The sequence below is a fragment of the Dermacentor andersoni genome, chromosome 2 (assembly GCF_023375885.2).
Source record: "Dermacentor andersoni chromosome 2, qqDerAnde1_hic_scaffold, whole genome shotgun sequence".
In the NCBI taxonomy this organism is placed as follows: Eukaryota; Metazoa; Arthropoda; class Arachnida; order Ixodida; family Ixodidae; genus Dermacentor; species Dermacentor andersoni.
In genome coordinates, this window is record NC_092815.1 from 207,491,348 (window position 1) to 207,609,379 (window position 118,032).

The window sequence follows — 118,032 nt, forward strand, 5'->3', positions numbered from 1 at the left end:
CTGATAGCGTTCTCATTTGCATCATCCTGTGCAAACTGCGTGTCTGTGCAATGCAGATTTGTAGTTTACATGTGATAATGATATAACACATGACAATAACCATGAGTTAGGGACTAGCTGTTGTTTTCTAGGGGCACAAGTAACCAATAATGAAAACACAGTGTGGTATTCCTAGATCAATGTGACAGGACAGGCAGCTAGGACTTGTCTTTTGGTATACTAAATGCATTGCCGCTTAAGTTTAGTTAGTGCCTTCCTAAGGAGCTGTGCTATGCAAATGGTGCAGTTCTTTAAAGATAATCTGATGCAGATGTACTCTTTCTTAAGCAAATAAGAAAGATGTAGTATTCACAGGCTGCATGGTTGATTGTCATGTCTGACTACAAAAAAAAATGCACTTTTTGACAGTAGGCCAGGAGAAGCGCAAGCAGAAAGAAACATTCAGCTAAGTGGGCAACCAGAAGGCGCAATGCATTTTCCTAGACCTAACATTTCGACTTTTTATTGAGGTGTGAAATTTTTAGAAGGAACATTATATGTAGTCATTGTCATGCCTTCTATTTGAGAAATCGGGGTGCATTTCCTTTTGTCATTCCCAATAAATGCGTACAATAAAATGTTTACATTTTAACCTGTTGGTCATCTGTGCTGTTAATAAATGCTGAGATCTCTTTATTTATTGACCGGAACAAAAAAGAACGACAGCAAGGTAGTTTATGGTGATAAAATATTATTTCCAAACTCTATTTGTCACTTATTTGGCAGAAGTATGACAGCCCGCATACATGTATGGTATTCTGGGTGACCATCCCAAAATTTTTTGTTCCTTTAGCGGCCTGTCTTCTGGCCAGCCTAGGATGGCTTGAAGAGAACCTGTCTCTACTCATCGTGAAGAGAACAGTGATAAAAATTATACTGTAGTTCCACCGTAACTGCTAGTGTGATAGTGTTGTACATGACATATTCAGCTATTTTAATAAGAAATAAATGAGCATAGGTGAAAAGTACTAACATACCTGCAAGAACCTGCATCATACACTTGCATTACACTAGAAAGTCCAGTTGGCTGTTGTAAAGAAGTGCCAAGTGGTTGCAAGGAAGATTAGGTGAAATCCAATGAACACTGCTGTCATTGCCTCATGTGGCAGCCTTCAGGAATGCTGGATAGAAATTTTCCATTTTGGCAGTAATTTTCAACCAAATTGGAAGCAGAAAGGCTTCACATGGTTCAAGGGAATTCTAAGGATTGTGGAGGGAATGACTGGGAACCACTGAAGTAGGCATCAGAACATCAGACACAGCTTTGAATGAGGGAGGAAACATTTAAAGGCAGAAGTGGAAATGAAATCAACAGTTGAACAAGTGATATTTGGCCTCTTGGGGGCTTTGATGAAAAATCACCCTTGTTGGAACATTGGCTCCACAGACTTGCCTTTTTCGAACATTCTGGAACCCTACATGTCACTGCCAACTATTTTATGGTTAGGCATTATCTGTCTGGAATGCTGATGCCTGCACGCAAGTTTGATAGCCTTAGTTTCAGTTTATTATTCTTTAAATACAATGAGTGGGTAAGAGAGAACATACAGAGAAGGGCCCCAAGGTCAGACTGCAACAGGACCCTCGGTTAATAATAACAATGGAGAGACGTATGAACAGCCACAAAAGCAAAGAGAGCCATTCCTGGCATTAAGTTGTCAAGACTTCATAGCGAGTCAAGATTGCCTTGCTTCTACATCTTTCTTTGCTAAGGTTACCAGTGTGAAGTATGCAGTGTTTATAGAAAAAGAAGTGTGCATACTTACGACTAGTTTAATTTTGCCTTCAAGGCTCGAAGCAGGTATTGCAGAGCATAATCGTTCAAACATAATCACAAGTATCAAATCGACGCCTGAACAACAGGTTATCATTCTATGAATATCTCAATTTTTTTAGGAGACTGAAAAAGAAGAGAAACAAGACAAACATTCACAGCATGAAAGCACAGCATTAAAGGGCCCCTCACCAGGCCTCATAGCAAATTTTGGTTACACGCTGGAAGTTGTTACTTGTCCTCTAGGGAGTGTTCTGCCAGAAAAAATTTTCACATCAGCTCATTAATAGCCAAGATAGAAATATTTCACTGCCGCGGACCCGGGATTTCAGCAGGCGAGCTCCACTGCCAAGCGAGACACTCTCCGCATGCGAAATTCCTCCCCTGTGTTCTCCCATACTGGACCTTGAGGATCGTGTGACACATATGTGCAGACAGACATTCGGTTTGTGTGTTTTATTATTTATCTAAGCTTTAATTCGTTTATCAAGCAACATAGTACACAAATAACAGATGTCGCCTAGAATAATTCCCGAAGTCAGATGTCGCCATGAACGACGTCACAGCACACGTGTACGTAGGCGCATTCGCACGTGTGCGTCATCCTCCGTCTTGGAGCGCGGCGACTGCGAGGAGAAGGGAAAACAGCGTTCGGTTTGAAATTTAAGATCTTTCCGCGGTGCGTAGCGATGTAGCACTTTGCAGACACGATCGTTGTCGCTCAATGTATGATCTGCGCTTGTCGACTCAAAATGGTTAGACCTGGTGAGGGGCCCTTTAAGGCATAGTTATCTTATGCTGCTAAAATAAAAGCTGTTAAGCTAGATATAATCAGGTTGTCATGAGGAATGGTAACCAGCGACTCAAGAAGGCAGTGGCACACACTTTTCGTGGCAAAAATAGCGCGAAAGAATTCCCACAGTTCGTGGGATGTGCATATTTTAAATGTACTGACAACTTATTGTCTAAGGACCTAATTTTTCGTGGCGCAACGCAAAGCTCACCCTCGGTATAGTGTTTACATCTGCAGCAGTTACTTCCAAAAGCGCGTGGATATTTAATAAGCAGAATTTTTAGACCTGCCTCTAGAATGTAACAGTCCCTCCTCCAGCAGCGCTGTGAAGTGAGAGCGCTGTCGATGGTCACCCCACAAATTGTGAAAGTCGCCTATCGTTGTGCTTTCACAGGATTTAGTGTAACTGTGGTTAATCGCCTACATTTGGACCTTTTCAACCACTTTGGAAATAAAAAGCTGGCGCAGTAAGTTCGCGTTGTTGTACAGACATTTCTTATATTTCTACCGCATTTTTTCTCAAGTACACGCCTGCGCCATGGCTGGCTGGCCCCCATCGTCGTTCTGTCCATAGACAAGCCAAGCCAACTTATTAGGCAGCGTCACTTTTCTGCTCGCTACAAATGAAGGCTTATCTAGCACATTGCAAGTAAGGAAAAACTTATAATAAAAAGTATACTGCATTTCAACACTGAAACATGACGTGATATTACAGTTGGTCCCGGGAACTAGCGGACACATTGGCAAAATCGGCCCATAGAGATGCAGAAATTCAACTCGTCCCTTTATCACCAATGGACACAGAACGGATACTGAGAGTACTAAAGAAAGACGTGTATGTCAACGTGGTTTAATAAAAACACTAAGGAATCGATCCTTTACGAAGTAGACCCTCAACTCAAATACCAGCTGGATGTACAACTTTCTAAAAGTACCAAGACACTGATTCATCGACTGCGCCTTGGGACAGCATACACCAAACATTTCCTAAATCGCATCAAACGGGCTCCTTCCCCGGCTTGCTCCTGCGGCCACGATGAGGATGTTCGCCATCTACTCCTCGAATGCCCCATATACGAGGTGCAAAGACTGCAGCTACAACAAGAGCTACACTCCATTGATCCTCACCGGCCTTTCTCACTCGCAAAATTGCTGGGCTGGCTCATGGCCATTGAAAATAGCACTGCGAGAAGCATTGTACGCATTTGAACATTTTTATGAAGACACAGGCATCCTTAACAAATACTATAATAGGTATTGCACTGAATAATCACACGATGTCACTATAACGTTATTCTATTATTCCTAATTATTAGTGCTTTTATATTATTAGTGCTTTTATATCTACATCACGGCCGTTTGTGTGTGTTTGTGACTTTATTTACAAGCTCATTGAGGTACAACTTGCATTTGACTTTTACTGTTATGTTCATGGGCGTATAGGACTGTGCTGTGGATTTTTGACCGTATGGAGTGATTTCTTTTCATTTTCCTACATATATTGTTATATTGCTGTTTCCGCTATGAGAAAAGGAGTAGCCATCACCATTATAAGGTGACTGCGTCTCTTTCTTTTATTTTCATTTCAATAAAGAAAGAAAGACCAGCAACTGCGTATACTAGTAGAAGGTCACGTGGTGAACCTCTCATGCAGCTTCGTGTTTTTGCCACGTGGGGCGCCAGAGGACACTTTTCGTGACTTTCAGTGATGAATTGAAAATATAAATCCACGTTTAATGGGAAAAACATGGCTCGGTTTAGCCACTACAACAGGGAATCATTCCATCAGCGGGGTTATCTGGGTTCATGTTCCGAGCGGTTGTCTGTCCCTTTAAGGAACTTTTGACTCCACTGAAGTGACGAAATGGACTGTTTAACTGTACCGAATTCCTTGCGGTAAGTGAGCGAATCTACAACCACGTGAATATGTCGCAATCTGAACTTATTTGATCTAAACAGCAAAATGGCATGCAATTCTCGATCAAATAATTTGCAAAAATCCAGGAATGCATTCACGGATGCCATAGACTCACATTCAACCATCCTGCGTAAACGTTGCAAAGTATTTATGCACACACGATCAGAGAAATGAGCTTACTAGAGACAGGCTGGTAGCCCATAAATTGCATACGCGTGTATTCAGACAGCTCGCACAATGGAGCCATTTTTAAAGAGAACGTGACAAAGTGAGCAAAAAGGAAGGAATAGACAGCTGATGTGTTTGATCATCCAAACTGACACAGGCAAGCTTAAATGGTATGAAAATAAACGCGCGCAGCTGCTACTGCAGATGAAACCAATCTCATTTTACAAGCAGCCGTGCACACAAGCCACTATAGTATGTCTTTTTCTGCGTTTGTCTGCTGCCTGACTTTCCAGACAACGCGCAGCATCCCGCGTACGTCCGAAAGGATTCTGACATACTACGTCCTATGAAAGACGTAACGCGGACACGCATGGCACGTAGGGTAGTCAGCGAAGTCCGAACAATGAACCACTGCGGACGTTATCGGGATGTGTTGGAATAGTTGGCCGGCAGCACGTTCGAAACACGCACAAAACGGTCCACTACGCTATGCATTTCGTTGTTCCATGCGGCCGCTTCTGCGGCGAGCGTCGGCGTCCTACCTGCGAGTGAGCACAGCGAACGATGAGAGCGAACGCGGAGCGCAGCGGGCGATGAGGAAAAAAAAAAAAAAAAAAAAACAGTGAGAGCGAAGAGAGTGCGAGACGGCAAGCGGAACATGGACAAGAACGGCACCGAGAGCGGCGCAGCTGCGCCGGCGTTGAGAGCGCCGCATGCGAAGCAAAATTCTATTAGCGGGTGGTACCCCTCTCCCACTTGTCGTTCGCACCGCCTTGATTGCCTCCTGCACTGCGCGTGTTTGAGCACGTTTCGTGCCGCGTGCGGTGTGTGCCTACGTGTTTGCGCGTGGACATTTCATTCGAAGGGCGATTCACAGACTGTTTCACATTTAGGGGGAAACTCGGAGCGCATTACATCGCGATGCGGCGAGCGCTTGAGTCAGTCGGCGGCCGCAGCTCGCGCAGGTGCTCGAGGGGCGGGATCTTGAATGGCGTCGTCTGCTACGGCGGCGCGCGCTTCCCGCATTGTCGGGAAACGTTGTACTGTCAGTTGCAAGGCGCCGATCTTATCGTTATTGCGTGAAATGAGCCGGTATTCTTTACTAAGCGTTGTGCGACGCCCACTGACTGATACGCCTCGATGGTAAGTTCATCGCTGCAGGGCAGTCATACACGATGTACTGATTCCATACATTCTTGACGGCCCGTTTCTCGAAGGCGACTACATACGCGATAGGTCGCCGATACACACTGCTCGTGTTGTGCAAGAATTGCTGGAAGAGCGCGCAATCACTCTCTTGGAGTGGCCGCCTCAATCCCCGGGCGCCAACATCATTTAAAATGTCTGGCGTTCGTTGAAAGTATCGCTGCCGCACCATCCCCTCTATCAGTCGCCCGAGAATAGGCTTCGATCCATCATCGTCAGCGACTGAGACGTGCTGCGAATTTATTATTATTATTTGTTTTGAACACATATACACAGTTAACAGGAAAGGGAAAGCGAGGAGCAGGCTGGCAACTGCCACCGGAAGGGGCACAACGCCTGCCTACTCTTGTGAAGGGAGGTGCCAGCAACACAGAAATGGAAGCTTGATAGGAAGGAGGGGAGGAAAGAGGAAAGGAAGAGCAACAGGACAAATCTAAAGACTAAAGTAGAACACAGTACACTACGCACGTTGTTCTGCCGAGTTTCGCTCTGCAGCTGCGAATGAACACATCCCTGATCAAGTCATTCTACACTTCACTGCCTTCCAGGATGAGCGCTGTCATCGCTGCCGCTGGGAACATGACGAGATACTAACTGAAGTTCCGATCGTGACGTGTCCGATTCCTCGCTGGCGGGCAGGGTCTGTCTGGTGTAGTGAATGATTGTCGAGAAAAATCACTTCCAGCTCATTGTCTTAACCTAAAACATTCCTTTAATCGTATCCATTTGTTTCATCGTGTTCGACCCCTATAGTTATCATTGTTGTGTGCTTTGTTTTCCTTTCGAGTCAAACAAAGACTGAGCACGTTGCGCGCACATCTTGGTGCGTTTTGTCGCTGCTCATCACGGTAGCACACACAGTGAAGAAATATACGTGCACGCGCTCAGTACCCCGGCCTTTCAAACCAAGCATGCTGTCAAAAGAAGTTTGTGGAACTCCGTTATCGCCAATGAAGGCTCAGAGTTTGGCGACGCACAACGTTTAGTAAAGAATATCAGCTCAGCTCCCGCAGTACCGATGAAATCGGTGCACTGCCCCTGACCAGTAGCACGCTTCCCGACAATGCGGCCCGCGCGCGCCGCTGTAGCAGACGACGCATATCACGACTCCGCCCCTCGAGCGTCTGCGCCTGCTCGAGCTGCTGCCGCCGCACGACTCCATTGCTTGCCACATCGCGATGCAATACGTTCCGAGTTTTCCCCTAAGTGTGAAACAGACTGTACACGCTTCTATTTGCCTTTAAGAAGATCGGTACGCTTGACGATTATTTTTATGGCTGCAATGCGGCGAAAGGGCAACGTCTCTTGTTTGCTTAACCATGTAAGTGACGCTGAGCAGGTCATTGGAAAAGACATCGTATGTGCCGCCGGAAAAATCGTCAGCATATACGATGCGGCACATACGAGCTAAAGTCATTTTTGCAGTTTCTCACAATATGTTTGTTACAAATCCTTGTTGTCTATGATGGCGACAACGGATTTCCATCGACACTGTGTGGAAATAAACAAAATATGTCGCTGCATAGCACAAGTAGGTACGACATGTGCACACAACTTTAACTAGTACGTCCCCTACAATATGGAATAGAGGCAGCAATGTAGACAGCTTGGCCATTTTTTAACAGTGCTCAAGAGACAGAAGTTGAAAGTATTAGTAATCATTCCTGCTTCAGCAATGCCGGCGCGACCAAGACGCGGGCGTGTATCGTCCAGTACCTCGATCGATCGGTGCAGTGGTGAAGCGAGAATGAACTCCGGTCATGTTCAATGCATCGTGCACATATTCAATTTCTCGGCACGCGTGAACTTCGGCCACTGCTAGCGCATAAAACAGACGTGGTTTTCATTGTTGGGCAGCGCACACACAAACGAAACACGAGAAAGAAGACAGGACAAGCGCTCGTTGAACAACTTAAAGTTTTTATATGAATAAAAGGATTATGTACCAAGTAATTATTAAATTCATGTGGGTTACATATAAAAACCGGCGTACACTCAGGAGTGATCAATGAACGAGCTCGCTTCGTTTGTCAGTTGTTTACTTCGCTCGGCGCACCGCAGTAATCCATGTCTGTCGTCTCCTTTTTTCGTGCCATTTTCTTGTGAATCGGCAGAATTTCACTGGCGGCATCAACCCTTTGGTGTTTACATTGCTGTCGTGACAGTTAACAACACAATAATAATTTCCGGTCACCCGAAGAGGCGCCGTCGCAAACAAGAGACGTTTCGCGCGCAGCGCGAATCGAACGCGGGCGCGACTGCTCTGCTACGGTGGCTACGAGATGGCGCCAGAGTAGCGCGTGTCGTCTGTACGGAAACAAATCGCTGCTCCAAGAACGGAGGTGGTCTGCGGCGGCTGCTGTGAATCGCACCTACGTGTCACCCACGCGCTTCCTCTCGCGATCTCCCGATTAGACAGACAGTCGCGCCACGCACCCCTCCGTTCTCAACATGCCGCACGAGGCACGTAGTCCGCGCCAGCCATCGCCAAATGAAAACACGTATACAGCTGCGCTGACATTTCGCGTTAGGGACTATCGTGGTCGTCGGTGATTTATTTACTTGCAGCCACGCTCACAGACCGGCAGGTGTTGCCTCAAGCAACCGCAACTAGTTTCAAAGAAATAGAAAAATGTGCATTCTCGGAGTTTCGTCATGCATCAGAGCGAGCAGCTGCATTCGAAAAGAAATTTCTTCTCGAATGCAGCTGCTGTTCAAGCAGCGGCTGCCGTTTCCTATAGTAGGTGGTTTCTTACAGTCTTGGTTACTTCCTGCTTTAGACGTAACTGAAGGTATTGCGTGTTTGGCGGAGGTCTACCTTAGCTTTGAGCTCTTATTTACTCCCGTTCATTCAATTTCTGTTGCCTCCCCAAGGCCTCTCTTTATTTTTAAAATTTTTTTTCTAGGGGGGGGGGGGGTCTTAATGTGCTATTCTCTTCGTTACTGCATTGCTGATGGCGATTGAAAATCAGTAAGCAGCCTAAACCTTATGAATTTGCACTGTGTGGGTCATATGTAATTTACAGCTTTATCTAACATGGTCAAATAGAGGCTCAATTTTTTTTTAATTGCTGGATTGCAAGATGTTTGAAATCGACTCACCAGAGCACTTTCGTGAAAAACTGGTAGTGCATATCAATCACAGATTTCTTTATTCTCTCCTTAAGTATCTTGCTTCTAATGAATAACTACACAGGGTGCAGGCACGTAGCCAGGATTTCTTCTCGGGGGGGGGGGGGGGGGGGGCAATCTGAGGCAACTTTTCTGTGCAACAGAGGGGGGGGGGGGTACCTTTACTGGCGTAAATGTGAATAATGTCCACCGTTCACTATAAAACGCGTAAACTCGCACAAGAGAAATGAAATAAGGTGTATCTCACAGGTGTACGCCTGTGAGGTAGACCATCTCCTTTGCTTGACAAACAAGGAACTGCATCAAATGGACTCGCGCAGAAGAGAAGCGCAGGAAGAACACTGCCCAAAGCAAGTTAACAAGCGAAAGTGTAAGATGAAGATTTCTAGTAGCGTTTCTTTAATTAGCTCTGGAGAAATATAGAGAAATATATATTTGCGTAACAATCACTCTTATTTTGGATCTCTAGTTTATTGCTCTGCCAAGTTAAGTGCCGAAACCGACTTGTTATTTGGGAAGTCTTGTTATTGTTATTTGGGAAGTAATTTCGGGGGGCGGGGGCGGGGGCCTTGGTACGTGCCTGACAGGGTGTGTGTATTTTTGGTCCAGAACAAATTTGTAAACATTGCCCGTACATGATAGTCTAAGTTTAGCGCTTGATCTGGGTTGCTCAAAGCGGGGGCATTACTTCTTTAGAGTGCGAAAGAAGCTCGCGAATACGCGTAAAGTGGCTCGAGCGGCCGGTCGGGCGGCCATATCGCGTGTATTTGCGGGCGTCTTTCATGCTCGGAAAAACACTTTTATATAGCACGTATTGAGCAACAGAAACTTGTATCGGGAGTTTTTATTGTTGCTCTACAATATTCTCATTGACACTTTCCATCTAAGTGCGATATTTCAGAAGTTAATTAATTATGTATTTAGACGGAATGGAAAAAAATAATTTCAGTATCTCCAACGACGGCAAACAACATTACCTTGGTTCTGTCCAGCTACGTGGCATTTGCATACATTTATATATTGGTGCATGATAGTTGGGACGCCCTCTATACTTCACTATTCATAGCTTTATCTTGTATTCGGATCAAAATAAAGCAAGATGCCTTTGCACACAACAGGTAATGGATGACAGCAGATAATCCCGAAGAAATTTGGTGGAAATAGGACATTTTTAATTACCGCGCGATAACTAAAATTTTAGACCTCTGGCGATTTTTCGAATTTTGCAGCAAAAATCAGAATAACGGTACAGAAGAGAGATTAAATTCACTTTGCTGTGCCTCTGGCATGTAGCAGAGTGTGCACTAAAAAACTCCAGAACGAAACTTGCCGTAAAAGGATGCATTAAAAGAATGCCAGAAAAATGTCGAATATTCTAGCCTGTTCAAAGGCCCAAGTTTGCCATTTTTGTTTGTGTTGTGAGCAAGGGCGCACAACTGGTTGTATTCTATTTTCATTAACAAAGTTGTGCAAATAAAGTATAAAAATATGAAAATGCAAAAGAAACATTCAATCGTTTTAGACTCTCCCAAATTCGGAACAACACACAAATGCGTAAACCACATTTTCCACCTTATGTCAATCAATTTTTCTTCATGCTGGAGCAAAGGTATGTACTGAAAAAGTAAGCTCTGTTCGATGTATAAAATAATTTTGCTGTGATATAAATATTTTGTTGAAATAAAGAAATAGTTGATCCGCACTGTGTATCTGAAATCACCAAAAACATCAGTAAATATATATATATATATATATATATATATATATATATATATATATATATATATATATATATATATATATATATATATATATATATATATATATATATATATATATATTTATATATATAATGAGACGTGCCACTCTGCGGAGGTGGGTGACCAGCGGAGCTGTGTAGCACACGACAAAGAGATGACACAGAATTTTGAACAAAGGTACGAACACATTAATTGTTTTGATCGGTGGTCATCGCGATGAAAGGTGCGCGCACACATTTATTTTTTTTAGATCCGCGTCCATTCGTGTTATACATTCATTATACACATTCGTGTTTTCATTTCGCGATATATTGAGGCAAAGTACTTGAGACCGAAATCACTGCACCGACTGGCAGTGGGCCAGTGCGGTCAGCGCTTTCGCAGAGGGAGAGGAGTCAGGGGACAGTATGGGAACGCTGGCATGACGAGCAGCGTCGGAGCCAGCTATGGAAGACGACGACGAACAGGCGAGCAGGGCCATGAAATAGTTATCGAGATAGTTAACATGATAGTTATCGCTCACACAGATTTGTTGACGGACACGAAGAAATGCACGGAACCCTAGCCACAAACAGCTTCTCTGCAGTAAAGTGAAGTGTTCTACGCGGTAGTCTACTTGAGGGCCTCTCAGCAATATTGCTCTCGTACGTGTCTTGAATTGCACCGCGGACACACGGGTTGCACGAGTATACGACCGCCAGCGTTTATCATAGAGCGCCCGCTTTCGCCTCGCTGTGGCAATCGACTGCGTACCACACATCTCGCGATATCGCTTAGAAGTGTTCGAAAGACACGCGGTGAGGAACCGCGGGGCTTGCTTTGCGCCTGTCGCTTAAGAGACGACGGCAATCGCCATCACCAATAAGGTAGTGGCCACTTTTAAGAAAGGAGACAAAAAAAAAAAAAAAGCTCGGTGATGCGTGAAAGCCGGAGTCCGCATGGTGCGGCGTGCAAGGGAACCTGGAAATGAGGAAGTACAGGCGCATGAATAAAGGTTCTCACGTCCCGAAACTGGCACAGTGGGTGACGAGGAACCCCGTAGCGAAGCGCTCCGGGTTACAATCAGTGAGTAGCTGGAGTTAATGCACCCGAAACACGCTACACACGTGCGTTTCTACGTTCCGTCTCCATCGTATAATGCGGCCGCCGTGGCCGGGAATCGAACCCGGCGACCTAGGTCACGGAGGAGGAGGAGGAGGAGGTGGAAAGACATTTATTGAAAAAAGAAACAGTAAACAAGCATTTGTCTTCCTGGTTTTGCATCACAGTCACTCCTGCGGCTCTTGCTGTCACCCCGGGCCCGCCGCACCAGCTGTTGCTGGTCACGAGTTCATAGAAGTTCGTACAAGTTCTTGGAAGTGAGCAGGTAAATTACTTTAATGTGACTCTATGTAAATTTAAGTTTACAGGTAAATAAGGGCTCAATAAAGACCCCTACACACTAACACGTTTTCTGCCAGGTTAGAGGCGTTATTGTGAAACGCCTATAGAAGTTATGCCTGTCTTGGGAGAACTAAATGTGGCAGCCACTTTACATTTAGAAAGGATATGATGGAGGGATTGGCATGGGCATATTATGGGTGATGTGAGCCCAAAGTTAAAGATGTGTGGGTTAATTATGGGCTTTTAAAACAATAATTAAAAGTCAATTTTCTTTTCCCTCTAGATAAGAAGTGCGTATGCCTTTCCTGCCTGGTGTCCTGGGAGAACTAAACGTTGCATGGAGAAAGGGGGGGGGGGGGGGGCATGCTATATGGCTGGTGTACTAACTTAATTGCTTAAACTGAGGAAGTTAATTACAGGCGTTGCACACGACTACTCGTACATGCAGGTGTTTGAGAGCGTTCGACGCGTGTTTAACGCTTCTACAAAGTTTGACGGTTCTAGCGATCCGAAGTTTAACGAACCGCGTATATAGAAAGTTTGCCCCTGAAAGAACTGAATGTGGCACCAAGCTTAGCTACCACGCTATGGGTTATGTGCGGCAAAAATTAATTACACGCTTTTTTTTTTAAAAGAAAAAAGGTTGCCTTTTCAAGAGGTAGAAGCTAGTGTGTAGCCATTATACTCAATAGAGAGCTTTAGGTGAGCGTTTGCGCTCTGCTCCGCTCAGACCGGCGGTCGCTGGCGTTTTGCAGACAACAAAGCCAGAACGCCAGTATGCGAGCCCACAACACCCATGGCGGCAGCGGAACGAAGAACCAGGATCCTTCAACACGTTTCTCTAGTCTAGTTGGTTATGATAGTGATTAATGAGTTTAGCTAATGAGCTTTTAGCTACAGAATTAGTTTAGCTAATTTGTAAATTAAGGTAATTTGTTAGTAAGTTAGGTTACTCATTAGTATTGATAATTGGTTGGTGAATCAGTAATGGTTAGCTATATATAAGGACTTTCATCATCATCATCATCATCATCAGCCTGGTTACGCCCACTGCAGGGCAAAGGCCTCTCCCATACTTCTCCAACAACCCCGGTCATGTACTAATTGCGGCCATGCCGTCCCTGCAAACTTCTTAATCTCATCCGCCCACCTAACTTTTTGTCGCCCCCTGCTACGCTTCCCTTCCCTTGGGATCCAGTCCGTAACCCTTAATGACCATCGGTTATCTTCCCTCCTCATTACATGTCCTGCCCATGCCCATTTCTTTTTCTTGATTTCAATTAAGATGTCCTTAACTCGCGTTTGTTCCCTCACCCAATCTGCTCTTTTCTTATCCCTTAACGTTACACCTGTCATTCTTCTTTCCATAGCTCGTTGCGTCGTCCTCAATAAGGACTTTACCAGAACGCTTCTCTCGATTCGCTTTAAAGGCAGATCGAGCAGAGCGTGATCGAAGTTGTGTCCAGTTGGCTTCTTGGTCGCTCTGCAGTCAATCTGGGAGCGCATCGCTCTGGTCTCGGCAAGGCGCGCTTATACAAAAATGCGAAATCCACATAGTTTCCTGCAGTGAGACTCCGCGCGTGAAATCTGAGCGGAAGCGCGAACGCCACTCTGCTGAATACACATAACATTTCTTAGCGTTCTGGCAGAAATGACCGCGACAGCGACCTCGTATTTGGTGAAAATGCAAGCACACGTTGTGGCTGATGTGCGCGCAAAATTTAAAGTATGTACGTGAACTACTGCCTGAGTAGTAAATGACTTACTGCACCGTTGGAACGGTGCAAGTCTTACATACGAATATGTTTTCCCGGTGTCCTGGGAGAACAAAACGCGACAGCGAACTTAAATTTATGTGAAATGGGGGAGCATGTCATGACCCATGCAAAGGTCAAAGGTCAAAGTGCGTGTTTTGTTTGCGGGTATCAAAAATTGATAATGCACCCTTTGAAGAAAAAAAGAGCAGCTTCGCTGGAAATTTACCCGCCCTGGTTGCTTATAGTGGCTGTGGTGTTGGGCTGCTAAGCACGAGATCGCGGGATCGAATCCCGGCCATGGCGGCCGCATTTCGATGGGGGGCGAAATGCGAGAACGCCCGCGTACTTAAATTTAGGTACACCTCAAAAAACCCCAGGTGGTTCAAACTTCCGGAGTCCGACACTACTATATACGGTGTGCCTTATAATAGATCGTGGTTTTGGCACGCAAAGCCCCAAAATGTTTCGGTGGAAATTTGTAATTCTGCAAAGTCGCACAAGTCAGGAACATTTTCGACGGCAAGTTGGTCAGTGCCATGCATGACAAATTGCGCGGCTACGTGTTTGAGTTCACGCTCGAGTGCGCAAACTACACAGCACACTGAAAGTGTCTTCCGCGAGGCCAATACACAAGGCGGACTCAGCATGGCCCCTTCTGCGCCGTGCTATCATTTCCTCCCTTTCCCAAACGCGGACAAGTGATGGTGTACAGAGTGCAAGTATACTGTGTGCACTCCCGAATGTCGCCTGAATTTGATTCTCTCTCTGTTACGCGTGTCTTGGAACGTCACAACCGCAGTTGTGTCGGTCTCGAGCGCATATGGAAAGATTTGCTGGCGCGTTTCTTGCGGGCCACCTCGCCTTCCAACCCTGTTGCAACCGTTATGAACAAATGTGCACTTCCGGTGCTTCAAAACATCCGGTCGTCTGATTTGCGCCTAGGGGATGTTGAGGCTCAACCATGTAGGATGGGCGATACAGACCAAGCTGAATGCTTGCAAACACACACACACACACACACACATATATATATATATATGTGTGTGTGTGTGTGTGTGTGTGTGTGTGTGTGTGTGTGTGTGTGTGTGTGTGTGTGTGTGTGTGTGTGTGTGTGTGTGTGTGTGTTGTCTGCGTATGTGTGTGTTGACAACTTGGCCACGTGCATTTCTCAAGTAAGTGTCTCCTATCAACACATTCAATTCTGTACTGTGTACCGAATGCTATTACCTCTTGTTTACCGGTTCAAATTGTCCTTTAGTAATTTTACAAGACTAACAAAGTTACTGATTGATTTATTGAGTACGTTCAGATTAGACTGACGCCATTAGTGAATGTATTTTTTTACTGCTGTGGATGAGACGGCAGCACCGCGGATTCCCCGTGGCGTCGTGGTGTTTTCAGTTTGTCTATCAATTAGCTGAACCTGAACGTGCGGCCAAATTATGAAGTTTATTTATTTCATACTGCGAACCCTGTCATCATGGTAATTGCAGGGACGGCAATGCTTCGAAAACATCGACACCCAGTACACTGCGATATACACAATTTCTCTAATACGCTATGGTCATTCAACAAAGCAAAATACTGTCACGTTGTATAGTGACAGTTTAGAAAACAGTTTCGCCATTCACAGTGTTACTGCTAACTCTTTATTGGGTGAACTCGTGCCCCTAAAAGCAAGTGACACTAAAAAAAAAAGTAACGGTAGTGGCGAACACAGTCGGCGATCGTCGAAAATCTGATCTGCGGGTCAAGCCCGCTGGCTTTTATACGTGATTCATCGAAGGTTTCAGTGTAATTGCTGGTGCCCGCGAGTCTTCGAGAAAGTACCACGCAATTCGCGTCGAGCATACAATCAGATTCACAAAGTTCGGTGACAACAGACAACGGATAGAACCATCGATAGCGTTCGAGCAACTTTCGCTACATGCAGGTGCATCCTGCGCTGAGCGATAACGTTTAACATTTTTTAGCCGGTGAAAAGCGCTCATCCGAGAAAGATAAACGAGTACACGTGTCGATGCCTCCTTCTTAAAAAGTGTCGTTCTGATGCTACAAACATAAAAGGAGAGCTGAAAGCAAAAGCACACTTCATGAAGACAAATTAACAAAGAAACAAAGTCCCAAACTTCGCTAGCGCTGGTAAAACGGCTTGTGGCGCCCAGCATGGATTGTTTCAGGTTGTGAGTGGCGCCGCTGTCATTGCGAAATGCCGTTTGGCGCGACCTCATATTCCAGTGCGTCAGTACGTGGGGTGATGTCGTATGGTCTGAAATAGCAGCGTAAAGGCTTCCAAGTCCTCGATCGTCGGCGTATCCGGGTTCAAACCCAAACACGGTCGACAGGCTGGTATTCCACGTGGCGTCGTCAAGGATTGTAGAGCTGGCTGTCGGTCCTCTGCTGGTTCTTGATGCGCGGGAGGGCGAGCTGTCGCGCTTCTTCGGCACGCTGGAGATAGGCCGCAGCAACGAGGTCTTCTTCCTCGGTTACATGAGGTTGCATGACGCCGAGAGTCGTCATCGGGTTATTTCCGTAAACCAGCTTGAACGGCGGGGCCTGCGTTGTTTCTTTCACTGCCGCGTTGTATGCCAAGGTGACGTACGGAAGGACGGCATCCTACGAATTGTGCTCGACATCGGCGTATACATTGCTAGCATGTCGGCGAGGATCTTGTTCAGCTGCTCCGTAAGACCATTCGTCTGCGGGTGACAGGCAGTTGTCCTTCTGTGATTTCTCTTGCTGTATTGCAGAATGGTTTGGGTGAGCTCTCCTGTAAACGCTGTTCCTCTGTCGGTGTTGAGCACCTCTGGGGCACCATGTCCCAGCAGGATGTTCTCGAAGAATTTCGCCACTTTGGCTGCACTACCTTTCGCAGGACTTCAGTTTCAGAGAAGCGGGTGAGGTAGTCCGTCGCCACGACGATCCACTTATTTCCTGATGTTGACGTCGGAGAGGGTTCCAACAAATCCATTCTTATTTGCTAAAACGGTCGGCAAGGAGTCTCGATCGGCTGTAGTAATCCCACTGGCCTTGTCGGTGGTGTCTTGCGTCGCTGGCAGTCACTGCATGTATTTACGTAACGGGCAACGTCGGCGGTACGGGAAAACCCGAGGTGCCTGGCTCTCTGATCACGCAGAGCGTGCAGGACTTGTAGCCAGAGTGCTGCGAGCACAGCGAGAATGTAGTTTGCGCGGACTGGGGAGAAGTTCTTTACGAGGACGTGGTTCTGTAGCGAAAATGTAGACAACCGACGCCTTAATACCCTCGGGCGAAAGTCGGTCTTGCCTTCCAACTATTCAGCGAGGCTTCTTAGTTCCGGTCTGCTCGCTGCTGTTCGGCGAAGTCGTCGACGTTTATTGCTTCAGAAAGGTGTCCTCGTTTTGGTCGTCTTGCGGTGGCGGGTAGAATGGGGCGCGAGACAGGCACTCGGCATCACAGTGTTTTCGTCCGGATTTATAGGCCCCGGTGGCATTGAATTCTTGCTGTCTAAGGCTGCACCCTGCTAGACGCCCTGAAGGGTACTTTAAATTTGCCAGCTATAGAACAATGCGTGATGGTTGCTCACGACTCTGAAAGGTCTGCCATATAGATAAGAACAAACTTTTGCGGTAGTCCAAATGATGCCCTGACTACACCGGGCAGGCAAATGACGAATTAGACGACGAAATCGGCGAGGCAGAGGTCAGGGCAGCCCTATAGAAGCTAAATACCAAGTCGGCGCCCGGACTAGACGGTATAACAAACAAAACACTAAGGAACTTGGACGACGAGTCTATAACTAAGTTAACAGAATACATTAACGAATACTAGGAGGCAGGGCAGATTCAGCATCAATGGAAGACGGCACAAATCGTGTTAATACCCAAACCGGGCAAGCGACTGCAGATTGAGAACTTGAGACCCGTATCTCTCACTTCTTGCTTGGGGAAACTCATGGAGCACGTGGTCCAGCAAGGATAACCACTTACCTCGAGGACTGGGATGCGCTCCCACCTACGGTGATTGGATTCAGGAGAAACCTCTCAGCGCAGGACGCTATGTTGCAACTAAAACATCAGATCATAGAAGATCCGAGCAGATCGACAAAGGCAATTCTCGGTTTGGACCTAAAAAATGCCTTCGATAACGTAACACATGCAACGACACAAGATTGAGTAGGAGAAGTAGGACTGGGAAAACGGACGTACGATTACGTACGCAATTTCCTAACGGGCAGAAAGGCAAAGATCACGATAGCAGACCTAGTTTTGTAGGAGATCGAGGTAGGCAGCGCAGGTATATACCACAGGGCTCGGTATTGTCACCGATATGCTATTCAATCTGGCGCTAATCGGGCTGCCGGCTAGGCTACAAGAAATCGAGGGACTCAACTCACCTTATACTCAGATGACATCACCCTATGGTTGATAAACCGAAGTGACGGGCAAAACAAACGCTTCAAACAGCGGTCTAAACAGTCGAATGATATCTAGAGGGGACAGGGCTCACCTGCTCGGCAGAGAAATCGGAGCTGTTGCTGTACAGACCGACTCGCAGAGATCGCAAACCAGGCAACTACAGAGAAGATCTCACTTATAGAGAGGAGATACAGGTAAAGACGGCCGATGCGAAACCCATACCCAAGGTCGACAGGATCAGGGTATTGGGGCTCCTCATCGAAGCCAAGGGCAACAACGGAGAAATCCTCAGAAGACTGGAGGGAACTGTAGCGCAAATCATGAGGTTAATCTAAAGGATAGTTAACAAACGCAGCGGGATGAGAGAGGAAAACGTGATGAGGTTAATACAGGCCTTCGTCATAAGCAGAATAGTATGCGCAGTGCCGTACTTGAAATGGCAGGTCGCGGTAAAGATCAAACTAGCATGCCTCATTCGAAAAATATGCAAACTAGCCATAGGGCTATCGATCAGCACCAGCACTGACAAGATGCTACAATTAGGCCGGCACAACACGATAGAGGAGCTCATTGAAGCGAAATGTACAGCACAATACGACCGCCGCTCTAAGATTAGAGCAGGCACACACATCGTAGAGAGACTAGGCATAGGTTATCACACACAGCACGGTGTCAAGGTGGACATCCCAAGAGAGACGAGGGAGGCAATGGTAATACCGCCATACCAAAGAGCGTGCACCCAGAACACAATAAGGACATACGACAGAACAGAGCGAAGGAGATACACAAGAAATTCGGCGGTGACAAGGACGCAGTCTTCGTAGACGCGGCTCGATACATTAGCAGACGGGGGTTTACGGCTGCCGTAATCGATAGCGAGAAACACTGTATAAGACGTGCGGTGACGATACACACCACAAATAACGAGACAGCGGAAGAAGTAGCCATAGCGCTCGCGGTACCTCAGCTAGACTAGCGCAACCATGATAGTCAGCGGCTTTCAGACGGCAGTAAGAAACTTTGGAAACGGCCGAGTCTCCCCAGAGGCACTACGCATTCTCCTTGCAGGAGGTCAAGAGTGTAAAAATGAGGTGGTACACGACGTGGCTCGAGGGCTTACGGACCGAGCCGCGGTCGCAAGTGACGCCCCGGCAGCCTCCGGACGTGAGGGCGAGGTATAGATGAGCGGGAGGGGGAGTACAGAATGACCAGATATAAAGACATCATAAAACACTAGGTTACACAGGGGCATATTCCCGCGACGTCACCCAAAATTGACAAAGGAGCAGTATGTCGCATGGCGGAAGTTACAAACTAGGACGTATCCGAATCCTGCGCTCTCGCACATCCTATATCCGGATATATATCAAACGGACAAATGCAACACATGCGAATCCAGAGCCACTCTGGAGCGTACACTATGGGAATGCCGAGGGTTGTGTAACAATAACGAGAACGCGGCCTGTAGCAACAGCCTTCGCACGCGCTGGGAGGCCGCGATGCTCAGCCCCGTCCTCGAGGATTAACTGTGGGCCGTCCAGCGGGCCGAGGATGCCGCCAGGACCCGCGAGCTCCAGGCGAGGCCTTTGGCCCTCCCACCAACTCGCAGGACACACAGTCATGTTGTTTCCTCCTCCTCCTCCCAAATGATGGCAAGACATTATCTTTCTTTCTTTCTTTTCTTTGGCCTATCATGGCACCGAGCCCTACGCTGCTTGCGTCTGTATTGACTTCTGTATCGTCGTTTTCGTCGAAGTGGGCGAGTACCTATGGTAACTGCAGGCTTCGTTTAGGCTCTTGGAATGGTTCGCCTTGCGACGCTTGTCACTTGAACTCGACGTCTGATTTTGTGAGATGGGTCAATGGCTCGGCGATGCGAGAGAAGTCCCTAAATAAGCGTCTATAGTATAAGCACAGAGGCCAAGGAATCTGCGCACTGCTTTCTTGTCGACGGGCAAGTGGGAATTTCGCCATCGCAGATGTTTTCTGTGGGTCAGGACGGACTCCAAATTTGCTAATGACGTGGCCCAGGGACACGAGTTCTTCGTAAGCGAAGCGGCAAACTTGGGTTGGCGTCAAAGACGTTCATTGAAAAGCGGCACACACCTACTGGCACATACCCAAGTTGGCATCAACGAGATTCTGTGAAGACCAGCAGAGACCCAGTGCTTCAAGTCAGAGTCAGAGAATTTCTTCGAACAGTGGCACATGTCCGTTCTGCATCTACAGTGACCCATGTCGGCGTTCAAGAGGTTCAAGAGCGGAACGTATGTGCTCATTGGCACATACTCAGTGACCCAAGTTCGTCCGATGGTTTGTTTCGAAACCAGTTACCTCAGCAGAGCAGCCCGATGTGCTAACCATTCTACCACGGACTACCCGGTGACCCGGGTAGGCAGGAAAACGGTTAGATGCAAGCAGACATACGTATAAAGACGCCTGAAAATGTGTGAAGTACCCAAAGAATGGTAACGCATTAAAATAGTTTTGGTTCGTGATAACAGGATACCGTGCAGTGCGAATCACATATTAGTCGAGTGGTCGAGCGGCCGGATGCGGACTGCCCGGGCGTCAGAAGCAGTGGTAGCTGCTGGGTTATATTATCTGCCGAGCATGGGGCATGGCTAGGCGTAGTCTTACTGCGGCGACAGCCTGCGTCTTTTGTTTTTTGTTTTTTTGCGAGAGATGGTGACCATATCGGCCTATTCACCCCCGTCGACAAGCATGACCCCACAAGCTGCAAGGGTATGAAAACCTATTTGTTTCCTCGGTCTTGTTCTGCTTGTTACGGAAACAATGTCCTTACTATAATATCCGTCGCATTCTATTGATGGGATCAAATCCCGGCCGCGACGGCCGCATTACGATGCGGGCTAAATGCAAAAACGCCCGTGTCCGGTGCATACAGAAGGAGATTACCAGGGCACGTTAATGGTCCCCTGGTTATCAAAATGAATCCGGAGTCCCCCACTGCGGCGTGCCTCATAATCAAATCGTGGTTTTGCCACATAAAACTCCAGAATTCAATTCGTTCTATTCATGCGGCCCCTTGTGGGTGTTACTGCATGCGTTACAGTGCAAAGAGGCAATGCCGAAGCGCAAAGCCTATCATGCATCAAGCTGGTTCACCAACCGCAGTGATCGCTGTGTTGAGCCACGCTACCGGCTTCATACAGAAGGCTCAAGTAGACATACCATATAGTAGACTTGAAATGCTTGAGATACCGGTGGCTGATGCAAATATTCTATATAAACAACGATTGACGCTTACACATTTCGGAGTTGCATTGGGTTGGCCGTACACGAACACTAGCTCTCATGTTTCGATTCCTACGTCAAGCAATCAGATTGTGGGAAGATTTTTCCAATTTACGCTGGCGATACACAGACGCCGCTGCTCTTCGTCTTGCGGAAACCGATTCAACCAAAATAGTTCACAACGTATACTCACAAACCCGCCGCGGTTGCTCAGTGGCGGCTATGGTGTTAGGCTTCTGAGCACGAGGTCGCGGGATCGAATCCCGACCACGGCGGCCGCATTTCGATGGGGGCGAAATGCGAAAACACCCGTGTACTTAGATTTAGGTGCACGTTAAAGAACCCCAGGTGGTTGAAATTTCCGGAGTCCTCCACTACGGCGTGCCTCATAATCAGAAAGTGGTTTTGGCACGTAAAATCCCATAATTTACGTATATACACACAACGTGCGCGTCGCATGTTTTCTTTGCAATAAAATTTCCGCATATTGTACTTACTGCGGCCCCTTAGGACTGCACATTGTTCCCCTGACGACCCTATATGAACTGACAATCACGCGAATTTCTCGGAGAGCGAGCTGCGCAAATCGTTCGACAAAGCGTGACGGCCACACGTTCATGCACTCGCTGTAGCCGTAGAGGAGGAAAGACCCGCCGCGCGCCCTTTTCGCCCGATGAAAAGGTCTATATATTCTGATTGCGAATCTATGCGTTTCGATAGGTAGTCCTATCAGCTCGCAAGCAGTTTCGGAATAATACCTTTTTTTGGTGATTGTTTCGCGCTCTGGAAGAGAGCGATGCGTTTACATCTATATCTCACCGCTGCGGCCTTATCGCGTAGGATGTGTTGCAGTTGATAGCAGATTTGCCGGACGTTACCGACAGTTCTCTGTGTCCTTCGGCTAGAATTCGCACTAGAAACATCCGTCACGCTGCCTGGAAGGTGACCCTGTTTGCTCGCAAAGATTCCTCGCTTCAAGCACGTGACAACGACAGGAAAATGGTAAGTCCGCGCATTCGAATCAAGGGCCTTTTTTTAAAGGTAAATGAACACTACAGGAAAAAAAAATAATTCGAGCCTCTTCAGTAATTTAGCTTCTGCAATACCAGCAAAGCCACCTTTTGTTTTACTGGTGCAGTAGGCTTGGTAAGCCAGAAAGGACGTAGGAACGAAGGAATTCGGTCATGGACGCTGTGACGTCATGGCCTCTCCTCAGGCCTAGTTAACTTTTTATAAGTAAAGACGAACTACGTTCTATTCTGAAGGAGCCAAAGCTTGAACGTAACTATTTTCAACAATTTTACCGGGCCACGAGGGGCTCAAATATACGAGAAATACTTCAGAATCTGCGACGTCACACTGTCGTACTGGCGCTAGGTTTCAGGGGAGAAATTCCAAGAAATGTCACTTTGACCTTATAGGGGTGTAGAATAATTAAAGGCTACGACCAACGCTCTGTGGAGGTCACTTCGCGAGTGCGACTACAAAACTGCTGCGTGAGACTCTCTCGGGCGGCGGCGTATAGCGGCCGCGCACGCAGGAGCCCCGAAGGAACGATTCTCACTCGTCGGGGTTCGCTTCAAGACTGAACGTTTATTTTACAAAAGACATCGCAGTGACTAGAAAACGAAGAGAAAAGAAAATACAAAATACGAGTTGTCCGTTGGCCGCACCGACGCCTTCGTCCTTCTCGGAAGCGCCGGCCATTCGCGCCCAGCAGGCGGTCCGCCGAAAACACGGGGCACGGATCTGGTTGCGGGTCGAGGCGCCGGTCGGGACACAAGCCCAGCGGGGCGCCCCTTCGTCCGTTCGCCGGCTCCCTCTTGGTGCGTCGCCGGGCCCCCAACCACGGTTGCAGGAAACGCGCGACGGTCGCTACCAATTCTCAACAAGGGGTATTACTCAAGTTCGCGCGTGCGCACCTGACCCTTCTCTGGATCGCACAGCGCCGGCGGAGCGGCAGTCGCTCGCTAGCACTTTCGCAGCAGCCCTAACAGTCAGAGGTGTGACCCCTAACCTGCGGTTCGCAGTGAGTTGCGACCACGGCGGGTTCAGGCCAGGGGGGACAGGGTGAGTCTCAACCTAAGGTGTTTATTCACCTTAGAGTACAAGTATACCAACTGACAGCAACAGCAAACACACATACAAATACAACACAAAACAAAACCACAGCGGCGGAGCGTTCCGCACGTCTGGGGCGAAATACCGCACAATGTGGGAACCACAAAAGAGGCTGATAAGAGTTCAGCTCACCCAGAGTGGATCCGCGCTCGGGCCCTGGGGCGGTCAGTCGCTCACAAAGGCCGAACGCAACAGGGGGACGGCGTGCGGCGGTCTCAGCGGCTGAATTAATTGAGATGCGGCCAGTCGCAAGCTCCTCAGCCGAAAAGACAACGGTGCATCGGAGGAATAGCGCTTCTCCCCGAGCGGCGGAGAGGGAGAGGGTACGGGGTGCCTTGGGCTGCGGCGTCGCGGCCAGGCGCGAAGAGCAGCGCGAGCGGCGAAGGTGCCCTCTCCCCGCTACCCTCCGCGAGCGAGCACGTGATTATCGCGTGATAACCGCGTGGCCGCTACGGAGATATCGGGATGCGCGTGCGATCCCCACATCCCCCCCTCCTTAAAATAACCCTTTAGCCGCTAAGAGGCCGCCGTCACCTGAGGCTTTTCTACGAGGGACATGCTACTCCGACAGCAACACGGTTTGAGTCCCTGTTGGTGAGGGAGCAGCTCTAGCTGTAGACCACCGTTGTCGCCGTGTAGGTAGTCGCGAGCCAGGCCGGAACGTTGAAGGATGTCACGGAGCAGCTTGACAGTAACGGGATGTAGTAAGTAGGAGGCAAGAAGGCCGCTGGGTTCGGGTCACCTTGCGTCTCGGCGGCGTCACCTGCCTAGTCGGACGTGCCGGGTCCGTGGTGGCGAAAGGGTCCCTAGATTTCTTTTGGCTGCCTCGACCAGGCTGACGCGATCCCCGAACCAGCTTCGATATGGTGCAGGACAGCTGTCTTTTGGTGTTCCCGGGGTTCGTTGTCCTCTGGTACTGGCGAACGCGTTTCTTTCTGTTCGTTCCGACACAGCTCTCTCTGTCGTTGCGCACCCTCGCGGGTGTCGGCAAGCAAGATCGGCAAAGGCGTGCCGACCCACCTCTGACGATGGCTTGCACCTCGCTGCGCAGCAGGGGTCCACTCTGTCCTTGCGGGCGAAGTCTTTCGCTCGGCCTTGAAGCTGGATGCTTGGTTGCGGGGCTCGCAACTCGGTCGCGGAGCTGTGCGGTGCGGTTCGGCGAATTCTGCGCCGCTGCGACCATTTCGGACCGGAAGTCGCTCGCTGCGCTTCTCGCCTCGTTGTTGGCCGCCGGAGGATCCTCTTTTCTCGCCGCCTGCTGCATGAACTGCATGCGTTGCTGACTGCTTACGGCCTGCTCGTTCGTACCCACAGCGGAGATGGTCTTTTCTTCTTGCGTGAATGTTGTTGCACGGCTCCCGACGGGCGGTCTGCTGCTGCGACAATTTGGTCAGCCCCTCTCGCTTCTTCCAAAGAGAAAGTGCGTGCTCGCTTGGAAGCCTGCATGCTAGACATCGGAGGAGCGTTCCGTCCGATATCGCGCACAATAAAATAGCTTCAGCGAGCCGGACAGAGTTAGTTCTGCCGAGATCGCAAATTATAACGCCGCACTGGGCTCGAACTTCGAGCTGTGCCACCCGATGCCGCTGCCTGCGGGCGCGGGAGAGCGTTCTCCTCGGGCCACTCGTTCCCTCTGTCGTAGTAGGGCTTGAGATCACAGACATGCACCGGTCGGCTGATCGGTCTTAACTTCAAGTCCGCCAGCCTGTACACGAGCGAAGAGACAGTCTCTCGCACCCGGTACGGTCCTGTCCATTTCGGCGCCAGAGAAGCTGAGAATTTCTTACTGGCGTCGCTCAGGACGTGATTCCGTCTCAACACCAGGTCGCCCACTTTGTAGTGAACTTCCCGACGACAGCGGTCGTACTGCGCTTTCTGCTCGGCACGTGCAGTGCTCAGGTTCCGTCGCGCTTTTCTTAAAGCCTCCGTTACCTTCGCGCGCAGCCCAGTCGCATAATCGGCGCGTGCCGACGAAACAACCAGTTCCGTGCTGCTTCGTTCCTGTAGAGTAAGTTCTACCGGATTCAACAGCTCCCTCCCAAGGTTGAGGGTGGCGGGTGTATACCCAGTCAATCGATTCACTGTCGACCTGATAGCAAATCCAATTTCAGGAAGACAAGCGTCCCACTCATTGTGCGTCCCCGCAAATGCAATTAGCATGTGCTTGATGTTGCGGTTCACACGCTCAGTGGGATTCGCCTGGGCATGGTACGTGGTTGTTCTCCTGTGCTTAATGCCGAGAGCTGCACAAGAGTCCACGAAGAGTTTGGCAGTGAAGTAGGACGTATTGTCCGTTATCAACTGCTCAGGATAGCCGAATCGTGTAAACACCTCGATCAGCTTTCCCATGATTACGCGTGCCGTCAGCTTCCGTAGGGGGAACAGTTCCACCCACTTGCTGAAATGGTCTGTGACTACGAGAAGGAATCGGTTCCCGCTCAGTGTCCTGGGGTAAGGTCCCATGACGTCACATGCCGCAATTTGCCACGGTGTTCGGCTATTGATCGGCTGCATGAGCCTGGGTGGTCGTCCACCACGCGGCTTCACGCGTTGGCACACGTTGCAAGAGCGGGCGTAGCGCATCACATCCCGCTTCATTCCTGGCCAGGTAGCAAAGCGGCACAACTTCAGATAAGTCTTAGGGCCACTTGCATGCCCAGCCAGGCACGTATCGTGAAAGTAGCGTAAAAGTGCTCCTCTCAGCGTGCGTGGAATCACCGCTTTGAAGGACTCATGTGTATCCTTCTCCGCGGGAATGTATCTCAGCAGGACGCCGTCAGAGTCTAGCAGGTAGGAATCCAACGCGATCACAGCAATACCAGCTGTTTCAGAGCGCCGCGCACCCACAGCAATACCAGCTGCGTCCATGTGCGCCGCGGCCGCGCCGCCGGGCTCCCGGAGCCCCTCAAACACTGTCTTACAAAACGGATCCTCCCGCTGTGCCTCTAACAGCTCCTTTCTGCCGAACACGCTCCCCACTGAACTGACGCAGTCCAAGTGGTTAACGCTTTCGTCCTGAGAAGGGGGTTCGTCCGCCCTCCCTTCGGGACCAGCGCCGTCGAGCATTGTAACAGTTACTCTGCTGTTAGGCTGAGTCACTGAGGAGTCACGATGGGTATTAATGTTACCCCTCCTGACACCCTCAATCGTCGCAGCGGTTAGTCCGCTCTCCAGCTCACTTTCGGGCGGGGTGAGTTGAGTAGTAATGTTACTCTTCTCACAGTCAACGGGCGCGCGCGAAAGTGCGTCCACCACAACGTTGTTCTTTCCTCTCCTGTAGCGAACGGTAAAGTCGTATCGCTGCAGGAGAAGTGCCCATCGCGCGAGCCGGCCGCTCGGCTCTCCTAAGCGCCTAAGCCAAGTTAGTGCCATATGATCGGTCTCAATTATGAATGGGACTCCGTCAATATAGTAGTCGAACTTTTTGAGAGCGAAAATGATCGCCAGACATTCCTTTTCTGTCATGGAGTAATTTTTCTCTGCGGGAGTCAAAGAGCGGCTGGCAAAAGCTACCGGGTGCAAGCTACCTTCGTGCTGTTGGAGCAAAACCGCTCCTAGGCCAAGGTCGCTGGCGTCCGTATGTATGACAAATTCTTTGTTCAAGTCTGGTAGCCTTAACTCGGTGGTTTCCACGAGCGCGTTTACGAGGTTGCGCAGTGCCTCCTCTTGCTCGGGACCCCACCTCCACTGCTCACCTTTCCTCAACAGCATAGTCAAGGGGGCTTGCAGTGCAGCGCAGTTTGGGATCAACTGTCGATAGAAGTTCGCCAGCCCCAAAAAGCGTCTCAGTCCGCCTATGTCTGCCGGTAACGGGTAGTTCAATAATGCCTGAACCTTGTCATCACACGGCAGAAGGCGTCCGTTATCAAGTTTAAACCCCAGTAGCGTTACTCGGGTTGCTGCGATCTGGGTCTTGGTCGGGTTTAGCGTTATCCCCGCAGACCTCAGACGCACCAACACGTCCCTGAGATGGCGTAAGTGCCCATCAAAGGTACGCGAGTATACCACAACATCGTCCAGGTAAGCAAGAGCATGGTGCCACCTTGCGTCACCCAAGACACGGTCCATCAGGCGCTGGTAAGTCGCAGGCGCACCGACAAGTCCGAATGGCATACGGGTAAACTGGAAAAGTCCCCTGTGACAAGTGAAGGCAGTCTTCTCTCGGTCACAAGGATCTACCTCCACCTGAAAGTATCCTCTGCTTGCATCGAGCGTAGTGAAGTACTTCGCTCCGCCAACGTTGAATACGATCGAGGGAATGCTAGGAAGCAGATATGCGTCCTTGCGTGTCACCTCGTTCAGGCGGGGATAGTCAACACAAAGGCGGGGCGTCCCATCCTTTTTAGGAACCAACACCACAGGAAAACCCCATGGGCTGTCCGACCTTTCAACAACGCCTGTATCGAGCAGTTCGTCCAGAGCGCTGTCTAGTGCTTTCCTCTTAGCCAAACTTACCGGCCGAGGATTACACTTCCACGGAGAGGCGTCGTCAGTCTCAATTTTGTGCTGTATAGCGTAGTGCAACCAGGCCGCTCTGTGAATACGGCGTCATATTCAGTCAGAAGCGATGAGAGGCGGGCCTTTTCTTCCCCCGACAAACTGCTTGAGTCGTTCAGCAGCGGGTGGTATCGTTCGGCCCTCACTGCGGTACACTGTGCCACCGCAGCGGGGGTTATGGGCTGTGCGGGAGGGGAGCAGTTCCCCTCCGCGCCTCTTTTCTCAGCGCGGTTGCGCGGGCGGGCGGTATGTTGACCCGGCCGCGTATTTAGAATTGCTCGTAGGTACAACGGGGCGTGCCACGTTTGACGGAGCTCGACGTTTCTGCGCAGGCGCGAGTAAGAGCGGGCGCGAGAGAGAAAATCTGGGGGCTTTTGCTCCTTAAATATATGACTCAGCCTAGGCACTACGGAGGAGGTTTCTTAGATTGCGTTGTATTCGTTTGTCCCCTGACATGCCGGCATTGCGGAGTTCGGTCGAGTTGGTTTATACGCTCCGCCGCTGGCTGCCCGCGCGGTGAGGCAGTGGGCGCGGACGCCGCTTGGTGATCGCTGTGTCTGAAGGGACAATGTTCTGACTGGTGTTTTATAAGTCGCGGGTCGAATTTTTCGTCGCGACGATAGATGGGATTTTTTACAAGCACTGCTCCAGGAGGGCACATGTAACCGGCAAACGGAGGCCTCAGGAGAGCACCTGAGGTTATATTAAAGCAGGCGGCGCAGGATCTCCGGGGCACCCAAGCGGTAGCGGGGGGATCAAAGCTGGAAGCCGGGCGGCCCGTGGGTTGGGGCCGCAGAGGCCGAAGCGTGCCTGGGGGTGTTCGCATAAAACATAAAACATATAAGATCGGCTGTCCGCTATCGCGGACAGCCGATCTTATACTCCCTTGGCACGCGCAGGCCTCTGCGAGCCCCAACCCACGGACCAGTCCGGCTTCTAGCTTTGATATCCCCGTTGCCGCTTTGGTGTCCTGGAGGCGCCGCCAATAATGCGAAATAATGACACGTTGTTTTCATTAGTAAAAACATGATCGATTAAATATGATTGCGTCGAGCCGCCAACTTGCGATGCTAAGTTCAGCACAACCGCGCCCCGCGACTTCTGCCGGCACGGCGCGCCTAGGGACAAGCGCATACACCGCGCCCCAAGGGACTCCGCCGTAGTACCTAGGCAGAGTCGTATTTTCAAGAATCAAAACTCCCCACATTTCCTCTCTCGCACCCGCTCTCACTCGCGCATGCGCGCAAACGTCCGTCGTCTCCGCAAGTTCCACGCCCCGTTGTACCTACGAGCAGTTGGAAATACGCGGCCGGGTCCCGGGTCGCGTATTTCCAACTGCTCGTAGGTACAACGGGGCGTGGAACTTGCGGAGACGACGGACGTTTGCGCGCATGCGCGAGTGAGAGCGGGTGCGAGAGAGGAAATGTGGGGAGTTTTGATTCTTGAAAATACGACTCTGCCTAGGTACTACGGCGGAGTCCCTTGGGGCGCGGTGTATGCGCTTGTCCCTAGGCGCGCCGTGCCGGCAGAAGTCGCGGGGCGCGGTTGTGCTGAACTTAGCATCGCAAGTTGGCGGCTCGACGCAATCATATTTAATCGATCATGTTTTTACTAATGCAAACAACGTGTCATTATTTCGCATTATTGGCGGCGCCTCCAGGACACCAAAGCGGCAACGGGGATATCAAAGCTAGAAGCCGGACTGGTCCGTGGGTTGGGGCTCGCAGAGGCCTGCGCGTGCCAGGGGAGTATAAGATCGGCTGTCCGCTATCGCGGACAGCCAATGTTTTATGCGAACACCCCCAGGCACGCTTCGGCCTCTGCGGCCCCAACCCACGGGCCGCCCGGCTTCCAGCTTTGATCCCCCCGCTACCGCTTGGGTGCCCCGGAGATCCTGCGCCGCCTGCTTTAATATAACCTCAGGTGCTCTCCTGAGGCCTCCGTTTGCCGGTTACATGTGCCCTCCTGGAGCAGTGCTTGTAAAAAATCCCATCTATCGTCGCGACGAAAAATTCGACCCGCGACTTATAAAACACCAGTCAGAACATTGTCCCTTCAGACACAGCGATCACCAAGCGGCGTCCGCGCCCACTGCCTCACCGCGCGGGCAGCCAGCGGCGGAGCGTATAAACCAACTCGACCGAACTCCGCAATGCCGGCATGTCAGGGGACAAACGAATACAACGCAATCTAAGAAACCTCCTCCGTAGTGCCTAGGCTGAGTCATATATTCAAGGAGCAAAAGCCCCCAGATTTTCTCTCTCGCGCCCGCTCTTACTCGCGCCTGCGCAGAAACGTCGAGCTCCGTCAAAAGTGGCACGCCCCGTTGTACCTACGAGCAATTCTAAATACGCGACCCGGCCGCAACCGTTCTGAGGGACCTTTTCGGGCAATCATTGGGTCGGTCTGCGCGCGAAGCATCATCGAACGGCGTTGTCTCTGACGCTTTTTGAAATGGCACGAAAGGTTTCAGGGTGCCACATGCTCACTCCCTATATCCTCCGTTGCAGACGTCAATAACAATGCCCGTCTTGGCGAGGAAGTCTCTACCAGGAATTATAGGAACCGACAGGCCGGGAAGGTGAGCGAGGTGTTGTCGCCCCACCCGTTTCTCCCACCGCACCACAAGCCTAGCAGTACAGCTCACGTGCGCCGTACGTTGGCCGCACCGACGCCTTCGTCCTCTCGGGGCGCCCCCTCGTCTGTTCGCCGGCTCCCTCTTGGTGCGTCGCCGGGCCCCCAACCACGGTTGCAGGAAACGCGCGACGGTCGCTACCAATTCTCAACAAGGGGTATTACTCAAGTTCGTGCGTGCGCACCTGACCCTTCTCTGGATCGCACAGCGCCGGTGGAGCGGCAGTCGCTCGCTAGCACTTTCGCAGCAGCCCTAACAGTCAGAGCTGTGACCCCTAACCCGCGGTTCGCAGTGAGCTGCGACCACGGCGGGCTCAGGCCTGGGGGGACAGGGTGAGTCTCGACCTAAGGTGTTTATTCACCTTAGAGTACAAGTATATCACATCACATCACTTTATTACCTTAAAGACCCCGGTTAGGGGGTATTACATAAGGGGTGGGTTTACAAATCAAGGTTACAGAGAGTGATCTTCATGAGGAACAAATGTAGTTAAGTTGTCCGCAAAAGTTGATGAACACGTGATGGCTGCAATGTTCCGGGGAAGGCCATTCCAATCCACTGCTGTGCGAAGAAAAAATGAGGCTGCAAAAGTAGTGGTGCGAGCACGTGCGCGTGCGATTGAGTAAGGATGGGACGTACGGGGGGATATGCGCGCCGGTGGGATGATATACGGTGCTTGATTGAGCGGACTGTGAAATAATTTGTGGAACAAACAAAGACTGGCGATGCGGCGACGCACAGAAAGATTAGCAAGATCAGTATTACGTTTTAGGGATGATATGCTTATGTCGTATGAATATGAAGAATGGATGAACCTAGTGGCACGATTTTGTACAGATTCTAGTTCGTTTCTTAAGTATGCTTGATGCGGGCTCCAGATGGGTGCTGCATATTCTAGTTTCGATCTGATGAGTGATTTGTACGCGAGAAGTTTTATGTCTGATGGTGCGTGACGCAAATGACGCTTTAAAAAACCGAGGGATCTGTTCGCGGATGATATGATATTGCTGATGTGTGCGTTCCATGAAAGGTCAGAGGATAAGGTGACGCCTAGATATTTGTATGTTTGAACTTGTTCGACAGTGGAGTGGGAGATTAGGTATGAGAATGATAGGGGATTAAGTTTGCGATGAAAGGAAACGAGCTTGCATTTAGTAGGATTAAGCTTCATTAACCAAAGATCACACCACTGTTGTACAAGGTTAAGGTCATGTTGGAGTGTAGTTTGATCAGAAATCTTTGTAATTGTGCGATAGATGACACAGTCGTCGGCAAATAAACGGATATGGGAGGATATATGTACAGGCAGGTCGTTAATATATATGAGGAATAGGAGGGATGCGAGTACAGATCCTTGGGGGACGCCGGATGTTACAGGGACGGAGCTGGAGCGGCTACTTTTAATTGAAACAAACTGGGAGCGTTTGTTGAGAAATGCTACGATCCATGCGAAAACGTTAGGGTGCAAATTCAGCTTGAAGAGTTTTAGTATAAGGCGTTTGTGTGATACTGTATCGAATGCTTTAGCGAAGTCGAGAAAGATTGCATCGGTATGAAGGTTGAGGTCGAGATTAGAGTGTAGATCATGAAGAAATATGGCAAGTTGGGTTTCACAAGATAAAGATTTACGGAATCCGTGCTGGGAAGGATGAAAAAAATTGTTAGTGTCAAGGAAGTGCATAATGTGAGAGTATATGACGTGTTCCATAATTTTGCATCGGACGCTTGTTAGAGAAATGGGGCGGTAATTTAGCGGGGATTGTTTGTTACCTGATTTGTTGACTGGAATGACCTTGCCCTCTTTCCAGTCATCTGGTAAGATTCCTGTTTCAAGTGAAAGTGAAAAGAGCATCGAAAAATACACTGCAATGATTTCTTTAGTATTTTTAACAGTTTTGAGTTAATGTCGTCGACACCAGCCGATGATGAAAGTTTTAATTTGTCAATGAGTGATGAAATGCCAGCGACAAAAATTTCAACAGGGGCCATCATTGGCAGTGTCGCAGTAGGTGGCGTAGGAAGAGGCAAGTCGGCTTCTTCAACTGACACCAACTGATACCAACTGACAGCAACAGCAAACACGCATACAAATACAACACAAAGCAAAACCACAGCGGCGGAGCGTTCCGCACGTCTGGGGCGAAATACCGCACAATGTGGGAACCACAAAAGAGGCTGATAAGACCACCACCAGTCGTTGTGGTGTGAACTTCTCATCTTGTCCTTTGTGTTTTTGACTGGTTTTCTCGTTCAAGTATGTACCAACTGGCCCAGATTTCAACCCTTCAGGCTGATAAGAGTTCAGCTCACCCAGAGTGGGTCCGCGCTCGGGCCCTGGGGCGGTCAGTCGCTCACAAAGGCCGAACGCAACAGGGGGACGGCGTGCGGCGGTCTCAGCGGCTGAATTGAGATGCGGCCAGTCGCAAGCTCCTCAGCCGAAAAGACAACGGTGCATCGGGGGAATAGCGCTTCTCCCCGAGCGGCGGAGAGGGAGTCTCCCCGGTTCCAAGAAAGGGAAAGGAGGGAACGGGGTGCCTTGGGCTGCGGCGTCGCGGCCAGGCGCGAAGAGCAGCGGGAGCGGCGAAGGTGCCCTCTCCCCGCTACCCTCCGCGAGCGAGCACGTGATTATCGCGTGATAACCGCGTGGCCGCTACGGAGATATCGGGATGCCCGTGCGATCCCCACAACCTTCACTTTCTCTACTAACCTAGAACCTATTATCGCAAAGTTAGCGAAAATAGGGTTTAGAAACAATACTTCGTCAGTTATACTGATTTATTGTTTCCTCCAAGTGTAGCCTTAAGGACCGGTCAATCTAGATAAATTATGGAGCAAATTCACAAATGTTTTTGTTCGTATGTGTTCGTAAGTGAACCATTGACCGAACATCTTCGCTAATGATATGTCCATCATCGTAATCGGTTGGAATCTGTACTTACAATCAATCTTTGCGCAAGATCTTCTCGTGAATGTGGGCCCAGATCGTCGTTTCGGCAGGTCTTGTTCACCCCAACAAAGCGGGTTGCTTCGAGGCACCCGGCGACGAATACAGCGGGAAGGCTCTCGAACAGATTTAAGTATTCCTCTTCACATCTTATACGCAGGTATTGTGGTATACCCCAATTTGCTGTTTGTTTATTACGCTACTTGACATTATAGATCCAAGCTTGACCTTTGGTAGAACAAGCAGTGTTGCCCTAATTTTTGAGCATGTCGCAAACGTTTGACAAAAAAGTCGCTAAATTTCTGAAAAAGTTTGATGCAGTGTAGCTAAAATTGTCGCTAAAGCTTTTGAGCAAAATTTAGGTAACGTAAGCATTTTGGAGCACTATAATATAAGCTAACGTTGCGTAAATAATTTACCGAAACGTCTCACGTTTCTCCAAGGTCCATGTGGGTGAGTAATAAACAAGTAATTTAGCAGCAGTGTGAAGCGTGATTTTACCTTATTATTATACTTGCGCAACAACGCACAATGACAGCTGAGATTCGGAGTTTACCTTCATATTCAGAAGTTACAAATGTAGGACGATTCAAAAGAGCAATTGTACTCTGGTTTTGCTAGCACCGTAACGACACTTGGTTCCCCAGATTATCTTTCCAAATTTTCTAGTTCTCCGTGCTCAGGAAAGAAAAGCTGCATACTGTGACACGCACTTCGTCGGATGATAACACGGTGACGACAATTACGTGACCTTTTTTGCAAATGAAATGTTACGCTTGCGACCCTTAATCAACGAAAGCTAATCGCAACACCTATTTGTGCAAAAGCCATAAGAGAAGGAAGCAGTGTCTTGAGACTCGCGTGAAAGAGCCCAGCCGCTACAATATATATACGCCTCTGGACTGTCGATCTGTCTTATTATTACTTGTTGCGTTATAAACCTCACCTTAGCTTTGACGGCAATAGATTTTGGTAAATTTATTTACTGCTACTCTCGCAAATGCCCACCTATCGAACGTGGAACTGCAAAACGCGGAGCTTTAAGACCCATTCAAATTGGTTTCCTAAAGAATTAAAGAAAAGAAAGTTAACATACATTTTGTGACCGCATTGTAAGTTCCGCGAAGGCAACCATGCGGTGAAGCACAGTGTGAAGGCAACCGTTGCTTCTTCATGGTCACAGAGTCCACGCGTCGTACAAACAATCCCGGCCGCTAACATGTAGCGCTTCAACAAGAAAGTGCGCTTTAGAAGATCATTTTCGAAGCAACTTTACTAACTTTGAAGTCGCTAGAACGTCAGCAATTGCTCTGTCACGTCGCTAAAAGTCACCAGTCACTAAAGAGAAAAATTTGTCACTAAACAATAAAATCGCTAAATCTAGAAACGAAATTGCTAAAAAGGCAACACTGAGCACCAGGCCGGTCCACTTAGATCCATGACACCATGCTACCGCGCCCGACTGCCATAGAATATAACGGGCATGCTCCCGAGTAAGCCACGCCGGGCTTAGCTACGAAAATTTTGGTCATGACGTCATAAAGCAGAGCGCACATGTATGCCATCTAGGAGGCGTTGATACATCGCACAGACAGAAACGAACTGTTGCGCTCTTAAGACCTTCACAGAGCCGATACACACTGAAGGGGGCGGGTGGCTAAGCTCTGCGTGAGGCTAGGGCTCACGCAGAGCCCTAGCTGAGCTCCGGATCTAGCCACACACAGTCGTTCCGTGGTACTCCCCAACCCGTAGCGCGCGTAAACGCAGCTACGTTGGGTTCGGGCGAATAAGGCAACCAGCGCTGTCAACTCGAAGAACGTTTATTGCTACAAGCAATAACTAACACTTGCAGAGCAAAGTCTTCTCTGTGATAACTAATAGATAGACTTGCCTCGTAGCGTGGGATAGTCAAACAAACCAGGTCACTCACGGGTTGTAGCATCCGGCAGGTTCGAGGTTTGGGCGCCAGAGGGAGGTAGTCTCCCCGCTGACGCTGTTTTATACCTTTTTACCTTTGCAAGTGGAAAGGTACAAACAATCCACTCGCGCGTCGGATACCTTTCCCGCGAAGGGGGAGGTTGCGCGCGTCGCGAGAGCGAGGGAGCACTGGGAGAGGGCTCAATGCTCCTCTCTCGTGTCTACGCCCGCTGTCGTCGTGTCCGCAACGTGCGAACGCGGGAGGGAATGGACGCGTGTGCTCCCCATAATACACAAAAAAGAAAACCTGCAGATAGGTGCAAGGAGTGACTTGGACAGAAAACGACTTTCGTCGTCGTCGTCGACGTCGTCATCACCGTCATCATCATTCCTTTGCTCTTAAAGGCCCCTTGCTGGATACAACATAAGGGGGGGGGGGGGGGACAATTTTCGTACATGTTGACATTTATTAGTCATGTGAGTTGTTGCACAAAATGATACACGAATAAGGAAATTCTGATACATTAGAGAGAGCTAGAAAGGGAGAGGAAATGATAAATGAAAGGCAGGGAGGTTAACCAGGACTGAGCCCGGCTGGCTACCCTACATTAGGGGAAGAAAAAAGGGGAGGGAAGTGTTCAGAGGACAAGAGAAAGTCCACTGTGGATATCGCCGACGTGGTAAAGTTATATCCACTGACGGCCACTCAGTACGGATCACAGACAGTCGCTCAGTCCGGTAGCTTTCAAATATCGCGGCAGCGCTTTTGTGGCCTTTTGCAGCTCCCATATGCGGGGCCACGGTCCCAAGATCTTGTTCAAGGTGAACGGTTTTCTAACTGATTTAGAGCTGCGCAGCGGTCATGTCTTTCATTCTCAAAAGATGGGCAGAAGCACAATAGGTGTTCTATAGTCTCCTCGACACCGCAGACATTGCACTCGGCGCTATCAGCCGTTCCAATCAAACGCGTATATGTATTGGTGAACACGACGCCCAAGCGTAAGCGGCACAGCATTGTCTCCTCATTTCGTCGAAACCCAGGTAACAGCCTCAGTTGCATAGATGGCTCGAGGAAATGCAATCGGTGCTCGGTGAACTCAGGTGTGTGCCACTTCTCTAATGTCATACCGTGCGCTAGCTTGCATAAGTTTGGACTGCGTCACTCCTCGATAACGGTACTGAAATAAGGTTTGATCCTTCGTGTGATTTCCGAACAGCGTCATCGGTGAGGTCGTTGCCAGAGATACCGCATTGACCTGGCAGCCACTGAAACGTGATGTCGTGTACTGTCGCAATCATATGATGGTGAGTTTCTCGTATCTGCGACACGAGCTGTTTACAAGACCCGCGATGAAGAGCTGACAAAAGACATTGTAGGGAGGCATTCGAGTCGCTGAATATCGCACACCGATTAGCCGGGTGGTTAATATTGTCACGTGGTAGTGACGGTGAAGAAAGCAGTAAAACTGTGAATGGCGAAACTAGTGTTTTATTGGGCGGAAAAACAGGCTACACTCAAAGGTCAACGATAGCAGCGAACACAGTCGGCAATCGTCGAAAATCTCATCTGCCGGTCGAGCGCGTCGGCTTTGATACACGAGTCATCGAAGCTCCCAGAGTAATCGGTGCCCGTGTGTCTTCCAGAAAGTGCTACACAATTTGCGTCACACATGCAATCAGATTACACCAGCTTCGGTGACACTATAACCCTCGATAACATTCGAGAAACTTCCGATACATGCGGGCGCGCCCCGTACTGAGCGATAACATTTCTTAGACGGTGAAAAGCGCTCACCCGTAACAGATAAACAAGTACACGTGCCAATCCCTTCCTCTCAAAGAACATTGTCCCGATGCTACGAATATAACAGGAGAGCGAAACACGGGACACTTATTAAACAAAAGTAACAAAGCAACAAAAAAACGAAATCCAAAATAACACAGTCCAAATAAAAGGGAGTTTAAAGTTCATCTATACAAAGTCCCAAAGTTAGTTAGCGCTAGTAGAACGGCTTCAGTCGCGCAACATGGGCTATTTCAGGTCGTGAGCGGCGCCGCTGTGATTGCGAAATGCCGTCTGGCACGACCGCATAGTCGAGTGCGCCAATGCATCGGATGATCTTGTAGGGTCCGAAATAGCGGCGTAAAGAACTTCTCGTTGAGTCGTCGTCGGCGTATCGGAGTCCAAACCCAAACACGGTCGCCGGGCTGGTACTCGACGTAGCGTCGCCGAAGGTTGTAGTGTCGGCTGTCGGTGCTCTGCTGGTTCTTGATCCGCAGGCGGGCGAGCTGTCGAGCTTCTGCGGTGCGCTGGAGATAGGTGGCGACGTCAAGGTTTTCTTCGTTAGTGACGTGCGGCAACATGGCGTCGAGGGTCGTAGTAGGGTTTCTGCCGTAAACCAGGTTGAACGGCGTGATCTTTGTTGTTTCTTGCACCGCCGTGTTGTAAGCGAAGGTTGCATACGGCAGGACCGCATCCAACGCCTTGTGCTCGACGTCGACGTATGTACATTGCTCGGCGAGGGTCTTGTTCAGGCGCTCCGTGAGACTATTCCTGCGGGTGGTAGGCAGTTGTCCTCCTGTGGTTTGTCTGGCTATATTGCAGAATGGCTTAGGTGAGCTCTGCTGTAAAGGCTCTTTCTCTGTCGGTGATGAGGACTTCAGGGGCGTCATGTCGCAGGAGGATGTTCTCGATGAAAAATTCTGCCACTTCGGCTGCGCTACCTTTCGACAGAGCTTTAGTTTCAGCGAAGCGGGCGAGGTAGTCCGTCGCTACGACGATCCACTTATTTCAGGATGTTGATGTCGGACACGTTCCCAACAAATCCATCCCGATCTGCTGGAAAGGTCGACATGGAGGCTCGATCGGCTGTAGTAATCCCGCTAGCCTTGTCGGTGGTCTCTTGCGTCGCTGACAGTCTCGGCATGTCCTGACGTAACGGGCGACGTCGGCGGTCAGGCGCGGCCAGTAATATTTTCCCTGTATCCTTGATAGCGTCCGGGAGAATCCGAGTTGGCCAGCGGTCGGATCGTCATGTAGGACGTGGAGTACTTCTGGACGCAGCGCTGACGGTAACAACAAGAAGGTAGTTGGCGTGGACTGGTGAGAAGTTCTTCTTCACGAGTAGGTTGTTTTGAAGCGTGAACGAAGACAGTCCGCGCTTAATGGGACCCTGAAATGATTTTGACGATTTTGTACAAACGTACTGAATCGTTAGAGTAGGTCCTTCTGATGATTAATTGGCGCATCGAAGTGCTCCGCGTAAAGCGTGTAATTTATTATAAGGTTCTAAAATTGTACATCGCTGCCGATCGCAGAACACTGCTCGGCGGAATTTTCAGCCGCCCCTACCCACATGACGTAAATCACCCAATTAACATCAGTAGGGCGAGTTATCCGATTGGCTACCCAGGGCGCGTCATCGATAATTTTTCTAACTTTATGGTGAACAAGTTATGTTCGTAATAATTGGAAGGTTAGTTAATTTGTTTCTATAAAAAGAACATAACAGAAAGAGAATGCACAAGAACAATTTTTCACTGCACTTAAGCACTTCCGGCACACAGCAAGCATCGTCTCCTTGTGTTACAACGTGCTCCATTTTGACGAGAGTTCCGTGGTCAGAGTCGGTATCAGTCTTTCCGCGAGCACTATGATTCGACTTTGTTGCGTTGTGGGCTGCGAGCGTAGCGACTGGCAATATGTCAAGCTGCGACATCGTGCCCGTCTGCAAGGCAGCAGACGAGCGGACGGACTGCAGCACATCGGACTGCCGCTATCCGATCGGCGCCAGGATTTGTGCGTTTGCGGCCGTCACTTTACACCGGAGGATCACTAACGCAATAGCGTTTCGCGAGTCCGGTATTAGGGCAAACACAAGCGCAAGGGGACAGGGCCTCGCCACTAGACTGTGCCGTTTAGCAGAAGCGCAAATGTGTTCTGCACGGTGCAGCCACCTGGTGGCACAGAGCTCAACCATACACAGTAGCAGTAACGAAATGTATTCTTCTTTGCTGCTGGTATAAATTTTTCGCAGGAGTGTTATCGTTAACACGTTGTTTTTGTAAATGTTTAAAATGTTTTACACTTGGTTAGAGCAATGTTAGCTCTTTGTTTGGCTGGTTAAGTTCTGCGCCAACGGATGGCTGGACCGTGGAGACCGATCAGGCAGCTCACGTACGTCTACGCTAAAGTTCCTTTATCAGCTTGAGTTTATACCTCCACCGTTCCGTCGAAACGCCCAGCTTACCTGTGGTTACCGGAATATCAGACACGTTCGACGCTGCGACAGAATGCTCGCAACGCACGCTGCTTCGATAGCTCTCGCTTGGGTCGACTGCCAAGCAGCTGGCGGAGAGTTTGCAGAGGCTTCGCGCGCTCACTCCTAGAGAACCGGAAGGCGACGACACGACGGGGCATCATGACGCAGAGCCACTGAAGGCGGAGCTTAGCCAACTCCCTGTAGAGAACTTAAGGCCTACTGGCTGTATCCTCTGCCCGTGAGCTACGTCACGCAAAAGAGGCCCACATAGAAGTTCCCTGCAGCGTGCTACGAAGCTACGAGCAGCGCACCTGTGTTGAAAATGAGACGTGGAAGACCGAGTGGGCGACGACGGCGATAACAATTGGATTAGTCCGGGAACCCTGCCGCTCCTTGGATAGCCTCGGGGTTACAAAAGTCCTGGCATGCTGCGATATGCTTCCGAGCAGACTTTTTTCTCGACGTGAACCGTGCATGCAGTCTCTGCGCTTGTGCTGCGATTGCGGTTGTGTGTCCGGCAAGCCTTGATTGCAGTAGAATGTGGAATACGTTCATGCCAGGATATGCCTAATAAGTGCTGCGTGCCCAATTGCTGGAGCAATTACAAATCGTGCCCGGAAAATCATGCGTTCATGTTTCCGCAAGATTAATTACAGAATATTGGGTGCCAATGCTAAGGCAAAGACGAGAAAAGCTGGAATTGTGCCGAATAAAGCAGCTGCTTCTTTGTAAATAGTTGCACGAATGTTTTGTATCTCCACTGCTAAACTCATTTGAGGTGTTGTAGATATGTGGGCTGCGGTACTGTATGTAATGATGCTTCGAAAGCGAAATTATTTTTTTAGAGCCTAATCTAGACTGAAATAAATACATGTGTACCGAATGTGAAGAAGGGCACACCAGTGAAGTTCATGAGGTATGCGTTATGGTCCAGTGCTAACATTTTGTTGAAGAACATTTGTGGTCGCATGAAGGGCAAACTCTTTGACGCCGACGATAAATTAAGGCAACGAAGCTACTCTGAAGAAGAGGCCAGCACTGTGACTTTTCAATATAAGCCTTGCTCCCTGTCATCATTTAACCGAAATTCGTTCTCAATCCTAAGGTTGAACCATCTCATTTTTTATGGACGTGCTTCTTAATAATGCAGTGCGTTAATAGTTTTGCATAAATAAAATAATCTTGGAACACCCTCTGTTCTCTGCGGGCCATCTGCTCAACTATGCATAAAAAAGAATATAACTGCGCTCTGGTTAACGTTGCCCATAAGGTCACGATCTCTTCATCAACCCGTATCCCCGAGCACGCCACCGGCCTCTTCTCCGTGACGTCACTCGCCGAGCGCTCAGGCCTTCTCTTGTTTAGGTGGTGTTGGCTTAGCCCCGATCACTCGGCGAATTAGTTGAGGAGAACATGCATGACTATGGAGGAGGGTAACTTGTAATCGTCCGTAGCTCTCTTAATATGAGACGTTTCACACCAATTGTGGCGCGAATGATTAACTTTAGCTGTACCCTACGCATCTACAAAATTTGTCCGAACTGTTTCAGGGGCCCTTTAAATGACTGAGGGACAACGTCTGTATTCCCTTCTAAATACTCGACGAGGCCTTTAGCTGCGGGTCTGCTCGTTGCTGTTCAACGAAGTCATCCAAGGAAGGCGACATCATCCTCGTCGTCTTGCCGCGGCGGGTCAGTGGGGGGCGCGTGATAGGTAATCGGCATCAGTGTTTTCGTCCGGACTTGTACATTACAGTGATGTCATATATTCTTGCAGCCTGAGGCTTAACCGCGCCAGCCGTCCTGAAGGGTCCTTTAAGTTAGCCAGCCAACATAATGCGGGATGGTCTCTGGCGACTTTGAATGGCCTGCATATAGGTAAGGGCGGAATTTTGCTGTAGCCCAGATGATTCAATTCAATTCAGTGTTTATTTTTATCTTGGAAGAGAAGGAGACAGGACTAAAAGCTCGTAAGCTTGACAGAGGTCCTGCCCCCTTTACCAACTTGGCAGTATAGTACACAGGCAGAGATTTTCAATTTTCCAAATAAACACTGAAACAATATAACAAAACACTTTGTAAAAAGCAGCGCTATGCATTGCAGCACAAACATAGGTATTAGAAAAACAAGTAACAGGTCATGGGGAAACGAAAATAAAATAACAGGTATACCTTTTAACTGAGTGCAATATTACGTAATCTTGCTAAGAAAAGATCGCTTAAACATCACTTGAATGCTGAAAGGGGTCAAACAATTCTTTGTTTAATTTATTTAATAATATTGGAAGAGTATAAGAAAGAGACTGCCCGGTATAATATGCCCTAGGCGTCTGCACTAACCAAATTTCTTTATGTCTAGTCTGCAGGATATGCGTGTTTTTCTCAAGTTTTGCCAGATGAGAAATATAATGTTCATCACTTTGTGAAGAGCGTTTATAGATCATTAAAGGTCTATAATTGTATAAACTATATATTGGCAGGATTTCATATTTTAAAAACAAGTCATGTGTGGGGGAACGATAAGGAAGACCAGCAATGCATCTTACAGCTCTTTTTTGCAGAAGGTGAAGCTTGGATAAATTTGTGACACCCGTAGTGCCCCAAACGGTACAACAATATTGCAAAAGAGAGATAACTAATGAGCTGTGCAGCAATAGCCTAACTTTGACAGGAAGAATACCGCAGGTGCAACATGACACCGACAGCTCAAGACACTTTTGATCTGATATAGTCAACATGATCATTCCAAGTCAAATGCTTTGAAAATATAACGCCAAGGGTTTTAACAGAATCTACAATTTCAACAGTATCAGAGCTTAAGAACACGTTCAACGGCCTCGAAATCGTCTTTCCTTTTGGAAAGCACAATATTATTTTTGTCTTTTTAGAATCAATCTTCAAACAATTTGATTTTGCCCATGTATTTAATGCATTCAGTGTTTTGATTGCTTTCTCTTCAATGTCACTTTCTGATCTTCCGGATATGAACACCGAAGTGTCATCAGCGTAGGATACAATCTTTCCATCAGTTACACATTGCACAATATCATATATATAGATTAAATATAAGAGCGGTCCCAAAATGCTTCCTTGGGGGACTCCTGCACAGACATATTGTATTGGAGACAACGAATTTTTAAAGTCAACATATTGTATTCTGTTCGACAAATAAGATTTCATAAGATCGTGAGCTTTTCCTCGGACACCATAGTTTGCCAGTTTATGTAGTAAAATTCTGTGGTTTATCAAGTCAAAAGCCTTAGTAAAATATATATATATGCCTGCACCTATTTCCTTATTTTGAAACATATCTATTATGATTTCTTTTTGAGTCAGTAATGCTGTTTCAGTGGATCGATTGCGAGGCATTCCCTTTCAGTCGTAGAATAATTGCCTTCCGCTTTTTACAGCGACCGGCTAGCATAAGATATCACCCGTTCAAGTCCGTCTTTCCTGTGGACTAGGACGGCACCGAGGCCTAGGCTACTGGCGTCAGTGTGGATTTCGGTATCGGCGTTCTCGAAGTGCGCAAATACCGGCGGCGACTGCATGCGTCATTTGAGTTCTTGAAATGCCTTGGCCTGCGGCGTTTCCCACTTGAACTCGACATCACATTTGGTTAGATTTATCAGCGGCTCAGCGATGCGTGAAAACTTGACAAAGCGCCTATATTAGGCACACATGCCAAGGAATCTACACTGCCTTCTTGTCGATGGGCTGCGAGAACTTTGCGATGGCAGCGGCATGCCTTCTGCGGGTCAGGGTAGACTCCAGATTTGCTGATAACGTGGCCTAGGAACAGGAGCTCATCGTAAGCGAAGCGGCACTTTTCCGGCTTCAGAGTGAGCCCTGATGACTTGATGGCCTCTAATACTGTCGCAAGCCGCCTAAGGTGATCATCGAAATTTGCGGCGAAGCCAACGACGTCGTCCAAGTAAACAAGACACTTCTGCCGCTTCAATCCTGCTAACACCGTGTCCATGACGCGCTGAAACCTTGCAGGCGCCGAGCATAGTCCGAATGGCATGACCATGAACTCGTAGAGGCCGTCTGGCGTGATGAAGGCGGTCTTTTCGCGATCTCTCTCGTCGACTTCTATTTGCCAGTAGCCAGACTTGAGGTCCATCGACGAGCAGTATTTAGCGTTGCAGAGCCGATCCAATGCGTCGTCTATCCGTGGAAGGGGGTATACGTCCTTGTTCGTGATCTTGTTCAGTCGACGATAATCGACGCAGAAACGTAGGGATCCGTCCTTTTTTTTTCACCAGGACCACAGGAGATGCCCACGGACTTTTCGATGGCTGGATGATGTCGTCGCGCAGTATTTCGTCGACTTGATGCCTAATAGCTTCAAGTTCTCACATCGAAACTCGGCAAGGGCTCTGGAGGAGTGGTCGAGCGCACTCTTCGGTTATTATGCGATGCTTTGCAACTGGTGTCTGTCGAATCCTTGATGACGTCGAAAAGCAGTCTTTGTATCGTCGGAGAAGACTTCTGAGCTGTTGCTGCTTACTCATGGTGAGACCTAGTTTTACGTCGAAGTCTGGTTCGAGAACTATGGTCGTCGGGGTAGATGCGGCAGAATCCGAGGCGACAAACGCATTGCTGGTTTCCACAATTTCCTCGATGTATGCGATCGTCGTGCCTTGTTGATGGGCTTTAACTCCTGGCTGAAGTTTGTTAGCATCACTTTCGCTTGCCCTCCGTACAGTCGAGTGATCCCATCCCTCTTGCGACGCAAATTTCACGATCGAGCAGTAGACGTTGGTAACCCTCGATGACGCCGTCTACGTCTGCGGGTGTTTCGCTGCCGACGGAAATGACAATGCTGGAGCGAGGCGGAGTGTTGACTTGGTCCTCAAGTACACTCAAGGCACGCTGACTGGAAGGCCTATCCATCGCTATTGCTTGGTCTCTGGGCAGCGTTATCGACTTCGACCTCAAGTCGATGATGGCGCCGTGTTGGTTCAGGAAGTCCATGCCGAGAATTACGTCTCGCGAGCACTTGTATAACGAAAGTTGGAGGTATATAGGTCCGGTCATGAACTGTAATTCTTGCCGTGCAGATTCCCGTCGGCGTTATGAGGTGTCTTTCAGCTGTCCACATTTGAGGGCCGTCCCATACAGTCTTGACTTTTTCATCTTGGCGGCGAATAATCCACTAATGACGGAGTAGTCGGCTACTGTGTCTACTAAGGCGGTGACTACGTGGCCGTCGAGAAGCACGTCGAGGTCGGTTGTTCTTTGTCTTACGTTGCAGTTAGGTCTTGGCGTCGGATCACGGCTGCGTCGTGTTGACGTGTGGCTGGTACGTCGCGTCGTCAGGTCATTGGCCGGTGCAGTCTTTGCTTCCAGACTTCGTCGGGATGGCGGCGTAGCGTTGTTATGTCGTCGAGATAGTCTCTTCAGCGTCTTCGTCGGCGGTGGGCGATCTTCGTGAGTTCGACGAACAGCAACCGCACCTCCATCGGTTGCTGCTTTTAGTTTTCTGTATATGGGCTGACGCACCGGCCCCGGGCTGGGCCAGTGTACGGACGGCGCTACGGCAACTGGTAGCGGCCTGGTGACGGCGAACGGGGCGGTCGTCGAGAACTCCACTGAGTGGCGGCGAGGCTGACGGCGATGTCACGAGGGCGCTCTCCAAGCTGTGGACGCGGTGCGTTGATGGCGAACCCTCTCAGTCGCAAGTCGCGGTATGGGCGTAGGCGGTACACATGGCCGGCTTCTCCGCAGTGACAGCAGAACGGGTGGTGGTCGGGGGCTCGCCAAATGTCCGTCTTACACGCGTAGCTGCGCTGGGCGACGGGTGGGCGTGCTGGCGGCGGAGGTGGCGGACGACAGAATTGCGGTGTTACAAGGCTCTGGCGCGGGCGCAGACGGGGACCTTGACAGCGGGTGACGGCGACGTACGTCATCGCTTCTGGCACTAGAGGCGGCGATTCGGGATGCACTTCGGAAACGCCCAGTGACCGTTGAAGTTCGTCCTTGACCATGTCAGTGACCGAGGACATCTGAGGCTGTGATGAAGGTAACATTTTGCGCTTCGCGCACAATGGCCCTGATGGCCTCTTGGAGGTCGCCGGAGCCCAGTGTTTGGATGGCATATTGCGGCGTGCGCACTTGGTGGTTATATTGCCTAGTGCGCATTTCCAAAGTTTTCTCAATCGTCGTTGCCTCTGTCAGGAACTCAGCTACGGTCTTCGGTGGGTTGTGGATGAGTCCGGCGAAAAGTTCTTGCTTTACGTCTCGCATCAAGAAGCGGACTTCTTTTTCTTCGGACATTTCCGGGTCGGCGTGCCGGAAGAGACGGGTGATCTCTTCCCTAAAGATGGCGGTGGTCTCATTGGGTAGTTGTCCTCGGCTTTCCAGCAGAACGTCAGCCCTTTCTTTTCGGATGGCGCTGGTGAAGGTCCTCAGCAAGCTACTGCGGAACAGTTCCCACGTTGTAAGGGTGGAGTCCCGGTTCTCGAACCAAGTCCTCGCGGCATCTTCCAAGGAGAAGCACACGTGGCGTAGCTTATCCTCAGAAGTCCAGTTGTTGAAGGTCGAGATCCTTTCGAAGGTTTCGAGCCAGGTTTCCGGATCCTCCAACGTAGCTCCACGGAAGGTAGGAGACTAACTGGGTTGTTGAATCACGATGGGTGACGCTGGGGCTGCCATTGTGGTTGTTGAGTTGGCCACTGTCTTCCTGGTCGTATCTGGCAGAAGTCCGAGCTCTGGTGGCAGTCCTTGCAGTCTGCGGCTAGCTCGCTGGTCTTGGGCGACGTTGATGTCTTCGGGCTTGGATCGCGGCTTTGCGGGGGCGTTCGGTACATGAACGCACTAGCACCTCCACCAGATGTAACGTAGTAGTGACTGTGAAAAGCGCCCACCCGTAAAAGATAAACAAGTTCAGGTATGAATATGAACTAAAGTCAGGGACGGTCATCTTGAGTGGACGTCAGTTGAACGTGAGTGACTGTCGCCTAGTGTGAGTAAACGTTACTATACTGCAGGCACGTACCCAGGATTTTTTTTCGGGGGCGGGGGGGGGGGGGGGGCAGGGAGGGCCCAACCCAAGGTAACTTTTCTATGTAAATGGGGGGGGGGGGTACCTTTACTAGTACAAATGCTCATAATGCCCGCCAATTCGCCATAAAGACGCGTAAGCCCGCAAAAGGGAAATGAAATAAGGTGTATCTCACAGGTACGCCTGTGAGCTACACCTCTCATTTACTAGGCAAACAAGGAACCACATCAAATGGACTCGCGCAAGAAAGAAGCGCAGGAAGAACACCGCCAAGAACAATTAAAAAAGCGAAAGTGCAAAATAAATATTTCTATGGTAGCATAAAACTTAAAGAAACAGCTGTTGACGACCAAGACACACGGCCCACGCGGGGTTGTGTTACTCCGCCAGCCACTCACAGAAGCAAATAAAATCGTCGTCATGCGGTCTTTTCAAAATGGCGGCGTACTTTATACCTCCGGAGCGTCTGCTGTTATTGAAGAGTCTTTTCATTGACGGAAAGAATGAGGTGTGCAACAGACATGGACAAAGTGTATGGAGTCTGAGCATTTCACTCTTCAAAAGTCTACCTGCCATGGTTGCTTAGTGGCTATGATGTTGGGCTGTGAAGCACGAGGTCGGGGGATCGAATCCCGATCGCGGCCACGGCCGCCGCCTTTTCGATTGGGGCGAAATGCGAAAACACCCATGTACTTAGATTTAGGTGCACGTTAAAGGGACGCTAGAGTGAAAAATGTTTTCTTTTGCATCAGTAAATTACCGATCTACAACAGCAAAAACACCACTCTTACAACAATAAGACGTTTGGTAAGCCAGAAAAAGCGCAAGAACGAAATACGGGTGGCGACGACTACTTAAGTTCCCGCACCTGGGGCTGTGACGTCTTGGGTTTTGATGGCATTTTCTAGGGCCTGCAAATTACATATAGCGGTACAGATTGACTACATTGTCTTCTAAAGGAACCAAATATTAAACATGGCAAGTTTCGGGAACCTTTATTCAGCCAACGCGGCCCAAATGCGAAAACATACTTTGGGATCCCTGACGTCACGCTGACTTACCGGCGCTGGGGTTTCGGCGCGAAATTCAAATACTGATACTTGGGCCTTCATTTTCTCATCTAATAATCAAACTATTTTTTTTAATGACTGCCTGCAGGGTTCTCAAGCAACGCTTCATTAGTCTAAACTGATTTATTGTTTCGCTTTAGTGTCCCTTTATAGAACCCCAGGTGGTCCGAATTTCCGGAGTCCCCCACTACGGCATGCCTCATGGTTTCGGCACGTAAAACTCCATAATTAATTAATTAATTATTAAAAAGCCTGCGGTACAGTTAATTTCACTGCTGAGCCCGTCTTACTCATGAAACTTCATTGCCAACTGAAGTGCAACTTGACAATATACTGCATAGTTGAAGCGAAGCAAGCATATTATTTCGGTTCAATAAAGAATTAGGCATTGGCCATTCCACCATAATAGGCGAGAGAAAACGTATAAATTTAAGCGCTAATAATTTTATTTTTCTGGTTACCGCCTGATTTGGGTAACAGGAAAAGTTTGAAGTACGAATTAATTGCAGCCTCTTGGCGGAACAGTGGCTGGCGGTTATGAGGGCGTGTGCGGGGCTTCACTGTAGACTTGAGTTGTATCCGACTATAGCAGCGTTTTTTGAATTAGCTCTGGAAGAATTATAGAGAAATATACATTTGCGGAACAATCACAGTTCTTTTGGATCCCTCGTTTACTGCTCCACCAAGTTAAGTGCCACAACCGACTCGTATTGTTATTTGCGAAGTTGCGTAACGATGCGTGGCTGCCAGTCCCGTACAACCGCGTAGGGCGCAGGACGCTGCGATTCTAGACGTACTACGCCCACCGCGGAAGGTTAGAAAAACACCTACATAAACACAGCAGATAAGTGGCTACGTTAGGCGTCTCGAATGATAACTGTAGAAGCGTCACTCAGAATACACGGGACTGTTCTCCACTTCCTTTTTCCGTCTACTTCCTTTTTAAATAAAAAGATGTTGATCCATAAATATTTGCATAAACAACCGTTAAGGTTGTTTATGTGAATGTGATTGTTAGGTGAAGTTTATTGTTAGTTTTCGCTTTTTCTTCCTGTTTGGCTGTTGCATTGGCTCTCTCCCTTTACTGATCGCTTAATTTCTCAACTCCTTAGGACTCTTGTTCGCAGTTGCCAGTTTTGCACGAGAAGTGCTGTACAATTAGGGAAATACTAGACGATGTAATGGGTGACAGTCATATTGCTTATGGGTTTCAGAGGAACCTTTAGCTCGGATGCTCCTAGCTAAACACATGTAAAAGGAGAATTCGTTTTTCTCGGCAACCGCGGCACCAAATTTGACGGGGTTTGTTGCATTTAAAAGAGAAACTTAATATATAGTGACTGTTGGCTTCCAGCTTTTGATTTAGAATGTCAGTTTTTTATTAAAAAATTGGCAGAAAATCCAAAAATTTCAGAAAACGATACTATCAAGCTACAACGCTCTAACTCAGCAAGGAAAAATAATATCAGAATTCTGTGAATTTTATCTGGTGTTACATCTAAAGGGGACAACATTTACATGTTACAGATTAATCTAAAAAAATTCAGGAATGTGGAAATACGGCTTTTGCTGAACCCTTGTACACAACGCAACAAATTCACGTAAAACATAAATTGACTTATCGAATTTGTTCGCTTTGAATGATCTAATGGATGCCATTTACAGAACTGCGGTATATGTTTTTCATGCAGAGCTATTAATTTATAAACTTCGTGCGTCTATCTGTTTTGAACTTTTGTATTTTTGAAAATTTCTTTCACAAATTTCAGGCCATAAATCAAAATTCCGCTTCCGACAGTCACTATAATTTAACTTTCTCTCTCAAATGGAACAAATTTTATTAAAATCAGTCCAGGGGTTATCTCAAAAAAGCGTTTTTGCGCGGCATATTCAAATTAATATGCCGCGTCGGAGTTGGGCCCGAGCTAAATCTTCATCTTAAGAGTTATAGCAGGGTTTGATGATAGCCGCTGTTCCGCAATATTTTATTCTACGCCTTACCTAACCCATATCGAGGGTATAGCGTTCCGAGGATCTGCCACCGTCGCGGCTAGCCGTCACTCCAACATATAATGAAGCAAAAGGACAAGTTAAACGCAACTGGCGTTTTCTCCGGCCGCAACTCGTTTCTCGTGCATACAGACCAGCTGACTACGAACCGGATCCCTTTCCTTGTCCCTGGATCAGTCTAAACAAAGAAGGTTGAACTAACGAAGCAACAGCAATGGGCCTGACCGTTGAATAGGTGGCGACAACTGAACGCATCTCGAGTTAGTCGCGCGGGCACCGAATCTATGAGAGTGGGCGGAGAGGAGGGGGAGGGGGGGGAATTTATTAGACAATACAATTACAAAGAAAATGTAATACAGAAGGAGGTCCCAAAGTAAAAACTGTCAGGGGGACCTCCTGTTACAACATGTACAAAATATGTAATATAGGATTAGCAACGAGGGTAAGAACAGCGTGAAAATACAATCAACATATTAGAAGTAATTACTGAAACATTGGGTAGTTGAAGATTACACAAAAATTAGCAAAAATAATTCCATCTTGAAATACACATGAAGGTACTATCATTACAGTAATTGAATAGAAGTATAATGATTATGAACAAAAGTGCGCAATCCAACAGTGCAACAAAATTAATTTACAAACGGCTGATAATCCATCAACATAAATCGAGAAAAATAATGAAACGTGGCTACACAGTAATAAATGTATACACACACGCATACATAGATACATACCTATATATAGACACACATATAAACGTATGTGCACTTGTCGAATAATCAGGTAAGGTATGTTGTTAATAAGAACTGTTTTAGAAGCCGCCGGAAACAGTGTAATGAAGAGCATGATTTAATATTTGATGGCAGTGAATTCCAAAATGAAATTGCGGAAAAGAAGGCTGTCATTTTACCGTAGTTAGTGTTGACTTTAGGAAGCAAGAGATTATTATTTCCAGAAAACCGCGTGTTATTTGTATTGAAAAGTTGCGTTGAGGGAAGTAACTCAGTTGGAATGTCACTGTTTCTACTTCTATACAATATAAGACATAGTTTCAGTTGAAATGTGCAAGTTAAGGGTAGAATTTCAAGAGTGCGAAAAATGGGCGCTGCTGATGCGATGTATGAACTGTGGGTAATTATTCGGACCGCCCGGTTCTGAAGGTGAATGAGGGTTGTCAGATGTGCAGGATATGTGTTGCCCCATGATGAAACGCAGTAAGTAAGGTGACTGTTAATGAAAGCGTAGTAAAGTGATTTTAGTATGTATTGCTGAAAACAGTGTCTTGTTCGAATGAGCACGCGGATGCCGAAAGCAGTCTTCTTAGTGACAGAGTTTACGTGAATGTTATACTTAAGTTGGGGGTCTAATGTAACACCAAGGAAAGTAATAAAATTAGATGGGGTAATGACGTAGTTGTCAATGTATAGTTCAGGGGTTCTTGTAGGCGTTTTTTGGGACGAGTGAAATAACATAAACTTTGTTTTACCAGGGTTTACATTTAGCAAGTTATTTTTACACCAAGACACAAGATTCGTGACATCGGCGTTTAACTTTCTAAGTAGACTGTTGATGTCTTTATCACTAGTGAATATAGTTGTATCGTCAGCATAGAGGATGCACTCAGAACTGTTAAGCGATGATGGTAAGTCATTAATGTAAATGAGGAATAACAGAGGACCCAAAATTGATCCTTGTGGAACGCCCTGGTTTGTTGTTATTGGAGTGGATAAAACGCTTCCATATCTAACAACCTGGGTTCTATTAGTAAGGTAGCTTTGCAAAAGAGCTAAAGCAGGTCCACAAATTCCAAATGATTCAAGTTTAGCGTACAAAATGGAGTGGTTAATAGTGTCAAAAGCTTTAGTTAAATCAACAAATACCGCTCCCGCCCATAGCCCATTGTCGATAAACTTCTTTAGGCTGTCAGTTAGTTTTATCAGTGCTAATTCGGTTGATAAGTTAGCACGAAAACCAAACTGCTTAGAAGTCAAAAGGTTAAATTTTGTTAGGTAGTTCGTTAGGCGATTAACAAGGAGCTTCTCAATTACTTTACTAAAAAATGGCAGTATCGTTATAGGGCGATAATTAGAAAAGATATTTCGATCACCTTTTTTAAATACTGGAGTTACTTTTCCTTGTTTGAGACTCGTTGGAAAAACGCCGGTACGAAATGCAGTGTTAATAATATCAGAGAGGACAAAAGATAACTCACGAGCAACAAGTTTGACTTTTGATGGATGAATTGAATCTAGGCCACAGCCTGTGGTCTTGAGCCCTATTATAGTGCGATGAACTTCATTTGGCGATGTCGGTTTTAAGAAAAAGGAGTGAGGCACGCGGAGCAACTTGGGCAAGTTAGGGACACCGGCTGCAGAGCTCTTGAAAAATGATTCATTAAATGAATTTGCGACATCTATAGGATCAGTTAGAGTGCGGGTGCCGTCCGTAAACTCTGTCACAGGTGTGTTCTGTTGATTAAGATTTAAAAATTCTTTAATTACATTCCAATTCTTTCTCCAGTCATTCCCATTTTCCAGCACTTTATTTTCATAGTAGGTTCTTTTAGCCTGTTTAAGTAAGACGGTGAGAGTTTGTGAATATAATTTGAATCGAGCCTTAAGGGCGAGGTTAAATGGTTGGAGTTTTAATTTTTTGAAGAGGTTATCTTTTTTATTTATAGAGCGCAGTAGTCCTCTAGTGATCCACGGATGCCTGGGGGTGGAATACCACCGTGATATGGAGGATACAGACGTACAAGTATTTATAATATCTGTTAGTTTATCATTTAAAGTGCTGAATGCTTTGTTAACACAAGATTCCTCGGATAATAGGCCCCAGTCAGAGCCGGACACCAAATCCACAAATTTTCCTGAATCAAAAGAACTCTTAATAACCATTTTATTTTTATAAGTAGTTTGAGTATTTAGTAAGAGAAAAATTGGATAATGGTCTGCGAGATTAAAATTGACCACACCAGCTTTTTGATTAGTCATGATATTACTGAGTACATGGTCAATAAGCGTATTTTGACCGGAAGAAGCACATCGTGTTGGAGAATCTAGTAAAGATTCCAAACCATGTCCAATGAAGCACTTGGAGTACTGGACACAAGAACTATCGTTAATATTTGTAATGTTAATGTTGATGTCGCCGACAATGATTACATTATAATTTTTGGTAATGAACGAGTTTAATAAACTATCAAGTTCACTACAAAAATCATCGTAAGATGACGATGGGGAACGGTAAATTGAACCAATGATAGTTCTTTTGTTGGTTGGTAGAAAGTGATTGTCAAATTCAAGCCAAACTGATTCGCATTTGGCCATGGAAAATGAGATATCTGCACGCCGTTTATAAGATAATGTGTTGGAAATAAATATTCCCGATCCACCGTGGCGATCAGCCAGACGATGACAGTATTCAGAATGATAGCCCGGTATGGAAAATAAGGTATCGTCAGCTGCAGATAGCCACGTTTCCGATATACATATGAGCGAAAAGTGGTGATTGGTTAAAGTAAGAAAGTTAACCATATGATCAAAGTTTTTGGGTAAGCTTCGGACGTTAAAATGTATGATAGAAATCTGAGAAGGGCACGAAGAACTAAGTAGTTGCTTCAGCTCATGAACAGTGTGTGACGCCATGGTGATTCCCAGTCATTAAGGCACAGGAATAGTGCTTTTCAGGTAAAAATGGCTAGATCATGGACTCCAGAGATGCGGTACACCCTACTGTCTGTAGACTTTCTTGCTTTGATGCGGCAGTTGTCGACCCAAAGGAACTGCCACTGCTTTTCCCTTTTAAGAGCCAATGCTTGGGCAAACAGCCGCTTGTTCTCCGGAGTCAGGTGATCGTTGACGAATATGGGCTTATCCTGATTCGTTATGCCAATGGACCTGGTTGACAGACGCGCCTTCCTAGCCTTTGTAGCAAACTCGGTCTTCTTTTGACGAGAACAAAAACGCGCAATAATGTTTGGGCCACCTTTAGCAGGGACCCTGTGCACCACATCAATTTCTGCAGGACTCACAGGACAACCAATTTTTTCTGCGATATGTTGCAGAATTGCTTCACAGCTTTCGCCCTTTGTTTCTGGTACACCTTTGATTTCCACATTGTTCATGCGGGAGTATTGCTGCAACTCAGCAACCTGTTTTGTTAGCTGCTCGTTCGTTCGCGAGAGCTCCTTATTTTCTTTGACCAGGCCTTCCTGCTTTGTCTTCATCGTTTCAAACGCTTCATTAAATAGGGCGATGCTGTTACGCAATTCCTCAACTTCTTTTCGCAACGAATCCATCTCTCTAGATAACTCAGCACACGTTGGCATTATGATTTGGCAGCAGTGGGTACGGCAAAAAATGTGAAAACGAATTCCTATGCAGTGATGCAAATGCAACCAACCTGCGTAGGCGACAGAAAACGTTCAGCAGAATGCTCCGCTGCCGCGACCTCAGCTGCCAAGTGATGAATTCTGCGGTGATCCAACTTTATATGGTTTCCGGGTGCCGATGGTCCCTGGGGTGACGTACAGGGGGCGTTCGTCACGGGCCGCACGTGGCGCTTCGCTGACGCAGCCAGTCCTGTTAAATCTTCATGAGTTAGGGCACACGTGCGTTAAAAAGGATGGTCGAAGCACTGCTGACGCTGGTTCACGGTAGTACTGCGCCTGATCCTGTGGAAACCTGCGTAGGCGACAGAAAACGTTCAGCAGAATGCTCCGCTGCCGCGACCTCAGCTGCCAAGTGATGAATTCTGCGGTGATCCAACTTTATATGGTTTCCGGGTGCCGATGGTCCCTGGGGTGACGTACAGGGGGCGTTCGTCACGGGCCGCACGTGGCGCTTCGCTGACGCAGCCACCTAATTTTGAGAGGGGGGGGGCGGGCTGCACACGTATGCTGTGAAGCCTCAGAGCGCCCTAAATTATTTCCTATTACAGCGTTTTTTCTACGAACAAGCCTCTGTTTCGTATCGCAGAAGGTGTGTGAGCCGTGACGTCATGACACAGAAGGTGGTGACGTGAGAGCAGATAATTGTTGCGTTTTGGCACTCGCTCGGCTTGCTCGGTCGTCGGGTCGCTCGACGAGTAGCTGCACTGGAGGCGATTGAGTTATGAGGCATGGAACGATTACATTCATTTACGTAAGAAAACCAACGCGTGCGTCACACCGGGCGCGGCCCCATTAGCTGGACACCTACGTGCTTGCCCTCTACCTCCTCCTCCCCCATCGCAGGAATATCACTACATGCCAGTTAGTGGAAATTCGCAACAGCAGCTACGTCTGGCGTAAAACATTTTGCATGACTGGTGACGGCTTCGCATTGGTCAGGGCATGAGAGCGATATCACAACTGGCGCGCTCATCACCACAAATGAGGCGTACACAAGAGGCCAATTTAGTCAATGCCCCGTTTGTCTTTTTGTGTGTGTGCGTGAAGCTGATCTGAAGTAGACACGTCTGATTGGAGTTCGGAATAATGCCGAAATGTAATCCGCACCTGCCTGTGAAACTTTTCCTTTCACATTTCTTTCTACTGTTCCAGAAAAACACCGAGTACGCTGCCTGGTGGCTGTTTGTCACTTTTTCAAGCACCATAGTCATAAACGGTAAGCACTGAGCAATTCATCAAAAGCAAAAGTTCGTGCGCGACGCGTTACAGTCGCAGCAAGACATCGTTCTGGACAATAAGGTACTAAAAGTAAAGATTACACACACACACACACACACACACACATTAAACACGATATACATCAAGTCTAGCCCTGCACTTTTAACTTCGTACTATCTTTGCAGCACGCTCTATGTTCAACTCTAGAGCAAGGTCGAGGGGCGAAGCCAAGTTGTTCTTTACGACTGCATTAAACGTTCAGAACAGATTTTAGACAAAGTACTGCAACACTCCTTTGGATGGGTTTCAAGTACGCTGATCTCAAGTTGACAAGAAGCTTGACAGAGTTAAGCAAGTAAGCCTACGGACATAGTTCGTTGAAAAAGTGCAAGTTCCTTTTCAAGAACAGCAACACTGTTCTCACCCTTTAGCAACACGCATGTGACATTTAGACCTCATACCCCTTTGCGTCGAACCTTAACGAACCTGTCGACAGACGCAGTACATGAACGGAACACCGGAACACGGGAGATGTCTACTTTCTACGTCTAGCAGTGGCGGTGTAGCACCATCTCGTGACGCTTTATTCAACTACAGCAAGTTCGAAACAAAGGTGGAAGCTTGAGCGAGCGGGTAGTATATAGTTCATGGTGATGTTTTGGGGCAGAGCACGCGAATAAATGGGGGCATTAGAAACGTTGTTGTATTACGTGATCGTTTTCGCAGAAGGGAGAAAAAAAATTGATTACGTGTATGTTCATGATTGTTACTGCCAGTGCCTTTGTAACAGAAGATGTAACGTTTCTAGAACGTAATGATCTAGTTGACGTTGCGTCACAAGACGGCGACGTGCGCGGAACTGCGGGAGCAAGATATGTGTGTGTACACTGTTCTGGCATTCCGTTAACTGCAATACGTTTACGGACAGGTTAGTACCCTATATTTCGGGCTCACCGTTTGTGGCCATATGCTAACTGCGCACTTCCCTTCGCTCAGAAGCACTGCGCACTTCCCTTCGCTCAGAAACATAAGTAAAAAAAAAACTGAAGAAATGAGTTAGGGAGGGTAGGAACGTCCAGTTTCCTACCCTACTCACGGGGAAGAAAGCTAAGGAGACAAAACTATAGGTGCACCGTTTTACAATAGAGCTCCTGCTTTTGTGACTCGGCCTTCAACGCACAGGATAGTAGCCTACACTACACAGACTACACTACATAGAACTACACTACATAGAACTACACGGGCCCGCCGTATAAAGCCCGGGCCCATGCCTGCATGACCAGGCCCGGCCCGGGCTTGCCGGAGCAACTATAGAAGCCTTAAAATTGTCATTACTTAGGTTGTTTATTCTAAGATATTACAATAAAACTACATGCAGTGTACGAAGAAAGAAGTATTTATGCACTGGCAATAAAACATTGCCAAAACCTTTTCTTTTCAAGAGAGCACGTGTGCGGCTAACATGAAAACGCTAACAGAAGCAAAAGATAGGTTAAACATTTCTGGCAAGGAACTTCATTTAAAACTCTTGCGTACGCTGTATGTTGCGATCCGCGAGAATTATACACACTAATAAAACAAGTGGCAGTGCCAACTCTATGGTGAAGCACTGACATCGATAACGAGGTTCAGCGCTGTGCTCTAGCTCCTCGCACGGCGTTCTAACAGTACGAGGAAACGACATGGCGCAACGCACAATGCAGTACTATTGCTGCTGTGCGCCGCACGAATGCCACCCTGGTAGACACCTTCCGTGTAAGACTACGCTGTCGCTTGAGGAAAACCAGCAAAGGCGTTACGGTGTCGCGTACCTCGATAGCTCATGAGATGAAGACAGACGGGGAAAAAAACTGGGAAAAACGTGCTGTGTCGCAATACTATATTTAACCCGAGGTTTACTGTCCTTTCCACCCAGACCAGCGTGTGCACCCCGATGTGGTAATCATGCAGCTGCCCAGTAGGAAAGGTTAATAATGAGCGGGCACACAACGCTTGTGGCAGCAGTGGAAACCGGAACCTGGCTTCGGCAGAGCCGACTGAGCGGGGCAGCGCGAGCATGAATCGTCTTTCCACGCAGTGCGGATGAAGATGTGGAACACAAGATTGCCTGGTCTCGTGCCCTGCGTGAGGCTAACTTGGTCTGGACCCTTTTTGCAGCTAAACACACTCTGAGTGTCTACAGACGTGCACTCTTCTAACACTCCACGCGCAGGCCACGCATGCTCGTTGATACCGTGACAGCACGGCGGCGGCCTTAATTGTTATCGGAGCAAAATCAATGTTGTGAATAGTTCTTGCAGCAAGAAAGAGTTTTAATATTGGGCGCAAGAGCAGCTGAATGTTCGAACGGGAATATTCTAACTTGGGTACGAAAAAAAAAATTAAGGTGGGAAGTGAATTGCCTTACCAATCCTGCTCAGGCAACGACGAAGCAATTCTCGCGTATAAATTTCAGGCCCACGAAAAACACTCCGAATGCTGTTAAGGTGGAAGCAATCTATGTGCGCTTCAGTGACCGTAAATTTATCATCAATGTGAGGCAAGAAATAAATCGCAGATAAAATGACGCAGTTGCAATGAAATAATTGTATCGAAAGCGATAAAACAGTGGAATCGGAAAACGAAGTAAGGCAGACCGCATCAAGGATATTTTCTAGTGTAATTTATTATTACAAATATCATTATTATAATTCCAATAGTTTTTTCAACTTGTCATTTGAGCTTGGCAGGGAAAGCACAGTACACAGGTATTCCAATGTGCTACCTAAGCTGATTAGTAAACGGGCCCGGCATGGGCCCGCGGCTTCAAGCCCGAGTCCGGCTGATGCCCGTCAAAAATCGCTTTACCCGGTACGGTCCATGGGCCGTGCCGGGCCCGTGCAGTGCTCTAGCCTAGAATTCTCATTTCGTTTTCTTTTTTTGATCGTTTTATGATTGAAGTCCCTTCACAGACTCGTCGCTACCGCCATTCTGTCCTTATGCTCATACTTTGCACCATGCGTGGCAGCGTTCTCTATCACAGTTTTCTGCTGTTGTGAGATTTTACCACTGTGGAGCACACGTAACCTTTTCAGTCAGCGATGCCTCGTTAATTCAGCTCGAGGAAGTGCTTGCTAATCATCTTACACGATCACAAAATTTGTTTGCTCTTGCCCTGCTACTCTGTCTCTTGACACACAACGCGGCGCCTCGAAAGCAACACTGTAATAACACCTACTCGTGGAATTTTACGTTACTTTATATCTCTTCAGGTGCTGCCCACGAATCTGCTGTTCGCAAATGCCCCGACGGCCGCAACTGCGGCCCCGGGACCAGCTGCACACCCCTTTCTCCGGGTGGTGATAGCTACGGCTGCTGCCCATACGACAGAGGCATGCCGTGCATCTACAAAGGCGACGGAGCCGACGCCACTGAGAAACACGGCTGCTGTCCTCGTGGACACCGTTGTCTAGAAGGAACGTGCGTTCGTGACGAAGGCGATGTCTCCTTGTCGTACGCACCGGCCGCACTCTTGGCTCCTCTGCGGAAGAATCTACGCAGCACGACGTGCAGTCCAAGTGAGTGACGGTTGGCGCCACTGTGAGTGGTGGAAATTGGAGATAATTTTGACATTCAAGTTCATTCAACAGCCGAGTCACTTGAAAATAGAAGTGCATTCGTTATTGGTAATGCACAAGGAGCCCCAAGTTTGAGAACTGTCACTGGGACAGACGATGATGACAAATAAATGACAAAATGCAGTGGTTATGGCAATTTAGGGGACAATTTGAAAGCTAAAAGCAAGGGTCATAAGTGCATTTAACAACAAGATAAAGTTGTATTCAGTAAGGAATGGAAAACAAAACTTTCCTGCTTATTAAACGAATTATCGCCAGATTGCAACGCGAATAAAAGGAATGTCGCCACATTGTGACGGAATTGCACTTGTCTACTTCTGAACTCATCGATTCTTATATTTTAACGTCTGTTCTGCGCGGTCATCTGGATGCACGTTCTTATTACGTCTGCCATGTGGTTCGTCCATAGAGTTTCTTATTATAACACCTAGAGGGAAATCTGGCGCCACCTTCCATGGGAGTTTCTTAAGGGGCGCTGTGCCGTCATGGGAATGACGGTATATATGTGTCTGCGAGGCTTATGTTGGCTGTTGTTGTAAGAGGCTTCGTCGGATACGTGCATATGGCTACACAAATAACGCGTACTTAAGGTAAAATCTTCGCAAAAGGTTTTCCATCACCTATACACCTTCCAATCAAGTTTACTTACCTACAATGCAGAACCAAGCGAAGAAAAGCAAAAACAGACGACAAACTGCTCCAAAGCGAGTGCCAATCCTGTCGTCTTTCCTCCAGCTTTAGGAGCCCGCTGTAATTTTTACGTTTCATATAATTGTACACGCAATAGCAAGTTCTCGTAATTAAACAAAACATGTTTTCCTGTAATAGGATAAAGCTAAAAGAACTTTTTTACCGGCTATTTAGTAGAGAATCAATTATTGTGACAGACGGAACGGCGCTTGCCAGGCGCGTCTTCAAGGTGTCCTGCATGGGGGAACGAAGAAAGAGGAGGGAGCATACCGCAACGCGATTAAAGCCGAAATCTGATAGGCCAGTGGCGGTCCAACACGAGATCGCATGCCAAAGTGCGCGGTTGGTTTAATGCTTCCGCTCTACAGACAGAGCCACGGCAGGGCAGCTGAACAAGCATGCACCAAATAAAAACTACTGGGTACCAAACGTCTCAGCAAATCTCGATTCTTGCTCCGTGATCTGGACGGAAGAGGTCACGTGTTCGGCCACCACTGTTGCTCCACGGAGTGCTCGCTTGCCAAGGCTGGCTGCGTGATGCTCCATCCTATATTTTTCCTTCCATGCTGTCCTGGCTCTCCGAGAAGGCCAATCCGTAGTTACAACATGCCGGCATTCACATGCATATCACAGCGCAGCAGCGCCAGATTTCCCTCTAGGTAATAATAGTGAGGAACTCTATGGGTCCGTGGTGTGCACGCGTGTCTGCTGATGTTCCGCTTCCTCCGGCAATGCTGTGTTAGTGGTTAATTTTTTCCGTTACAGCCTAGCATGCCACAGTTTGATTCTGTTGCTCCGACTTTGGCAGTGCCCGCGGCTGCCAATAACATAAAAGAGAGTTTCAGAATAGGTGCCCCAAACGTTTGGTGCCTCAAAGAAATAGCGTCGAAGCCACTGCGCATGCGCGAGACCCGAGCTGCGTTTGGGTTTTGCGACGGTCACGCTATTTCACCGGTTTAGCGGGAGTCCCAAAAGCTGCCCCGAAAGCTTTGCGTCAATAAACATGGCGGCACCTCTCGAAGCGACGACTCTAACCTAGCTAGCACCAAACTGGGCTCGATTCGTAATACCGCGTGAAGTTCGCGAACTAGTAGAAGTAACTGCGGTTATCGCTTTCTCTCAACTAGCGTGTGTTATTGACTCATTAGACGCTGCTGATTCCGAATTCAATTGTCGACTTCATGGCTTGTAGGCCCAACACGGCTTAGCTTGAGCGGTGAAGGCACGAAAAGTTGGTTACTCAAAACTAAACGCAACTAATTGCTTGCTGCTAATAGAATAACCCCTAAATTGTAATTATATGCGGAAACACGAACGTCAAAATTGCTCTTGTCATAAAATGTTATATTTATTTAATTATTTATAATAGCTTTCTTTGACGCCGTAGTGGTGCCGCAAGCGCAAGACGTTATCCGCAAACGCAAGGCCCTTTTCTAAAGCTCTTCACTCCTGCGTGCCCCAACGTTAACACTCGCGAAGCTCTTTGGGTCCCCAAACTTTTGCGGCCCCTATTCTAAAACCAACTAATGGCAACGAGGATGGGATTGCGTCAGTTTACAGAGCACGGTAATCCAACGAGCGTCTCGGTGGCGTCTCGCAATGTCAGCACTTGAAAGGTTTTATTAGTTCGCTGAGGACGCCAGCGAGAATGTTGTATCCTATGTGGAAAGGCTCGAGTACTTCCTAAAGGCCTCCGAGGTGAGCGACAACCTGAAGGTTTCTATGTTTATCACGGCAACAGCGAAAGCGAAGAAGGCCTATCGGACATTGAAAACGCTGATGGAACCAGAAAAGTCTGAAGCACGACATATATGAGCAGCTGGTGGAAGTATGAGGGCGCATTAGGCCCCAAACTCATTCGTTATCGCAGAACTATCGAAGTTTAATTCCCGTTTCCAGCAAGAAGGGGAACCTATGAAAGTATTTGAGCTGAAGCGTTTAGCGGCGTCTTGCAGCTTTGGCAGTTTTCTTGACGACGCACTTCGGGACCGCTTCGTAGCCAGGCTGCGTGACAGAGCAACACAAGTGGAGCTGCTGAAGAAGGGGACCTTAACGTTCACAAGTGCATGCGATATTGCCAAAGGCACAGAGCTGGCACGCAAAGAGAACCAAGAGTTTCAGCCCAGCCGTGTTCAATGAGTCAACGCAGTTTGCCGTAAAACGAACGGTGGAAAACGCGAAGAACCCGACAGACAAGCTTGTTCGCCCCAGCGAGGAGTGACACACGCGCGACACTTGTCTGAATGCTTCCCGTGTCGATCTGCCCACGAGCCCTCAGTCTGCATGTTCCGCAAGTGCCGTTGCCGTCGTTGCAAGCGCTACAGACTATCAAGTGAAAATGTGCAAGGATAGGTCTAAGGGCACTGTACGAATATAGCGTATGAAAACCGTGACAATGAACTGGTGTTACACAATGTTTACTTGTGCTGTGAACGCGCAGGATGTTATGAAATATGTCCGACTGGCAGAGAAAGAGAGAGAGGGAGAGACAGAAAGTAAACGTTTATCGATGCAAGCAATCACAGGGGCGAACGCAGTCGCCCTGCGCCCATTGTAGTTGCAGCCAAGTCGAGCAACAAAGTGCGGCGACTTCAAAGTGATACTAAATGCGTGCCTGCGCACAGGTAGTTATCCTCTTCCCGTGGTCGATGATCTCTTTGCAACTTTGGCAGCATTGACATACTTTACAGTACTTGATCTGTTTATACTGCGTCTCAGCAGCTCGAACTGCATCCTGAGGCAGTAGTGGCAGTCGTGAACACACATCTTGGGTTCTTCAAGTACACGCAACTGCCATATTGTTTTTGGACTGCATAGCACAGACGGAGAGACCACAATAAAAAGACAAGATAATACAGAGCGCATTGCGTGAGTTCCTCGAAGTTGCAGTAGCTGTTTCCCAAGACCTTCTTCAACGATGTTTTCATGGACCGAACCATTCTTTCCCGGAACCCTCCCCACCAAGCAGCTTCTCAGCTATAAATTTCCAGCGGATCTGGTGGCTTGTGAAGAAGTTGTGAATTTCTTCTCATCTTAGTGTTGTCCATAGTCGCTTTAGATCCTTAGAAGCGCGCTGGAATGTCCTGGCGTTGTCAGAAAAGATCACTCGACAAACTCCTCTTCTCGAGATAAATCTTCGGAACGCCATCAGGACGTTTGAGGTGGACATGTCGGTCACCAATTCAAGGTGTATTGCCCTGGTCACTGCACACGTGAAAATAACGATGTAAGACTTCCGGTTATTTCCTTGACCCTTTGTGTTCAATGGGCCAGCAAAACCTACACCGTTAACATCAAAGGGTGAAGCTTGTGTCACCCTCTCACGAGGCAGAGGAGCGACTGGCCCAGTAGCAGCTCGGCTGTTGAAACGGTTGCAAGTCACACATTTCTTAAGCACCTTTTTCACCATTTGCCTTCCCCGCACGATCCAGTACATTTCCCTCAGTTCAGTAAGAGTCTCCAGTACGCCGGCATGCAGGAGACGGCGGTGGGCTGCGCTGATCGTTAGCTCTGTGAAGGGATGTCTTGACGGTAGGATAACAGGATGCTTCACGTTGTAGGACAACTCGGCTGCACTGAGCCTTCCTCCCCCTCTTAGCACTCCATCGTCGTCGTAGATGACGCTGAGATCACGTATCGGGGAATCACTTGGCATGCGTGTTGAGCGGCGAAGACACTGGAGTTCCTCTTAGAAGGCCTCGAATTGTTCTAGAAAAATCAAACAAGTATGCGCCTTTTGAACTTCCTCGGTCGTAATGGGTCCCTCGTATTTTTGGCCGGGGTGCTTGGCGTTGTGGAAAAATCGTAAAACCCAGGCTGTCACTCGAACCAGTCTAGAGAGGGAGCTATATTTCTGCAGAGGCAAGACAGATTCCTTTACAGTCACGTTGTGAACGCGAAGCGTTCTTCTTTCCTCCTCTGCGATGATCATGTCAGCGGTGCCTTCATGCCTTGGCCAGCAAGTAGATGGCTACGAAAGCCAAGCAGGTCCATTCCACCAAAGTGAGCTCAACTTGAGTGCCTGAGGTGTGACTCCCCTTGTCAAAAGGTTGGCGGGATTTTCGATCCCAGAAAAGTGATTCCAGATGTCTGGATCCGATCGCTGCTGAATTTCCAGCGCTCTGTTGGCGACAAAGGGTTTCCGTTGTTGTGCGGGACCTCGCACCCAATGCAGCGCATTAGATGAATCACACGACGACGAAGTGTCCTGTGTGGAACGCTGCCTTGTTGTCTCTGAGAATTTGAAGCTACTTTGTGGGAGACGCCACTCCCTTAACTACGGCGATGGACGTGGAGTCGCCTGGAGAGGTTCCTGGTCCTTGTACGTCAACAGCGACCGCACCGAGAAAGCGGTCTAGTCGCCCGAGTGACACCTACAGCGAGGACACTGTGATCTACTCAGGAACCAGTGATGAAACCTCGGATGACAGCGACTTCGTGCCCGTATCGAAGCACAAAGCAAAGAGAAGACTCGTCAGGACGTCTCCTTCCTCAAGTAAGGCAACTGTGATCCCGACGCGAAAGCCATCAGACCTCACCATTTTATATGTGCCTGCGGCTGCTAGCGACAATCTAAACCGGATCAACCGCCAAGCCACATCTGTATCGCTCGAGGCACTTGTTCCGGGTCAGATCAAAGATATAAGGATTAACGCCCGTAAGAACATCCTCGCTATAGATGTCACAAACCGCAGCGCGCTAGACATTCTGAGCAACGTTAAGGTGCTGGATAGCATCAACGTACGCTGCTATAAACAAGACCATCACGACTCTACGGCCGGCGTTGTGTATGACGTAGATAATTCCATAAGCGATGCTGACCTGCATATACTCATCAAGCCGGCGACAGAGGGAATTGCCATATTGCAAGCCCGTCGCCTGGGAAACTCGCAGTGTGTCAAGTTAACTTTCAAAGGAGACAGCCTACCGTCCCACGTCAAGGTCGGTCACTTCCGACACGTTGTACGGCCTTTTGTGCCAAAGCCGCTTCAGTGCAGGAAATGTCAAAGGATAGGGCACGTTAGTGCGGTTTGCACAAACGCTGCCGTGTGCTCACGGTGCTCTGGGTCGCACAGCTCCGACGCCTGTCGTGCAGAAAACCAAAAGTGCGCCAATTGTCAGGGCTCTCACGATGCAACTTCGAAGAATTGCCCACATGTGAAAAATGAGGCGAAAGTCTTGAGGCAAATGGTCAGGGATGGTTCGTCGCACAGGGAGGCTGCCGCTAAGGTGCGACGTCGACGCTCACGTCGTCAAAGATCTAGGAAACCCACTGGTATTGCTAAGGATGCACCGCGTCTACTGACAGTCCAGAAACTTACGCATACAACTAGCAATAGCAGCAATGAGATTCCTCAGCAGAAAGTCTCCAATATCATTGCCTCAAGCGAGGAGTGGCCGCCATTGCCACAGCTAGATCCACCAGCGGAGCGACAAGATGTAGCCCGCTCGCCGAATCACGCTTCACCTTCTGGCAGCAACCAAGACAACGACAAACAAGTTGTCACCATGATAAGGGCCCTTATGAACACGCTACGAGCACTACTGACCGCCATACACACTCCGGCGGCTCGAGGCGCACTTCAAATACTGGATGCCCTGTATCCGGTACTGTCCGGTCTTGAGAAGTACCATGGCTGCTCCTCTACATTCGTTCCTTAGAGAAGTCAAGGAAGCGTCTATCTTCCAATGGAATGTCAGAGGCATTAAATCGCGCATTTCGGACTTTCGTCCGTTTGTTTTTAAGAACAAATTTCCAATAATCGTCCTTTGTGAACCAAACGTTGAGAGCGCCATCCGCCTATCAGGATATGAAGCTTTGATGTCTGCCACCTGTACCGACCGCAGCAACGTCATCGTTTATATCAGATGCGATTTCACATATGTTTTACACCCAGTGGCACCTGATGACGACAATCAGTATGTGTGTTTGACTATAAAATGCAAGAACGTCGCACTCACGCTCATAGGTGCCTACATTTCACCTTCGAGTCGATTTGACAGCGCAAGGCTAAGTACAATTTTAACAGCGACACCTGGACCATGGGTTATTACCGGCGACTTCAATGCGCATCATCCGCTATGGGGAAGCTTAAAGATGGACTGTCGAGGAAGACGTGTACTATCCTTCGCGTCGGATCATGAGCTCTGCTGCCTAAATGATGGCAGTCCCACCTTTCTGCGGGGATTGACATACAGCAGCTGCCTGGACTTGACTTTTGTTTCAAGATGCCTCAGTGCCAGTGTGAAATGGTTCACGGACAACGAAACGCATGGTAGTGACCACGTTCCAACATATGTTAAAATCGACGGCATACGCAAGTCACACTCTACTACAGTTCTTCATCACATCGACTGGCCTAAATACACGTTGCTCATGGAGAAGAATAGCCAAGAGATCCAGGATTGTCTGCCTGGCAACATCGAGAAGCTAATTAACGCCGCTGCTCAAGAAGCCACAAGATCTTTTAGGCCTGTTCCTAAATTTTCTGAATTCGAAGCAGAATTGGAGCGGCTTCGAGCAATCCGCCGTCGCGCGGAAAGAAGGTACAGGCGCACCAAGTCCATCTACGACCTAAGGGAGGCGAGACGCATACAGAAGAAGATCCAGCGTCGGATCAACTCCCTGCAGTCTCTAAGATGGAAAACTTTCTGTGATACCCTTGATCCGCATAAACCCCTCTCACATATTTGGAGAACAGTGCGTGGTCTTCGAACATCACCGCAACAACGCCACCCCTTCAAATGCCTGGCTCTCTATCAAGGTCGCAGAGAGATCGACGTAGCGGAGGACTTCTGTTTCAAGGTTGCTGGTCTACCGCCATCGTTCGCTACACGTGATCCCCGTGATGTTCCAATCTCGCGAGATTCTCGTATGGACAATTTGTTTTCCATCGAGGAGTTGCAGGCGGCGTTGGCAGCGTGCAGACGTTCCTCATCGCCTGGGCCTGACGGGGTGACATACGCATCTCTTGGAAACCTCGGTCACACAGCCCGGCATGCACTTCTAAACGTGTACAATAATTCATGGCGTGAAGGAGAAGTTCCAGCTGCATGGAAGTCTAGCCGCCTTGTGCCTTTGCTCAAGCCAGGCAAATCACCCCTAGACGTGGCGTCTTATCGTCCCATTGCTCTGGCCAGTTGTCTAGGAAAGGTGATGGAGAGGATGGTGCTGACGCGTCTAGAGTGGTATCTAGAACATTACAAGTTATATCCTGACGCTATGGCAGGCTTTCGACGCGGACGCTCTTCTATAGACAACGTCATAGATCTTGTTTCGTCTGTTCAGCACGAAAAAAGCCTCAGGAGACTGTCAGCGGCGATGTTCCTGGATGTTAAAGGCGCATATGACAACGTAACCCATCAAGCCATCCTGGACGCCTTGGGTGATGTCGGCCTCGGCGGCCTTGTATTTCGGTGGATATCCAGCTTCTTGAAGGACAGGTCATTCTTTGTGCAAACAGAGGACGGTGCGTCATCACAACGCAACACCTACCGAGGCGTACCACAAGGCGGAGTCTTGAGCCCCACTCTATTTAACCTGGTGCTCATCGACCTGGTTCACACCCTTCCGGAATCCGTCCATGTGTCGATCTATGCAGACGATATATGCATTTGGTCATCAGGAGCGACGCGTCCTCAGGTGCGCGCCAGACTTCAAAAAGCGGCCACACTAACATCAGGTTATCTTCGAGCACGAGGTCTGGAGCTGTCCTGCGAGAAGTGCTCTATAGTCGCTTTCACGCGTAAAGCAATGAAACCATACGTTATCAGAATTAATGGACAGCCAATTGCCTACGAGAAGACGCACCGCTTTCTAGGAGTGATAATCGATCGAGACCTTTCCTGGAGTACTCATGTCTCCTACCTAAAAAGGAAATTAATCATGATAACCCACTTGCTCAGATTTCTTGCGGGAAAGTCATGGGGTGCGTCTGTGAGTGCGATGCTCCAACTCTATAACGCACTGTTCCTTGGTCTCCTGCGCTATAGCTTACCTGTACTGGGTGGGACCGGCAAGACCAACATCCGTGCCCTCCAATCTGTACACGCTCAAGCTCTGCGAATTTGCCTTGGTCTTCCCAGATGTGCGTCCACGGCAGCAACAATAGCCATCGCGCATGACCACCCCATCAACACGTACCTTCAAGTCGACACCTTAAGGATGCATATCAGGCACTTCGCCCGACTTCCATCGCATCATCTCGCCTCCCTTCCTGCCGCTCGACCTCGTTCAGCGTTTAGCAAGATTATTGCCGCCAACCATGGAACTTTACCGTTGAACTTCACGCCTGCAGCACGACCATCTCAACCGCTGTGGTGCCTCCATCCACTCCAGGCTCTTCTTGTTATTCCCGGTATTAAAAGGAAAACGGAGATGTCAACTTTTGCCCTCAAACAAACCGTGCTTTCAATGCTACATGAACAGCACAGAGGACGCATCCACCTTTACACAGACGGTTCTGTATCCTCTAATAGTTCAGCTGGAGCAGTGGTGATTCCCGCAGAGTGCGTTACCCTCAAGTTCAAAACATCTCACATCACATCATCGACGGCTGCAGAACTCGCAGCTATCCGTGCTGCTCTGGAGTTTATTGTTCACAAATCATCACATTCATGGTCCATCTTATGTGACTCAAAGGCAGCTCTTCAGTGTCTGATGTCCCCTTTCAACCATGGACCAAATGAGCAACTAGTCGCAGACATCCGACTACTCCACCATCACGCAATCAACAAGGGACACAACATCATCTACCAGTGGATACCGGGTCACTGTGGAATTTCAGGAAATGACAGTGCGGATGACGCTGCCCGGTCGGCTCATGATGGTGCCCAGATTACACCCATACCGCTGTCAAGAACAGATGCAGCCACAAGTCTTCGCTCCCTCGCCCGCGAGCTTACACAGAATCTGTGGAACACCAGTGCATTCACGAATGCACGTCTCCACAAATTGGATCCACGTCTGCAACTCCGCCTACCACCAGGGTTGCCACGAGCGGAAGCAACACTTCTGTGCCGCCTGTGGCTCGGCGTGGCATTCACGAACTCCTATTCATTCCGCATTGGAATGGCCGACAGCCCTACTTGTGACACCTGCGGCTGCGAGGAGACGATTGAACACCTCCTTTGTGACTGTCCCCGTTACGCAGTGCGAAGAAAAGTGCTCGTGACCGCTCTCGCAAAACTGGACAATCGCCCCTTTACAGAGGAAAAAGCTCTAGGACACTGGTCCAGACGGGCTTCGGCACTCAAGGCCTTAAGGGCTTTGTTGAAGTTTTTAAGGACATGCCAATTGTGTGACCGCCTCTGAACGTTGTAGCGCGTAGTTTCGCGTTACTGTGTCAATTTTCTTTTTTTTTCCCATTTTTTTTCCTCTTCTTCTTCTTTCTTCTTTTATTCCCTTTACCCCTTTCCCCAGCACAGGGTAGCCAGCCGGGACTTACACTGGCTAACCTCCCTGTCTTTCCTCTCCTTTGTCTCTCTCTCTCTCTCTCCACAGATACCATTTGGCTATTGGAAGGCTCAGTGACAGCTCCAAATATTCCCTCAGTCGAGCACCTATCACCATGCCCATCAGTTCCAGTCTTGGAAGATAAATTCTCTTAATGGTGCTACTCGGGACTTTGAGAGGGCCAGAGTAACCTTTGCTTCCTTGACCCCGGAGATGTGCAAATATGCAACTGCGCCGTAAGCTTTGGGGCTGGCATCTGTGAAGACGTGTACTTCCTTCCAGCTACCGTTGGGTAAGCTACCATATCGTCTTGGCACTGTTATGTCCCTTAAATGGTGTAGCTGGGTGTGCCACTGCGTCCAAGCTGCTTTGACTTCTTCAGGCAGAGGGGCGTCCCACTCAATACCCAAGTCCCACAGTGTTTGAAACATCAACTTGGTTGTAACTGTGACCGGAGAAATGTGACCAAATGGGTCATATATACGAGTCGATGCTTGAAGAATGAACCGTTTGGTGTTGCTTTCTTGCCATGGAAGTCGTTCTGCGAACCCTTGTTCCAGGTACTGACGGATAGCCTCGTCATACCTGATCAGTGTCTCATCTTTCATTAACTTCGTGAGGTTAGTCAAGCGCTTATTTGCAACAGATTTGTTGTCGGCGAGTTGCATGTTCAAAGGTTTCCAGGGCAGTGCTACCTCATAGCGCTTGTCCATTTTCTCTACCGATGCCGAAAATGTGCTCATGACTTCTTCGCTTTCTTCGTTCGTTTGGGCACAAGAGTCGATAATTCCAATGCTCTCAAGTTCCCAAAACGATTTGAGCTCCTTGGGCAACCTGGTGGTGTCGGCGAACACTCCGGCACGAAGCACTGCCACGGTTGAGCTGAGCTCCTGGTGGGAATCGCTCCTTGTAGAGTCCAGCCAAATTCGGTCTTTACCGCAACTAGTGCGCCTTGCAGCTTCTTGACTTCACCACACACCAAAGTCCAGCACCGATAAGAATGTCGATCCCGCTTCCCATCAAATGGGCTGTCGCAACAGTCACATCTGCCAGTTCATCCATGTCCGCTTGCACCTCGTTTAGGATGTCCTCAGGAACGTGAAGCCGATCAGAGCAGATCTCCGGTATTTCCAGAGCTTCGATAGAGTGCTCTTTACGGTCGAATCGACTTCTTAGACAACTTTTTACTCTTCTGCGCTTCTCTTTGATAATGTTTCCTGCTCCTCCGAATGGGTACATTGTGATGTCCTCTTCACCTACGACCTCTAGTTGCAGTTCACGTGAAAGTCTTTTAGTGACAAAGCTTCGTTGGCTACCTCCGTCAAAGAGTAGACGGGTGAGCTCTCTTCTTCGTCCCTCTGCCCATACTTGAGCGGTTTGGAGCAGCACAGTTGGTACCTTTTCAGATTTCTTTTCTATCCAAGAGTGCAACTCTGTAGCTTTGTTCTCGGGTGGCTTCCATGTCGGGTCACACATCTGAGTCAGATGTCTTCTGCCACATTCCTTGCATTTTATTCTTTTGTTGCGGCATTCCCTTGAAGTGTGCCCTTTTATGCTGCATCGGAAGCACCGGCCAGTTAAAGTGAGCCTTTTCTTCTTTTCATCCAATGAAATCTTCGCCTGACAATTGTGAGTCGCATGATCTTTTGCAGCACAGGATGCACACGGAGCGGGCTGCTTCGAAGTACCCGCAGAAAAAAGAAGCTGCTGACCCTTTTTGAGGTTTGCTCTTTTCTTTGTCTCGATGTTTTGATTCTCTGGCTTCGAGATTACCAGGTTGCAGTGCCTTTTCCCTGCTTTCTACTTCTGTTTTAAGAAAAGCTTGCAAACTCTTGATGCTGATCCCGTCATCTTTGCTTGCAGCGGAAAGTCCTTTGTGGTATCCGACAACAAGATCGGTTGGCAGCATTCGCAGGAGTGCGGAGGAGAGCAGGGCGCCGTAACTGTCTGTTTTGACTCCGAGTGCCGTGAGACCAGCGATATTGCGTTGCAGGTGGTCATAGAGTCGACGTAGGCCGATGTGCTCCTTTTCGTTTTGTACCGGTGGCAAGTCGAATAACTGAGTCAGGTGTTCTTGAATCAGCACGTTTCGTCTACTGAAGCGCTCTTTCAGAAGTTCGACGACAGAGGTGTAATTTGCCCCAGTCACTTGAATGCCGGCAATGGCCGCTGCGGCTTTTCCCAAAAGCACTGATTGCAAGTACAGAAACTTCTCGGCATACGAGAGGCCGTCGTTTCCGTGCACCGCTTGCTCGAACTGCTCCCAGAAGGACTGCCACTCCGTGGCGTCGCCGCTAAATCTTTGTAACTCGAGCTTCGGCAGTTTCACTTTGCACTTTGCCCCCGCCGGAGGGCCGCCGGTCTGCGCCCGCGTCGCCGCCATTTCTGCTTGTTTTGTTAGCAGGTCTTTTTCTGCTTCTTGGCGGAGTTTTGCCATGTGTGCGGCGATACGGTCGTTGTATTCTATGGTCCGTACATAATTTTGCTCTGCGTCTTCTTCTTGCACTAAAGGCTCGATGGCTGCGTCCACATCGTTTAGCTGTATTTGGAGGGCGCTAAGCCTCGGCCCTCAGTCCTATCAGCCGCGAAGCAACTGACCACGGCGGCCGTCAGATCTGTGACGCTGCAGAGGGTGCTAAGAATACCTGGCTCCGGACAGGCCGCCATTGGAATCTGAACCTGGCAACGTTTAACGTTAGAGCGTTATCTAGTGAGGCGAGTCTAGCAGTGTTATTGGATGAATTAGAGGGTAGTAAATGGGATATAATAGGGCTCAGTGAGGTTAGGAGGATAAAAGAAGCATATACAGTGCTAAAAAGCGGGCACGTACTGTGCTACCGGGGCTTAGCGGAGAGACGAGAACTAGGAGTAGGATTCCTGATTAATAAGGAAATAGCTAGTAACATACAGGAATTCTATAGCATTAACGAGAGGGTGGCAGGTCTTGTTGTGAAACTTAATAAGAGGTACAAATTGAAGGTGGTACAAGTCTATGCCCCTACATGCAGTCATGATGACCAGGAAGTCGAAAGCTTTTATGAAGACGTGGAATCGGCGATGGGTAAAGTCAAAACAAAATACACTATACTGATGGGCGCCTTCAATGCCAGGGTAGGCAAGAAGCAGGCTGGAGACAAGTCAGTGGGGGAATATGGCATAGGCTCTAGGAATAGCAGAGGAGAGTTATTAGTAGAGTTTGCAGAACAGAATAATATGCGGATAATGAATACCTTTTTCCGCAAGCGGGTTAGCCGAAAGTGGACGTGGAGGAGCCCGAATGGTGAGACTAGAAATGAAATCGACTTCATACTCTGCGTGAACCCTGGCATCATACAAGATGTAGACGTGCTCGGCAAGGTACGCTGCAGTGACCATAGGATGTAAGAACTCGAATTAGCCTAGACTTGAGGAGGGAATGGAAGAAACTGGTACACAAGAAGCCAATCAATGAGTTAGCGGTAAGAGGGAAACTAGAGGAATTCCGGATCAAGGTACAGAACAGGTATTCGTCTTTAACTCAGGAAGAGGACCTTAGTGTTGAAGCAATGAACGACAATCTCATGGGCATCATTAAGGAGTGCGCAATAGAAGTTGGTGGTAACGCCGTTAGACAGGAAACCAGTAAGCTATCGCAGGAGACGAAAGATCTGATCAAGAAACGCCAATGTATGAAAGCCTCTAACCCTACAGCTAGAATAGAACTGGCAGAACTTTCTAAGCTAATCAACAAGCGTAAGACTGCGGACATCAGGAACTATAATATGGATAGAATTGAACAGGCTCTCAGGAACGGAGGAAGCCTAAAAACAGTGAAGAAGAAACTAGGAATAGGCAAAAATCAGATGTGTGTGTTAAGAGACAAAGCCGGCAATATCGTTACTAATATGGATGAGATAGTTCAAGTGGCTGAGGAGTTCTATAGAGATTTATACAGTACCAGTGGCACCCACGACGATAGTGGAAGAGAGAATAGCCTAGAGGAATTCGAAATCCCACAGGTAACGCAAAAAGAAGTAAAGAAAGCCTTAGGAGCTATGCAAAGGGAGAAGGCAGCTGGGGAGGATCAGGTAACAGCAGATTTGTTGAAGGATGGTGGTCAGATTGTTCTAGAGAAACTGGCCACCCTGTATACGCAATGCCTCATAACCTCGAGCGTACCGGAATCTTGGAAGAACGCTAACATAATCCTAATCCATAAGAAAGGGGACGCCAAAGACTTGAAAAACTATAGACCGATCAGCTTACTGTCCGTTGCCTACAAAGTATTTACTAAGGTAATCGCAAATAGAATCAGGAACACCTTAGACTTCTGTCAACCAAAAGACCAGGCAGGATTCCGTAAAGGCTACTCAACAATAGACCATATTCACACTATCAATCAAGTGATAGAGAAATGTGCAGAATATAACCAACCCTTATATATAGCTTTCATTGATTACGAGAAAGCGTTTGATTCTGTCGAAACCTCAGCAGTCATGGAGGCATTACGGAATCAGGGTGTAGATGAGCCATATGTAAAAATACTGGAAGATATCTATAGCGGCTCCACAGCCACGGTAGTCCTCGACAAAGAAAGCAACAAAATCCCAATAAAGAAAGGCGTCAGACAGGGAGATACGATCTATCCAATGCTATTCACAGCATGTTTACAGGAGGTATTCAGAGACCTGGAGTGGGAAGAATTGGGGATAAAAGTTGATGGAGAATACCTTAGCAACTTGCGATTCGCTGATGGTATTGCCTTGCTTAGTAACTCAGGAGACCAATTGCAATGCATGCTCAGTGACCTGGAGAGGCAAAGCAGAAGGGTGGGTCTGAAAATTAATCTGCAGAAAACTAAAGTAATGTTTAACAGTCTCGGAAGAGAACAGCAGTTTACGATAGGTAGCGAGGCACTGGAAGTGGTAAGGGAGTACATCTACTTAGGGCAGGTAGTGACCACGGATCCGGATCATGAGACTGAAATAACCAGAAGAATAAGAATGGGCTGGGGTGCGTTTGGAAGGCATTCTCAAATCATGAACAGCAGGTTGCCACTATCCCTCAAGAGGAAAGTGTATAACAGCTGTGTCTTACCAGTACTCACCTACGGGGCAGAAACCTGGAGGCTTACGAAAAGGGTTCTGCTGAAATTGAGGACGACGCAACGAGCTATGGAAAGAAGAATGATGGGTGTAACGTTAAGGGATAAGAAAAGAGCAGATTGGGTGAGGCAACAAACGTGGGTAAATGACATCTTGGTTGAAATCAAGAAAAAGAAATGGGCATGGGCCGGACATGTAATGAGGAGGGAAGATAACCGATGGTCATTAAGGGTTACGGACTGGATTCCAAGGGAAGGGAAGCGTAGCAGGGGGCGGCAGAAAGTTAGGTGGGCGGATGACATTAAGACGTTTGCAGGGACAACATGGCCACAATTAGTACATGACCGGGGTAGTTGGAGAAGTATGGGAGAGGCCTTTGCCCTGCCGTGGGCGTAACTAGGCTGATGATGATGATGATGATGATGATGATGATGATGAAGCCTCGCAGACAATACATTAAGAGCTCCTTTGTCTACATGGCTCTCCAAGAATAAGTCCGCTTCAGAAATCAGTTTTGTCACTTGAGTTCTCAATGCACTTCTTTTCAGTTTGAGCAGTTCTATCGTGGCATCAATGTTTACAGTTCGCTTACTGCGATGGGGCTTGAGTCGTGGTGTCGGTTTCGGTTGGGTGTGGCGTCCCTAGGCCTTGTTGTTGAAGGCGCGCCTCGTCGACCGTGTTCTGCCAGAGGATCGTTGCTGGCTTTCCCCGAGCTCGTTGTGGTGTCGACGTCTGTTGACCTCGTTGCCTCAATGGTAAGTTCGATCGTTTCTCCCGGGTTTCGGCATCAAATATTGAGGAAATTATGGTAGGTCAAAAAAGAACCGACTGCTTCGTTTGAGGTGAGCAAAACAACTAAACTTTATTTCGATAGTGATGCCCGTTGCCGAATGAGTTCGGAGGAGTACAGGGTTGCCCGTTGACGAGAATGAGGCTAAAGTTGGCAGTTTTTTCAGACTTCAGAATGGCTTCAGAATAGGTTCAAATGGCTTCAATCTTAGTTGCCGGAATGACATTGTCATTAAGGAAGCAGATAAGGGTGAAAGTATACTTATTTGGCCAGTAGAAAGATACAAGCACGAGGTTTACAGACAACTAAACAACCCAGAACATTACCGCAAGCTAGATAACGATCCGACATTATCCTACGCAGTGACAATTACCAACAGGCTGAAATCACTTTTGGCTGATGAATTGACAACACCATCAGAATACAAATTTCTTAAACCAAGCAACAAAACTGCGGGGCGTTCTTGCCTCCTTCCAAAAATTCACAAAATTCCATCCGCTCAACTATACACTGCTATTATACCAAGTCTCCCGATAGTATCAAACAACAACACCCCGACAGAGAGCATCTCCACATTCCTTAACCCCTACCTTGGTGACTTGCCAAAAGCACTTCCATCATTTGTACAAGATACGCCCCACCTGCTGAGAATTATAGAGGACATTAATACTAAAGGCACATTACCCCACAACACAATTCTCGCAACACTAGACGTCACGGCGCTGTACACCAACATTCGAATCCCTGGTGGTTTATTCGCGATAAAACAAACGCTGTCTAAACACAATGCACAACACTCTACTGAAGTCTACTTGTCTCTCCTTGAATTAGTTCTAAGACATAACTACTTCGAATATGAGGAGAGTTACTACCTACAGATGCATGGTACAAGCATGGGTACGCCTTTTGCACCAACCTGCGCGAACATATTTATGGGGATTCTAGAAACAGATTTCCTATCGCGCTGCACTGACAAGCCCCACACATACCTACGATACATAGACGACATACTCATAATATGGGGACATGGTCAAGACAGTCTGGATAAATATGAAGCATTTCTAAACTCTTTTCACCCAACAATAAAATTCACATCAGAATCCTCAACTGCGCGCATAAACTTTCTGGACACAACAATATACATTGACAATGGGGAGCTAAAGACAACGCTGTATAGGAAACCTTTCGACAAACAACAGTACCTAGATTATACCAGCCACCATTCCAGACATTGCAAACAAGGCATCTTTAAAGGCCAAGCCACACGAATACGTCGCATTGGCGTTGAAAACCAAGACTACATAGGTAGACTCGATTACATTAAAGAAAACCTATCAAACAGGAACCACCCAAACAGTGACCTTCAAACAGCCTACACCGCTGCAACCAAACTTGATCGAGCCGAGGTCCTCAAACCCCGCCCGAGCATCACAAGAACAACAACGCCTCTTCTTACTACTAAATTCTCAAACGCACTCCCAAACGTGAATAACATCCTCAGGAAATACTACCCAATTCTCACTAGCAACGAGAAACTTAATAAGATTTTTCCCGACCCTCCCAGAGTAGCCTACAGACGCAACACTAATTTTAAAGATGTTCTTGTGCACGCCAAGCTAAAGACAAAGAGGAAGTTGGGAACCAGTCCCTGTGGCCGCCCCAGGTGCTCAACATGGAAACATATTCAATCTACTTCTACAGTAAAAAGTACAGCGTCGAATTACGCACGCAAGGTAACTTCGGCTTTCACCTGCACATCAAACAATGTAGTCTACTGTCTAGAATGCGCCGCTTGTAGCAAACAATACATAGGTGAGACTGGACAACAAATTCATACAAGACTCAACGGTCACCGCGCGGACACAAAACACAATTTACCTAAAGCAGTAGCCAGCCACATTAATGAACATGGTCATATATTCGACAGACCAAGGCTCTATATACTACAACCAAATTTACATTCCCCTCGCGAAAGTAAACATACGGTGTTAGGATTGTGAGGTCAATCCCATCGCTCGTAACCCGTTGTCAAGATTGGAGTCGGGCATGAATTAAATGGTAGCTGGCCCATGCCGTCGTCCAACTTATCCACGCTGAGGACATTGTTGAAGGGAAGGACTGTTTCTCATCGAGAACGAGGAATATGGGTTTATTTACAGTATCTACGTAAGGACGTTGCAGTTCATCAGTCTAGCATGACTGCGAGAGAAAGTACACTGAGCAACCGCACTACAGCGGTTTGTAAACACTCGGTCCTCCCTCGATTTGTGAGGGAAACGTTCGATCAGTAGACGTATACGAGCCGCCTTCCTGCGGGAGGGCTTACACACACACACTTCCGCACAGGTTCACGGTCCCCACCGATGTCAGACGGTCTTCACAGAACTCGGGGCTTACGTCAGGAAAGGCGCATCTTATTCCCCGAGCTGACCCCGCAGCGCGGCCGCCGGTTCTCCATTGTCTTGCGTCTTGAAAGGCGCGTGGGACGTTGCCGCCAAATACGTTCCCTCGGCAACTCCCCCGCTCCCGGCAGACCGGGTCGGCGGTGGCGTGTTTAGTCACAAAGCCTGGTTCGTCGAACTCATCTTGGCAATCCCGCGACGCAGAGTGGCGGACGGAGCGCGTTGTCCTTGGTATACACAGTAGGTTTAGTGACGCCGTTTGGCTATAGGATGACGGTGGCTTTCCAAGAAAAGTTGACGCCGCTGTCGCAACTGGCTGGCAAAACTTGCACCTCAGCGGGCCGTTCGTAACAACGGAATCATACCTCATACACAAGTTTAATTGCCTACACCCGACGGAAATTAATTTGGCACGTGGCAACTTGGAATCTTCAAAAGCGGTAACCTAAATCTGAAATTTTCATATCATCAACCAAGACACAAAACACATTATGCCACTAGCTAACCTTAATTCTTAACCTCACCTACTGTTCCATTTCGAGAAGTTTTTTCTGCCTACTACTCAATTTAGTATACTCTTTTAAGATTTTTACGCTTTTATTGTTACGTGTGGAAAGACACAGGCGAAAGATGCTATTTACACGCTATTTACACTGGAGCCAGGCAGCCAGGCTGACACTCGCTCGTGCCAAGGGCACCGACCAACTTCGTCGTTCTCGCGGCGGCTCGTCTCTTCAGCATCGCTCGATGATATCGTAATATTACCCCCGGCGGCAAAAGCACCGTCACGGTGCTGTTAAATATCCAGGGTGCATGGAGAGTTGTAGGGCTTGAGTCGGGCAACGTGGACAATGTCACTGGTTGTCACAGCGGAGGACGTAGTGGGCGTGGCTAGAACGATTCCATAGGTGACATTGGTCACTTTGCGTATCACGCGATATGGGCCTGTGTAACAGGAAAGCAGTTTTTCACAAAGACCGACTTTACGCGATGGTGACCAAAGCAACACGAGGGCGCCAGGCACAAAATGGACATCACGATGACGGAGGTCGTAGCGTTGTTTCTGCTTGTCTTGAGACACTTGTAGACGAGCGCGCGCAAGTTGGCGAGCATGGTCAGCATGAGCGACTGCATCACGGACATAATCGCTAGTTGAAGCTGTGGCGGACGGAAGCACATTGTCCAGTGGGAGCGTCGGTTCGCGGCCATACAAGAGGTAAAACGGGGAAAAGCCAGCAGTTTCGAGACGGGAAGAGTTGTATGCAAAGGTAATGTAAGGTAGAGCCAGGTCCCAGTCACGGTGGTCGTCTGAAACGTATTTGGATAGCATGTCTGTAAGGGTGCGGTTCAAACGCTTAGCGAGACCGTTCGTTTGGGGGTGGTAGGAGGTGGTAAATTTATGCTGTATTGAGCAGGCACGCATGATGTCGTCAATGACTTTGGCCAAAAAGGTGCGGCCGCGGTCTGTAAGCAATTGACGCGGAGCACCATGCATCAAAATAATATCACGTAGGAGGAAGTCCGCAACATCAGTTGCGCAACTGGTCGGAAGAGCACGGGTTACGGCGTAGCGGGTCGCGTAGTCCGCCGCGACTGCAACCCACTTGTTTCCTGACGTGGATTCCGGAAATGTGCCTAGAAGGTCCAAGCCGACACGATGGAAGGACTCGGCAGGGATGTCGAGCGGCTGCAAGTAACCAGCGGGGAGCTGGGAAGGCTTCTTGCGTCGTTGGCAAAGTTCACAAGCGGCGACGTAACGTCGTACGGAACGGGCAAGGCCCGGCCAGAAAAAACGGCGACGTACACGGTCATAGGTTCGAGATACGCCGAGGTGTCCTGCCGTTGGTGCGTCGTGAAGCTCTTCTAGAACGGTGGAGCGGAGGTGTTTACGTATTACAAGTAGGAACTCAGAGCAGTCCGGATGAACGTTACGACGGTACAGAGTATCGTCGCGGAGGACGAAGAGGCATAGAGCAACATCGGCCGGAGAGTGTTCAAAACGGTCGATGAGTGCTCTGATGTAGGCGTCACGGCGTTGCTCGTCGGCGAAATGAAGCAGCTGGGATACAGAGAATACGCAAGAAGCACTGGCAATATTGGAGGCGTCAGAGTCGTCAATAGGGTAACGCGACAAACTGTCAGCGTCTTGGTGCAGGCGGCCAGACTTGTACACCACGGAATATGAAAATTCCTGTAGCCTCAAAGCCCATCGACCAAGCCGGCCTGTAGGATCCTTTAGCGCTCAGAGCGAGCAGGGAGCATGATGGTCAGTGACGACGGAAAAAGGGTGACCGTAAAGGTAAGGACGGAACTTCGCAACCGCCCAGACAGCAGCAAGGCATTCGCGTTCCGTAATGGAATAGTTGCACTCCGATGTTGCTAGGAGGCGGCTCGGATAAGCAATAACGCGATCCTTGCCACGCTGACGCTGGGCTAAGACGGCACCTACGCCATGACCGCTGGCGTCTGTACGTAGTTCTGTAGGGGCATCAGGGTCGAAGTGGGCGAGAATGGGTGGTGAGGTTAGAAGAGTGACGAGACGAGAGCAGGCGGCCGCTTCTGCAGTACCCCACAAGAATTGTACGTCTTTCTTCAAAAGATTAGTTAGGGGCCTAGCAATTAACGCAAAATCTGGAACAAAACGACGAAAGTACGAGCACAGCCCTACAAAACTTCGAACGTCTGCGGCTGTCTTCGGAACCGGAAACTCTCGGACAGCGCGAGTTTTTTCGGGATCAGGCTGTACTCCGGAAGCGTCAACGAGATGGCCCAGAAGAGTAATTTGTCGGTGGCCAAAACGACAGCTTCGCCTTTCGAAATACATCAAGTATAGTTGTGAGACGCTCAAGGTGAGTGTCGAACGTTGGCGAGAAGACGATGACGTCGTCGAGGTAGCAGAGGCATGTGGACCATTTGAAACCTTGGAGCAAGGAGTCCATCATACGCTCGAAGGTGGCAGGGGCGTTGCATAATCCAAACGGCATTACTTTAATTTGGTATAGGGAATCAGGTGTGATGAACGCAGTTTTTTCTCTGTCCATATCATCAACAGCAATCTGCCAATATCCCGAACGAAGATCAATAGACGAGAAATAGCTGGAACCGTGCAGGCAGTCAAGGGCGTCGTCTATACGTGGGAGCGGGTAGACGTCCTTCTTTGTAATGCTGTTCAGATGACGGTAGTCTACACAGAAGCGCCACGCGCCATCCTTTTTCTTAACCAACACCACAGGTGACGCCCAGGGACTCGATCAAGGCTCAATGATGTGTTTATCGAGCATTTTGTTCACTTCAGATTGAATTACTCGGCGTTCCGACGCAGAAACTCGATACGGTCGTCGGTGAATAGGCGCAGCATCGCCAGTAAGAATCCGATGCTTGACCGCGAGCGCCTGGCCTAAAGGGCGATCGTCGAAGTCGAAAACATCGCGGTAGGACGATAATAATTCGCAAAGGTCTGCAGCCTGCGTAGAGGGCAGGTCCGTCGCAACCATTTTCTTTATGTTGGGATCGACGCCCGAGACTGGCGCGAGGGGCATGCTAAGCTCGCGAGAACCATTGGTCGATAACGCTGCCACGTATTGATCGCCGAGACAATCAATGGCGGCAAGGCAAATACCTTGCGGTAGAATTTGCTTTGCCAATCCAAAGTTACAGACAGGCATGCGAGTGTAGTTCGCAGTAATAGTAAGTTTACTGTGAGGCACGGTGACGTCATACTGTATTGGGATGTCGGGCAGAGGAGTGACGAGGTACTCGCCATCAGGAACTGGTGGGAAAGACAACAGTTCAATGTAGGCAATGGACTTTGGCGGCAGGCGAAGAAAGCCGGTGGGGCGTAAGCGGCAGTGGGGTGTGTCAGAAGGTTCTGCGAGCATCGGCAATTCAAGGCGAAGGGTACTGGAAGAGCAGTCAATAAGAGCAGGATGGGCGGAGAGAAAATCGAGGCCGAGAATGAGGTCGTGGGGGCAATGAGCAATTACGGTGAAGAGGACAGGAGTGTGGCGGCCGGCGATGCTGACACGTGCCGTACACATGCCGATGATAGGCACAGTACCGCCATCCGCAACGCGGACGAGGCGTGCCAACGCTGGGGCGAGGAGCTTGTTCAGTCGTCGTTGGAAAGCAGCACTCATAATAGAAAGATGTGCTCCTGTATCGATGAGTGGCGTGACAGGATAGCAGTCAACGTCAACGTCAAGAATGTTTCGGTTAGTAGGTAACGTGAGCAGAGGATTTGAGGGTAGGGTCGACAACGCAGCTTCAGCTCCAGAAGCTGCAGTGCCTAGTTTTCCGGCTGGGTCCGGGAGGCGATAGGCGGCTAAGAGAAGCGGCGGGGTTGGGGCGAACGAGACTGGTGGCGACGAGGTGAGGGCGAGTGGCTGTAGCGAAGGTTCGGAGCAGGGGCATCAGCGGTAGTGAGTTCATGCCGGGTGGCATAGGGTACAGAAGGTCCAAAGGTGCGGGAATAAGTGGCGGCGTAAGTCCGAGGAGGTGGTGGCCATCGGTTGCGGCAGTGACGGGCGACGTGGCCGATGCGACAGCAGTGGAAGCAGATCGGCATGTCATGAGGAGTACGCCATTCGGACGGATTGCGGCGAGATGTGGCAGAAAAGGACTGCCGGGGACGAGGAGGGCCGCTAGATAACTGGGGAACGTTGGGTCGAGACGTAGAACACACGGTGTTCAGACCCATGTTTTCAAATTCCTGTCTGACGACGCCCTGAATCATCGCAATGGCGGTTGCGGGCGGATCGGGAGGCGTCGTGGAGAAGGCTGGCGAACAGGCGGCCTCGAGTTCGCGGCGAACAATACGGGTGACGTCGTCACAGGTGGTGGTCTGACGCCGTCGACCCTCACATGTCGACGTAGCAGCAGTGTTGGGTAGCCGCGCAATGTGCTGTGAGATACGGCGGCTCTTAGCCTTTTCCAGGCGACGGCATTTTTTTATAATGGCGTCGATAGTCGAGACGTTGCCGAAAACAAGCAAATTGAAAGCGTCGTCGGCGATGCCTTTTAGCACATGTGCCACTTTATCTGCTCGGACATATTATCGTCAGCTTTACGGCATAGAGCCAAGACGTCGAGGATGTAGGAAACGTATGGCTCTGTAGCTGACTGAACACGAGACGAAAGAGCCTTTCTCGCGGCATCCTTGCGCCCAATGGGGTCGCCGAACAGTTCCCGTAGCTTTTCTTTGAAACTGTCCCAACTGGTTATTTCGTCATCATGCGTTTCGTGCCACACGCGTGGGGTGCCGCCGAGATAAAACATGACATTGGCGAGCATAATCGTTGGGTCCCACCTGTTATTAGCACTGGCGTGTTCATAGAGCTTGATCCAGTCGTCGACATCCTGTCCCTCCAGGCCAGAGAACACACCTGGGTCACGATGTGGGGCAACCGTGACGATTGGAGCAGTGGGACAAGTCGAAGCCGTTGCAGAGGCGGGTTCGTCACCGGGACGCATGGTGACAAGCTCGGTGTGCCGACCACTTCGGAGTTCCGTGGTGAGGACGGGGATCGCTGACCTCCTCCAGAATGTTACGTGTGGAAGGACACAGGCGAAAGATGCTATTTACGTGCTATCTACACTGGAGCCAGGCAGCCAGGCTGACAATCGCTCGTGCCATGGGCACCGACCAACTTCTTCGTCGTTCTCGCGGCGGCTCGTCTCGTGAGCATCGCTCTATGACATCGTAATAATATCAACTGTACGACCCCCTTCTCCCATGTACACTTGCCCCCGCCCGCTTCTGCGCACGTCACCCTCCTATTTGTTATTCCGGTTTCGGTCCCCCCCTTATCTTTTCCTTTTTTTATATATTTTTTAAAACACCCTCACCAACACACTCCGAAGTCAATAAGCCTTTTTCGGCGCCTCAGCCCAGGGTATCGCCATTTTTGGATGCCGCCGTAACGGCACCTACGTTGAGCGACTGAGGCAATGCTCCTTGAAAGACCATGCCGCTGCCTTTCAGTTACCCCATACACTGCACCGCAGACTCCTCGTCGCCATTTCAACTACTTCAGCATTACTCGACGTATTGCTGCTATGCTACTCAAGTCACTCTTTCAATTCTTGTTTTTTTTTTCGTCTTTTGTGTTACTCGCGCACTGACCGTCTGACCAGCTCTTCTAATGCCACAAAAACATGCCGCCAACGACACCCCTCAATGCTCCTTAACCTCTCGCCTCCCCAACGTCCTCCCATGGTCCTCCCATGGGGGTCTTTCTGTAATTTTTTTCTTTCTTGTTCTCTCTTTCTTTTTTCGTCCTGGTGCTGGTGCTTTTTGTTCTTGTTTTCTTTGTTAACCTAGGTAGGACATTAGGCAGTATAATAGCAAGAGCTTGCTGGCGGAACCTACCGCCCCGTTCTAAAGCGGACGCCCATAACATTCATCCATCCATCTATCCATCCATCCATCTATGGTGATGCGTTGACGATGCGGAACGCTATCAAGGCCTAATTGTTCTCTGCATCACTACCCCGCTCTAGCATTGTACGTGATGACGGTAGCGGGCAAACGCAAAGCAGACGCCAAGCAGACGCTGTGGCGCGGTGAAAATTTGTGCGGGCATTCGCCCGTGCTACTTGCTAAAGAGGCTGTAAACTAATTGCAGGGAAAGCGCACAGGTAAAACGAAGCCCTGCTGTTGCGTGCATGTAAACGCAGCTTATGATTACGCCGTCAAGACAATTTTTGCGTCAATCCACCAACTACGGAACATGTAACAGTGCGGCAAGTAGACGCTGCGTGGACGACGCGGCCCGGATGAGCACATCTCCAAGGGCATTCGGCCTTCCTATTGGCTAAGAATTCGTGTAGCTTCCACAGTGCTGCAACCAGCTTGTGAGATGGAGTATATGATGGCGGTCACATTGGTGATACTGCACCGTGATGTCGAACATCGTCTAATGCCTCCAGATAAGCTGCTACCGCTCTGGGAGTGCAGGTGATAGATTGTGATGTATCCTTTGCAGAGGTCACAAATCACGCTCCCGAGCTCGGAATTGCAATGCATTTCCGTGAACTTCAATCAAAATACTCTCGCTCTGAATTCCACACCGACCCGCCAAAGTCACATGCTGGTGTATCTTACACTGCTTTTTGTCCCTCTGTTTCCATATCTGACGTATAGAACCCCCTAACAAGCATCTTCACTCCAGAAGCTTATGCAGTACTGTCCGTGGTAAAACATAAAGAAATTAAAACTTGAGAAAGCAATAATATTCACCGACTTGTGAATCTTGTAAATGCGTTGTCTTTACAAAGGCATAAAAATCCTGTTTTTGTTGAGCTTTACTCACTCTTCTGCAACATTTACTTATCTAATAGACATGTAGTAATGTGCTGGGTTCTTGGCCATAGAGGAATCGAGGATAATGTGCCGAAGAAATCGCCAAATCAATAGCATCATCATCATCATCATCATTATCAGCCTGTTTTATGTCCACTGCAGGACAAAGGCCTTTCCCTGCGATCTCCAATTACCCCTGTCCTGCGCCAACCGATTCTAACTAGCGCCCACGAATTTCCTCATTTCATCGCTCCACCTAGTCTTCTACCGTCCTTGACTGCGTTTCCCTTCTCTTCGTATCCATTCTGCAACCCTAATGGTCCAACGGTTTTTTTCTCTTGATGTCAATTAGAATATCGTCTATACCCGTTTGCTCTCTCATCCAAACCGCCCCCTTTCTGTCTCTTAACGTTATGCCGAGCAATCTTCGTTCCATCGCTCTTTGCGCGCTCCTTAACTTGTTCTCAAGCTTCTTCGTCAGACTCCAAGTCTCTGCCCCATACGTCAGCACTGGTAAAATGCACTGATTTTACACCTTCCTTTTCAATGATAATGGTAAGCTTGCAGTCAGGAGCTGACAATGTCTGCCGTATGCGATCCAACCCATTTTTATTCTTCTATGAATTTCCTTCTCATCATCAGGGTTCCCTGTGATTAATTGACCTATAGGTAAACGTACTCCTTTACAGACCCTAGAGGCTGACTGGCGATCCTGAACTTTTTTTCCTTTGCCCGGGTATTCGTCATTATTTTTGTCTTCTGCATATTAATCTTCAACCCCACTCTTTGGTCCGCATGAAAGGCTTCATTTCTGTGACAGGGGCAGCAGGAGAACGATTAATACCTTGCGATGCTATTGATTCATTTGGTTGATTGACTCCCAAATGAATAAATTGCATCGCAAGGTATTAATCGTTCTCCTGCTGCCCCTGCCACATAAATGAAGCCTTTCATGCGGACCAAACTGCGCAGCCACTGGCAACGTATGTGGAATGCTGAAACGAGCAATAAGCTTCACGGGGTTAAGTATGTAACTATGAAAACATGAAGACAGATATCCTATTGTGTCGTCTCAGAATAGGACACACATATGGCAATCAAAAATTTCTGCTGACCGGTAACAATGCCACCAACATGTGGTAGATGTGATGATAGGCTGACCGTCCTCCACGTCTTCCTGGAGTGTAGGGAACCCGGAAGGGAAAGGACGAAAAATTTTCCTCTCGCATACCGCTGTTGTTTTCGTCCGCATCCGCCTATGTTCTTTGGTTAAGAACCGCTTTTAACACCAAAGCAGTCCTCGCTTTCTTGAATGATGTCCTACATGTTATAAGCCCAATAAACTCGTAGCGCATCCTCTCTCCAGAGGATGCTGCTTTGATATTACTTTTATATAGCCCACGCCTTCAGACCCCTGCGTTTCAAGGGCTCTGTTTAGGCAGTAGTGGTTCTTCCCAATTCTTGCATCTAACATATCTTGTATATTGTACCATTCTTTCGCAATGCATTCTCTATGTTCATAGTACACCTCAGTAGTAATTGCCATAACCTTATTACATCCAGATTTTACTCAACTTACAGCGACTAATTTCAGGCCCCTTTACACCCACATGTCACCTACTCAGAATTCATCGTACCACTGCGAAGTCACTAACGCTGGCATGGCACTCTTTGGCCATATCTGGTCCTTCCACTAAACAACACGCATTCAATTCAATCGTCACTCGTGTGGATGCGCCCTCAATTTTCCACAGTGCCGTTATAGTCACGAGACACGAAGATCGCGTACCCGTGAGATTTGCTGAAACATATATTCATAAGTACGCGCATGTACGTTTAAGTCAGTCCTCCGTTTCGCGAACAAAGGATGAAGCAGCGTATGTGAATCGTATTTCACCCCATGTGCTCCATGTATAGGTCTGTTTGTAAAAGGCTTGATTGTTTTCTTCCGTCTCGTTCTGGTGCCGTTCCGCGTTGTATTTGTCGCGTGTCCTTATTAAAGCTTCGTTTGAAAAACAGCGCTTGTTCGTCTTGTCTTTTCGTGGTCGCGTCGCTTTCATTCCTTGAGCTGCTACTTGATCTACTATTACGCCTCTTCTCACTTAACTCTGCCGTTTGCATATTGGTCTGCTGGTGACCATCTTAAGATATAAAAATGTCGTGTATCTGCGCTTGCCTCGCTATTCGGGGCTGAAGGGAATTACAGTGCACCTAAGTATACTTACTCGTCTGCCTGTTGTGCATCTACATTGCCAACTTTTCCGCCGCAGCGCTTAGTCTTAAAGTACCTAGCCATAGCCGAGCAGTGCCCTACTGCCAGATAGTGTCCTTGCACAGCATAACGTTGACGCAAAAGCGTGAAATTGCTAATTGAGTGAAAAAGCCGGCGATGTCTGCAGCAGCGAAAAAAAAGGCACCTAACTTCTCATGTCGGTGGCATACGGCGTTGGCACCGCAGGCTGCTTGCTGGCTCGGCAGCACGTACCGCTATGGAGTCTGGCGGCGGCCGCAGCCTCGGAAGTAGCGAAACGTGGCCGTCCACGCCAGTACACCGCAGACCAAGTAAGGGAGCGGAAGAACGCAGCAAAACGAGCGAAGAAGCAGGCAGCGAAAGCCACCATCGTCGTCAACTCTCCCAAAACACAGCGGCCAGTATGAGCATTAACGCAAACATTCCTCGCAGCGAAAAACTCGAAGGATCGCTCAGCGGCATTAAATTGGACATTAATGCTTTCACGTTCACAGATCATCAGTGGTAGTCCTCAGATTTTAGAGTGCAGCTCTTAGGCGCCCGTTCCTGCGGCGAACGGCGGCGTAACCGAGCGAACGAGCACAGCGAAAGGTGAGAGTGAGCACGGAGCAGGAGATGAAAGACGCGAGCCGCGAACGGCGGAAAACAATGAGAGTGGCGCATTCAGTGACGTGCGCGCCGCAGGAAGCTGTTGTCACGCGGGTCCGCCCAACACTCGTTTCGTACTCTCGTCTCCTCACGTCAGCTCTCGCTCGCGGTTTGCTTGGTTTGGTCTCTTTCTCGCTTGTTTCAGGTGCCATGGTTCTTGATTATTGTTATTATTATTAATATTTATTATTATTATTATTATTATTATTATTATTATTATTATTATTATTATTATTATTATTATTATTATTATTATTATTATTATTATTATTACGAACACTAGGTCTTGTTCTAGCACTGTCGCAGACATTTGCCTTCGCTGCCGACGTAATCGCCGCTGACCTTCTGTTTCTTTCCAAACTCCTTCACGGGTTACTCACCTGCACCGAACTCCTCAGCTGTATCATGTTGCGCATTCCGTGCAAGATCATCAGAGAACGTAGACCTTTGCATGTTCCTGCTGGTCATCACCAATACTCACCGTCTATAGAAATTTGACGCATTGTTCAACTGCCTTTCTCCTCCTTTTTTATTTCGTGTTTACCTTGCGTTTTGTTTTATATGCACTCTTCGTAATTGTTCTTTTTATTCATTGTGTTTTTTTTCTCGTATTACGCCTTATTCTCACTGTTTTGCTTATGTTTTCCTTCTTAATTTTCTTTTACTTGCATTCTGCTGTAGATTTTTGTTTTTGATTTCTTGTTTTTTGTCTTTAATGTATGAGTGCGCCAGCACTCAGACCCTAGGAATTGTTCCTGCGCCAGAGGGGACAAAACAATCACGTTTATCAAATCATGTATACTAATCGGCACATCAAAATGAAAACAGAAATTGACGTAAGTGCGCTTCCAGAGCATGTTAATATCCAGCGACATCTTTTAGTGCAACAATAGCGTTTGGTAGTTTATTCTCCAGTTAAATCACATTACGGTAGAAAGAGTAGCGAAGTATGCAACTGTGAGACCTGTATGGTTGAAAATCTTAATCGGTGGCTGTTTCATGGATTATTTTTTTCCTGGAGAATGTACAGCAAGTCATGGATAGTATACAACCAAGTGCGAACTAGCGCCGCATCTTGACCGAAGCACAGGCAGGCACTAGCTCGAATAAATGTTTTCAACAAATGTAGTGAATGAAACCACTACGGACACAGGACGGAGGGAGACGGTTTCCCTCCGTCCTGTGTCCGTAGCGGTTTCATTCACTACGTCTCACCAACGGGCCTACAACTTTACTTTGCTAAATTATGTTTCAACAATTTGTGCAATGTGGTGCCGCGGAGTTGCTTGAGAAACGCCTAAACCTATATTTTTTTCCAGCAACTTCGTCTACGCTGACCACGCATTTACGAAATTGTAGCTCAAGAATCACTGAAGAGAGAATCGCAGGGACTATTTCAGCATATCTTAACGGCAGAGCTGGGCTCCGCTCAGCCGACTTCAGGAAGGAACTGTTTGCATCTTCTTCTTCGCCGTCACCGTGCCCAGAGCAGACCGTCGAGTGCCAGGACCACACCACGTGCCCCGCCGGCAACAGCTGCTGCCACACGCCCGAGTACCCGGTGGGAACGTACTCCTGCTGCCCGTACGAGTACGGCCAGGTGTGCTGCGCCGATGGCAGCTGCTGCGCCGCCGGCTACCGCTGCGAGCCGCGCTGGGGCATCTGCATGCCCACGCTCCAGCAGGCGAAGCGTCCACCACGCAGCGGTACCGGCGCATCCAGCCGGCTGCGTCCCGTTCCCGCCCGGAGGGGGCCACGGGCGAAATGGCTGGGCACGATGAGCACGTCCGACGGTGAGTACGTATATACGTCAGAAAGTGTCTGCACGTGCGGCGCTGGTACCGCATACATTACTGCCGGCGGACAGAGAGCGTCGGATATTGGCACCAACAATTATAGCGACAGATCTCTTTAGCTGCTTTGGCCATTTCTGGTAACTGAACGATCTCGCAGAATAAACAGCGCCACATACCCAGCGATCCAAGTTGTCTAGTAGCCCGGGTACAAAGCAAGGGCCGGCAGGCTGGCTTGCCGAGCAGACAACATGGATCACTGGGTATGTGCCCGAACAGATAAATTAGCGTTTGGAATATCGGTACGTGCCCATTCTTGGCCATTTCCCCCAGAATGGATGTTGTCAAGGTGACACGAAGGGTATGCAGCCGTAAACATATGTCAAAGCAATAGCGCCCCATCCGCAACACGCAGCTCAGCGTTGAGCGAGACCACTTGATGAATAATCATTGCAATGGAGTTGCAGCAAGGATATTAGGGATAGGGTGGGTTGCTCCTGGTTCTTACTGTGTCGTGGTGTTATTCAGCATTGTGGTTCACCACTTCGTGTCTCTACTGATGTGCCCAAAATGCATTATGATTCACGGATGGCACGTGAATATGCAGCAGATAACACAGGAAAGCTATCGCTGACTTTGACACTCATTTTTGGTGGTTCTTGCGACAATTTTTACTTGTGTTTTCAATAGGTTATCTCAAGCTACATATATGTTGGGAGCACTGTTCATAACTGCCCTCGTCTTCATCCGTACATATGTAATCATCTTAGGTGCGTCGTCTTTAGTTCTCTGGAAAGTGCTCTGGAAGGTGGTTGTTCGTCTTGGGATATGACGGAGGACGCCTGAGGTAAGCGGCGACCCGGGAGGAGCTCCAGTGACGAACATCGAGAGGTCGGGGGACAGGTTTCCCACCGCCGCCTCTTCTGAAGCAGCCGTTTCTCGCACCTTCCAAATAGCGGAAGACGATAGACGTGAACAGTGATCAGAACACACACACACACACACACACACACACACACACACATATATATATATATATATATATATATATATATATATATATATATCTTGACCATATAAAGCAAACAGACAATGAAGCTAAGGAAAAGATCGGTGGAAGTAGCTATGGTTGAAATCGAAATGTAGAAAATCATACAGGGAGGGGGGGGGGATGAAAGTGGGCGAATATAAGTATATATGGGGAACCAGCGCTGGAGTTTTCACGGCGCCTGCAGCGCCGCCCTGGCGGTCAGAACGTGCACAATGCAGCCTCCCCCGCGGACGAAAATTGCGTTGCGTGCCCTTAAAGTCGAAGGAAAACAAAAGGGCGCCGACGATACTCTTGCGTATACAAGTGCCACAACTAAGTCGGGATGAGGGAGGATGTATCCTTCTGCGTCTTTCCATCTAAACCCTACGAACAAGAACGGAGGCGGCGTTGGATCCAAGCAATCAGGCGAGTGGAGTAAGCTCCCGTCTTGTCGCCCTGTCAAGCGGTGTCGGGCTGGTTTCTAAATCAAATTTCGCGTGTATCCTTGGTTTATTCGATAGTGAAGATGGTCAGCCATGGCAGACAGTACCAAACAGCAGAATCTGCTGTCGGTATTTCGTCGGAAACAAAATGAGCAATAGCATGCACCATCCGGCATATGTACCATTTTTCCTTCGCAATGCCACCGCCAAGCCCCTTCCAACGCCACCGCACCAAGTAAACGATACGAAAGGTAAAAATTATCCATTCATTGCCAAGAATTATGTGGGAGGGAAGCTGCCTTGTAATACGAGTTGTATGCGCATAGTGCCGGCGCACGCGCGACTAAGCCACCTATGAGTTTATAAAAATGCGCATGCGGATGAGGACTCGGCGCTGAGATGCATCCGGCAAATTAATGTAATTAGTGCTAAATGTAGCCAGGATCGTTACGGATCAAGCAGCCGAGCACTCAAACCTTTGCTTGCGCGAGTCAGCTGCTGATGCGATAAAGCTTTCTTCTCCATTGACTGCTGTGGCGAAGTAACATAAGAATTTTTTATGTCTAGCCAGAGAAATATGGAATATCTTCAGGCCAATTAATACTTACGAAACCATAGCGCAGCACGACCGGAGCCATAACTGCTAGATTTGCGAGGCAGGCAGCCACGCAAGCATGGCATCGATACACAACGCAACCGTTAAAGAAACACACGTGCTCGCCGCGACGCACTGTGAAAAATGTATAAAGCTTAAAAAGCTTCTTTCGTCATTTCTTCACTTGATGGCGCTAGCTTCATTACAAAAACTCCACTTGAAGCGGCGCGAAAACGGAAACATACGAACTATAATACGGCTGCGTATGTGTGTGTCGTCTGGTTGTGTGGCTGGAATATGCCGCGTTTCATCGCCAGGGCGGCGTGCAACGCACTCTTTTCGACGCGCCGCCTATCCAGCGCTGGTTCCCCATAGCGGCCAGCTGCGCGATTGTCCGCTCGAGGCACTTGGCGTGTATTCACGGGCTTCTTTCATGCTACATCTATGTAGCACGTATTCAGCAACAGAAAGCTGTATCGGGAGTTTCTCTTGTTGCTCTACAATTTTCTCATTGACACTTTTCATCTCATTATAATATATGAGAAATTAATTAATTGATTAATTAATTAGTTTCATAATTAAGAAAACTTATGTAATTAAGCAGAATGCAAAATATAATCTGAGTGTCTCCAAGCGAGGGCAAACGACTTTACCTTGGTTCTGTCCATCTATGTGTCATTTGCATATTTTTAAATCGTGGTGCATGATAGTTGGGACAACCTGTATACTACTATAGACGAGGCAACCTAAAGTTTGCCCGCGCGGCACCAGCGCCGAATGCTCCCCTAGCGGACCGATGGAAGTTTCGAGGGTCGTCGCTGCGCGAGCGCGCGCCCGTGATCTGTTCGGCAGGAGCGCTCGTGCTGGCTCGACTCTCGAGCGCGTTGTTTTTGCGATGGCGAGTGCGACCTCATCAGCAAGGAAAGGTGGCACGCAATACTGCTGTATTGTTGATTGCCATAGCAGCCTCGAAAACACGAAAGGTCGAACGCCGCCCGTGAAATTCTACAGATTTCCGGGGAAGTGGTACGAGAAGGTCAGACGACAAGCATGGATAATTGCAGTGCGCCGAGTCAAGTAACCACCATACTTTCGTATTCGCGTGCAATATCGCGGCTGCTCGATGAAACGGAATAGTGATATGCCTGTTTTTAGCGTCCAACCGTTTGTTTAGTCATGCCGCGTTGTTGAATTGTGTTGACATCCGCTGCTTGTTAGCGGTAAATGCATGCGTGTTGCGACGCTGAGCTTGACGACGCGAGCTCGATTCCCGGCCACAGCGGCCGCATTTCGATAGGGGCGAAGTGCAAGAACGCCCTTGTTACCGCGTGCTTTGATTTTTGTGCACGTTAAAGAACCCCCGGAGGTAATAAGTATTCCTGAGACTAACCATTATAGCGTGCCTCATAATGATTTAGTGGTTTTGCATGGTTTTGGCAGTTAAAACCCCCGAATTTATTTGATTCTACTGTGCCTTCACTCGCAATCGGCATGGACGAGCTTTAGAGAATTATTTCCATTTTCCAAACGCTGCAACTTAATTTACTAGTTGTGCAGGTAACGAAAGGGGACGCGCGCTAGTTTTGTCTGATAGCAGACAGCATTTAATGCAAGCCGCGGTCGTCGCGTGCGTCGGTAAGCGGCAGATCGGAAAGCAGCCGATCGAGACGTGCGCGTTATGTTTGTTGTTTGGCCATGCTTTCTAAGTTCACAATATCCAAGCTTGCTTTAAGGCAATTACCACCTTGCACATTCTTGCTGATTCACTCTTCCTGCCAAAAACCTTCGTTTCCTGTAGTAGCCGGCCATCGGTGCAAGCTTACTTTAGCTGTTCGCCCGACGAGGCACTAGATTTGCTTTGGTGAGGCATGTATCTCTAATGCTTGCGCTCGTGCTGTTGGTCCTAAGGCCTGTTAACGTGGTCTGGGTTCATTTCGCGGAGCAGTCAGTACGAGCCGATCCTCATTAGCAGTGAAAACGCACCTTGCTGATTAATGTGATGAGTTGCAATGACTCCAACATCTGCATTGAATAAGGCGTGATATACACTAAATATTTATTGCAGCACGATTCAAAGCAATATGCGCCTATGTAGTATTTAAATTGTTAATTTTGAGCAGATGTGTGTTTTGGCTGTTGTGTTCTAGGATTTCGTGTATCCTGGGAAGGAAACTGCTTTAGTGTTCTGGTGAAGCAGCGTACTGACCAGGACAAGGCAGACACACACATGAATACAAGACACTCGCTATGCTTGTGTCTCTCCTATTTGTACTGGTCAGTGCGCTGCTTCACCAACACGGTATGATGATTAATCACCAACTCGCCCAACTTCTCACATTACTGCGTTAGCTTTATAATGCAGTTCTCTTCGTGCCACGCAGTGACGTTATTGGGGCAAGAAATAGGCATCACAAGTTACAGGCACTAGCATCTCCGAATCACCATGTATTAAAGGCATGTACAGTTTGCCATTGTTGTGTTCAATGGCAAACTTACCAGTACTCACGTACGGGGCAGAAACCTGGAGGCTTACGAAAAGGGTTCTACTTAAATTGAGGACGACGCAACGAGCTATGGAAAGAAGAATGATAGGTGTAACGTTAAGGGATAAGAAAAGAGCAGATTGGGTGAGGGAACAAACGCGCGTTAATGACATCTTAGTTGAAATCAAGAAAAAGAAATGGGCATGGGCAGGACATGTAATGAGGAGGGAAGATAACCGATGGTCATTAAGGGTTACGGACTGGATTCCGAGGGAAGGGAAGCGTAGCAGGGGGCGACAGAAAGTTAGGTGGGCAGATGAGATAAGGAAGTTTGGAGGGTCAACATGGCCACAATTAGTACATGACCGGGATAGTTGGAGAAGTATGGGAGAGGCCTTTGCCCTGCAGTGGGCGTAATCAGGCTGATGATGATGATGATGACAGTTTGCCAAAAACAGCTTAATTTGTGATTTGCCTGAACCTAAGCCTGAGAGTGTATAATGAGCTATAGGCTAGGCCACGTTGTTGAAGGTGGGAAGATGGTCTTTCTCGTTAGTAACGTTCCATGCTCATTTGTGCCTAATACATGTGTTCTTTCTGTGCTCGCAGTGCTGATGACACTCCCTGGGAGCCATCCAAAAGCATGCGAATTTACAAAAACAAGCAGGCTTTGCGAAGCAAAGACATCGATAACGCTTGCCGTTGTTCGCTGACAGCTCCGCGCAAATCAGAACGAACACTAACGTGTAATTTACTAATGCTCCAGCCAAGAAATTTAGCAGCAAAAGGGGGAAGCACAAAATGAGAGCAGCCGTGTGCGCGCACTCAGCTACCGAGGAAACTAACGGCAATCGTCACCGTCCCGCTCCACATCTCTGCAAGTATGCATGACCGCTTTGTGCCTGCATCATATAGAAATAAAGTGGCTAAACTTCTGAACTTGGTGTATACCTCTAAATCGACATCGTATACGATCTTGGACACCTGTGACACGCACTTGGCTTTCACTGTCACATCACCGTCCACGATTCGTTGAACGCCGTACACGTGCGGAAGCAGACGCTCCCCTTTCGTGAGGTTGCCGCCACGAAAGAATCTGTCCGCGTCGGCAGCCTTCTTGAAACCGCATTGCAATCTCTGCGTCGCTGTTGCGCAAGCAGGCGATCTGCCGCCGTCGAAAACTGAGCGCCGTGAGAACGAGCAGCGAAGAAACGCGCGGGCGAACCGGTGTAAACAAAGCGGAGACCGCGCCACGGCACGACCGCGCTGCATCACGTTTCCACATTGGGGGCGCTGTCAGGAGGCGCAGTAGCGCCGCCTGGCCATGGTTTTCTCGTCTATAGGGGTATTACTCGAGTTCGCGCTTGCGGACTTGGCTTTTACCTGGGTCGCACGATGTCAGCGGAGCGGCAGTCGCTAGCTAGCACTTTCGAAGCAGCCCTAACAGTCAGATCTGTAATTGTGAGCCCTAACCCGTGGTTCGCAGTGAGTTGCGACCGCGGTGGGTTCAAGCCATGGGGACAGGGCGAGTAGTTAACTTAAGGCGTTTATTCACGTTAGTTTCGTATACCAAAAATGTCAACAACAGACAAACAAAACAAAGACATGTGCACAGCGGCGGAGCGTTCCGCGCGGGTGAGGCGAAAAAAGGAAAATAGGGGAAACACACAAAATGCTGTTAATGGCTAGTAGAAAACAGTAGACAGTAGTAGAAAGACAAGTAGAAGCGACACGGCCCGCCTGAACAAACTTGACGCCATCAAATGTTGAGGAAGCACTAGGTTTTCGTAGACATGGACAGTTGGACAGGTGCGAAAGGGTGGACTGAAACACACTTAATTGTTTGAAATATTTTTTGTTCAGATCTGCCGGCACATCGTTGAAGGTAGGGCTCCTGCGTTATTGCAGGCAAATTTAGAGTATTTCACATTGAATGTGTGGGACAAGTAAACTAGGCAAAAAGTAAAACCGGAAAACCGTTCCTTTCTTCTCGCCTCTCCCTTATAATACTAATACTACAATAATATAATACTATAATACTAATACTAATACTAATAAACTAATACATTAGGAAGTTGTGTGCAGAAAAGCCGTCTTAAAAAAAAGGCTTTTATGTGCATCTTTACGGCGATAACATTATTTCTATTCTTGCACTAACAATGTGGTATATTGCGAATAGTTTGGAGTTTTTCCAAACTGCATTGCACAGAATAAAACATTATATTGTGGTATCCAGCATTGACATTCGATTCCACAACGACAAGTTATATTATTTTATTGCACGAAAATAGACTAAAGTACGCTTCAGAATTGCGAAACATCATTAGGCTCGGTTTAAGTATTGCTTGAGACTCACCGCTTGTCGGTATACTTTTGATGTTTTTCGAGCAAGCACTCGTATTTCGCCCAAAATTAGCGTAATTATGAAACAAAAATGTATATGTTGTGTCTAACTTTACGCTGAGGCTTAATCGGCGTGATGTTTTGCTATTGAGCAGTAAGATCGTCCGTAGGTTCCAGCGCTGCGTAGAATCTAATGCAATTCATTTGGCGTGATGTATTGCGACTGAGTCACGACATCGGTGGGTGGGATCTTTGGCGTGCGACGGCTCTGTTTCCATGGAAGTCAGATAAAAACGATCGTACGCGACGAATAGATATATGCCATTCGTCAAATTGTCCCGCAATGCGGAAAGCTGGTGCCACAGAGGATTAAGTGTGTTGCTTGCCATCCTCAGTCGCAGCACCATGGATTCAGTGCCCGGACGGTACCTACTGTCACCGGAATTCCACCTGCTGCTCCTCCCGTTCCTCTTCGTCGGAGCCCTCTTCAGCCGAGGCCGGTCGCAGCTACGCCTGCTGCCCCCACGAGGAGGCCCAGTGCTGCGTCGACGTCGAGTACTGCTGCCCGAAAGGAACGCGATGCGAGCACTTCGACAAGCAAGCCGGTCACCGGTGCCGGTCGTTCAATGACGAACGCGGACGGACGCTCCTCGCCTCCAAAAAGTACCCCAGCCTCGACAGTGTGCCCTCGGACACATGTGAGTGGCGAGGCGCTCTGCTTGCCATCGCAGTCATCTTCTCAAAGATACTAAGCTCGATAGTCGATAGGAGATCTAAGGAGCAACAGTACGTCAGTTAGGAATGGTAAATTATTCTATCAAAACACTATTTTCGCTCACTTAGTGGAAACGGATAACGAAGCTTAATTTTCTTTAATTTCGTTCCATAAGCACAACTCCGGGTGGCGTCATAGGTTTCGGGGTGTCCCATGCTTTTCATGTTTGGCCCCTTCGGCGCACAAGAAATATGTAGAACGTTGCTAGCTTGATTTGTGTTTCTTTAAAAGGCAATACACGGTAGGATAATTTTTAAGTAAGTTTTCCGGAACCTTTAAAGATCACCTGTGGCACTAGCACAATTCTTATCCCTGAGTTAGATTATTCGAAGAGGCGGACATTCGAAGAGGCGGACCGGAACACATATTCAACTAATTAGCAAGCACTCACTAATTATTATTCCCAGATTAACTTCATAATTAATTACTTTATGGCACATATTGCAATATACGAAGTGTACGCGGTGAGTTTGCAAGACGTGTACACTTGAAAGGGATCTTCGGAATGGCACAAGTTTGGAGATATTGCTTTTCAAAATGTAGGACGAAATAGGCGTTTCACATACTTTTCTGCTTCAATGCATTAAGAGAGTTTTGTTGAGAAGTAAGTGGAACAATAGTGTATTTCTACAGCGAGTTTGATGGCGCATATCTCCAGTGCGGTTTCATCCTACAAATTAATTCCAAGTGGATACGTCTTGCAAGCTCAGCGGCTTCAAATTGTAAATTGCAATATGTGCCCTAAATCAATTAATTAAGAATTTAGTTAAGGAACGTTAAATAATTGAATATATAAGTTGATTTCATGTGCAACTGATGTCCACCTCTCTCAATAATCCAGCACAAGGTCTAGAACTCTTTTCGCTGCAACAGGCGATCTTAAAAAAATGCAGTAAAATTTGAAAGGGTTCATCCCCCATCTTCTTTTCTCCTGAACATTAACCAGGACCTAACAATGTAATAACACCGTGTCAAACGAGGGACGGAACATGGAAGAGACAAACACAGCGCTGTTCTTTTATATGTTCCGTCTTTCATATTGTGCACTGTTTCTATACGATCACGAATAACAAAATAGACCGAATTTCCGCCCTATGGATGAGGGACAGAATCCAAAAATATTTTCGTTCGTAAGTACGCTTTGCCATTGGCTGACTGCATTCATTGATATATGTCCCGCATCACGATTGGCTGCATTCTTCTCTTAGAAATTATTCGAGCTTAATATTATTTTATGTTTGTGCATGCGAATACGGGTCCAGAATTTTCAGCGCTCGTATATACGCTCTCGCCGGGGACTGCAGGGACAGGCGAACGAACGGCTCGACAGCGCTCATCCGTTCTTTATCGAGTGTTTGCAGTCTGTGCACTCGCTCGCCATGACCTGTCTCGTCGTCAAACCCGCAGTCCCTGCGCGTGGCGCGCTAGCAGATGGTGACTGGGGTCCAGGTTAAGTGCGCTTGCTCTAGACGCGGGTGTAAGCTTTAACATGTTTGGTCTATAGAGCCAGCTGCGAGGGAGAGGCAACAGGGCACGTGACCGCCCCCTCCCCCAAAATTTCTGTGCACCATGGGCACACGTTGCACAAACAACGTGCGACAACATCCGCCTCCTCCCTCTCCCAGTCAAGTGCGCTGCGAACCCTCCCACCCCCTTTTCCCTGAGAAAAATTCCTGGCTGCGCCGTTGGTCGGCAGTAATCAGACACTATAGCAGACGCTGTCCAAACAAATGACGCCACGGTGTGCAGGCGCCCGAACTGAAGGGGGGCGACGTCGCTTATATATATCGCTTCCGCGTTTTTTTTCTTTTTTTTTTCTGGCTTACCACGTCTCTCCTCAAGCTGTGAGCAGCCACTTTGCTCTCGCAGAAGCTTCATTTTCTCATACAGCCTAACTTTAGTGTCACGTTAACTTCTTCTAACTCGTATATTCGCGATTTCGGGGTCAACCGTATCCAAGCAACTAAATCAGAACAGAACGTGGTGAAACAGTGCACTGCGAAGCGATACCATGGACAAGGACGTAAAGAACAAGGACACTATAGACGCACACCAAGCGCAGGACGATGGCTCCCAGTGCGTTTTATGTGTGTCTATTGTCCTAGTTATTCACGTCCTTCTCCGTGGTATATCGCTTCGCAGCAGTAGTGAACCACCGTGTCACCGAACCAACTGGCCCATTACAACTCAATACCGAAACAGGTGGTTAAATGAGCGAGATGTGAATTCTGACAGCTTCTGTAGTTGAATACTAATAAACAATCTGTCGGCGTGTCACCACGTCTCTCTTACAAAACTGCGCTCTGCGCGTGAAGTTTGCAAAAGCTCAACAATCAACCTCTATTGAAGGCAGGGGAAAAAAAATTACCGTCCAAGCACTCCGTACAGATGTTAACCAGCGAAGCTGAAACGTGCGGCCCCGGTGTTTATCACTGGGTTAATCCTGGGTTTATCACTGGATCAATCCGGCGGTTCATTAAAGTATTTCGCAATTATTGGTTACGTCTTTGTGTTTCTTGATGAGGTTATTTATATACACACACGTTCAGCTGCTGTTCGGAGCGGATTCCGTCGATCGTATAGTCAAGTTACCAAACCACAAGCTGTCGCACACTTCACAAATGGAGCCAAAGTGACGTTCGAGAAACTCGGCGGAAGCAGGCGGTGGCTCCGGCGAATGCGTTCCCGCAAATTGGCCTGCTGTCGCTGCTCTACCTCGCGGGCCCGCACCGCCGCATCCTCGTCCCGTCGCTGTCGTTTCAGGTCGTGTTGCGGCTAGGGTGTCATTCAGGGCATGGGGTCCACCAAGCCCATCGACTACAACGTCAGGTTGTAGAAAACGAAAGAACAATGGTTTATTTGGCTTAGTTACACGGCTCCAATTACGGAAGCCCACTTCATGCCGGAACAAGTAAACGTCCACCGTTCACATCAAGACCCTCTGTCCTCACTCTCGAAAAGTTTCCGCTTTTAACACCGTCGTTTCCCTAGGCGAGTCGAATAGGGAATCTGAAGACTGTCCGGAAGCAAATCACCCTCGTCGACTCCGTTACGATACCACGCCCATGCTCTCAATAACCCGCAGTAACTCCGCCTCCGAAGAGACTCGTTCGGAATCTGTGGCAAGAAAGCAGCCTGCGCCTCTCAGGTCGTCGACGTTGTTCCTCTCCTTTTCATCCTTCGCTCAGGTTGACAGGTAAAGGGCGGGTGAGGGCCTTTCGTGGAACCCTGCAACAGTGGATGTCCATGCTGCGTTGAGGTCTGGATGAGCGCTGAGGGTTGGGTGGTCATTTGACTTGCGCTAAACGTCTAATTAACTGACTCCCAAATCGTCGTCGTTGTTCCCCCTTTTTCATCCTTTGCTCAGGCTGATCAGGTAAAGGCAGGGTTGAGGGCCTTTCGTGGAACCCGTCAAGAGTTGGTGTCCACGCGGCGTTGACCTCTGAATAGGCGCTGATGGATGGGTGGTTATTTGACACGTGGTAATCGTCCAATTAACGCCTTTGTAGTGTTAAGACGTAACAGTCGGCGTCACGATGTCGCCCGGCCTCCCGGTTTGAAGCTTCGGCCCGCCATTGCTGCTTGCGCTCCACTTCGCGACCCTGCTTTTTGGCCAGATGCAGTCTTGCGTTGTCGCTTACATTCCGCGTTGCGTTGTAGCATGGCTTCGAAGGGTTCGGGATCCTCGACGCGTAGTTGCGGCGCTTGCGTTCGAGTGCACGAACTCGTTCTTGTGCACGGGCTTCGGCATGGGCACAGTGCACACGAGCACACTCGTGGTTCTGTTCCCGGCGTCCTTCTTCGTACGCGGCTTGCTATTCGAACTACTCCCCGCATGTCCATATCGATGTTGGAGAGGAACTGCGGCGCGCGTGCTCGGCTGCGATGGAGAACGACGACGTCACTATAGTAGCGCAGGCAATCGTCCCGATTTAATTTTCCGTTTTTCTCTCTCCTCTTCCCTATAACGTTTAACACTTAACCGCCGGCTTCTTGACCAATCCCCCGTAGTGGGTAAGAGCCACAAGTACGGAACAAGCAAGCAAACAATCGCGCGCCTCTCTTTCTCTTTTATTATTGTTGTTGAGCGCGGCCCGCCTGCGCTACTGCGCTCGCTCCGTCGGATGCGCCGTTTCCACCTTACCGTGCACGTTGATGCGAGAGTGTACCTCCGTCATCCTTAAACCCAGCCATTCTCTCTCCACTTGCATTTACCTTCTCTCCTGCAGGGTTTTTCCGACCATGAGCCTGCGGTTCCGACAGAGGAGTTTTCTGTACACAGACGCGGACAGACGCATTTTCGTTCCGCCTAGCTACATAAAGCTTTGCTTTAAAAACTAAATGAAAACAGCATAATTTCTATATAACGGCTTTTCCAAGTCGTAGTGCCGACTTCTGTCTCCAACAAGCTCCACTTTACCGCTCAATATTGCAATCAGACTGCGCATCACTGTGCGTGGTCATGGAGTAACTTGCGCATCACCATCCATTGAGGTGCACGAATTGCAATCGTCATATCTGCAGTGCCATTAGTGTCATTTGTTTTACAGGCTTCCAAGTCAAGTGAACCATAGTGAGAAGATGCAGTTATATAACGGCGTTCTTTTGCACTATATGCCCGTCTCAGTTTTTCGAGGAAAGTCTACAAGTTTAAGCCTGCATGGCGTAGCACTGTAGTTAAGTTCACTGACATAATCGTCCTTGCATGTATTGGACGCAACTGCGTTAAAACTCAGAGGCCACATGCATGGCGCTCGCACAGGTTACCTATTCTTTCGCAGCCGACGGCATGTCATTAAGTTTTCTTAGCATTGTGCTGGTCTTCGAGACAGGGACCGCTGGGGATGGCGCACTTCTGCTAGGGTGCCCAAGATATATGGACATTTATGGACAAGCGTATTTAACGAGAGGTCAGGCACGTAGCCAGGGTTCTTTTTTTCTTTAAGAGTGGGCCCAAGCCTGCAGTGGCCTGAACAAACTACTACATATGTTCTTACGGTTCATTTGGACAGGATCGTGCGCGCAAGAGAGAGAGAGAGACGAAGAGGAAGTGGCAGACTACGTGGAGCTGTTGCCTTTGTATCAGCCTGCGCGTGTACCGCGCAGGCTGATACAGGATTTGGACAGGATCGTGCGCGCAAGAGAGAGAGAGACGAAGAGGAAGTGGCAGACTACGTGGAGTTGTTGCCTTTGTATCAGCCTGCGCGTGTACCGCTAACTTTTCCCATGCAAACAATTGCATATATTTGTGCATCGGGCTTCCTCTTCGTAAGATTTGGTGGAGCTGCTGGGTAACGACTCAGAACGGAGTTTCGCAGACGCCGCTGCTTCGGTTTTTCATCGATGTCGCAGGAGACGGTGCCTGGTTCGGCAACGCCTGCGTCAACTGTCATACTCGCGCATCCGCGTGATCCAGGAACATTCTGCAGCAGGCACCGATGGCGCCGACGTCGACGACTGGCTGGAGGTGTATGAGCGGGTGAGCAGCCACAACAAATGGGATCCCACAGCGATTGCTGACGAACATAATTTGCTACTTGGCGGGAAGAGCGCCAGTGTGGTTTCAAAACCCCGAAGAACTTTGTCACTGAGAGACCTGCAAGCAGAAGCTGCGATATCTCCACGGAAAACCATATAGTCGGAACGTTGTCGCAAGAAATAGTTGGCATTACGAGTTCAAACGTCCACCGAAGGTTACGTCGCTTATATCCAAGACGTGCTGGCACTCTGCCGCAAGGCCGACATTGAAATGCCAGAGCCTGACAAGCACGGGCATTTCTTAAAAGATATCGCCGATGACGCCTTCAATTTATTGATTTGTAAGAACTGTACTTCGGTTACTGACCGTTATCATGCAGTTCAAATGCTTCAAGCAGGTCAAAAGCCGTCGTATCTATCAGTCATTTGCATGGCTTCCCAACACGGCTGCAACATCGTCTTGTGAAGAGCGACGGAACTCTCCTTCGCGGCAGCAGCAGCCTTCAGGGCAGCTGACGAAGATCGTACGCCGTGATCTGGAAGCCATGCGTCCAGCGACTCTGCACCCGCCTGTCAACGATGCATGCGCTCCTATGGTTCCCCTTGTTCATGCTATAGTGCGCCAAGATCTCGCCAATGTCGGCTTTCAGTCAGTTTGCACCGTAGCCAGTTCCCGGCCAACCGAACGTCCTTCGCCCGTGCATACCCAAAATCAATGGATCCCTCTCAGCCACGTTCGCCACTCAGCCATGTTGCGAGGACCTCGATCGAGGTCCTCGCAACATGGCTGAGTGGCGAATGCCAGATGACCGACCTATTAGCTTCAGTTGTCGCCACGTTGGTCACGTCGCCCGATACTGTCGCAACCGCTGGTCCTCGGTGCCATTCTCGAACAGCCCTCGTCCAGACGGAAGTTTTGGCCATTTCCAGCCGCAAGCCGCGCCGAACTTGCACGCCACCGAAGGTACGACCACATGGCGCCGTCGTTCACCGTCGCCGAGCATTCAGCAGTACCGCTCGCCGCAAAGTCGTCGTCCGTCGTCCAGGGCACCACAGTCCCGTGGCCTGCCGCCGTCTTTCCGACCTGGGCGCGTACCTCCGGAAAACTGAAAGATGCATTTCCCGGAGGTGACGCTTTATTGTCGACGTCTCTGCCAAAGCCTCTCACCCTGCCGACTAGACGCAATGTAGTCGATGTAGAAGTTGACGGTGTTTATGTCCGCTGGGACAGACTTCCGTTGTGGCCCATAAGATTGACACCGGTGATGCTAGCCCTACAGCCGACGTCCCTATGGCGTGTCTCACGCAGAACGCCACGTTATCCAAGCTGAAGTAGACAAGGTGCTCACCAAAAGTGTAATTGAGCCCTCTTCGAGTCCTTGGGCATCGCCAGTTGCCTTGGTTAGGAAGAAGGATGGCAGCTGCCGATTTTGTGTCGACTACCGTCAACTGAACAAGATCACAAAAAGAATGTGTGCCTTCTCCCGCAAATTGATGACGCTGTCGACTGCCTTCATGCATCGAGACGCTTCTCTTCAATCGACCTCCGATCCAGTTATTGGCAGATTTCGGTTGGTGAACTCGATCGTGAGAAGACCGCTTTCGTTACACCGGACGACCTTTTACATTTTAAGATTATGCCTTTCGGAATTTGTAATGCGCCAGCAACTTTCGAAAGAATGATTGACTCTCTCCTTCGGGGCTATAACTGGTAGACCTGCCTATGTTATCTGGACGACGTCATCCTACTTTCCCCTACGTTTTCCATCTACCTCAATCGCTTCGCCGCTATTTTTGAAGTCTTTGGGTAAACTGGCCTTCAACTTAACTCTTCTGCCATTTTGGACAGCGCGAAGTTCTTGGCCACCTTCTCAGTGCTGCCAGTATACACCCTTATCCTGATATGATGCACGTAGTCAAGAGCTTTCCTGTACTCCACTTAGCGAAGTATGTATGAAGTAGTATGTAGGCTTATGCTTCTATTTTTGTCGGTTTACTTAAAAAATTGCGGACACCAGCCGGCCACTGACCGACCTTCTCAAGAAGGACACTGCGGTTTTTTGGGGCCGTGAACAAGCCGACACCTTCTACACCCTCATACGCTTGTTGACGACGCCTCCGATATTAGGCCGCTTTGATCCATCTGCGCCAACTCAAATTCACACAGACGCCAGTGGCCATGGCATAGGTGCTGTCCTCGCCCAAAAGCAAAACGGAGACTAGCGCGTCATTACCTACACCAGTCGTCCCCACTTCAGCGCGCAATTTTTCTATCCCCGAGCGCGAGTGCCTTGCGCTGGTGTGGGCAGTGGCTAAATTTCGGCTTCTTTCGCCGCCCATTTTCTGTCATCACGGACCACCATACCCTGTGCTTGCTATCGTCACTGAAAGACCCGACTGACCGCCTTGGTGGCTGGGTACTCAGACTCCACGAGTATTCTTTCGTTGTGATGTACAAGTCCGGCAGCTTACATCAGGACGGCGACGGCTTGTCGCGTCATGCCGTCCATCCTCCTGACAACGACAAACAGGATGCCGACACTTCCCTTCTGGCCACTTCTGACTTTCGCGACATCGTTACTGAGCAGCGAAATGACGACTCTCTACGGTCGATCATCGAGTGCTTGACATTTGGCCAATAAGATCACTCAATCAAAATGTTTGTGCGCTATGACGACATTTATCGACGCAACATCAGCCTTGATGGACCAGATTTACTGCTAGTTGTCCCTCGTCACCTCCGTTCTGATGTTCTTGCTGAGCTCCACGACGCACCCACTACCGGACACCTTGGCACCTCCCGCACTTCCGACAGTGTTAGATGTCGCTTTTTCTGACCAGGCCTGTACCGTTCTGTGCGACGTTTCGTTGCGGCTTGTGACCTCTGTAAGTGGCGAAAGAATCCATGTGCGCAACCTGCTGGCCACCTTCATCGAGTCAGTGTTCCCACAGAGCCTTTCTTCCGTGTCGTCATTGACCTTCTTGGCTCCTTCCCCATAGTTATAAAAGGGAACGAATGAATAGCCGTCGCCACAGAATATGTGACGCGCTATGCCATTACACGTTCCCTGCCCACCACCTGTGCTACAGATGTAGCATACTTTTTACTTCAGGACGTGATTCTTCACCATGGCGTGCCTAAGCAGCTACTGACAGATCGTGGCCTCTACTTCCTGTCCCAGTTGCCGAAGACAAACTTCATTCCTACTCCACCGAACACAAGCTCCCAACCACATATAACCCAAAAACGTACGGCCTGACCGACTAAATCGCGCCCTTACAGAGATGTTATCTACGTAACGTGATCTATGTACGTTTCAGCAGACCATCGCGATTGCGGCAGCACTTTGCCCTACGTGACATTTGCGTACAATTATTCTTTACGTCACGATACCTCCGCTTTCTTACCTTTCTCCCCTTTGTTTGATCGCCGTCCCACTCTGCCTTTTGACGCCCTGCTATCTTTGGTATCGTGACGCACCACGGATTACGCCCATGACACCGTTGGTCGGGCTCGTATGGCTCGCCAGATTGCCAGACTTAAGGGGCTCAGGCGTCACAAAAGGCTCGCTACGACAGTCGCCACCGGAACCTTCAGTTCTCTCCCGGAAATCTCGTTATTATGTGGACTCCAAGTCGCCACGTTGGCCTGTCCGAAAAATTGCTGTCACGCTATACCATGCCCTAGCGGGCATTGCAAAGATTAAGCGACATAAATTACGAAATCGCCCTTGTTGAAGACACGCCGTCCTCATGCCAACTACGAACTGACGTCGTCCACGTGCCCCGTTTCAAACCATGCTGTTCATCTAGTTCGCTATCATTCTAACAAGCACCGGGACGTGCTCCTGCCTCGGGGGGTTATGTTATGGTGCATTTTGGACAGGACCGTGCGCGCAGGACAGAGACGAAGAGGAAGTGGAAAACTGTCAACTGGAGCTCTAACCTTTGTACCGTCTTGCGCCTTTGCCACTAACTTTTCCCCATGTATATAGTTGTATTTCTGCGTGGGTTTTGTGTGCTGTTTTCGTTTCTATATTGACTCTTGTTTTTTCAGCACTTATACGAAATGTGCCTTTTTACCGGACCGTTTCTTTAATTTTTTATTTCATATCATATTATCATCCTTTGCTCATTGTGCTACCTACTATTTGTGGAGACGTCGGCGACACAGCAGTTGCCATTATTTGTAATCTCATAAGAATAGATCACTCACTCACTCTGAGTGAAATTTAAATTCATTCGCATGCATCTAACGCCCTAGTAATTCAAACTATTTAGTCGGGCTGGCATAATGTTTTGTGTGCCTTATAGTAGTACTCTAAATTCAATATAGTCAATAAAAAGCGCTTCACGCTTGCCCCTTCTTGTATGTTTGATGTGCTTCTATATACAGGGTGTTTCAGCTAACTTGGGCCAAGTATTAAAAAAAACGTAGGCGTCACGCGTTTAGAATTGGTGCAGTATTGTTCTGATCCATGTAAAGGATGTCATAATATTTTTTTTCCGATCAGCCAAGTTGGGTACAGGGCCACAGTTGTTTTAAAGCGAAACTTTCTTTGTCTACCATCCCATGGCTTTACCTAGGTCAGTCGGTGGTCTGTCGGTTAGCCGGTCGGTCGCTGGTCGGGTTCATCGCCGAGTAGATTCAACCTCACTTAAAGAAAGAACAGCGGGTAAGGCGCCGTGATTCAAACCGCAGTCCACCCCCGCAACAGCCCGATGCTCTAACCATAAGGCCACAAACGCTTCTTTTTTTCTTCTTTATTGCGTGGAAACATGAGTGACTTAATGCATCAAACTTCTCTCCTGTCAGATGCTCGCCACTTGTTGATTATGTTGATGATTTCCATACTATGGGACGTACACACAAAGGGGCATCGACCGAGAAATCGTGTCAGCGTGTTGATTGTGATACTGATCTCCACACTATGACGCATGCCCACAGAGAAGCGGGCGGTGTTACATATCGCGTCGCCAAGTAGCTATTTGAGATGATTGCCGCCTGTTGGCGATGATTGTGATCTGCTACTATGGCATGTACACCTCAGTGGGGACTGGGCAAGAAGAGCATCCCCATGTCGATAATGACGGTGACGACTCCCACACAATGGTACATACCCACAAGAGGGGATCGGCCAAGCAACAGCCGGTAAACTTAAATATCAAGAAATTGGCAACTATAATCCTAATATAAGATTTGACAGATTGCGTAGGCAGCGTACGCGCGAGCACATGCGCACGCCAGTTTTCTTTACGTCAAAGAACGAACGAACGCACTGTGTTATTGTGCTAGTCGCAAGCGTGAGATGCATGAACAAGGTCGGCTGCAGCGAGACTGGCCTGCGACAGGGCGTTGTGCCTGGTGTAGGTATCTGGCAATGCGGCTCTTGTCGCGTGACGGTGCAAATGCGTGCTGCTGACCGAGCATTGCCGACCTCGTTCATCCATCGCACGCTTGAGAGCAGCACAATAAGAGTGCGCAAGCGCTCCATGACGTAGTATTTTTTCATATTTCGCGGGCTTTCTTAGGAACGCGGAAAAAAGGACCATGTGAAATATATTGTGTTGGAAACAATTTATTGAGAGGCTTCTCAAGGTGCTCTGCAACATTGTGTATCATACTTGTGGTCTGCAGCCAATACTTAAAAAGTTGCTTAATGAAACATAACTAATCAATTAGTTAAGGGAAAATAAAAAATTGCCAGAGTAACTCTATAGGCCAGAGCCAACATTATGCATTCGTTTCAGCTCGCGTCGGGAATGCCTTTCATTTTTAAAGCTTTGGCTCAAGTTATGTGGGACAACCTGTATATAGTCTTTCCTGCTTGTGCAAAGCTATTGCTCAACGTATTTGTATATATTAACGTGCGGCTTATAACTCAAAAGCGATAATGGTTTTCTCCTCCTCGAAATGGACGGACGAGGCTATAGTGATTATATAGATATTTTATTTATTGCAATGAATATAGAAATATTAATAGAGATACATATATTTATTTACTTTAAGAATATAAATAAGTAAATGTGAACAGCGTACGTAGGTGGCATGTAGGGACGTGTACGTATATGGCCCTATGGAGCAGACATGGCCTACGGGGCCATATCTGCCCAATTGTTTATATTGTCATATCTGCACCCTTCTATATAAGACCACATGTGCCATGTCTACCGGTTGCTGCGGTGTCGGCTGTGTGTCTGAACTATCGCGTTTCCCAGGGAACCGTATGTCTTATATTTGGCGCAGACCCCTCGGTGCCGTGCCCTGCGTGGATGGTGTGCAGCTCGGGTTCGTGCTGCCGCGACCAGCACGGGGCCTACCGGTGCTCCCCGTACCCAGGAGGGGTGTGCTGCGCCTCGGGCATCTCGGGATGTCCGCCGGGCACCGAGTGCGTCGGTTGAGCGCCGTTGCCTCTCTTCCGGCTGCCGTCCCTTTAGCTATGCCCACGTCGTCGGTTACATCCAAGGAATACAGCGAAATTTTGCTCCGCTTAGGTTCCTGCTATAAGTGTAAAATGGTTGTAAATATTTTCCCCACTAGCTGAAAATGAACGACGTAGCACATACAATGGCGAAATACATGCAACTGCGTTGCTTATATATTTGATTTTTCTTACTTTTCTTTTAATTCACCAAGAAGCATGTGGAAAAATAACCACTGCCATCAGAAAAGGTGTCCCTGCATACCTGTTACTTTTGACCTAATCATTGTTTGACACACCTGTATGTAGACCTGGAACCAATTCACGTCCACCTCTTTTATGCCCAGATTCATCGATTTGCAGTCATTAAACCGCTAACAAAAATATGTACATACGCCTATCCACCAGAGGGACAAGAAGGGCACTTGCCCGCCCCCCCCCCCAACCCCACTCTCATGACTGGAGGGGGGCAAAGTAAGTCATTTGCCCCCCTCCCCCCCAGTTTTGAAACCCGGAAATATATGCGCCTAGAGTTCCAACCAAGGTCACTCGGGTCTGCACAAAGCGGCTTGAAGCACTGATAATGGGGATCTGGCCTCCACCAGCTGCACGTGGAGTCTCGGCCACATTGGCTCTTTAGCGCACTCATTACTGGTATTTCTATATCGCGCAGAGTCTACTCGGTAATAGTTCGTAAATTTCCGTACCTCTGCACGTCTGCAGTAGTCTTTCAAGTCTTGATCTAGACATTGGTTCTGGCTGCTTGGTCTGTCAATAGTGCAATTGAGCCTCAACAGTCAATTGAGGTTCGCGGAACTTTCAACGCTGTTTTCATTTTCAAACTGAGGCAGCACGAACCATTCGCTTCTCGCTGCCGGCGGTCTTCATCACGTCAGCGTTGTGACAGCGAGCGCTCGTGGTCATCGAGTGAGATGCGTTTATATTTGGCTGTACGTGCGTGATACCGTGCTTGTCATAGGTGTATCTACCGGTTCAGAGGGAGGTGTGCCCCTCCCCCCACAGTTAGAATTGAAAATGAGAAGCAGGCAATTTATCCGCCCCCCTACGCATACACACTTCTGAAAGTGGGCACCTGCACACTGCGCAAATACAACAAAACAACAGCTGAGGCCAAGTTTTCTCTCAGAATTGGGCTCACATAGGTACGATTTATTTATTACGTATCCCCTGCATTCGGGCCTCGCCTCCACGTGCTGCAGTAGATGATGCGTTACTCTGTACTTTGCTGTGCGAGACGACTGTGGCACGTGACTTGCAAGCCTGCATTGCTGAGAAGGCTATCGCTAGGCGGTCCATAACAAGTTTAATATACCATCACTTGCATCATCCCGTGTTTGTTGGGGCCGTCTAACCTAACCATCTTTGAAAACACGGTCAAATTTGCTTTTACAATTTACCGGCATTTTATCAGTGTTGCGATTTTAGCGATTTTGACGCTAGATTTAATGGTTTTTTGTCTGTTAGCGGCAAAGTTTAAGTTTTCTAGTTACTTGAATGAACAGTTGGCGATATTTTAACGACTTATAAGTTAGAAAGATTGCTTAGAAAATGACCTCTAAAAACGCGCTTTGGTATTCAAAAGCCACATGCAAGTGGCTCAAACTCGCTGTACTATGCATAGTGCATAGGCTCCGTGACCATGATGAACAAACGCTTGCCTTCATATTGTTAGCCTTAACATTGTGATTAAGCACAGTGGTCACCATAGACTTGACATTGTGATCACAAAATTGAAGTTTATTTATTATTTACAAAACCTATTGAATATACATATGATTGTACACTAAAAAACCTATGTGAACCCACAGTGTTTAAACGCTGCAGGTTCAGCGGTGTCACTAAATCCATTCGATCGGTAGACGCGTGGCAAGGGTGTCAGAGAACTAATTTACAAAAAACAAGTGGAATAACTTTTCTGTTCAGATTTAGAACACAGCAGATGAATAAGACATATGTCGAATGCGTAGACGCGTGAATATCGGAACGCCTTAGCTCGTTCACGCACGAGTGAACAAATCGCTTGCGTATCTCACGCCTTTCGAACCAATCAGTACTTTACGGAGGCTTTCAGCTATATCAAGGGCGAAAATATGGTATTTAACCTGTACAAAGTTCGGGTAATTGTCACTGCCATGTTAACAACATGAGGCCCAGCGCGTTCCACAGAATCTAGTTCTTCTACCACGAATGTCGACAAACACAAAATATTTAGGGATAATATGCGGACTAAATGCATCTTCATGCTAGGAAAACTATGTTGCTTGTGTTCTTTTGAATTGTGCTGTATTTGTAACCTTCCAATCTGAAGATAATGAAAATTTTAAGCTGTCAGAATCCAGTATGTAAATGTTAGATGTAGGAGATCGTATATCGGCTTTTTAAAGTACGAATCGAATACGAACACTAAGTATAGAATATGGAATAGACAAACGCAAACACACATATTTACAGCAGGAATATTTGTTTCAGTATAATTAGGAACACGCTTGCACTGAATTGACAGCCAGCAATCACGCACAATTAAGATCGTTTTAAGCACAAGATCACAACAGTCATGAAAAGAACTACATGAATAGCCGCTTGACACCTTTAAGCCTGGTGGCAAACCAGCCTTCCAAGAATGACAGGCATTTGAAACTGACCAACTTTTCAAAAACGCATAATAAATAGTTATTCAAAAAGTAACAGACGTTATGGAAAAGGAAAATAAAACTCTAAGGAGGTATTTGTGTGCCCTAGACAGAATACAGAGCCTTTTACAAGAAAAAAAAAAGAAATCACTGGTTGTAACCTAAGAGATAAAACTTCTACATGACTAGGCTGCAAGAAAGACTAATTGGTAGGCCATAAGCACGATATAGCCAGTCTCCTTCGTCACCTCTTGGGGGAAACGCAGAGCAAGTCTGCTCAGCAAGCAAACCTGCAACGCCTTTTGCACAAGGAACAGGCTACCACGAGTGATCACCAGCTCGTGACACGCCTGCTAGCCAAGTACTTCCCTCAACGGCCCGATGTTCAACACGGAGATTACACTGGAGAGACAAATGTGACACTCGATGAAGAATTTCACGAGTCAGAGATCCGCGCAGCTCTCCACGACCTTAATGGCAAATCAGCACCTGGTCCCGACAAGGTTACGAACAAGACTCTAAGAAACCTCGATGATGCCTCGATAACCGCTCTTACGGCATACATCAACAAATGCTGGCGAGCAGGTTGCATCCCAGAGGCGTGGAAACGCTCTAAAGCAGTCCTGATACCGAAGCCAGGCAAGCCGTCCAGCCTCGACCACTTGCGGCCCATTTCCCTCACATCCTGCGTCGGCAAGGTGATGGAGCACGCGTTCCTCTCCCGCATCAACCACCACCTCGAGGACACTGGAGCCTACCCACCCACTATGGTGGGCTTCCGGTCACACCTCTCCACTCAAGACGTCATGCTCCAGCTCTACCACCAGATTATCAATGACCCAACTAGTGGCAACCGGGCCATCCTCGGCCTAGATTTGGAAAAGGCATTTGACAATGTAGCACACGTAGCAATCCTGAGCCGCATAAACAAGCTCAACTTGGGTGAGCGAAGCTACAACTACGTCAGAGACTTCCTCTCGCGCCGCACAGTCACCCTCGCGGTCGGCAGCATGACATCCGACGAACATACACTAGGAAGCACCGGCACTCCTCAAGGATCGGTCATATCCCCGCTCCTTTTCAACCTCGTGATGCTAGGTCTACCGGCCTACCTCGACGAGATCGATGGCCTCCATCACGCCTTGTATGCAGATGACATCACCCTGTGGGTCAACAAGGGCAGTGATGGTCAGATAGAATGCACCTTACAAGCAGCGGTCTCTGCAGTCGAAACCTACCTCCAAGACACAGGTCTCCGACTATCTCCACTGAAATCGGAGCTGCTCGTCTACCGCTCGCGCCGCCGGCCCAAGCCTACAGCCGAATCGCGCCAATGTGACGACATAATCCTCTATACGCAAGACGGCTCCTGCATTCCCCGTGTCCCGAAGATACGCATCCTAGGCATGCATATAACAGCCAACGCGTCAAACATAGAAGCTATTCGCAAAATCGAAGGCAAGGTTACAGCGGCTACCCGCCTGATCAAACGCATTACAAACAAGCACACGGGCATGAAGGAGGACAGTGTCATGCGCCTCATACACTCTTTCGCAATCAGTCACATCACTTATGTGGCTGCCTTCCACAACTGGAATGTCACTGATAGGGAGAAAATCAACACCCTTATACGCAAGACTTACAAGATCGCCCTTGGCCTACCGGAGTCCACAAGCACTGCTCGTCTGCTACAGCTGGGGGTATACAACACGCTTGAGGAAATCGTGGATGCGCAAAGAACCTCTCAACTCGAACGCATGTCTCTGACAGCCACGGGCCGGTACATCCTGCAGAAACTCGGCTTCAACTACCACGTCCAACACGGTCAGAAACACGTCATTCCACCTGACCTCAGCGACACGCTGATTGTCGCCCCTATACCTCGAAACATGCACCCCGAATTTAATCGGGGCCGACGCCAGGCCCGTGCCAAGGCAATGCTGCGCTCCTTGGGTGGAAAGAGGACTACGCGCTTTGTAGACGCCGCAGAATACACACGAGAACACCGATTCACGGCGGTAGTCGTAGACGTTAGCTCCCGGCTTACGCACGCGTGTAGTGTCGCAACAGAATACCCCGAAACAGCAGAAGAGGTAGCGATTGCGCTTGCGCTTACCGACCCCCTCTGCGAGGTAGTTTTTAGCGACTCACAATCCGCAGTCCGCAACTACGCGCGGGGGCGCATTTCCTCCGAAGCTCTCCAGATTCTAAGGAAAGCTGGTCGACAGCACTTCGATAACACCGCCATCATATGGTTTCCAGCGCACGTCGCCGCCCCCACCGATGAGGGCCTCATTAACTTGAACGAGGTAGCACACCGCTCTGCGCGAGAACTGACCCGCCGCGCAGAATCGGAGACCGCCTCTTCGAGTTCGGAACTGCTGGCTCAAAACACGCGAGAACGCCTGGTCAGGTACAATGACATCACCAAGTACTACCAGCTAGGCAGGAGGTTGCTGCCCCCACCTCACCCCATGCTGAAACGTCGCCAGGCAGTCATCTGGCGACAATTGCAAACACAAACATTCCCCAGTCCGGTGCGATTGCAGCACATTTTCCCCGCGCAATACCCGACTGCTCTTTGCAAATTATGTCAGGACACTAGAGCGACGCTGTCACACATTTTGTGGGAGTGTCGGGTTGCATCAGCTACAATGGCAGTAGCTCCGGAGGCTCTTGCGTCGAAGTGGGCCGCCGCTCTGCGCAGCTCCAACCTCAAGACACAAGAGTGGGCTGTCCAGCAAGCCCGAGAGGCGGCGACGAGGCAAGGCCTCGAAGTCCCCTCATGGGAGACCTGAGCCCGGGTCGTCAAATTTGCCGGATTCAGAATAAAGTTGTTTCCATCCATATAGCCGGTTGTCAAGTAGTGGACGAAGAGAAGGGCAACCGAGGGGCCTAGATAACCAAGAAACGGAAAGCATAGGATAAATTATTTGTAGTTTCTAATTGAAGTGCAAAAATGAGAAGCTAATGGGAAACGTGGGAAAACTCAACTTGGGGGCTGACGATGAGAGCCGAATCCACAACCTCTGCATTACGCGCGCCGCGTTGCACTACAAATTGTGCTATGGCGATGACGGCAGTTCCCATGTCCATGCAGTCGTGGGCATAGAGTTTCCTACAAAAATTACTAGAGGGAACTCTGGCGCGGCAGTCGTTGTCCTACCATGGGAATGATGGGAAGTACATGGATTTGGCTGATCTTTGTGCTTGTGGATTCAGACGTTCTTGTGGCTTTGTATATTACGCTACATATAAATCTTATTGTCGTATATTTCAGCACAATCTATATTCTTCGAAGTTCAGAAGACGCCGGAAACGCGTACCATTGTTATTAATTGCAGCGATTGAGCTGGTCCAGGTGGCCAAATCGAAACGCGCCAAACGTCTCAAGGCCCTGGCATGCCCGCGATAAATTCATAAGGGCGTTTCATTTGCTTGTCGATACATGCGTCCGTGGCTTAATGGTTTCAATATCAGGCTTCTGTGCTAGAGTCCCTGTGTTCGAATCCTGCCATCGGGCAATTTTAATTATGTTTATTTAATTATTTATTGCGCAATATACTGTTGAATATGACGAGTTAACAAAGTCACAAAGCCGTTTGAAGCCAAAAAGACGAAGTTTAGGCAAATCCATGTACTTCCCATAATTCCCACGGTGGGACAACCGCTCCCATTGCAGCTCCCGTAGACACTAGCGCCAGAGTTCCCTCTAGTAATTCTTGTAGGAAACTCTCTATGGTCGTGGGTATATATGTATGTATACCAGACATACCCCAAGGAGTGTTAACCAGCGCAAAACTTCCACCGCAAAACCGAAGAAAAAATTAAATTATGGGGTTTTACGTGCCAAAACCGCGATCTGATTATGAGGCACGTCGTAGTTTCCGCGGACTTCGGAAAACGTGCTCCTAAATCTAAGTACACAGGTGTTCTCACCCCCATAGAAATGCGGCCACCGTGGCCGGGACTCGATCCTGCGACCTCGTGCTTAGCAGCCCAATACCATAGCCACTAAGCAACCACGGCGGGTCCCACAAAGCCGAAAACAAGGCTTGTATTACCGATCTGGTTTCTGCATTGCGTCAAAAACCTTGTCGCTGTTTTACTTCTGATAACTATAATTTGTCGTAGTTTGTTCAGCAGGTGGAGAACAGTAACCCGATTTGAACAGTCGGTTGTTGCGAAATATTTGGTTAGTTTTGATATACCAAAATACCTAAAAGTTCATTGGAATACGAATAAAATATTACACACCAACTATTCATGTTCGAGACTTCGATATTCACCTATCCTATAGTAAGTACATTACTAAAGCTAAAGCCCTCTATACTATTTTGGTAAATTCACTTTTCCTTCAGCTGCACGAATATTAGACCAACATGACAGGTCTAGGTAAATTATTTACTTCACGCTATATTATATTAGAATGTTTCAAAGTACCTACATTCTTAAAATCCACTTCACTGTTATAAGGAGAGTTTTAGTGACTTTTTTTTGTTTCACTTCAGTGACGCGCTTTCTAAAATGTTGGCAACGCTAGGCTGTAATGGTTCATAATGTACAATTTAAAACTAGATTTGTCGATGACAAACAGAACTTTCACTGACCCATTTTTCAGCCTTTTTTATTGCAATGGCAATCGGGTGACCCGCAAGGGAGGCGAACTTTACATTAGATGTGCCACCTAGACCTGCTCGGAGTGTGCATTCTCCGCCCAGTCGCGAAGGTGAACTTCCGTATAACCTCCAATGAATATTTTCCAACAAACCAACATATCATTAACACATTACCTAAAAGAACGTTTCATCGTTTATTGTCTGGGGCCGCTAATGCGGCATCTACTTAACCTCCCTCCCACCCGGAAGGTGCCGGGTGGAAGGGAGGTTAGGTTGATGCCGCTAACTTAACCTCCGCTGCCCTTAGAAGGAGCCCTCAGTGTCCCCTATATCTATATATATATATATATATATATATTATGCAGGAAAGAAACGACGAACCTTTTAGAAGACGTATTTACTTTACGTTTTCGGCTGGTGGACCAGCCTTCGTCAGAGTGCAGTAACGCTTCAACAACAACAACAAAAAAAAACCCATACACAGCTTTAAAAGCACCTTACCAAGAGCAGACGGCGCACTATCTGCGCTGACTAGAACTTACACTGCGCATCATAAATCATTATCAATGACACACATTCAGGAATACAAAAATTAAATGCAGATGTGTTCAGGACACAATATATACAAACGTGACTCTCAGGTAAGTGCCATCGGTTACCATGATTATGCGTAGTGAAAACAAAATGACGTACAAAGAAGATACAAAGGCGTGATGTTTAGCACATGACATCTCTAAGTGCAATTGCGATTTATCTAAATATTGAGGTGTTAAGCGTACAACTTCAAGCCGCATACGTCAAAAAACCACATGCAGGAAGAAAAAAAAGCGTTGAATTCATGCGTGTACACTGTGTGGGAAGTGTATACTTGTGCTCAATCTAAAGTTAGACAGGTTAGTTTGCCTTTGTTTTCGTTTATTCCGGACGAGACAGTGTTAAATTTTTGAGTAAGGTAAGATTCCCGAAGCTCGCGGTCATGGCTGGTGCGGAATCCAGATTCGAGTATGGTTACTTTGAGATTGTTAAATGTGCGGCCCGGCGTGTTAACATTTTTCGAGAGTGGTAGGTTTCGTTGGGATTTGGCATGCGATCTGTGATTGTTAAAACGGATCCTGAAAGGTGTTTCAGTCTGGCCTATGTATTGCATGTGGCAAGTGCCGCACTCGATCAAGTGCACTATGTTACATGAATCACAGTTGAAACTGCATTTAATTGTGGACATGAATTAGCTGGCTGTGCTGGTGGCAGTCAATGAGGTGTTATATGAGGGCAGACCTTGCAACGTGGTTTATTGCAGCGGCTACAACCGGTCGGGTTGGAGGTGGTGATTTTTGAAGACATTAGTATGTCACCTATGTTTTTCGAACGCCTATACACGACACGAGGTGGCTCAGAAAAAACGGCCTTTAACCTGTCGCTTTGGCTGAGATTGTTATAGTGTTTGCGAAGTATGCTTGAGACCTTAGGATTAGACGCGGAATGTGTATCAAATTAGTCAACT

At 48.4% G+C, this 118,032-nt stretch overlaps 1 protein-coding gene and 1 pseudogene across 1 annotated transcript; both read left to right on the forward strand.

Moving 5' to 3' along the window:
- Positions 1-22,450: 22,450 nt before the first annotated feature.
- Positions 22,451-109,446, forward strand: LOC126540192 (progranulin-like). Its single transcript, XM_050186979.3, has 6 exons — positions 22,451-22,587; positions 55,598-55,661; positions 58,915-59,220; positions 89,387-89,692; positions 96,982-97,284; positions 109,087-109,446. The coding sequence occupies exons 1-6, from the start codon at positions 22,585-22,587 to the stop codon at positions 109,239-109,241; spliced, it is 1,137 nt and encodes a 378-aa protein (XP_050042936.1). The 5' UTR covers positions 22,451-22,584; the 3' UTR covers positions 109,242-109,446.
- On the forward strand, positions 61,570-62,109 carry LOC140216189 (uncharacterized; annotated as a pseudogene).
- Positions 109,447-118,032: the final 8,586 nt, after the last annotated feature.

Coding starts and splice junctions, on each gene's coding strand:
- LOC126540192 (XM_050186979.3), top strand. Junction 55,662..58,914: donor AAGCACCATAGTCATAAACG/GTAAGCACTGAG, acceptor ATATCTCTTCAG/GTGCTGCCCACGAATCTGCT. Junction 89,693..96,981: donor CACGATGAGCACGTCCGACG/GTGAGTACGTAT, acceptor TGCCATCCTCAG/TCGCAGCACCATGGATTCAG.